The following is a 144179-nucleotide window of genomic DNA, read 5'->3' as shown; positions in this document are numbered from 1 at the left end:
CTGTATGGAGCAGGATCAAAATAGAAGGAGCTGTAGCTGGGCCAGGAAACCACACGAAAAGAATCACAAGCACCGAGGGACAGGAAGGGCAGGCTTAAATAGACCGAGGGCGGGAGCTAGCTGAGTCTGGCCAGGTTGCGATAGGCTCTCCCACTCCTAAGCCTGCCAGCCTGAGTGGTGGAAGCTGGAGTCAGTCTCAGGGATGTAGATTCAGGTGCTGACTGATTAATTATGGGAGTTAACCCCGAAGCTGTGCCTGGCAGATCCTTTACAGTACCCCCCCTTTTATGAGGGGCCACCGGACCCTTTCTAAGTGGACCTGGCTTACTGGGGAAACGCAGGTGGAACCTCCTGACCAATACCCCAGCGTGAACATCCCGGGCGGGTACCCAAGTCCTCTCCTCGGGCCCGTATCCTCTCCAATGGACCAGGTACTGGAGGGAGCCTTGGACCATCTTGCTGTCCACAATCTTGGCCACCTCGAATTCCACCCCCTCAGGGGTGAGGACGGGAACAGGAGGTCTCCTCGAGGGAGCCAAGGACGGGGAGCAGCGTTTAAGGAGAGAGGCATGAAACACGTCGTGTATATGAAAAGACGGGGGTAACTCCAGCCGGACCCGCCCTAGGCGACGGGGTACAACTGGGCGGCGGTCCCTGCGCTCAGTAAGTGCACGACAAACACGACAAACATACAAGGGAATACAAGCAAGGGAAAGGGGCAGTTGCCCACGGCAACACCGTGAGCAACCAGAGTGGTGAACGAGCCGAGTCAAGCCAGGAGTGTGCCAGGTACCAAACGAAGAGCAGAAGAGTAGTCAGTAAGCCAGGGTCTGTATGGAGCAGGATCAAAATAGAAGGAGCTGTAGCTGGGCCAGGAAACCACACGAAAAGAATCACAAGCACCGAGGGACAGGAAGGGCAGGCTTAAATAGACCGAGGGCGGGAGCTAGCTGAGTCTGGCCAGGTTGCGATAGGCTCTCCCACTCCTAAGCCTGCCAGCCTGAGTGGTGGAAGCTGAAGTCAGTCTCAGGGATGTAGATTCAGGTGCTGACTGATTAATTATGGGAGTTAACCCCGAAGCTGCGCCTGGCAGATCCTTTACACTTACTACATGATTCAAGTAATATATCTTTAGAAGCTCCCCATTTTTCTTCAGTATCCCTATTTACCATTACATGATCCCAGTCAACAAGACTAAGTGTTTCCCTCAGTCGATTGAATTTTGCTTTCCTAAAATTCCAGGTTTTTGTTGCTCCATTTTGTATTGTTTTATTGAAAATTATATTAATACTTACCATATTGTGGTCACTATTGCCCAAGTGCTCCCGGACTTCCACATCTGATATTGTGTCTGGTCTATTAGATAAGACCAGATCCAGCACATTATCCCCTCTGGTTGGTTTATTAACCAACTGAGTGAAACAATTGTCTTGAATTCTATTTAAAAACTTGCAGCTTTTAGCACATCCAGCAGCCTCTATGTCCCAATTAATGTGAGGATAATTAAAATCCCCCATAATAAGGACCCCATTATTATTTAATGCCTTTTCTATTTGTTGCAGCATTTCATCCTCCGCCTGTTCCGCTATGTTTGGTGGCTTATAACAAATTCTAATTAGTACATATTTTACCGTTAATAATCGCTCCATGAATATTTACCCATAAAGACTCCACACTGTCACTGTCTCCCCCAATGTCCTCATTAAGGACTGGTCTTAGGCTGGATTTTACAAACAGACAAACGCTTCACCTTTTTTATCCCTTCTAAATATGGTATAGCCCCCCATATTTGTTACCCAGTCATGGCTCTTATCCAGCCAGGTTTCTGTTATGCCACTACATCATAATCCATGTCGGTCGTTAGACTCTCCAACGTGTCCATTTTACTTGCAAGTCTTCTTGCGTTCGCCATAATACATTTAACCTTACCGACATCTTTAATATACTTAGGTCCGTATTTATTTCTAGTCACCTCTCTTCTCGGCTTGCTATCCCCAGCCCCCACTAAATCAGCATTAATCCCTTCTGTAACACACTCCCTATGTTCTCTATCTAACCCCAATTGTGTATCCCCACCCTCCCACCCCCAGATCCTAGTTTAAAAGCTCCTCCAGCCGTCTAACCATTATTTTCCCCAGCACAGCTGCACCCTCCCCATTTCGATGCAGCCTGTCCCTACCATAGAGCCTGTAGCCGACAGAGAAGTCAGCTCAGTTCTCCATGAACCGAAACCCTTCTTTCCTGCACCAATGTCTAAAACACTTATTTAACTCCCTAATCTCCTGCTGTCTTTCTAGTGGCGCTCATGGTACTGGTAGTATTTCTGAAAACACTACCTTGGAGGTCCTGGACTTTAGTTTCTCTCCTAGTTCCCTAAAATCATTTTTAAGGACTTCCATCTCCCACTGACTTTTTTCATTGGTACCCCAGCCGCACCCAGCAATCTGTCTATTCGATCCGCAATATGCTGAACCCGAGCACCCGGCAAATGCTTTAGTGCTTGAGAAAATATGCTAGGCGAGTCCTGAAATCCCATTGGGAGTCGGTGTCTATGTCAATTGTTCACCTTTAAAAGTGAAATCTAATAGACATTAGTGGTCTGGATAGGTATAGATAAAAACGCTGATGCCACATAAATTACTGTAAAATAGTTTGCATCAGTTGGGACTGCTCAAAATATTGTAGGAGGATTTTGTACTACCAATGTAGTAGGGATCGTATTCCTTTTAACTGCCCGCAAATCACGTACAAGTCGCCATGTTGACACAATCCTGGCCAAAATATATTAGACTGAAGGATTGATGGATGTGTCAACGGACACCTGTCAGTACAACTATCCAGATCCAAATCTATTAGTTATATTGATATATCAGAGAGAAGTAATACACAAAGTGACACTTTGTATACCCAATTATCCTTCTCTGCTTCATTGATAGAAATACAATTACAATAATATTTTTCAAAAGGGGAATAGGCTTGAGCTCAGCCAATTACTTACAATGGGACGTTGGCTTTGCCAATTGTGTACAATAGGGAGTTGGTCGGGCTGAGCCAATCACGAGCAGGTAAGGTTCCTTACATGTAAGACTAGAATATCCCATAACCTGCAACGTCACCATGACTGATGGGTCATAACGACCCCACAGCTGCGATCTCACCAGTCTATTCCTCATAACAAAAATGGTAAACAAAATGTTTTCCCAAACGGTATAAGGCGTCAGACTCGTTTCTCATAATACAGAACTATATTCTCCATAACAAGTAATCATGACCTTAGCTAAGAAACAAAAACCTTTAATTGTTCAGAGAATCCCAGCATGAATTTACTTTTACAAAGACCCAGATGATTATTAAAACACAAACTGGATTCTTTAAGATATAAAATGGATACTCCATGCAGTCACATAACCATACTTTCAAAATGGAGTCACATAAACACATTTTACTCACTTTCACACGCCATTTGATCTCAGTATCAAGATTTAGGAACAGAAAATAGATTGGGGTATGTCACGCCTGTGGAGTTTGTGGACCCACTAGGACGATACCCGTAGCAGAGTAGCAGCTGGCCAAACGACAGTCAATAACAGTCTCTAGGGTAACAGTACCTGGGAAGATGATCTGGCAGATTCTCTGAGTAGCAGACACATGGTGAAGCAGACACTTGGTGCAGATGACACTGGACGTGGCAGATAAGACACATACGACTCCAACAATAGACTTCGGCTCAGGAACAAACAGCAACAGGATGCATCACACTGGAAGCAGGATATAACTAAGGGACCATTTGCTTAAACTAACATGGGAATACAACAACAACGCTCAGGCACAGGAAGGTGGGCAGGGCGGATTAAAGTAGGGCAGGGTGGACAGGGATAGGTTAGGTAATGAAATAATGGTGCGCTCTCTGGCCCTTTAAGAAGAGTCCAGGCCACGCAGACGCACCCTATGGGAACAAGCAGCAGGGAAAAGCAATGCTTGCCGGCGTCTCTGGGAAGGGGGAAGGAGAATGTCAACATAGAGGTAAGTTAAGCTGACACCTGCCATGGGAAGCCGGGAAGCGGCGAACGGCGGCCGCCAGCGCTACAGTGTGTTCACCTCATCTTGGCAAGGCAATAATATCCCTTCCCTCTTTAACTCTTCTATAATCGGTTTTATGTCTTCTGCTGACTGTTTTGAGAGAGTATACTGAGGAAGTCTGGGTATTGGCAAACTTGGGTCCTATTTTATTCTAACTGGTGGGGTTGACAGAAATCCGAGAGAGTTAGGGCACTACATCCACACAAAGAGTTTCCCTTTTGAATACCTATGTCTAGGATTTCTACCTTTAACCCCTCAGGGGATAAGGATATGGTGGCTCCTATTTTGGTCAAAATATTTAGTTCCCTACCCGACAGGTTACAATATTAAACCCTTTATGACTGGCTGATTTTGTGTCTTTAGGACGAAACATATTTATTCCTTTATTTTTATTGTCGCTTTCCAAGAGCCATAACTCTTTTATTTTCTGTTGATGTATGGTAACGGTGAGGGCCCGTTTTTTGGCAATTTTTTAATAGACAGATTTTGGGGTACATATAGATTACTAATTAACCTATTATTTTTTGGGGGTAATTGGAAAAATAGCAACTCCAACATGTTTTTTTTTTCAGTTTCTTTTTACTCTGTTCAACGTGATGTTAAAATAACATGTTAACTTTATTAAATGGGTTATCATGAATGTGGAGGCAACATATGCTAGTCCTTCTAAATGAAATAGAATATCATCAAAAAGTTAATTTATTTCAGTAATTCAATTCAAAAAGTGAAACTCATATATTATATAGATTAATTAAAACAGAGCTCTTGAAGCACTAACGCCAGCCGCAGTCAATTCCTTGTGAATTACCCCTAGATTCTTGAATGGCCTTTTCTTGCCAATCCTTTCTAGGCTGTGATTATCTATAACGAATCCCACCAGTTTTTTTTGTGGATCCTCTGTGTCGTCTGGGAGATCGTGCTTAAAGAGGCTCTGTCACCAGATTTTGCAACCGCTATCTCCTATTGCAGCAGATCAGCGCTGCAATGGAGATAAGAGTAACGTTTTTTTTTTTAAAAAACAAGCATTTTTGGCCAAGTTATGACCATTTTTATATTTATGTAAATGAGGCTTTCTAAAGTACAACTGGGCGTGTTTAAAGTAAAAGTACAACTGGGCGTGTGTCGTGTTCGTTACATCTGGGTGTTTTTACTTCTTTTACTAGCTGGGCGTTCTGTATAGAAGTATCATCCACGTCTCTTCACAACGCCCAGCTTCTGGCAGTGCAAAGACACAGCGTGTTCTCGAGAGATCACGCTGTGACGTCACTCACTTCCTGCCCCAGGTCCTGCATCGTGTCGGACGAGCGAGGACACATCGGCACCAGAGGCTATAGTTGATTCTGCAGCAGCATCGGCGTTTGCAGGTAAGTCGATGTAGCTACTTACCTGCAAACGCTTTTGCAGTTGTTTTGTGTTGATTAGCTGATTAGAGTGTGACACCATGAGTCTACAATTTTGAACTTTTACCCAATATTCTAGTTTTCTGAGAGACAAAATTTTGGGTTTTCATTAACTGTTAGCCATAATTATCAACATTAAAAGAAAAAAATGCTGGAAATAGATTACTCCGTGGTAATGAACCTATATAATATATCAAGAGTTTCACTTTTCGAATTGAATTTTTTTTGTTTTTTTTAACCCCTTCCCGCACCTGGACGTAACTGTACGTCCAGGTGAGCAGTAACTTCGCGCACCTGGGCGTACAGTTACGTCCGCGCTTTAACAGTTAACCGCCGCGCGGCGCTACACCGCAGCGGCGGTTAACTGTGCAGGGTGTCAGCCCTGCTCTCCCCGTTGCCGATCAGCGGCCTGTCGCCGCTGAAATCGGCCATTAACCCCTTCGATGCGGTGGTCGATTGCGATCACCACATCGAAGAGGTTTACAGCGGATCGGCAGCCCCCCACATGTATTTGCGGGGGCTGGCGATCCTTATCATGGCAACCAGAGGCCAGACAATGACCTCCGGGTTGCCATGTACGGAAGCCTCGGAGGATCAGCCTCCGGCCGTTCCTCCTCTGCTTCCTGTCAGTGTGACAGTTACGTCACAATGACAGTTAGAACACATTACACTACATGTGTAGTGTAATGTGTTCCAGCAGCGATCAGAGCTGCCAGTCTAAGTGTCCCCTAGTGGGACAAGTAAAAAAAGTAAAAAAAAGATAATAAAAATGTTTTTAAAAAGTGTAAAAATAAAAGTTATAAGTGACATAAACAAAGAATGCTTTTTTTCCTATAATAAGTCTTTTATTATAGGAAAAAAATTAACACGTTAAAAAAAGTACACATATTTGGTATCGCCACGTTCGTAACGACCTCAACTATAAAACTGCAATATTATTTTTCCCGCACGGTGAACACCGCAAAAAAAATAAACAAAAAACAGTGCCCGAATCACAATTTTTTGGTTACCAACCCTCCCAAAATATACTATAAAAAGTGATCAAAAAGTCGCACGTACGCCAAAATGCTACCAATACAAACTACATCCCGTCCCGCAAAAAACAAGCCCTTACAGCGCTTTTTTGACTGAAAAATAAAAACGTTATGGCTCTCAGAATACGGTGACACAAAAATGTATTTATTTTATAAATAAGTGATTTTATTGCACAAACGCTGCAAAACATAAAAAAATTATATACATCTGGTATCGCCGTAATCGTACCGACCCGCAGAATAAAGTAAAATGGTCATTTATAGCCCAGGGTGAAGGCCATAAAAAAAAGAATAAAAAACATTGTCAGAATTGATGGTTTTTGGTCACCTTGGCTCTACCTAAAAATGTAATAAAAAGTGCTCAAAAAGTTGTATGTACCAAAAAATGGTACCAATAAAAATGACCGCTCGTCCCTCAATAAATAAGCCCTCACACCACTCTATTGACTGAAAAATAAAAAAGTTGTGGCTCTTGGAACGCGGGGAGGAAAAAACTAAAAAGGAAAAGAAAAAAATGGATCAGTCCAGAAAGGGTTAATTACTTTCTAATGAAAAACCATTTATGACCACACGTGAGGTATTGCCGTACTCGGGAGAAATTGCTTTACAAATGTTGGGGTGCATTTTCTCCTTTATCCTTTGTGAAATTGAAAAAAATCAACATTTTAGTGGAAGAAATATTGATATTAATTTTTCATGGCCCAATTCTAATAAATCCTGTGGGGTCTAAATTCCCACTATATCCCTAGATAGATTCTTTAAGTGGTGTAATTTCCACTTTTGGGGGGTTTCCACTGTTTTGGCCTCTCAGGGGCTTTGCAAATGCGACATGGCACCCAAAAACCATTTCAGCTAAATTTGAGCTCCAAAAGCCAAATAGCGCTCCTTGCCTTCTAAGCCCCGCTGTGGGTCCAAACAGCACTTTATTACCACATATGGCGTATTTACGTAATCGGGAGAAATGGTTTTACAAATGTTGGGGTGCTTTTTCGCCTTTATTCCTTGTAAAAATTAAAAATGGCTACCTTTTTTCAGAAAAAAAGTTGATTTTTACCTTTACAGAATAATTCCAATGAATTCAGCAAAACAACCGTGGGGTCAAAATGCTAACTTTACCCCTAGAAAAATTCCTTGATGAGTGTAGTTTCCAAAATGGGGTCACTTTCCGTGGGATTCCACTATTTTGTTCCCTCCAGTGCATTTCAAACGCGACATGGCACTGAAAACTATACCATCAAAATCAGAATTTCAAAATCCAAATGGTGCTCCTTCCCTTCTGAGTCCTGCTGTGGGTCCAAACAGCAGTTTATTACCACATATGGGGTATTGCTATAATCAGGAGAAATTGCTTTACATATGTTGGGGTGTTTTTTCTCTTTTATTCCTTGAAAAAATTACAAATTTCTACGTTTTTTTCAGAAAAAAAGTAGATTTTCACCTTCACAAACTAATTCAAATAAATTTAGCAAAAAAACTGTGGGTTCAAAATGCTAATTATACCCCTAGATAAATTCCCTGAGGGGTGTAGTTTCCAAAATGAGGTCACTTTTGGGGGTCTTTATTGTTTTGGCCCTACAAGACCTCTTCAAACCTGACATGGTACCTAAAATATATGCTAAAAAAAAGGAGGCCCCAAAATCCACTAGGTGCTCCTTTGCTTCTGAGGCCGGTGTTTCGGTCCATGACCGCACTAGGGCCACATGTGGGGTATTTCTAAAAACTGCAGAATCTGGGCAATAAATAATAAGTTAAATTTCTCGGGTAAAACCTCCTGTGGTATAGAAAAAAATGTATTACAAATGAATTTTGTAAAAAAAAAAAAAAAATTTGTAACTTTCACCTCTACTTTGCTTTAATTCCTGTGAAACGCCTAAAGGGTTAATACACTTTCTGAATGCTGTTTTGAATACTTTGAGGGGTGCAGTTTTCAAAATGTGGTGATTTATGGGGACTTTCTAATATATAAGGCCCTCAATGCCACTTCAGCACTGAATTGGTCCTTGTAAAAATCGCCTTTTGACATTTTCTTGAAAATATGAGAAATCGCTGCTAAAGATCTAAGCCTTGTAACGTCCTAGAAAAATAAAAGAATGTTCAAAAAACGACGCCAACATAAAGTAGACATATGGGGAATGTTAACTAGTAAGTATTTTGTGGGGTATTACTATCTGTTTTACAAGCAGATACATTTAAATTGAGAAAAATGCAAATTTTTGCAAATTTTCTCCAATTCTTGGTGTTTTTTACAAATAAATATTGAATTTATCAACCAAATTTTTTCACTAACATAAAGTACAATATGTCACGAGAAAACAATCTCAGAATCGCTTGGATAGGTAAAAGCATTCCGGAGTTATTACCACATAAACTGACACATGTCAGATTTGAAAAATCGGCTTCGTCCTGAAGGCCAAAACAGGCTCAGTCCTGAAGGGGTTAAGGTATTGCAAAAAAAACAAAAAACACTTTATGAAAAAAAATAAAAATGGTTGTATTTAATTTTTACTGTGACATTTTTTTTCCATAGCTAAGTTTTTTAAACTGTATTTAATTTTTTTTTAAGGACTAAAATTGCAATCTTCTTATAGTTTCTGTGATACTTTGGTATATTGAGTATACCAAAGCATCATTCCCTGTTTGTGTAATACTAACAGGCAATCTGTTAGGCCGTGCCTTTAGCATAAACTATGGGCATTTTGACATAGCAGTCAATGGGGCCTATTTAGGCCCCGACTGCAATGACAACCATTGGCAACCCACAAAAACGTCTTGGGGCTGCTGATGGGGAAACAGAAGCAGCCCCCTCTCTCTGTTAAACTTCTTAGATGCTGCACTATTAACCGCGGCATCTATGTGGTTACACGTTCGGGATCAGAGTTATCTCCGGCCATTGCAGCAGGATATTGGCTGTATAGTACAGCCGGCTCCCGCTGCTGAGAGAGCTGTGGGATGATAAGTGCAAGTAAGGATAAGTTCACACTTGCATTGTATAATCTATTACGCTGATCCGTTTTTAGATCAGAATAATGGATAAAATTAATCCGTTAATCCCATTGAAATCAATAGGATTTTTACTTGCATCTGTGAGCGTCCGTTCGTGTCCGTTATATTAGTCATCCGCTTTTTTGATCGAGATGAAAGAGCAGAGTACAGGACTTTTTTCTCAGTTAAAAAAAATGGATGTCTAAGGATGTGTTCAATGGTAATGCTTCCATTGCTAATGGTTTCAGTTTGTCTCCATTCTGTAAGGTTTCTGTTTTTTTTTGACAGAATCACTAGCGAAGTTGACTGCGCTATTGATTCCACCCAAAAAAACGGAAACCTTACGGACCGGAGACAAACGCAAACCATTACCAATGGAAGTATTATCATTGAAATCAATGGTAATGCAAATGGAAGCTATGATCTCTGTTTTCCTTTCCGTTGATGTGTTCCTCCGATGCAAAGGTCTGACGGAACCAGTCTGGCTGAACGCCCAGACATAAATATGTATGGGATTGAACTCCCTAAAAACCTCCCCCCATAAGAAAGAACAGCTCATAATAATTCTATTGTATGCTTGTCTCCAGGTGCAAACTTGATGTCAGCGTCTAATGAAGAATTATAATAATGCATTTGATATGTAATATATGCCTGTGATTGACTCAAATATGAAATATTCTTATTGTATGCTATTGGCTGAATAAGAATTATTGTCACATTGCCTCTGATTGGTTAACCTCAAGCCTACACCCCTTTTGAATGATATTATTGTAATTGAGTTTGGCAATAAACCTCAGAGGAGTATTTTGAGCATACAAGCAATGTCTGTGTGTTTTATTCCTCCTCTTCGATATATACATCGATCTAATCTATGATTAGGATAAATTTCCTGGAGTGAGTGTCTGTTGGAACGCTTGTCTAAATTTCAGTCTAATATATTTTAAGCGAGGACTTCCTTTAACACCATCAACGGAAACCGAACGCTAATGAGAACAGGCCATAATGGATAGGTTATTTCTAACATTGGTGTCAATGTAAAATGGATACAAATGTATTGTAATCCGTTTGCATTCATTATTTTGATAAAATCCATTAAAAAATAACGGATGATATTAAAACATGTAGGGCAACGCATATGTGAATATAGCCTTAAAGTAAGCATATATATGAGTTAATGCCATTGCACCTCAGTCTGTATTACAGTACATTCAGAAAGTCTTCAGACCCTTTAAATTTTTTCACATTTTGTTTTGTTGGGGCCTTGTGCTAAAATAAAAACAAAATCACGTTTTCCTCCATCATTCTGCACTCAAAACACCATAATGACAAAGTAAAAACAGAATTTTAGTAATCTTTGCTATTTTATAAAATTTTGTTTTCAGAAAAAAAACATTTGTATCAGAATAATAACAACAGTAAGTAATGACAAGTTTCACCATTATATAATAAAGGTAGGGCAGCCAAACCCACACTTAGAAAAAAACTTGATTAGTACATAGTGGATGGGAGTAATTCACAGGGCCCACAATGATAAGTTAAAGGGTTATTCCCAAGTTGACTTAAATTTTTTTTTTTTTAGACATTCTAAGCAGGAAATGAATTTAAAAAAATTTGCTGTTAACATTTTTTAAAAATTAATTTCCTAAGTACCTTTTTTTTACACTTGATAACACAGCAAGTGCTGGTTATCTTTTCTAAAAAGGGGCGTGAGCGGCACGATGTCAATCAAGCCGCTCTGCTCTGCAGTCTGCGCGCTCCCGATGTTGCTAGATACTGTAGTTCTCTGGGTAGACCCCCAGACGAAGGCTTTCGGGCCGAAACGCGCGTCGGGGTGGACGCCAGCCACTCACACTCTGTCATGGGTAAGTGACATGTGCACATTATGCACAGTTCATTAGGATATACATTTATACATTTAGTTCCTGTCATTTGATGTACTGTACTTTTCTTTGGAACGGTGATGTACTACTGCCCTAGATACACTGGGTAGACTCATTACCAATGTATATATACCTTTGATGCATTTGTCTCCTAGTACCTCTTAGTGACCCATGTTGGGCTGTTACTATACCATCATTACTGTGACTTCACACTGGTGTATTCAGCCTGTTCGCACAGTGCTGTGCTGTGTGATAGGTGTTCTGGCTGTCCATTTTTCTCTTGTGGTTTACATCTCTATTAATTTTATACATGTGTTTATTTTAATTTACTCAATAAACTTTCATATTTTTTAACTCATTTTTTCGTGTGTCAGACTCCTAGTTATAGGTTTTGATGTTTGCATGTATGTATGTTGTCATGTATGTTGTCATGTATGTTGTCATGTATGTATGTTGTCATGTGTATATGTGCATGTATGTTTGCATGTATGTATGTTGTCATGTATGTATGTTGTCATGTTTGTATGTGTATATGTGCATGTATGTGTATATGTGCATTTATGTATGTTTTCATGTATGTATGTTTGCATGTATGTATATATGTGCATGTATGTATGTATATATGTGCATGTTTGTATGTATGGTTGCATGCAAGTATGTATATTTGCATGTATGTATGTATGTATGTATGTTTGCATGTATGTATGTATGTTTGCATGTATGTATGTATGTATGTATGTATGTATGTATGTTTGCATGTATGTATGTTTGCATGTGTATGTTTGCTTGTGTGCATGTTTGCATGTATGTAGTCATGTATGTATGTTGTCATGTATGTATGTTGTCATGTATGTATGTTGTCATGTGTATATATGTTTGCATGTATGTATGTATGTATGTTGTCATATTTGTATGTGTATATGTGCATGTATGTGTATATGTGCATTTATGTATGTTTTCATGTTTGTATGTATGTTTGCATGTATGTTTTCATGTATGTATGTTTTCATGTATGTATGTTTGCATGTATGTATGTTTGCATGTATGTACGTTTGCATGTATGTTTTCTTGTATGTATGTTTTCCTGTATGTATGTTTTCATGTATGTATGTTTTCATGTTTGTATGTGTATATGTGCATGTATGTGTATATTTGCATGTATGTATGTTTGCATGTATGTATGTTTGCATGTATGTATGTTTGCATGTATGTATGTTTGCATGTATGTATATATGTGCATGTTTGTATGTATGGTTGCATGCAAGTATTTGTATGTATGTATGTTTGCATGCATGTATGTATGTATGTATGTATGTATGTATGTATGTTTGCATGTGTATGTTTGCTTGTGTTTATGTTTTCATGTATGTATGTTGTCATGTTTGTATGTGTATATGTGCATGTATGTTTGCATGTATGTATGTTTGCATGTATGTTGTCATGTATGTATATATGTGCATGTTTATTGTATGTATGGTTGCTTGCAAGTATGTATGTTTGCATGTATGTATGTTTGCATGTATGTATGTTTTCAAGTATGTATGTTTTCATGTATGTATGTTTGCATGTATGTATGTTTGCATGTATGTATGTTTGCATGTATGTATGTTTGCATGTATGTATGTTTTCTTGTATGTATGTTTTCATGTATGTATGTTGTCATGTTTGTATGTGTATATGTGCATGTTTGTGTATATTTGCATGTATGTATGTTTGCATGTATGTATATATGTGCATGTTTGTATGTATGGTTGCATGCAAGTATGTATATTTGCATGTATGTTTGCATGTATGTATGTATGTTTGCATGTATGTATGTTTGCATGTATGTATGTTTGCATGTATGTATGTTTGCATGTATGTATGTTTGCATGTGTATGTTTGCTTGTGTGTATGTTTGCTTGTATGTATGTTGTCATGTTTGTATGTGTATATGTGCATGTATGTTTGCATGTATGTATGTTTGCATGTATGTTGTCATGTATGTATTGTGAGACAGTGACAGGTAAAGTCATTGAGGGAAGGTACATTTCCCCTAGAATCCTGTCATATGTATCCTAGGCTCCAGGGAATAAGTAGTTCTTGCAATAGAAAGCTCTAGCTTTCCAATCTCGGCTTAAGGAAAAGACGGAAAAAGGGCCTGGAGTTGGATTGGAGAAGAGCAGGGCGGGTTCCCCAATCCCTAGTCCATCTCTGTTTGTAGGACAAGGCTGCTGCTCAATTAGCTGCACCTGTAGCCTGTGTATAAAAAGGTGCAGACACAGTGTGTGTGAATCTCACCCCTGACTCAGACTGGAGACTACTAAGGCTGGAGTAGCCTGTATTCTATGTGAGTAAAGACCTGTGTTACTTTGTGTCCAGTGCCTGGTAGGAAGGCACTCGGTATAGTTAGATACTATCTTGTTTAGTTAGTGCTCAGACGAGCAGGATTTATTTTGTATTTTGCCTTGTTGTACAAGAGGCTGTTTCTTTGACAAGAATAAAAACACAGGAAAAGCCCTGTTATGACTTTTAATGCACGGTGTCCCTGTCTCTGGCTACAAAGAAACCGCTGTACCAACCTCTCCTGATGCTAAACCCTCACATATGGTGGCCGATGCGGGCACGGTCTTAAAGAGACACACCTATTTAAAAGGACTTTTGCTGCTCCAAGTGGAAAATCGTTGCTAGGGGCAACAACACAATTTTTTCTCCCCGAGAGTGCTTGGAAGTGTATGTCTTGGGTGAAGGCGGCAACAGGGCTAAAAGAGACTGTTAAAATGGATGAAATACTTAAACAGCTGATTCAGGCTAATATCAACCAGGGGAAGATAAGCACAGCTCTGCAAGAAGCCAGCGCGACTCAGCGAATGGTGCATGAGGGAGCCATGCGTGCACAGGCTGAAACCAATATTCTGCTGGGTGAAGCCCACAGACTGGCCTTAAAAGAACAGCAGCAAATTAATCGCTATTTGCAAGACCAAATTCAGGCCTCAGTGGAGAGGTCAGCGGGGCCTCATGGTTTGTGCCAAACCACTCGTGCAGTGGTACAGACATCTCTGCAGAAGATGACATCCACCGACGAAGTTGAGGCCTATCTCATGGTGTTTGAGCGAGTGGCAGAACGAGAGAAGTTACCTTCAGATCAGTGGGCAGCAGTGGTGGCACCTTTCCTAACCGGAGAGCCGCAAAAGGCGTACTTTGATCTCAATGAGCAGGATGCCAAGGATTACTCCAAGCTGAAGGGTGAGATCCTTGCCCGTCTGGGTGTTAATATGAATGTGCGTGCTCGACGGGTGCACAACTGGACTTTCGTGGAACACCTACCTGCGCGATCACAAATGTATGATCTTGTCCATCTTGCAAGGAAATGGCTACAGCCAGAGGAATCAACCCCTGCGCAGATCGTGGAGAGAGTGGTGCTTGACAAATACATCCGCTCCTTACCACCGAAGGTTCAGCGTTGGGTCGGTCAAGGAGATCCTACAGATGCGGAACAGCTGGTGAACCTGATTGAAAGGTACAGAGCTACTCAGGATCTACTCCAAGAAGTACCGCCTGGATGTTCTAACCCCAGGAACAGCAAATAGTGCGGAGCACCCGGTAAGACTGTTCCATTTACTAGAGGGGTGAGAAATGTCTTTAAGGGAGGTGGCTCAGAAGGGGAGCAGACGGAGGGAAGAAATCCCAGGGAGACACTGAAGGCCAGACCAGGGTCTCAAGTTGGGGACCGGGGCCGCATACAGTGCTGGCGGTGTTATGGACCTGGGCATATTGCTGCCAATTGTCCCCTGACTACTGAGCCAATGGAGTGTGATGCAGCAAGGCGAATATCCTTGTTTGCACGTCCTGTTTGTTCTGCTGAGACTGTTTACGAGACTGAGCAACAAATGTGTGTCATAAAAGTGGAAGGGTGTACTGTGAGTGCCTTGCTGGATTCTGGGAGTCTGGTTACCCTGGTGCATGCCAGCCTGATAGACCCTGGAACATTCAGCGGACATAGTATAGGGGTCCTGTGCATACATGGGGACACTAAAGAATACCCCACCGCTTTGGTCACTCTAGAAACTTCCTGTGGAACCGCTTGCCATGAAGTGGGTGTGGTCAAGTCCCTGATGCACAGTGTGATCCTGGGGAGAGACTTCCCAGTGTTCTGGGACTTGTGGAGGAAGAAAGATGTAACCTCCACTGTAAATGTTAATGATGGTATTAATGTGTGCGCTGTGATTAGCCCAGAACCCTTTAACGAAGATGCTGAGGTGCCAGCAGTAGGGGTGACCACTGAGCCTGATAAATTTCCTCTGGCTGTTTTTGCTGGTGAAACAGATGAGCAGGAGGAAATTTCTGAGATACCAGAGTTAAATGTATCACGTAACAATTTTGGGACCGCTCAACTTAGCGATCCCACATTGGTAAAAGCCAGGGAAAATACTAAGGTATTAAATGGAGTGCCTCAACATCCAGGGGCTGATAAGGTGTTTCCACACATGGCGGTTAACCAGGATTTGCTGTATCGGATAGATAACGTACGTGGGGAGGTTGTTGAACAGCTGGTGATACCCCAACCGTATCGTAGAACGGTGTTGGACCTGGCTCATAAACACGTGCTGGGTGGACATCTAGGTTGCGAAAAGACCAGAGAGCGTATCTTACAACGATTCTTCTGGCCGGGGGTATATACGGAAGTTCAGAGGTATTACGAGTCCTGCCCGGAGTGTCAGATATCGGCTCCTATGCCACATTTTAGGAGTCCGCTGGTGCCTTTGCCTATCATTGGATCCCTTTTGAAAGAATTGCCATGGATCTGGTCGGCCCTTTAGTCAAATCCTCTAGAGGACATCAATATATCCTAGTGGTGTTGGACTATGCCACACGCTACCCTGAGGCAGTCCCTTTGCGAAATTCCTCTTCAAAAGCCATTGCAAGAGAGTTGTTTTACATGTTTTCCCGTACTGGTTTACCTAAGGAAATCCTTACCGATCAGGGAACTCCCTTTATGTCCAAAATCACCAAGGAATTATGTAAACTGCTGAAAATTAAACCCCTGCGTACCTCTATATATCACCCTTAAACTGATGGTCTTGTCGAAAGATTCAATAAGACATTAAAAGGCATGGTGAGGAGGGTGGTTAGTAAGGATGGGAAGGATTGGGACTGTCTTCTGCCCTATTTGATGTTCGCTGTACGTGAAGTTCCTCAATCATCCACAGGGTTTTCTCCTTTCGAAATTGTATACGGCAGACAACCCCGTGGTCTCCTGGACATAGCCAAGGAAACCTGGGAGCAAGAGTCCACACCTTATAGGAGTGTAATTGAGCATGTCACGTTGATGCAAGACCGAATCGCTGCGGTCATGCCGATAGTTAAGGAACACTTGGAGCAAGCTCAGGATGCTCAGAGTAGGGTGTATAACCGAACTGCTAAAGTTAGAAATTTTAACTCTGGTGATCGAGTGTTGGTCTTAGTGCCAACCGTAGAAAGCAAATTTCTTGCTAGATGGCAAGGGCCGTATGAGATAATTGAAAAGGTGGGGGATGTAAATTATAAAGTTTACCAACCAGGTAAAAGGAAGACAGTGCAGTTATACCATGTAAACTTAATTAAGCCATGGAAAGAAAGAGAGACCCTCGTGGCAGTAAGGACCCCCTATAGTCCTAACCCAGATGTGTATGTGTCAGAATCCCTCGCAAAGCCACAGAAACAGGAGACAAAAGAGTTTGTGCAGAGAAACACAGACGTGTTTTCAGAACTGCCATGACAGACCAGTATAATAAAACATGACATTGTGACCGAGCCTCAGGCTCGGGTCCACTTGAAACCCTACAGAGTCCCTGAAGCTCGTAGACAAGCCATATCTGAGGAGGTCAAGAAAATGCTAGACCTTGGGATTATTGAAGAGTCAAAAAGTGAATGGTCAAGTCCCATTGTATTGATTACGAAACCAGATGGGTCATTGCGTTTCTGTAACGACTTCCGCAAGTTAACCCCTTCCCTCTTTGGCCACTTTTGACCTTCCTGACAGAGCCTCATTTTTCAAATCTGACATGTTTCACTTTATGTGGTAATAACTCCGGAATGCTTTTACCTATCCAAGCGATTCTGAGATTGTTTTCTCGTGACACATTGGACTTTATGTTACTGGCAAAATTTGCCCGATACATTCAGTATTTAATTGTGAAAAACACCAAAATTTAGCGAAAAATTGCAAAAATTAGCATTTTTCTCAATTTAAATGTATCTGCTTGTAAGACAGGCAGTTATACCACACAAAAATGTTGCTAACTAACATCCCCCATATGTCTACTTTATATTGGCATCGTATTTTGATCATCATTTTATTTTTCTAGGACGTTACAAGGCTTAGAACTTTAGCAGCAATTTCTCACATTTTCAAGAAAATTTCAAAATGCTATTTTTACAGGGGCCAGTTTAGTTGTGAAGTGGCTTTAAGGTCCTTAGATATTAGAAACCCCCAATAAGTCACCCCATTTTAAAAACTGCACCCATCAAAGTATTCAAAACAGCATTTAGAAAGTTTCTTAACCCTTTAGACGTTGCGCAGGAACTAAGGCAAAGTAGAGGTGAAATTTACAAAGTTCATTATTTTTTTCCAGAAATTAATTTTGAATCCATTTTTTTTGTAATACGGAATGTTTTACCCAAGAAATGCAACTCAATATTTATTGCCCAGGTTCTGCAGTTTTAGGAAATATCCCACATATGGCCCTAGTGCGCTAATGGACTGAAGCACCGGCCTCCGAAGCAAAGGAACACCTAGTGGATTTTGGGCCTCCTTTTTATTAGAATATATTTTAGGCACCATATCCGCTTTGAACAGGTCTAGTGGAACTAAAACAGTGGAAACCCCCCAAAAGTGACTCCATTTTGGAAACTACACCCCTCGAGGAATTTATCTAGGGGTGTAGCAAGCATTTTGACCTGCCAGTTTTTTGGCAAAAATTTTTGGAACTAGGCCATGAAAATGAAAATCTACATTTTTTCAAATAAAATGTAGGTTTAGTTAATTTTTTTTCATTTCCAAAAGAACTAAAGTAGAAAAAGCACCACAACATTTGTAGAGCAATTTCTCCCGAGTAAAACAATACCCCACATGTGGTAATAAACGATTGTTTGGACACACGGCAGGGCTTAGAATGGAAAGTGCGCCATTTGGCTCTTGGAGCTCAAATTTAGCAGGAATGGTTTGCGGAGGCCATGTCGCATTTGCAAAGCCCCTGAGGTGACAAAACAGTGGAAACCCCTAACAAGTGACCCCATTTTGGAAACTATACCCCTCGAGGAATTTATCTAGGGGTGTAGCAAGCATTTTGACCGGCCAGTTTTTTTGCAAAAAGTTTTGGAACTAGGTCATGAAAATGAAAATCTAAATTTTTTCAAATAAAATGTAGGTTTAGCTAATTTTTTTTCATTTCCAAGAGAACTAAAGTAGAAAAAGCACCACAACATTTGTAGAGCAATTTCTCCCGAGTAAAACAATACCCCACATGTGGTAATAAACGGCTGTTTGGACACACGGCAGGGCTTAGAAGGGAAAGAGCGCCATTTGGCTCTTGGAGCTCAAATTTAGCAGGAATGGTTTGCGGAGGCCATGTCACATTTGCAAAGCCCCTGAGGGGACAAAACAGTGGAAACCCCCAACAAGTGACCCCATTTTGGAAACTATACCCCTTGAGGAAATTATCTAGGGGTATAGTGAGCATTTTGACCCCACAGGTTTTTTGAAGAAATTATTGCAAGTAGGCTGTGAAAATGAAAATCTAAATTTTTTTCAAATAAAATGTAGGTTTAGCAAATTTTTTTTCATTTCCACAAGGACTAAAGGAGAAAAAGCACCATAAAATTTGTAGAGAAATTTCTCCCGAGTAAAAAAATACCCCACATGTGGTAATAAACGGCTGTTTGGACACACAGCGAGGCTGAGAAGGGAAAGAGCGCCATTTGGCTTTTGGAACTCAAATTTAGCAGGAATGGTTTGCGGAGGCCATGTCGCATTTGCAAAGCTCCTGAGGGGACAAAACAGTGGAAACCCCCAACAAGTGACCCCATTTTGGAAACTAAACCCCATGAGGAAATTATCTAGGGGTGTAGCAAGCATTTTGACCAGCCAGTTTTTTTACAGAACTGAATTGTAAGTAGGCCGTAAAAATGAAAATCTACATTTTTTCAAAGAAAATGTAGGTTTAGGTATTTTTTTTTCATTTCCACAAGGACTGAAGGAGAAAAAGCACTGCAACATTTGTAAAGCAACTTCTCCCGAGTAAAAAAATACCCCACATGTGGTCACAAACATCTGTTTGGACACACGGTAGGGCTCAGAATGGAAGGAGCACCATTTGGATTTTGGAATGGTTTCTGGGTGTCATGTCATATTTGCTGAGCCCCTGTAGTACTAGTACAGTGGAAACACCCCAAAAGTGACTCCATTTGGGAAACTGCACCCCCTGAGGAATCATCTAGGGGTATAGTGAAAATTTTGATCCCAAAGGTTTTTTGCTGAATTAATTAGAATTAAGCCATGAAAATGAAAAAAAAAATTTTTTCCAACAAGATGTCGTTTTAGATACACATTTTTCATTTTTGCAAGGAATAGAGAAGAAAAAGCACCCCAACATTTGTAAAGTAATTTCTCCCGAGTACAGTAACGCCCCATATGTGGTTATAATCGGCTGTTTACGTATATGGGAGCATTCAGAAGAAAAGGAGCGGTATTTATCTTTTGGAGCGTAGATTTTGCTGGAATGGTTTGCGGACGCCATGTTGCATTTGCAAAACCACTGATGTACCAAACAAAAGTGACCCCGTTTTAGAAACTACACCCCTAAAGGCATTTATCAAGGGATGTAGTGAGAATTTAGACTCCACAGGTGTTTTTCAGAAATGAATACGCAGTGGATTGTGCAAAGTGAAAATTGCAATTTCTCCACTGATCTGCCCATTCACCGCACAAGATGTTGTGCCCCTGGAGAATCTTACCCCATAAATTGTTAAGCGGGTTCTCCCGGGTATGGTAATGCCTTACTTGTGGCCATAAATTGCTGTTTGGGCACACTGTAGGGCTAAGAAGGGAAAGACCGCCATTTTGAGCATGGATTTTGCTTGGTAATAGTTCTGTTTGGGGTTTTGCTGGTATTTCCGTTTATAATGTGGTGGCATATGTAATCTGTGCGGAGTATATCAGGGGTATATGTAATCTGTGCGGAGTACATCAGGGCATAATAAGAGGGTATAATAATGGGGTAAATAATACAATTCTCCATAGATGTGTGTTATGCTGTGAAGCGATCCGTTATGCACAGGCCGGCGTCACACTGATAAACGGTTTTCTTTCTTATCCCCCTTCTGTAACGCTCTGCACCTTTTGGGGACTTTTTCTCCTTCGTAGTTTGGGAAATATTACTAGGAAAGTTTTGCACTGGTATAATACGGGCACCCTCGCTTCCAGCGGATGTCCCTTCCCTTTCCTAGTTCCTAAATACTAGGGTCCTGAATCTGAAGGAATGTTCCCCTCAGGCCTGCGCATTGAGATGTTTTTCATCACCGCATTACTAGTGCCATAACTTTTTTATTTTTCAGTAGATTGAGCGCTGTGCGGGCTTGTTTTTTGCGAGACGGGCTGTAGATTTTATTGGTACCATTTTAGAACACATACGACTTTTTGATCACTTTGTATTTCATTTTTTGGTAAAGGAAATTACCAAAAACAAGCAATTCTGGAATCGTTTTTTATTGTGCGCCCTAAATTACATGTTAGCTTTATTCTGCGGGTCGATACGATTACGGCGATACCAAATTTATATAGTTTTTTTTATGTATTGCAGCTTTTGCACAATAAAATCACTTTTTTTATAAAATCATTTGTTTTCTGTGTCGACATTCTAAGACCCATAACTTTATTATTTTTGCGTGCACAAAGCGGTGTCAGGGATTATTTTTTGCGGGACGGATTGTCGTTTTTTATTAGTACTATTTTGGAGTAAATGTGACTTTTTGATCACTTTTTATAGCATTTTTTGGAAGGAGATGTGACCTAAAAACAAAGATTCTGGCGCTGTTTTTCATGTTTTTTTTTTACCGCGTTCACCGTGCGGGATAAATTACATAATTGTTTTGTAGTTTGGGTCGTTACGTACGCGGCGATACCAAATTTATATAGTTTTTTTTATGTATTGCGGCTTTTGCACAATAAAATCACTTTTTTTATAAAATCATTTGTTTTCTGTCTCGCCATATTCTAAGACCCAGAACATTTTTATTTTTGCGTGCACGAAACGGTGTCAGGGATTATTTTTTGCGGGACGGATTGTCATTTTTTATTAGTACTATTTTGGAGTAAATGTGACTTTTTGATCACTTTTTATAGCATTTTTTGGAAGGAGATGTGACCTAAAAACAAAGATTCTGGCGCTGTTTTTCATGTTTTTCTTTTACCGCGTTCACCGTGCGGGATAAATTACATAATAGTTTTGTAGTTTGGGTCGTTACGGACGCGGCGATACCAATTATGTATAGTTTTTTTGATTTTTACGGTTTTTCCCATAATAAATGACTTACTATAGAAAAAAAGTCAGTTTAGCTTTATTTTTATTTGAAATGTGTGTGTTTTTATTGTTTTACCACATTTTTATTAACTTTTTTTACTTTTTTTACTTGTCCCACTAGGGGACATGAGGGCCTGATGCCCCGATCGCTACTCTAATACACTGCACTACATACGTAGTGCAGTGTATTAGCGCTGTCAGTTATTCACTGACAGCAAGCCTATGAGGACACGCCGCAGGCGGGTCCTCATCGGCTCCCGTACAAGGCAGACTCGGACGCCATTTTCTGGCGTCCGATTGCCACAGCAACCCAGCGATTGCATATTGAGCGCAGCATCTGAGGGGTTAATCTGCCGGATCGGAGAATAGCTCCGGTCCTGGCAGTTACAGGAGGGTGCCAGCTGTATAATACAGCTGTCACCCCGCGGTGATGGTGCCGGCTCTGCTCCTGAGCCCGCACCATCACTGCGCCGTATATATACGGCGCTTTGCGGGAAGCACCTCCCGACAGCGCCGTATATATACGGCGGATGTCGGGAAGGGGTTAAATGAGATGTCAAAGTTTGACGCATACCCAATTGGGCCATTCAAGGTATTTTTCAACACTTGATTTAACCAAAGGCTTTTGGCAAGTACCCCTCACGGAGGGCGCCAAAGAGAAAACTGCGTTAATCACCCCGGATGGTCTGTTTCAATATATTTGTTTACCATTTGGGCTACATAGGGCTCCAGCGACCTTTCAAAGGTTAATGGACATAGTCCTCAAACCCTATCGTCGGTATGCTTCGGCATATCTGGACGACATTATAATCTTTAGTGATGACTGGGAAAGCCACTTACCAAAAGTACAAGCAGTACTAAACTCCCTCAGAGCCACGGGGTTAACAGCAAACCCAAAGAAATGTTCCTTAGGCTTGGAGGAAGCACAGTATCTGGGGTACATAATTGGGAGAGGGGTGATAAAGCCACAGGTCAACAAAGTTGAGGCTATCCAAAACTGGCCCCAGCCCTCAACCAAAAAGCAGGTCAGAGCTTTTCTAGGAATTGTAGGTTATTACCGCAGGTTCATTCCAAACAAGGTTCACCTTTTAGAATAAGTTGACCCAGGGGTCGGCCACAGCTTTATTTTTCTTATAACTTATTGAATATCCAAAATATTTATTTTATTTAACATTGACCTGACTCGTTAAACATAAACATACAAGAAACTATAGGTCAGTTATAACCAAACCCGCATGTCAGCCAAAGACTGAGGGAATGTGGGTGAGGGCTTATTCAGACGAACGTTGCGTTTTTGCGCGCGCAAAAAACGCTGCGTTTTGCGCGCGTGTCAGCAGCGTGTGGCATGCGTATTTGGGCCATGTGTGCGTGTATTACGCGTGTAAGACATGCGTTTTTCCTGCGCGTGTAAAAAACGCAAGCAGGTGTTCTGTTTTCACCAGCCTACAAAAAGGCCAAGAATGCAACACCCCTGCTTGATGTGCGCACCTGTGTTGCTGAATTTGTGAGCTTTTGGTGCAACAGAGTGTTCGAACGAGTATTTGCGGTTACTTTGTATGCCCCACTGCATTGATGCCACCTAGCTCTCTGGCCCGTGTCCTCTTAGCATGGATGGTTTCCCGGAGGTTTGGCCAACGCTGTAGCATGCTACTGCCACACCGGCGGAGATCAGGTAGGATGTGGGTTCACCCAATAGTGGCCCAACGCACCTCTAAAGGGCATTTTCATACCCTGTATGCTGACCTCCGACGTCACCCAGATAAATTTAGCTCCTTTTGCCACCTGTCTGTGCCTGCCTTTGATATGCTGCTGCAGCTGGTTCGGCCAGGAATAACCTATCAGGACACCAACATGCGGTGCTGTATTTCCCCAGAGGAGCGTCTCCTTGTCACCTTACGGTATGTGCTGTTTCTTAATCCAGGTTACACATTGTTTTATGTGCTTCATGTCCTACCTAACATGTTGGCTTCGTTGTTTGTGTTCCTGATTTCCTGTAGATTTTTGGCGACAGGCAATAGCTACCATTCCCTTCATTTCGAATTCCTTCTTGGAGTGTCCACTATTTCCGGCATTGTCCCAGCAACCTGTGTGGTCCTGTGGCTGAGATTGAAGAGCAGCGTGATGCCTCAGCCTACGGCCCAACACTGGCTTCGAATAGCCCAGCAGTTTGAAACCAACACACAATTTCCCCACTGTATTGGTGCACTCGATGGGAAGCACATCCGTGTCCAGAAACCCCCCACTCTGGGTCTCGATACTTCAACTACAAGCAGTTTTTTTCCATAGTCTTGCTGGCCTTGTCGGACTGTAATTTGTGCTTTACCATCGTCGACATCGGGTCCTATGGAAGCTCTGCGGATGCCCGCATATTTTGCTCGTCCAGAATGGGCCAGCGTCTAATGTCTAACCAACTTGATGATCCTGAGCCTAACATCCTCCCTGGCACCAGCGGTCCACCCGTTCCTTATGTTATGGTTGCAGATGAGGGTTTTGCCCTCAGCAGACAAGTCATGCGTCCATATGCGCGGAGGGGCATGGATAACCATAGGCACACTTTCAATAACCGGCTAGGCAGAGCACGGAAAGTGGTGGAATGCGCCTTTGGCATAATGTGCAGCAAGTGGAGGGTCCTGATCGCAGCAATGCAAATGTCGCCGGCCAATGTGACATCTGTGATCAAAGCCTGTGTTGTGCTGCACAACTTTACCCGCATCCATGATGCCGCCCATGATGGGGAATATATGTTAACAACTGCATCCACCACCAGCCTCGCCCAGCCTGCTTGGCCAGGGCGGCCACCAACATCTGGCCTGCGAGTGCGGCAGCAATTTGCAGAGTATTTTGACAGCCAGCCTGGAGATGTACCCTGAACGTAGCCATTTGAGGTGTGGTGAAGTTAGTATTCTGTTGTCGAACGTCTGTTTATCCCTCTAGTCCTTTTTTGGTTTGGGGGGGGTGGGTGGGTGGGGTAGGGTTAGGGACTCGCAAAACTTGAGGCCCCTTGACGTGGGTTGCGAGCTTAAACCTCGGGAGGGGTTTGGAATTCCCTTTTTTTAAGCCACCAATTCCTTGACATAACATCCTCTTGTGTAGACAAAGGATTTCCTGCCCTATGTCAGCGCCCCTTTCTGCGTGAGTGAAGCTAGGTATGGCCAAACAATAACTATACTAATAACACCTCAGTTCCTGGTATTCCAAACCCCTTCCGATCAACGAAGACCTCAACGATGTGGTGGAGAAATGTCATACCGTCCAAACCTCTTACGCCATGGCACCTCATAGCGGTAGAGGCTATAGAAATCGGTGAGCTATGTAACAGAAGGATTGTCCACACGGGAGTGAAATATATAACTTTGGCGTTTATATTATTTGCACATACACTCCATAACACAAAAAAACAGACGGGGGATTACATACCCCAACAAAAATTGGCACCAACATGATGCATTGCAGATAGTAACCTGCAATGATTACAAGGCTGTCATGGCTTTTGGACATTTGGCCTTAGTATACACGCGCCCCTACAGATTGTGATAGGCATGGGGCGGTGATGTGTATACAGACATATCAGCACCACTATTCTGTCCCCGGGCCTGATGAGGATGTTCCTGAGCAGCATAGTGGTGCTGATACTGTGGCTGGTAGCTGTGAGGGTGGATGGGAGCCTGAAAACTTGGGGCAGGTAGGGAGTAGGGAGGGAAGTGACGGACAGGGCCAGCCATTGGGCCAGGGGAGAGGTGTCTTGGCACTGGAGCATATTGCGGCATCTGCGATATGGCAGGGGCAGGTTGTGAGTGCCCTGGCAAATGGGCCCCCGCGGAGGGCATAAACACACTACGCCACTGCTCGATAGCAGTGAAGCACCGCCCTGGACTAAGCGGGGGTGTAGCACTGTCGAGGAGCGACAGCATGTTCGATTGCAGGCGCGCCAGCCTATGCTCTGGTACCCGGCGCATTAAAGGTGCCATGCTGCGACAAAAGTAGTCTCAGTTGTCCTCATCAACTGCACGCCGCAGGTACTCCAGAACACGCACGTCCACCTGTGCACCTGCGGACGGGTTCACAGGGCGTCTGCGGCGGGGTGCTGCATGGGTAGGTGCCACTTGGTCCGGTGGGCCCGCTTCTGGCGCTGAGGCGACTGGGACAGGATCCTCTCTGGTGGGGTCCGGGGTTAGGGTGACCAGGGGAACGGCGGCTTCGGACGCCTGGGTAGACTCGGCCTGTGCCTCCTCTTCCGACGCGTTAAGATTGTCGCTAGTTCTAGAATATAGGGGAGACGTCAGTTGAGGAACACAATTTACTGTTCAAACACAAAGTATCTTTGGCGTATATATGACATTTTTGGGAGGTCACGTTTGCAAAAAGGGCCAACAACGAGTACTTACGGTCGCATGTCCATTATTTCCCGCAGGAACAACAGCTGATCATAATATATATAGCGGCGCTTCCTGGTGCCACCTTCTCCGCTGCGGCCGCTGGAACCATATTCTCTCCGGTACTGGTCCCTGGAACTTCGCCACCGTCTCTTTACATCGTCCACTGTATAAATAATAAAGAACACATCATTCAAGCAACACACCAGATGTTACTGCGCACACAGACACTGCATATAAACGACAGTACGACACCTCCACACAAGAACACACCTTACTTTCTGCTACTATAAAGATGCCACTGAACCGAAACGTTGTCCATGACAGGCATTGTTTCAACAGGGACGCAATAGGTAATATGGATGGCATTATACACGTATAGGTCGACACACATATATACACTCACCAATGCGTTGGCGGTCATGGGTGCGGCTGTCGGCCCACTCCTGCTCGAACAGCGCGTCGGCAATATGCTCCCATGCAGCCTCCTTGAGTGTGCGGTCATGGTATGACTCTGCATGGGTGTTCCATACCTCTGGCCGCTCCTGAACTAATGCGATTAGCTTAGCAACTTCAATCTGGCGAGGCATGACTGCAAGCTGCTTGTGGTGCAGGAGTAAACGGTTTGGCCTCTTTTTGAAAACCTTGTCTCTAAGCTACTTCCTGCTTTTCTGCTGGTTTCGACTAGTTAGCTCAAACTCCTTAGCATAGAGACAACGTGTCCAGCGTGAAAAACGCGCGTTCCACACAGGTGCCTCCGTATGACATGCGTGATTTTCACGCACCCATTGACTTCAATGGGTGCGTGATGCGCGAAATACGCAGAGATATTGAACTTGTCGCGTTTTGTACGCAGTGAACAAACGCTGCGCAATAATCACGGACTGTCTGTACTGCCCCATTGACTTCTATTGGCCTGTGCGTGGCGCGCGAAAACAACGCGCCTTGCACGGACGCAAATCACGCTCGTGTGAATCCGCCCTGAGACTGATAATTTTTTAATTTTCCAGCTGTGACATATTCACCAAAAGAAAAACCAAATTGAGAATCAGGTAACATATAATCATGTGTAATTTAAAAAAAAAATTATAATAATTTTGAGCCAAGAAAATTGAAAGAGTAAAATTACCAAAGGGAGGGAAGGAGAAATTTTTCAGCCAAAAGAGGAAGAAGGAGGTGGAGACCCTACCTATAAGCCCTCACTCTTTTACATAAAACGCCCCTTAACCTATGTCATTACCCCTTAGGGCAACAGTCAAAGGCCCAGTGGCTATACGCCTGTGGGCCTCCTATAAAGGCTATGTACACCTTTGACATCATGTTTTTTTTTTGTTTGTTTGTTTTTTATAAAATTGAGCATCAGTGTTAGAGATGAGCGAACCGGGACAACCGAACCCGGTTTCGGTCCAAACTTCCGGAAAAGTTCGGTTCGCAGCGAATCCGAACTTCACCGGGTTCGGCCGAACCCGTTTTGACCGAACCCGGCTACATTTTGGCGCCTGCCACATGTTACATCTAAAATGGAGGATTTCACAAGATCACCTGATATCAGGCTACCCCATAATGCCTTGCAAACGGCTCTTCCAGCCAATCGGGAGGCAGCATAGGGGCGGGCTCAAGCCTGCAATAAAAGTCTATGCACGGAGCTCAGCGGCCATTTTACAGACAGGAGCTGTAGGGATAGCATCTCTGTGCAGTAAGGGAAAGCTTTAGGAATCTAAAAGGCAGGAATCCAGAAATCGAAGGGGCTCATCCACTACTCACTACTCAGCCAGTGTGTGAATACGCTTTTATAAGGGGCTCATCCCCGTTGCATCCAACTTGCAATACAGGCAGCCTTTGTAGTAGTGGTAGTAGTAGTACTACAAGGCCCAGCATTCCCTCAGTGCACTGCGGCGTGGCTGATAGAAATTCTCATTCATTGCCATTTGGCAAGCCAGTGTCAGTGTGTGAATACGCTTTTAGAAGGGGCTCATCCCCGGCCGTTAACATAAATAACAATCCAACTTGCGATACAGGCAGCCTAGTAGTACTACAAGGCCCAGCATTCCCTGAGTGCACTGCGGCGTGGCTGATAGAAATTCTCATTCATTGCCATTTGCCAAGCCAGTGTCAGTGTGTGAATACGCTTTTAGAAGGGGCTCATCCCCGGCCGTTAACATAACAAACAATCCAACTTGCAAGACAGGCAGCCTAGTAGTACTACAAGGCTCAGCATTCCCTGAGTGCACTGCAGCGAGGCTGATAGAAATTCTCATTCATTGCCATTTGCCAAGCCAGTGTCAGTGTGTGAATACGCTTTTAGAAGGGGCTCATCCCCGGCCCGTTAACATAACAAACAAATAACAATACAACTTGCAATACAGGCAGCCTTTGTAGTAGTGGTAGTAGTAGTACTACAAGGCCCAGCATTCCCTGAGTGCACTGCGGCGTGGCTGATAGAAATTCTCATTCATTGCCATTTGCCAAGCCAGTGTCAGTGTGTGAATACGCTTTTAGAAGGGGCTCTGAAATGTCTGGGAAAAAAAAAGTTGTGAAAGGACGGGGTAGAGGAAAAAACACCCATTCCGTCTCCTCTTCCAGTCCAAATGTTGGATCTGTTGGTGCCAGACCCAGTACCAGAATTTGTGGCACAAGACATGTGCCCAGTTCCACTAGTAGCAGCTGCCATGTGCCTGCTGGTTGTAGTATCAGCAAGCCAGACTTGTCCATCTCCTCCGGTGGGCGGGTTACTTTAGACAATACGGCCATTGTGGACTGGTTGGCTGGCTCGCGGTCATCTCAGCAGGAAGACTCTGACGATCTGGCTTCAAGCCAGGTTTCGTTGGATTCCAGATCCTCTACAGTTCTTTGGCACAGTGATATAGGTATTTCTTGCGTTTCCATTCCATCATCTATGTCTTCGCTCCCCCTTCCTAGCGGGAAGCCATCTTTCCTGAGAGTCCTAAGAGAAATCTCCTCGGGTGCGAAGGAAGATACTGAACAACATAGTGATGATGATGATGATGATTTGTTTTCCGCGAGTCAGCCAACGGAGTGTGTTGCGGCGGTAGTGGAGGTGGAAGCGGTGTCCGAGACGCATAGCTGCGGTAGTGGGGGTGTTGGTGGTGGTAGCCGTGGTGGCAGACGCAGTAATGAGGGGGGGCATGGAGCCCGCCATGATGTCACATCACATTCACAACACAGTGACAGAAGTGGCGGGGATGATGAGGAAGGCTATGATGATAATGTTGTTTTAGACAGGACGTGGGAACCAGGTGACGAGGTGATGACGGCGTCAGAGGAGGAGGGTAGTAGTGGCGGCACTGGACGTGATAAACAGCCAAGCCGAGGTAGGGGCAGAAGTCAATCTGCAAAACGTTGCAGTGGTAGGGTCAGCTCAGGAGCCGGTGACGGCGACACAGATGCTGGTGTAGGCTCTCGAAAAAAGCCTGCCAGACAAGGGGCAAGCTCGGGTGGTTGTGGTGGTGGTGGTGGACGTGGTACTACCTCTTTACGGTACTCTGCCGTGTGGCAATTTTTCTGTACCTTCCCGGAGGACGAAAACATGGCACAGTGCCGTATCTGCAAGCAGAAAGTAAGGCGTGGGCAGGGCCGCAATGTAGTAACTACCGCTCTACGTAAACACATGGGGCGGCATCACAAGGCCATGTGGGATAATCGACATGCCCCACCATCATCATGTACATCTAATGAAGACCCCTCTGCCGCTGCTGCTGCTGCTGCTCCGAGTCCCTGTCATCTAAGTAGTAGCCAGGCCTTATCCACCATCTCGTTGTCATCATCATCACTGTCATCTAGTGCTCCTCCTACGTCCCGTCAGTTATCCATTACGGAATCGTTGTCCAATAAGCAACAATATATACCCAGTCATCCACTTGTCGTGCGGCTTAATTCACACCTGGCTAAGCTGTTGGTGGTGCAGTCGCTGCCGTACCACCTGGTCGACTCCGCCGGCTTCAAGCAATTGATGGCGTGCGCTCAGCCTAGGTGGCGAATACCTAGCCGACATTACTTCTCCAAAACAGCTGTCCCTGCCTTGCACAAGCATGTGGAGGAAAAGGTGTGTCAGTCCTTGCAATTATCCGTGTGCAGCAGGGTACATGCCACCGTCGACACGTGGAGCAGCAACTATGGGCAGGGACAGTACATGTCTTTCACGGCCCACTGGGTCAATATTTTGCAGTCCGATGCACCACCGCAGCAATGCCAGGCATTACCACCTCCACGCTTATATATCTTTCTGGTTCAACTCCGGACACAGCGTGGATCGGTGAGGATTTTAAAACCCCTGTGCCTGATGCCACTGATTAGATCTAACATTGCTGCTGCTGCCGCTGCCGCCTGCTACTGCCGCCTGCTATTACGGGATTCTGTCCTGTCCACTCTTTTTTTAATGTGCCGCTGTTGGTGCTGCTACTACTTCTACCACCAATCCACACCAGTGCCGTCTGCTACAAGCAGGTCTGCCCCACCACAGGGCTTTGTCCTGTGATTGTCCAGTCTCTTTTTTTAATGTGCTGCTACTACTACTACCACCCTTGCTGTCCGTTGGCTACCTCTACTACCACCAATACACCTCCACTGCCGTCTGCTACAAGCAGGCCTGAGGCCTGCCCCACCACAGGGCTTTGTCCTGTGACTGTCCAGTCTCTTTTTTTAATGTGCTGCTACTGCTACTACTACTACCACCCTTGCTGTCCGTTGGCTACCTCTACTACCACCAATACACCTCCACTGCCGTCTGCTACAAGCAGGCCTGAGGCCTGCCCCACCACAGGGCTTTGTCCTGTGAATGTCCAGTCTCTTTTTTTAATGTACTGCTACTACTACTACCACCCTTGCTGTCCGTTGGCTACCTCTACTACCACCAATACACCTCCACTGCCGTCTGCTACAAGCAGGCCTGAGGCCTGCCCCACCACAGGGCTTTGTCCTGTGACTGTCCAGTCTCTTTTTTTAATGTACTGCTACTACTACTACCACCCTTGCTGTCTGTGTTGGCTACCTCTACTACCACCAATACACCTCCACTGCCGCCCGTCTGCTACAAGCAGGCCTACCCCACCACAGGGCTTTGTCCTGTGACTGTCGTCCAGTCTCTTTTTTTTAATGTGCTGCTGCTACTACCAGTCTACCACCCTTGCTGTCTGTGTTGGCTAGTCTACCTCTACTACCACCAATACACCTCCACTGCCACCCGTCTGCTACAAGCAGGCCTGCCCCACCACAGGGCTTTGTCCTGTGGCTGTGACTGTCGTCCAGTGTCTTTTAATGTGCTGCTACTACTCACCCTTGTCAATAAAAAGGGTCAATTTTTGGAGGGCTTGTCAAAAGCCATTGCTTGTTGCTTTAATGCTTTTACATCCATGTATGGAAGAACCCCGGCAGGCATCTGCCAAAAAAAAGGGTCAATTTTTGGAGGGCTTGTCAAAAGCCATTGCTTGTTGCTTTTTCATCCATGTATGGTAGAACCCCGGCAGGCATCTGCCAATAAAAAGGGTCAATTTTTGGAGGGCTTGTGAAAAGCCATTGCTTGTTGCTTTTACATCCATGTATGGAAGAACCCCGGCAGGCATCTGCCAAAAAAAAGGGTCAATTTTTGGAGGGCTTGTCAAAAGCCATTGCTTGTTGCTTTTACATCCATGTATGGTAGAACCCCGGCAGGCATCTGCCAATAAAAAGGGTCAATTTTTGGAGGGCTTGTGAAAAGCCATTGCTTGTTGCTTTTACATCCATGTATGGAAGAACCCCGGCAGGCATCTGCCAAAAAAAAGGGTCAATTTTTGGAGGGCTTGTCAAAAGCCATTGCTTGTTGCTTTTACATCCATGTATGGAAGAACCCCGGCAGGCATCTGCCAATAAAAAGTGTCAATTTTTGAGGGCTTGTGAAAAGCCATTGCTTGTTGCTTTTACATCCATGTATGGAAGAACCCCGGCAGGCATCTGCCAAAAAAAAGGGTCAATTTTTGGAGGGCTTGTGAAAAGCCATTGCTTGTTGCTTTTACATCCATGTATGGAAGAACCCCGGCAGGCATCTGCCAAAAAAAAGGGTCAATTTTTGGAGGGCTTGTGAAAAGCCATTGCTTGTTGCTTTTACATCCATGTATGGAAGAACCCCGGCAGGCATCTGCCAATAAAAAGGGTAAATTTTTGGAGGGCTTGTCAAAAGCCATTGCTTGTTGCTTTTACATCCATGTATGGAAGAACCCCGGCAGGCATCTGCCAATAAAAAGTGTCAATTTTTGGAGGGCTTGTGAAAAGCCATTGCTTGTTGCTTTTACATCCATGTATGGAAGAACCCCGGCAGGCATCTGCCAAAAAAAAGGGTCAATTTTTGGAGGGCTTGTCAAAAGCCATTGCTTGTTGCTTTTACATCCATGTATGGAAGAACCCCGGCAGGCATCTGCCAATAAAAAGTGTCAATTTTTGGAGGGCTTGTGAAAAGCCATTGCTTGTTGCTTTTACATCCATGTATGGATGAACCCCGGCAGGCATCTGCCAAAAAAAAGAGTCAATTTTTGGAGGGCTTGTCAAAAGCCATTGCTTGTTGCTTTTACATCCATGTATGGAAGAACCTCGGCAGGCATCTGCCACCATAAAGGGTAAATTTTTTGAGGGCTTGTCAAAAGTCATTGCTTCTTCTTTTACCACCTTATATGTATGAACCCTGGCAGGCATCTGCCGCCAAAAATTGTTAATTTTTGTACCTTTTTTAACAATTCATTAAGCATACAACATGCACAAGTACAGTGGTTTCTGTTAGTTATCACCGTATCCCATCCGTTTTCCTATAGCCATACATGTTGGCGTAACTTTGACACTAACTTTGCCTTAAAGACAGCTCAAAAGTACTTGGATAAACTCATGGGTGACCTAAGAGTGTTATACAGGGCTTCTAGGGCTTTTAAACAGTGTTATACACAATTTTTAGGGGCTTTCTTGTATTACAGGTTCGGTCAGAACTAGTTCGGTCCGAATCAAACTTTTTCATGAAATTCGGCGAACCTGCCGAACCGAACTTTTCATAAGTTCGCTCATCTCTAATCAGTGTGATTGGTGCAACTTTATAAATACATTTTTATTAAAAAATATTTTTACATTTTGAGATACAGCTACTTTGTATTCTGTATACAGAGCAGCTGTGTTGTTTGCTAAGACCGAGGGACTGCGGGTTCAGTGACAGCGGGTACTGCGTTTCTCTGACACGCAGGATCCACCTGTATTTGATCACATCTAAGTTATGAACTTACATGTGATCATTAACAGATCAATCCTGCATGTCAGACATGCAGAACCGCTGACACTGAACCGCAGACCTGGCAGTCCCGCGGATCTGACAGTCCCGCGGACCTGGCCAATTCAGATCTTCGCGAACGATACAGATGCTCTGTATACAGAATACAAAGCAGCTGTATCTCAAGTAAAAAGAATTTTGAATAAATAGTATTTAGGAAGTTGCACTAATCACAGTGATGCACAATTTCATTAAGAAAAAAAAAAGTCAAAAGTGTACATAGCTTAAAAAGAAGCACTAGTCACAAGTGTCTTTTACCAAAATGGTTCGCTAACCCTAATTATTCATACTTAATCTTTTCCCTACGGGCTATCTTCTGTAAAAAAATGTATTCAATTAATATTTTACCCACTGCTCACTTCAGTAAATACTATCTTTGGTTAGTTGATTAGGCTCAACCATGAACTTACCACAGTTTATCATTAATTATAAGGCTACATTCAGACGAGCATGGGAAACCTCGGTCGTGAAAAAGCCTAGCATCTATGGAGGGATGCGTGAAAACGCATGAAAATAGGACTTGTAGTATTTTTCCACGGACCCTTCACACGCTCCGTTGAAACAATGACCGTGTATGTTACGCCTGCGTTTATCCAGCTGTTTATGTCTAGATCTGGAAGAGAGTCATTCAAGATTTGGAATGATCTATATGTGGAAAATAATCTCTGTTGCTTCTCTGACTTATCATTCAGATACAAACTAGATAAAACTAAATTCTACAAATTTCTGCAGATAAGAACGATTATGAGAGAAATTCCATATCCATTACTCTCCCTACCTATGCCGGCTTCTACGTACTTAAATAACCAATTAAAAACAATTAAAGGTATTCACACGTTTTATCAGATTGGTTCCCAATCACTTACCTTTGAAAATCAAATACATATATCTAAATGGCATAGAGATCTGAACGGCCAATTCTCAAGAGACCAGTGGTTAAGAGCATTCTCCATCTCTCTTAAATCCTCTTCCTGTACTAATCATCAAGAATTATATTATAAAATATTCTATAGATGGTATCTCACTCCGTATAAACTCTCCAGAATATATAGTGATGCATCGCCCCAATGTTGGAGAGGTTGTAACCATTTGGGATCCATACTTCACATATTTTGGGAATGTCCTTTATTATTAACCTTCTGGCAATCAATTAGCGCACTACTAAATGAGATTACAACTCAAAATATCAACCTCACGCCGGAACTTGGGTTACTACGGCTTGGAATTGATGTTATTCCCAAACAATTCCAAATTGTAATATGTCATATATTAATATCTGCCACATCAGCTATAGCGTTCAGATGGAAAACATGTAACGTCCCGACCATCACAGACATCATTAAAAAAGTCAATACAAACGATCAATATGAATATATTTATGCCTGTAGCATACAGAGACATGACCGGTTCTGTAGAGATTGGATGTGTTGGAATAATTCTGTATATGCCGTACCTCTCCCTTTCTAGTGGGAGCTCATACATTGTCTGATGTATACATTTTATTTTTTCTTTATGATGACCTGTATACGTTCTTCACAACATTTATTTTATTTACCTTTTATTACCCATATTATTTTGAATCCCATTTTCTCAAAATGTTAAAACTTATAGGAATTAACGATTTAATTATTATTTGAGACTAACTATTTACTTCTACCTGCGAGTAGAACTGTTATACACATATATTTTCTGATGTCTCAACTGTTTAATAAAGACATATTGAAACAGAAACAATGACCGTGTGAACAGCCTCATTGAAATACATGTGTCCGTGTGACGGCCGTTGTTTTAACGTCCATCACACAGACGAGTTACACAGTCGTCTGAGTGAACACTTAGGGTAAGGCCACACGGTGCGGTCACGGTGCATTTATGTTGCGTTTTTAAACCGAAGCAAGTCATTTTTCAATAGAAGCCGATGGTGAAATTTTTGTTATGGACAGACTGCTGCTATTATATTACAATGTCATTTTTGTGCGGTTGACTGCATCTTCATAAAGTCCGACCGCAAGCGGTTAATGACCGCGCTGCCAATGTTGTTGCTGAACTGCTTGCGTTTTTGCTAACAGTTCTGCAATGCATTGTTATGAACTATATACAGGAAGCACCTAACAAACTTCAACACGATGAAAACTATGTCCATTAATTATTTCCTTTAAAAATGCAACAGAACTGCAGCATTACAGAGACAAAAAACCCATACAGTTGACCGCATGCGGTTTCCTAACGCAACAAAACTACGTCAACGACGCTCTGTGTGGCCTTACCCTTAGGGTAAGTAAAACACCTGAAACGCAGTAGCCACAGAGAGAGACCAGGATAACCCAAGTAATGTACATAGATCAGTTATTAACAACCTATACATAAACAAGCATGCAGTCTTAGGCCATGTAAACACAGGGCGGATACGCTGCGTAAAAGTACCCAGCGTTTCCACTCTAGAACACGCAGGGAATTAAGACCCAAAAAACGCACCAGATTGTGGTGCAGTTTTTCAGGCGGAATGCCCGCTGTGGAAAACAAAAATAAAAAAAGCTTATACTTACCCCATTCTCCATAGTCATGGCGACAAGTCCCTCTGTTATCCATGCAGCCCGGCCTGTGATTGGCTACAGCAGTCACATGGGATGAAACGTCATCCCAGGAGGCCGGCGTGGACAGAGAACAGAGGGATGCGTTGCCATAACTACAGAGAACGGGCTAAATATAAGCTTTTTTTCTCTCCTGAGTTGTGATTTTTTTGTGATGGAATAGCAGCTTTTCCACCACAAAAATTGCAACGGGTTTTACCCTCCCATTGAATTAAATGGGAAAAACACACAACAAAAAAGCAGTGATTCCGAAGCATAATTTGACATGCTGCGGATTAAGAAACTGCACCGAAGGTCAATTTAGGATCAGTTTTCGTCAGATTTTTTACGCAGTGTGTGGATGAGATTTGTTCAAATCACATCCACACTGCTGCTACTGAAATCCACTGCGGATTTTCAGCAATGAAATCCACTGTGTTTTTATGCTGTGTGTGGACATACCCTTAGCGTGTTACCTTCTGTCTGTCCGTCGTCCCCCCCCCCCCCTGTATTTTGCTGCCCTGCACTTCCAACAGCCAGGAGAAAAAAGGTATCAATGAAAAAAGCAAGTGTTTTGCTCACTTTTTACCTTTCTCAGTCAAAAATATCAAGCAGCCCAGCAGTCAATGTTGATGGTGGGTTCTCTTTGTCCTGGTCTGTAGCAACATTGCTGCGGTTTCAGTGTAGTGTATAAAACAGCACACAAGTCTGATAGGCCCACTTTTAAGCAGTTTGAATTTTAGCTTGTGGTATATCGGCAAAGGTTTGCACTTTCATAATTTTAAATTATTCTGTATGGGACTTGCCTTAAACGAGGAAACACCGCACAATTCTTAACGACTACATGTCAGCTCTCTTAATACAGTATGTCTGTTTCAGTAAACTGCTCGAACAAGTCTTGAACATCTCTTCTTAGAACTTTGCGTTGTGCCCTTCCTCCTGTTATTCCTCCTTTTATCGTTGCCCTGAACCCAGAGGCTGTTAGCAACAGCCCGGGCTTCAGGAGATCCACGCCCGATGTGGGAAAACTTCTTCTGGAACACCGACGTGAAAAGGCTGTTGCTTCAAAAGAACTACCCTTAATGGCTGACGTAGAAACACTATACGCCGGTCCTTAAGCTGATTTATACCCTCCACTGACCCACCACCCTCCCAAGTTTCCAAACCCCCCAAAAGAAACAAACAAAAAACCCCTCCCTATTCCTCCCTTTCTTCCTATCTAATAGTAAAGCCTGAAGCCCAATCCACTTATGTATGGATCTGCTGGTACCCCAGTATTTGAACCACTCCTCAATGTATTCACTCAATTTTATATCTTGTTTATTGTTCTTATTTAACCATTTCTCATATCTTAAGAAATGACTACCCACCTCACACCATTCGTTTATCTGAGGTTCTTTTTTTGATAACCAATCCCTTGCTATGATTAGTCAGGCAGCAAATACCAATTTATATACAACTCCTTTTTTCATATTACTCATTGTTCTATTTATCATATCCAATGTTGTGAATTCTTATCTGCCTATCATCTGTAGTGTCCACTGCTGCGGACTGTCGGGATTACACCCCCCCCCCCGACAACCGCAGTTATGAATCTGTGGGCCTGGCCCGCATCTCCTCCCTAGGAGATGCCAATGCTCACTTAGGCTCCGTTCTGCTGTGTCCCGTAGGGTGCGCGCACATGCTCGTGCCCAGCCTTAATGGGCACATGAAAATAATCATCTATTAGCCCATGGTCACCCTGGGCTATAAGAAGGGCCCTACCCCTTTACTCCTTGCCTGAGCATTGTTGTGTTTACCCATGTTAGTCTTGCAAATGGTCCCTTAGTGTTATCCTGTTGCCAGTGTTCCCGTACCTGCTACCTGTATCCTTTGTTCCTGTGCCTTAGAAAGTTGGAGTCGTGTTGTGCCACCGGTCACGCCTGCTATGCTACACCACGCCTGGTGTCTGCTGCCAAGGTCTCATCTGTGGCTAGCCATTGCTACTGTCTGAACTACTACAGGTACCCTTGTGCTTGGACTATATATACATTGACTTGGTACACTGTTTGACTAGCTGCTATCCCGCTACGGCGGTACGGCCCAGTGGGTCCACATATGCACAGATCGTGACAATACACTCAGGCCATGGACTCCGCTGGTCAACCCAAGACCATGACAACATCACAAGCCATGTAGGCAGACCTGCAAGACCTTCAATCATGACAAGACCAACTCCTCCTGGCAGTGAACTCCATTGCTAAGCGACTGGATGCACAAGCTGCAGCCATCACGGCACTTTCTCCTGTTGCACCGGCTGTTCCTCCTACTACTCCTCCTGACAGTACCGGTGCCGACTCCCGATTCTCGCTACCACTACCTCCTCGCTTCGACGGAGACGCAAGTACCTGCAGGGTATTTCTGAAGCAGTGCCAGATGCACTTCAGCCTACATGCCAAAGAATTTCCGTCTGATGGTGCAAGGATCGCTTTAATCATATTGCTCCTTACTGGCAAGGCCCTAGCATGGCCAAATCCTATCTGGGAACGTCAGGGACTCAAGATCCGTGACTTCCAGTATTTCCTACAGACTTTTCACACAGTATTTGACGTACCTGAGTCTCGTCTACAGCTGCATCTCTGCTGACCCTTCGCCAGGGAAACAACTCTGTGGGCGTGTACGCCATTCAGTTTTGCTCCCTGGTGGCAGAGCTGTCCTGGAACAATGAGGCCTTGGTGGCTACATTCTGGCAGGAACTGTCTTCCGAGATTAAAGACGAGCTTGCCGCTTGCCGCTCGTGATCTGCCACCTTCCTTGGATGACCCCATTCTTCTTGCCACTCGGATTGACATGAGGATCCAGGAGCGATTCCAAGAGGTTTGTCAGGGGTTGATTAATCCTGACAGTCCGCGGCCGTGAACGCTACCCTATCTCTATATCGTACACTTTTTGAATTCTCTCCAAAACCTTATCACAATATCTCCTGACTGGGTCACATTCCCACCATTCGTTTTCCAATTCACCCCCATCCCTTAAAAATCATTACAGGCTCCGGTTTCCCTACAGCCAATTCTATATAACAACCGTGCTGAATAATATATATACGATGATTTAAAAACAAATTATGTTACCTTGTGCCCATTAGCTCTGAGCAAATTATTCCTCGGTTGATATATTTTATCCCAATATCCCTTCTCTTTACATTCAATAATTCCCTCCCACTTCTTTTTTAATATAAATAACCATTTTTTTGGCCATCTCCCCACTTAATAGCTTATACATTTTTAAAATTGTACCCTTTCTATTTCCTTGCATACCCACTATCTGTGAAATAGTACTTGAAGCTATTATCTTTAATTTATCTTTCTCTTTTGTGTCTACCACTGCGCTTTTCATCTGTAAGTACTCCAAAATACAAATATGTGTATTATTTTCTTTTTATAAGACTCCATACCTCTTAAATACACCTCCCTCACAAAATTGTGCTATTTTTGTTAAACCCTTGGCAATGCAATAAGCTGGGATCGGTACTTTTATCACCTCTGTAAGAGAATCATTAAAAAAATAAATTGGCGTAATATCTAAGGGTCCTTCCACCCCGACTATCTTTTTAGTATGATTTCAAACCCTCCCCAATAATCCCATCAGGGAATTTTTAGGAGCCATTTTATTTTACTTCATTTCTAAAACATCAAAAATACTTTGTGCCACTCCATCCTTTGCTTTAACTTGTGTATTCAGAGGCGTGGCTTTGACATGGCGGTGTGAGGACGTACACACTCTCCCTGCTCCGGACCCGACCTCTCAGAAAATCTGAAAGGAAGCTCACTCACCCCGTCTCTACACGCAATGACGAAGGGGAGAAACCGCAGGAGTCTTTCTGTGACCCCCTGTACGTCTTCCATCGGCAGATTCCTCAGTTCAAGACCGGATCAGCAACCCCAGCAGCGCTCCCTCGCCCCCACGCCAGGCTGAAACCATACACTGCCACCGGCTCAGGTACTCTCTGCTCCTGACTGCTCCTCCCGGATGCCACGTGACCGAGGTATGTGATGGCCTCGGAAGCGAACCCCAGGCAAATCAGTCAGTCTCCATGGGAGACTTCCCTCCACTCACCATCCAGTGTGGCATCACAGAGCTGGGCTATAATGGCGGCACCATTTTTTCCTGCCACCTCACCGATACCTCTCTCACAGGATGTGTCCAGCTCAGTCAAGGGACTCCTGCCATCCTCAGAGGAGTTCATCAACCTGCCTTCTCCCCTGGTCCACCGCCCTCCATGGATCATACTCTAACGGAACAATGGGAAATGGTGAGCGCCCTACCCACAAGGTCAGATCTTGAGTGACAGTTATCCCACCTTGAGGAAAAGCAAGATAAGGCCATTCAGGCAGATAAACATTAGGTTCATTCATTAGCTAAACGTGTTTCTATATTGGAACCCCAAAACTCTGTGAATTTCAGTTCTCTCTCAGACCATGGAAACCCATGCTCCCCAAATGAGAGACTTTTGGCCGCACCTTGATGATGTGGAAAATAAAGGGAGAAGGAACAATTTGAAACGGAGGTGCATCTCAGAATCTGCGTCCCCGGATGGCACAGTGACTACCATATTTAACAAGACACTGGATAGGCCATGAGATATGGCCATTGAACTTGATAGAGTACATAAACTGGCGGGCACTAGGGCGAGAAATACCAATTGTCCACGAGATGTGATCTGCAGAGTGCTTTTTTACAAGCAGATAGACAACATTGCGAGGAGAGCATGGGAGAAAGGTGTAGTACCCTATAATGGCTCGGAGGTCACCATTCTCCCTGATGTTTCTAGGCTCACAGTATATATGCGTAGAGCTTTGTGCCCTTTTCTAGAGGCTACCAAATCTGCTGGTGCAGCTTACAGATAGGGCCACCCCTTGCATTTGATCCTCAGAAAGCTGTGTCATTCTTATGCAGTTAGATCTATGGACGTTCTACAGAGGGCATTTAGATTCTTGGAGACCCCACCAGTCTATATACCTGATTGGACTACACCCCCACTATCGTTTATTCCCAGAGGTGGCCTGTTTCCAGATCCTGCTCGCCTAATCCCTGCTCCACCGAAGAGATGGCCCTGGCGGAATATGAACACCTGTGAGACGTTATCCACACTGTTTGTTCTGATCTCTATTTGCATTGTATGTCTTCTGTCTATGTTGTCCGATATATTCCCCCCTGGAAGCTCAGGTGCGGGGTGTGTACATAGTCCTATTTCAGGAGTAACTATGGCCTAACATCTTACATATTCGATCCTGGCCCTCTGCTGACCTGACACGCTTTTTCCCTCCCCTTGGGATTAGCCACTCCTGTGACTCTATTTTAGACCCTTTTACTGACTCGAGTCTCTCTCAGCCATTCGGGACACCTCGAGTGTTCTGACCTGACAGGTGTGTCAGTTGTGCTTTCATTTACAGTGATACCCTTGATGTATGGGTTTTTAGGCACATTTTTGGGATGCCTCCACCCATTGGTATGTGTGCACACCTCCACCCAGCGTGCACCTCTGTCCCCCTTTTTCTCACACCGGGCCTCAGTTACTCACTAACGCACGATGACACGCATTATCATATGTGAGTGTACTTAACTGTTGTTCAGCCTTGTTATTTCTCCCCGCTCTAGTTCTGATATTCTTAAACTAGGTCCTGCATATACGGACTCGAGGCAATCGACGGACCTCCCTTACTGACGATTGTGGGGGATCCCTTTCCCTAGGGATAGGAGGCCAACACTTTTTTACACTGGTTGGGTCCAGAGTATAAATGAGTATTTCTATTAGGTTTCTTCTCTTCAAATCATTGTCATTTTACGTTCCCCACTAGGGTTCTTTGTTCTTGTGTCTTCTATGCACTGAGTTTTTCTCCCTTGGGAGACATAAACCACAACGTTTTTGAGGAGTTTTGGCCCCACTTTAGAATACTTTGAATTGTTGCACTTCTGTTTTCTTCCTTTTGTGCTTTTTCTTAGAGGACCTCTTCTTTTCTTGCTCCGCCCACCCCTTTTTTTATTTTTTCATTATTTCATATTCTCCACAGCATGTCATATTACTATGGTCTCTCTCAACGCTCAGGGTTTGAATATACCTGGAAAAAGATCTTCCATTCTCGATCTGATCTGCTTTGGGAGAAAAAAAGCACTGGTGGCCTTCCTTCAGGAGACCCATTTTCATGCTGATTGTATACTGAAACTCTCTGATGCCCATTTTCCGGACGGCTACAACAGCGCGTCTAAGACAAAGGGCGTATCGATACTAATTTTAGGTTCTATTAACTGGGAACACGTAGACACTCACATTGATGGAGCAGGTAGATATCTAGGTAAGCTAGCCTCTTTTTATCTGGACGTCTATCTGGAAGACACTCTAATACAGGGAGGGGACATGAAATTTTGTTTCTCCGCACCACACAACTCGTATTCCAGTATTGCCAATTTTTTTTCTCTGCTATACGCAACTGTCCTGCCTCACAACGACGTCTATAGACAACATTACCTTTTCCGACCATGCAGTCATCACGTTAACTCCCACTTTCTGCACGTTTCACCCCCGTGCATGGCAGTGGCTCTTGACTGACTCGCTTTTACAAGACCGCTCAGTCTTCGAAGAAATATACAGGAGCCTACAGGAATATTTGACTACTAATGTGATCCGCTTTGTATATGGGAGGCTCATAAATGTGTTATACGAGGTTCCTTCATTAGAATTGGTTTCAGGCTAAAAAGAGAATGTACGGCGCACCGGACAGATCCATTATCCCATATACTCTCTGTAGAACAGCCTCCCTGGATGGTGACATTGGGGCTGAGCTTAGGCAGTGTATATGATGTGTGTATACATAGTGGGTGATGTGTTCATGTGTGTATATACAGGGTATGTGATGTGTAAATGTGTGTGTGTGTATATATATATATATATATATATATATATATATATATACATATAGTGTGTGATGTGTTCATGTGTGTGTATATATAGTATGTGTGATGTGTACGTGTTCATGTGTGCCTATGACTTTCAATAGAATTGCTGCAGAAATTTTCTGCAGTAATTCTTTTGTGTGTGGACAAACCCTAAATCCGCAGTTTAAGGGCTTTTCCACGCGTATTGGTATTGCTACAGAAAATTTCTGCAGCAACTACCAGACATTTCTTGCGTTTTTTGCTGCATAAAATGGTGCGGATTTTGCTGCGTTTTCACAATGCTGGGGGATGGTGACATCTCTGAAAAACGCAGCAATTCAGTCCACTTTCCGCAGCAGGAATTGACATGCTGCGGTACGAAAAATACGCACCGCAGGTCAATTTCTGGTCAGAAATGTTACGCAGCACGTGGATGGGATTTGATAAGTATTACCCACTTTGCTGCTACTGTATTTTGCTGTGTATTTAAATACGCAGCAATTCCGTTACGTGTGGACGAGCCCAAATGCAGTAGCAGCAGAGTGGGTGAGATGTGACCAAATCTCACGCACATGATGAGCGGGAAAAAGGCTCAGTAATTGACCTGCGGTCCGTTTTTTTAATCCGCAGCTTGTTAATTGTATTAGCGTAAATGCTGCCTATTTGTGTCAAGTTTTCCCCATTTAATTCAATGGGGAAGTAAAACTCGCAACAAATAGCAGAAGTTGTGTTTTTTTTCTGCCGGCCAGGCCGGCCTCCTGGGAGGACGTTTCATCTTATGTGTCCGCTGCAGTCAATCGCAGGCTGCAGCGGTCACATGGGAAGAAACATCATCCCAGTGCTGCAGGATGTAGGAGGGAAGCGTCGCCATGGTAAGTACCCATTTTTTTTTATGCTCATTTTTCCGCAGCGGCCATTCCTGGCCGAAAACCTGCACCACAGGGCATTGCTTTTACACAGCATATCTGCCCTGTGTGAACATACCCGTACAGTATATACATATAGTAGCTGCTGTCTTACACCGATACAGCTCAAACCACGTCTACATGCTGCATTCCCGCGAGTCAGCGCAGTTTTCAAATGATTGTTAATGTCCATGGAGTTTTTTGCAGACATTAACAATCATTTAAAAACTGCACCGACTTTTGGTAAAACTGCATGTGCTGCTTGTTTTACTGGACAATGGTTGTTACGATCTGATTGTTTGCAGTAAATGTTATGTACACCGTTGAAAGTTTTTTTAAAAAAAATTTCAGTTAGTGTGTTTTGTGCAACTTTATAATTAGTTTTTATTAAAAAATCTTTTTACTTTTTGAGAAACAGCTGCTCTGTATCCTGTATACAGAGCAGCTGTATCTCACGCTGAATCCTGAACTTGTCAGGTCTGTGGGACTGATGGGTTCAGTGTCAGAGGGTCCTGTGTGTCTCTGACACACTGGATCCACCTGTAATACATCACATCTAAGTTAGATGTGATATATTACAGGTGGATACAGTCGACTACTCTATTGATACCGCCAATAAAACGAAAACCTTGTGAAACAGAGACAAACAGAAACCATTAGCAACGGAAGCGTTACCATTGAAATGGTAAAGCAAAGCTATGGTTTCCGTTTGGTTTCTGCAGGTGGGTTCGCCTGACGGAAAGGTCTGATGGAACCCATGAACAGAACCACGACGCAGGTGAGAACGATGCCTAATTATTACTGTGTTATATCAAGTCCAGAGTCAGCGCAGCCGTCTAGCAGGAAATTTTAGAGCACTTCATGCTTCCCCCTGCTGACTAGCTTTATGGAGATGCTGATTTCATTTTCCAACAGGACTTGACACCTGCCCATACTACCAATAACACCAATAACTGGTTTAATAACCACAGTATCACTGTGCTTGATTGGCCAGCAAACTCGCCTGACCTAAACCCCATAGAGAAACTATGGGGTATTGTCAAGAGGAAGATGAGAAACACCAGACCTAAGAATGCAGGCCGCTATCAAAGCAACCTAGTCTTCCATAACACCTCAGTGTAACGTCTATGGCCACGGCCCGCCGTTCTGACTTACCCCTCGACGGCCATGCACATCCGACTAGCGTGCAGCGTCGTCCTCCTGTGAGGCGCCGGCACTTACTACCGGATGTCGAGACTGTCTCTGGAGGGCGCGCGTGCCCGCCCACGCATGCACGGTTTAAAGTGCACGCATATTGAAGGAAGTCTGCAATCTAGCCCAGAATGCTCTGGGCTATAAAAGGGTCTCTGCTCTCTTGTTCCTTGCCAGAGCATTGTTCGTTACCCAAAGTTTGTCGTGCTAATGGTCCCCTAGTGTCTTCCAGTTTCCTAGTGTTCCCTGTTCCTGTATCCTGTTCCCGTGCTATCCTGATCTAGTGCCGTGCTGAGCTGTTGCCGTATTGTGCTGCGTTCCACACCTGTTCTGCTACGCCAAATCTGACGTCTTCCCGCCGCCTGGTCCCAGCCATGCCTGCCCTGCTACTGTCTAAGTTGCCTCAGGTATTCTCTCTGAACTATTGACTCTGTACTTTACCTGTTTGGCCAGCTGCCATCCCGCTACGCGGCACGGCCAAGTGGGTCCACACCCCGCATCGTGACAGTACGCTCTGGCCATGGACTCCGCTGGTCAATTCAAGGGCATGTCACCCTCCCAAGCCATGCAGGCGGACCTGCTGGATATCCGAGCTAGACAGGATCAACTTCTTGTGGCAGTGGACTCTATGGCACAGCAGCTAGAGACGCAAGTTGCTTCTCTTCCTGCCCCTATGCAAGCTCCTCAGGTCGACTTTCCTGCTACACTTCCTGGCAGTTCCGGCTCGGATCCTCGGTTCTCGCTGGCATTACCCTCTCGGTTCTATGGAGACGCCAGTACGTATTGGGGGCTTCTGAACCAATGCTATATCCATTTTACCCTGCATGCCCGAGCATTTCCGTTGGACGGAACCAAGATCGCCTTCATCATGTCTCTACTTGCTGGCAAGGCCCTGGCGTGGGCAGACCCTATCTGGGAACGTCAGGGACCCGAGGCCCAAGACTTCCAGGGGTTCGTGCGGTTATTCCGGACTATTTTCAAGGAGCTAGGGCGAGTCTTGTCGGCAGCCACTTCTATCTTCAACCTTCGCCAAGAGGACACCTCCATGGGCGAATATACCATCCAGTTCCGGACCCTGGCAGGAGAGCTATCCTTGAACAATGAGGCCTTGGTGGCATCCGTTTGGCATGTTCTGTCGTCCGAGATCAAGGACGAACTGGCCGCTCGAGATCTGCCACCTGCCATGGATGACTTGATTCTGCTTGCCACATGGGTGGACATAAGGCTGAGGGAGAGATCTCATGAGGTTCATCAGGAGAGACGGCTTCCTAGACAGGCGCCCAATTTCCAGCAACCCCTCTTGCCTGCTTCTATTGCTTTGCCCGAGGTTCCGATGCAAGTGGAACGGCTAAAATTGTCCGTCCAGGAAAAACAGCGCAGGCGCGCCTCTGGACTCTGTTTATATTGTGGCCTCGCTGGCTATGTCGTGCGTCTGTGTCCTCAGAAGCCAAAAAAACCCAGTGCCTAGGTTTGGTTGGAGAGACAACCCTGGGCGTCACTGCATTTAATCGAGAACTCTCTTCCAAACTGTTCATTCCTGTAACCATCATTGCTGGCGAGGGGTCCCATCCGGTCTCTGCCTACCTGGACTCTGGCTCTGCAGCCAACTTCATCTGCCAAGACCTTGTGGATCTTCTTCAGTTGCCTACTGTCCTGCTAGAAAGGCCGTTGATCGTTGCCTCGGTAGATGGACTGCCATTGCCTGACCCAGTTGAGTCTGTGACCAAGCCGTTAAGACTCCAAGTAGGAGCTCTTCATGCAGAGCTCATCTCCCTGTTTTTCCTGTCCAAGGCCGTCAACCCCGTGCTGCTGAATTTGCCTTGGCTTCGTTTGCACACCCCAGTCCTGGATTGGAACTCCGGAGAGGTTCTCCAGTGGGGTCTGAAGTGTCTTGACCGCTGTCTGGGTCATATCCAGCCACTACAGACTTCTCCGCTTCAGTCATTGGCAAGGTTGCCTTCTTGTTTCTCCATATTCTCCGACGCCTTCAATAAAAAGGAGGCTGAGACCTTGCCGCCACACCGAGCATTTGATTGTCCGATCGACTTGGTCCCTGAGTCGTCCCCTCCTCGCGGTAGAGTGTACCCTCTCTCCTTGCCAGAGACCCTGTCTATGTCGGCCTATATTAAGGAGAATCTGGAGAGGAGCTTCATTCGTAAATCCTCATTCCCGGCCGGAGCTGGGTTCTTCTTTGTCAAGAAGAAAGATGAATCGCTACGACCTTGCATTGACTATCGAGGTCTGAATCAGATCACGGTGAAGAACAGGTACCCTTTGATTTCTGAACTGTTTGATCGCATACGGGGGGCAATTTTTTTTTCTATACTGGACCTGCGGGGGGCCTACAATCTGATCTGGATTCGTCGAGGTGACGAGTGGAAGACTGCTTTTAATACTCGTGATGGGCACTACGAATATCTAGTTATGCCCTTCGGCCTGCGTAACGCCCCCGTGATGTTTCAAGAATTTGTCAATTACATTTTTCGTGATCTCCTTTATGTTTGAGTTGTGGTGTATCTCGATGACATTTAGATTTTTTTCCCCAGATCCAGTAACTCATCAAAGTCATGTCCGCCAGGTGTTGCTTCATCTAAGGGAGAATCATCTTTATGCCAAGCTGTAGAAGTCTGTGTTTGAGAAGTAGTCCCTATCCTCCCTGGGCTATATCATCTCCGATCAGGGCCCCAAGATGGACCCTGAGAAGGTAAAGGCTGTCCTGGAGTGGCCACGTCCCAAAAGCTTAAGGGTTATGCAACGCTTCCTGGGATTCACCAACTTCTACCGGCTGTTCATCCCCATCTTCTCATCTTTAACTGCTCCCATCTCCACCCTCACTAAAAATGGTATGAATGCCAAAGTGTGGACTCCGGAGGCAGAAGTCGCATTTGAATCTTTAAAGAAAGCCTTCACGTCAGCCTCTATTCTTCACCACCCTGATGTATCCCTACAGTTTTCATTAGAGGTGGAAGCTTCCTCTGTTGGTACTGGTGCTCTGTTTTTCCAGAGAGGTTCAAAAGGCAAGGCTGTGGTATGTGGCTACTATTCCAAGCTGGTTTCTTCTGCAGAGCGCAACTACTCGATTTGGGATCGGGACTTACTGGCCATCAAACTGGCTCTGCAGGAGTGGAGACATCTACTGGGGGGCACAGTTCATCCTATACTGGTCTTCACGGATCACAAGAACTTGACCTACCTACAGACGGCCCAGCGGTTGAATCCTCGTCAAGCCAGGTGGTCGTTGTTCTTTGCTCGGTTCCGGTTCTAACTCCACTACCGACAAGAATGTGAGGGCCAACGCCTTGTCTAGGTCTTTTGAAACTGAGGACACTGTGGAGTCCCCACAGAATATTATTGATCCTTCCTGCTTCTTCTCTGTGAACCCCAAGTTAGAGATATTCCTCCGGGAAGGACTTTTGTGCATCTGGCAGAAAGAGGAAGAATTCTTTGCTGGGGTCACATTTCTAAGCTGACAGGTGACGCGGGTTCTCCTAAGACCCAAGCTCTAATCGCCCGTCAGTTCTGGTGGCCCACGCTGCCTAAAGAAGATGTTATGGACTTTGTCTCCTCATGCACGGTATGCGCAGCAAATAAAGTTGCTCACTCCAGACCTGCTGGCCTGCTCCAACCACTGCCTGTGCCTGTTGCTCCCTGGCAGCATGTCGCAATGGAGTTTGTCACGGACCTTCCTCCTTCTGCAGGTTGCAGTGTGATCTGGGTGGTGGTGGATCGATTCCCTAAGATGGCTCATTTCGTTCCCTTGACCGGTCTGCCGTCTGCTACGCGATTGGCTGACCTATTCATTAAACACATCTTCCATCTCCACGGCTTGCCCCTACATATTGTCTCGGACTGAGGGGTGCAGTTCACCTCGAAGTTTTGAAGAGCACTCTGCGGTCTCCTCGGTGTAAAATTGGACTTCTCTTCGGCCTATCATCCCCAGTCCAATGGGCAAGTCGAGAGGGTTAACCAGATTATGGAGAACTATCTGCGTCACTTTGTTTCCAGGCGGCATGATGACTGGGTGCAGCTGCTCCCGTAGGCATAGTTCTCTTATAGCAACCACACTAGTGAGTCTACCACTTCCAGTCCATTCTTCATCATCTACAGCCAACATCCTCGTATACCTCTTCCTGTCTTTACTATGTCCCAGGTGTCTGCAGCTGACTCGACCTTCAGGGACTTTCTGCAAATATGGCAACAGACCCGATCTTCTATCCTGCTGGTGGTGGACCGCATGAAGAGAAAGGCAGTTGCAAGAAGACGGGCTCAGTTTCTTCCAGGTACTAAAGTCTGGTTGTCTTCAAGGAATATCCGGCTGAGGGTGCCGTCTTGCAAATTTACTCCTAGGTTTCTCTGACCCTTCGAAATCCTGCTACAGATCAACCCGGTATCTTACAAGCTGCGAATGCCCCCTACCCTGAATATTCCTAACTCCTTCCATGTCTCCTTGCTGAAGCCCATGGTCCTGCACCGCTGCTCCAGGACTCCTAGTTCCGTAGTGGTCCCTGGCAGCTGATCTGGGATTTTTGATGTAAGGGAGATTCTGGCCACCAAGAAGGTGGGAGGAAGGACATTTTATTTAGTGGAGTGGAGGGGGTTCAGTCCAGAAGAGGTCTTGGGAGCCAGAGGAGAACATCGATGCACCTGTCCTCATGAGGAAGTTTCTCTTCCGTTCTGGTCCCAAGAAGAGGGAGCGTAAGAGGGGGGATACTGTAACGTCTATGGCCACGGCCCGTCGCTCTGACTTACCCCTCGACGGCCGTGGCCATGGACATCCAACATCCGACTTGGATGCAGCGTCGTCCTCCTGTGAGGTGTTGACACTTACTTCTGGATATCGAGACTGTCTCCGGAATGCGCGCGTGCACCGTCTTAAAGGGCCAGTGCGCGCATATTGCAGGAAGTCCTGCTCTTGGCTATAAAAGGGGCTCTGCCCTCTTGTTCCTTGCCAGAGCTTTGTTCGTTACCCAAAGTTTGTCGTGTTAATGGTCCACTAGTGTCTTCCAGTTTCCTAGTGTTCCCTGTTCCTGTATTCTGTATCCTGTTCCGGTGCTATCCTGATCTAGTGCCGTGCTGAGCTGTTGCCGTATTGTGCTGCGTTCCACGCCTGTTCTGCTACGCCACACCGGACGTCTACACACCGCCTGGTCCCAGCGGTGCCTGCCTTGCTACTGTCTATGTTGCCTCAGGTGTCCTCTCTGAACTATTGACTCTGTACTTTCCCTGTTTGGCCAGCTGCCGTCCCGCTACGCAGTACGGCCCAGTGGGTCCACACCCCGCATCGTGATACTCAGCAGCGCCACAGGCTGATCACCTCCATGCCATGTCGCATTTTTGAAATTGGGCTTATTTAATGTTCTAATTTTCTGAGACACTAGATTTGGGGTTTTCATTAACTGATAGCCATAATCAACAAACATTAAAACAAAAAATGGCAGAAATAGATCACTCTGTGTGTAATGAATCTCTATAATATGAGTTTCACTTTTTGGATTGAATTACTGAAATAAATTAACTTTTTGATGATATTCTAATTAATTGAGAAGGACTAGTATATTAATTTCCTGCTAATGCTTTGTGAAATTTACTGCATTGACCCAATGATGTTTCATTATATTATGAATTGATGTGACTTTTTCATGTATATTATATAATTTGAAAAAAATAAAAAAATATTTATATTCACTTTATCATCTTAGTTACAGATGTAGCCGTCTTTACCTTGACCTTTAACGCATTAAATACACAGTGGCAAGATCATTTATCTTGAGTTTTTCAATGGCTTTTGTTGTGTGGTATCACGTTGCAGCAAGTTATCAGTCAAGATGAAGATGGCTACATCCGTATATGCACTTATATAATTTATCAGAAATATTATTAATTATTTGCAATTATTATGAATTTTCTACTTTTAGCACTGTCACTTTAAGTTATATGTACTAATGTTTAAATGCACTGTCAATATAGTGGTATTTTTGGGTTTTCATTATTTCACAATTTTTTCTTTTGGACCATAGCAGTAATTGGCGATCACTAGAGAAGCAGCTGTTATATTCATATACTTCTCAGAGGCAAGTGGTTTCTGTGGGGTTGATATTTATGGGGGTTATGCTAGCAGCGATACAGGGCATGAGGGCTACAGAAATAGCGATGGTACTATAGCAGAGCAGTGAAGTATCTCCCTACTCTGCTATCTACCAGCGCCACTGTAGCTCCCTGAAGGATCGGAATCCCCGTGTGGCTGCGGATTCCGCTCAGTGGCGGATTATCATTAGGGCGGTTCGGGCGGCCGCCCGGGGCCCAAGGCTCCCGGGGGGCCCATGGCCGGCCGAACCACACATGATCGCACGGCCCCCCTCATGCCCGGTGTGGCGTCGCTAGCACCGGAGGGGGCCCCGATGCTAGCGGCAGCCACATTCACACATCAATGAAAAGTTACTATAGTAACTGAGGCCTATGTAATAAACTACACGGGCCCCTGTTACCATAGTAACTGACAGTACTTACCCCTCCTCTTCCTGGAGCGCATCGGAGGTCCTGACGTCACAGCGCAGCGCACAGCATCCCGACACTTCATGGAGTGAGGACCTGCGGCCGAAGAGGAGGTAAGTTTAATGTTGGTGTCTTGCTGATGGGTTGGGGTCAGACACCCGGGACGCCCGCCAATCAGCTGTTTTGAAGGGGTTGCAGCAGCTCGTACGAGCGCTGCTTCCCCTTCATTCCGGTCACTTTCTCACACTGAATTGCCGACACGGACGTGTCAGCGATTCACAGTGTGAGCAAGTGAGGGAAATGAAGGGGAAGCAGCCCTCGTACGAGCGGCTGCAACCCCTTCAAAACAACTGATTGGCGGGGGTCCCGGGTGTCGGACCCCAACCCATCAGCTATTGATGGCCTATACTGAGGATAGGCCATCAATGTTTAGGGACTGGACAGTCTTTAAAGCCTACCATGTGTTAGGCTTAGATACAGGGCCCCTTTTATACTGCATAAGAATACTGTCTGCTGCACCCTGTATCTAAGCCTATATTAGATATAGGGTCCAACAAACAGTATCATACATGCACATGGGTCCTGTATCTAGGGCCCTGTATATAAGGCCCTGTTCACATCACCTCTGCCCTTCCATTGAGGGGTTCTATCTGGTTAACCCCTCAACGGAATGGCAAATGGAAACCTTAGCTTCCGTTTGCATCACCATTGATCTCAATGGTGATGGAAACTTTGCTAAAGATTTCCGTTTGGGGGGATATTCATTTGTATCTATAGGGGGCTGTGTGTAACGCTCTCTACGGGGGGGGGGGGGGAATGTGTGATACCTTCAGGGGGCTGTGTGTGGCGCTATCTATGGGGGGGGGGTGTAATATCCACAGGGGGCTGTGTGTGGCACTATGTACAGGGGCTGTGTGTGGCACTATGTACAGGGGGCTGTGTGTGGCACTATGTACAGGGGGCTGTGTGTGGCGCTATCTATGAGGGGCGGTGTAATATGTACAGGGGGCTGTGTGTGGCGCTATCTATAGGGGGGGTGTAATATCTACAGGGGCTGTGTGTGGCACTATGTACAGGGGGCTGTGTGCGGCACTGTGTACAGGGGGCTGTGTGTGGCACTATGTACAGTGGGCTGTGTGTATGTGGTGTTTTACAGTGTGCGGTATTATTATATTCAGGCGCGCAATGTTTGGTGCTATTATATTTAGGGGCACACTATGTGGCACCATGATAAACTTTATTTTCATTTATAGGTGTGGAAATGTTGGAAAAGTGAGGAGCCTCAGACATCTGAGTGGCAAATTCTGCAGGAATCAGTCATGGCCGGGAGAAGTCTTCATGAGCTCTGGACCGGATGGAGAAGAAAAGAGGAAAAAAACTACTAGAATCTGAGACGTTGTCACATGTGAGTCACTAGATTTATAGAAAATCCGTCACGTCTTCCGACATGTTTATTATAGGAAAGCCTTGTATTTCACAAAAAGTCTTTCTGCAGTCCAGGACTGATAGACAATTCCCCGTGTCAGGAGGATGTGTCCGTGCACAGTGTGATACTGTCAGTTGTAGGGACACAGCCTTGTGACAAGGGGAATCGTAACACCCATTTGTTAATGCTTGCTCAAATAGGTAGTGTTAAAAATATTTACGGTGTGGCAGGGCGGCGGTGCGCAAGGGGGCCCAAGTTTGGGTAACAGCCCAGGACCCATCGTCTACTTAATCCGCCACTGATTCCGCTCCTGGAGCGCTCCTTGATGTCTCTGTCTATATATGGACAGTGACATCAGGGGAAACTCCTGAATCGGAATCCCCATCCACAGCGTTGCAGACGCTGTGACCGGGAATTGCACTCCAGGAGAAGCCAATGACATCATTGTCCATATATGGACACAGACGACAGGATCTTCTCCTGGAGTGGAATCCCCGGTCACAGCGTTGGCAACGCTGTGGATGGGGATTCCGCTTCAGGAGTTTCCACTGCTTTTGGGGACTAAAAAAAAAAGAGTCTGCTGGTGACTCACAATTTAGCTGGGTATAACAGAGCGTATTTGATGATCTCCTCTCTTAATCTCTTTTTCATGTAAAAAAATAATTTATTTTTGCTTCTGCGTAGCCACTAAGTTGTCTAAGAAGACCATGACTTTAGAACTATTAATTTCTTGAAGATGCATCTCTCTGAATTTCCTCAGTATTACTTCCTTATCCTTATAGCAATGTATCTTTGAGATTATGGTCTGAGGGTGTTCTCCTGGGATCTTTCATTTACCAGGCACTCTATGAGCCCGCTCTGCACAGAAAAATTCAGAAATCGCCCCTCTGCCCACTTTCTCCACTATCCACTTTTGGACGTATGCCATACAATCCTTATCTTCCATTCCATATGGGACTCAAAATTCTCAAGTTTGCTCTCCTGCTCTTATCTTCCATATCAACCATTTTCTTTTGTAATTTACAATTCTCCTTCTTGATGTCGTCCAAATCACGCATTATTTTATTTAAGTTATCTTATATATCACTTATTCTCTGTTCTGCATCTTTAACACGTTCTCTCATTTTGTTAATTTCATCTCGAATTATTGAGATATCACTTTTAATTTCCCCAATCTGAGATGTGATATTAGCCAATGCTTCATTGCTTTTATTAACCGCAGCAAGTATTTCCGCTAACATTGGGTTACTCATCTTAGTGCCGCTCCAACCGCCCTCGTGCTCCTCCTGTCTAGCAGGATTGGTTTTCCCAGTTCCACTCAATTTGGAAGTCCCTGATTTATGCTGAGCAGAGGGATTAAAAAAACGTATCCACTTTATAACCTTTTGTTGCTCCTCCCATTTTCTCACCGTCCTCACCTCCAAATTCTATTCCTGCCAACTATCCAGTCATGTTTTGCACGGAACAACCCCTATTTCTCATGCCAGGTTTGATCAAGGGGCACAATCTCTACTGCTTTTTTTTAATTTTATATATACTTGGTGTAACATACACAAATGTGACTGTAGTTATCATACATCCAAACTGAGTCCCTGATCCAGAGAGGTTCCCCTACTTATGATGGACTAAATTTAGATCAGTTTACTGTCCTGGTCATGGTCTATATCAGGGGTCTCAAACTCGGCCGGGTAAGTGGGCCGCATATAGAAAAAATGGGAAGTTGACGGGCCGCATTACTTTCAAATTTGATACAATACAAAATTATTGTTAATCAATTAGTTATTTGAACTACTATAACACTATATTACTAGAATAATAATACTACATTACTATAATAATAGCGCTAGGTTTAAAATTTGAGATATTTCTCCACGTGCTTATTTCAACAATCCAGCTTTCCAGTTTAAGTGTCGCTAAATGCAGTCCGGCGGCTCAGTTAGCACAAATGTCAAGATTGGGCAGCCCCTTTTTAGATAGTGCCGCAGTGCCCTCTGTGGATGCTGCCGCAGTGCCCTCTGTGGATGCTGCCGCAGTGCCCTCTGTGGATAATGCAACACACCCCTAGATAAGGCCACAGTGCCCTCTGTAGATAAGGCCACAGTGCCCTCTGTAGATAAGGCCACAGTGCCCTCTGTAGATAAGGCCACAGTGCCCTCTGTAGATAATGCAACACATCCCTAGATAATGCCAGTGTCCTCTTCAGATACTGTCACACACCCACTTGTAGATAACGCCACAGTGCCCTCTGTAGAGGCTGCCACAGTGCCATCTGTAGAGGCTGCCACAGTGCCCTCTGTAGAGGCTGCCAAAGTGCCCTCTGTAGAGGCTGCCCCAGTGCCCTCTGTAGAGGCTGCCCCAGTGCCCTCTGTAGAGGCTGCCCCAGTGCCCTCTGTGGATAATGCAACACACCCCTAGATAAGGCCACAGTGCCCTCTGTAGATAAGGCCACAGTGCCCTCTGTAGATAAGGCCACAGTGCCCTCTGTAGATAAGGCCACAGTGCCCTCTGTAGATAAGGCCACAATGCCCTCTGTAGATAATGCAACACACCCATAGATAATGCCAGTGTCCTCTTCAGATACTGTCACACACCCACTTGTAGATAACGCCACAGTGCCCTCTGTAGAGGCTGCCACAGTGCCATCTGTAGAGGCTGCCACAGTGCCCTCTGTAGAGGCTGCCAAAGTGCCCTCTGTAGAGGCTGCCCCAGTGCCCTCTGTAGAGGCTGCCCCAGTGCCCGCTGTAGAGGCTGCCCCAGTGCCCTCTGTAGAGGCTTCCCCAGTGCCCTCTGTAGAGGCTGCCCCAGTGATGTCAGGGGCTTGCCCAGAGCTGGAGTCCCAGGCAGAGCGCTAGTAGGCTCTTCCTGGGACTCCAGCTGTGCTCCTGACATCACTGGGACTCCTGCTCTGGGGAAGCCCCTGACATCATTGTCGATGTATGGACAGCGATGTCAGAGGCTTCCCCAGAGTCCCGGAGCAGAGCCGATAATAGCGCTCTGCCCGGGACTCCACTCTGGGGAAGACCCTGACACACTGTCCATATTTGGGCAGCGATGTCAGGGAATTCCACAGAGTCCCGGAGCAGAGCCGACACCAGCGCTCTGCTCGGGACTCCGGCTCTGGGGAAGCCCCAGACGTCGCTGTTCATATGTGGACAGCGATGTCAGGGAATTCCACAGAGTCCAGGAGCATTGCCAACACCAGCGCTCTGCTCCGCTCTGGGCAAGACCCTGACACACTGTCCATATATGGGCAGCGATGTCAGGGAATTCCACAGAGTCCCGGAGCAGAGCCGACACCAGCGCTCTGCTCGGGACTCCTACTCGGGACACCGGCTCTGTGGAGGCCACAGACATCGCTGTTCATATGTGGACAGCGATGTCAGGGAATTCCAGAGTCTCGGAGCAGAGCCGATACTAGCGGCTCTGTGTCCCGCGGGCCTCAGATGACAGCCCCAGGGCCGCGTGCTTGAGACCCCTGGTCTATATCTTTAAAGATAACCTTTCACCTGCCCACACATGTGCAGCTGAGTGCACCATGCAATAGGCAGGGCTGCACAAATCCTGGGGCACTTTACATTTTTTTCCTATCCTCCATATTTATTTACATATCGGAGCCGTTATATTTAGGGCCCGAAATAGTGATCAACATGTTATCACCCATTCTGTGGTTAGGGGATAACATTTAATCTTGGGACAACCCCTTTAAGTTTTGATTGCTTCCTTTTTGGGGTAAATACAACTTTTTTATAACTTTTCAAAAAAACAGCAATCCTGTAGTTTTGAATTTTCTTTCTTCTTATGGCGCTCCCTATGCAGTATAAATAATGATGCATTTAATAGTAGAGACTTTTATGAATGCAGCGATAGCAATTACGTTTAGTTTTCCTATTTATATTCAAATAATGGGAACAGTTGATTTTTACTTTACACACACACACACACACATATATATATCTGTGTATGTCTATGTATGTATGTATGTATATATATATATATATATATATATATATATATATATATATACACACATACACACACATTTTTTTCCAAGATTTACTTAACCTTTTTAGATTTATTTTTTTAGTCCTACTATGGGACTGAAACGTGGGAGCCTTGGATCGTTGGTATAATACGCCGCAATTCTTATGTATTGCAGTGTTAATTTTATTAGTATGCCTAATAGGGCTCAATAGTAAGGCGTAAAATGGCAGGCCTGGGGGCCTTCATTAAGCCCCCGACTGCCGTGAAAACTCATCGGTACACTGCAATTTGCATTTGGGGCTGTGTAGCAGCAGACCGGTTGTATTGCCCATGCTGAGTCCTTCCCACCGCTAAGAGCGCATACACTCGGCAAGTGAGCATTACAACTGGACCATAGAGCAATGGAAGAAGGTGGTCTAGTCTGATGGATCACATTTTCTTCTAAATGATGTGGATGGCATGACGGTGCACTATGGGATGTAGGCAAGCCGGCGGAGGCAGTGCGATGCTCTGAGCAATATTCTGTGGGGAAACATTTGATCCCGACATTCACGTGGAAGTTACTTGGACATGTACTACCTACGTAAACATAGACCAAGACCACTACTTCATGGCTATTCCCTAATGGTGGTGGCCTATTTCTGCACGACAATGCGCCCTGCTACACTACAAAAATTGTTTAGGAATGGTATGAGGAACTTGACAAACATGACACAGTATGAATTGGCCTCCAAATTCTCCAGCAAATCAATTTGATTGAGCATCTGTGGGATGTACTGGAAAAACAAGTCCAATTCATGGAGGCCCTACTTCGCAAATTATACGACTTAAAGGACCTGTTGCTACCATCTGGTGCCGGATACCACAGGAATTCTTGAGAAGTCTTGTGGAGTTTATGCCTCGATGGCACAGAGCGGTTTCGTGGAAAGGGGGGGACTTATACAAAATTAAGCAGGTGGTTTTATTGTTCTTGCTGACTGGTGTTCACCCCTAGCAAAGAAAGAAAATAGATGCTTTCAAAACTATGCTTATATTAGCAGAAACGTTACAGGGTAATAGGCTGAACTGGATGAACTTGTGTCTTTTTTCAGTCTTGCAAACTAGATTAAAGAGCAGAGATATTCAAATCTATATCTCATATATTCTCCTATTTCCCTACTATGTTTTACAGCCCTATAATCCAGTGCAGGTATGCTGCTGTATGTATATGTGTTTGTGACTAACTAGTATGGGAACTGGCATGGTTGCTAAGCTGCCTAATAAATATCCAGGGTAATGTCCTGATCTCTTGCACAAACCCCAATAGAGCTGAATAGTTTAGCTCCCTTGGTCCTGTTGCTGAGTGAGACTTGTGAGGGACTGAAACATCCTATAGTAAGGAACAGCTTGTTGTTTACACTGAAGTCAACAAAAACCCAGGTCAAATTAAAATGAGCACAATAAGAAGACACAATAAGAAGATACATAGATACACCAATACCTCAGACACATTGCTAGTCCCTCCTCTTCCTCAAGTCACAAGTCTTCTGAACAAGAGAACTTCATTATTTATTGCCAGGAGTTAAAGTGCTGTAGAAAGTTACTGCCGTCATTTCTACAGATGCAAAACCAGACCAAGGAGCACTGGCCTAACAGTAAATTATAGATGAAGAAGCAGTTCAGACTACACTTAGTCAGTGACTACTAACCTTACCTGTCCCTAGACCTGCTTGTTGTGGAGGTAACATGCCTGGAGGGGCTTTTGTCCAAACCGAGATGGCAACTTGCACCTGTAAACATCATGGTAAATATAACTTTTTCTAATAGGATATTTTTGCCTATACTTTGTGTGCATATATTATATATCTAACAGTTCAGAAACGAGCAATTATCCTGTCTGTAATGTGACATATATTTTATTTTATTCTATATAAATATTTGTCCATATGTTTAATTGTTAAATTTTAAATGAAAAGTATGAATTTAAATTGCAATACATTTTGCAGCTTTCTTTTAATATAATGAAAGGACGGAACGATTAGTGTTAAATGTAAGATTAAATGTAATCTATCTATCTATCTATCTATCTATCTATCTATCTATCTATCTATCTATCTATCTATCTATCTATCTATCTATCTATCTATCTATCTATCTATCTATCTATCTATCTATCTATCTATCTATCTATCTATCTATCTATCTATCTATCTATCTATCTATCTATCTATCTATCTATCTATCTATCTATCCCATTACTATTTACAGTGCTGTGAAAAAATATTTGCCCCATCCCAGAATTCTTCTATTTTTGCATATTTGTCATACTTAAATGTTTCAGATCATCCAACTACTTTTAATAGTATACAAAAATAAACGAAGTAAAAATAAAATGCTGTTTTTAAATGATTTTATTTATTGATGGAGAAATGCTGTTCAGCCCTACCTGGCCTTATGTAAATAAAATAATTGCCCCTCAGCTACTAAACCAATCAGTTAACCAAATTCAATTGACACCCAGGCATGATTACTGCCAGACCTGTTGAATCTTAACATCGCTTAAATAGAACCTATCTGGCAACGTTAAGCAGAATAGAAGGTTTCAGAAAGCAGCACGTGATGGTATTTTCTAAAGAGATTAAAATACAGATGCCAAAAAGAAAAATCAGTCTGGAAAGGGTTGCAAAGCCATTGCTAAAACTCTAGGAGTCAATGAAGGCCTACAATTAAAGATAGAGAACAAGTGTAAGAGCCATTATACAGAAGGAGAACTTGGAACAGTGGTGAACCTTCCCAGGAGTGACCGGCCTACCAAAACTTTGCCAAGAGTGCATTAACAACTCACCCAGGAGGTCACAAAAGAACCCAGACAAATATCTAGAGAACTGTAGGCTTCACTTGCCTAATTTAAGGTCAATGTACACGATTCGACAATAAGAAAGACACTGGGCAAAAATGGCATCCATGGAAGAGCTGCAAAATGCAAATCACAGCTGAGCAAAAAGAACACAAAGGCTCGTCTTACAAAACATCTAGACGACCCACAAGACTTTTGAGATAATATTTTGTGGACTGATGAGTCAAAGGTGAAACTTTTTGAAAGACATGTTTTCTTTTTACATCTGGAGTAAAGCGAACTCTGCATTCTACCGAAAGAACATCATATTAACAGTGAAACATTGTAGAGATGGTGTAATGGCCTGGGGCTGCTTTGCTTCTGCAGGGTCAGGACGACTTGTCATAATTGATGGAACCAGGAATTCTTCTGTCTATCAGAAACAAAACTAAGGTTTTGGAGTGGCAGTGTCAAAGTCATGACTTTAATCCCATTGAAATGCCGTGGCAAGACCTGTAACAGGCAGTTAACGCTCGAAAACCTTCCAATGTAGCTGAATTAAAACTATTCTGCAAAGAAGAGTGGGTAAAAATGTCTCCACACCGATGTAAAAGACTTATCGCAAACGCTAGATTACAGTTGTTGCCAAGCATGACACAAGTTATTAGGTTTAGGGGGGCAATTACTTTTTAAAATGGGTGATAAAGGTTTTAATAAATCTATATCAATAAATGGAACAATCATTTAAGAGCTGCATTTTGTGTTTACTTTTGTTATATTAAAATTAGTTGGATGATTTGAAACATTAAAATGTATCATCTGTCCGTCCGTCTGTCCATTTAAAACATAAAGAAGTTGCTGCACTCCAAGAAAAAAATCCTATTAAAGCAGTGGTTTTTCATCAATGATGCAATGTTTCAGCCATATCACAGGGCCTATTTCAAACTTTGCATCATGGATAAAAAAAACGACTGCTTTAATTAAATTTTTCTTGCTGTGCTGTGACTTCTTTATGTTTCATGTGACTTGGACCTGGACTAAGGTCTTAATCACTGGCACCCATTCCACAATATGTTCATTTGAAGTGCTGCTTTCCTTCCTTGGCTCTATCTGTCAGGAAAGGCTTCTAGCATAGTCTAGATCAGGGGTCTCAAACTCGGCTGGGTAAATGGGCCGCACATAGAAAAAAATATGAAGTTGACGGGCCGCATTACTTTCAAATTTGATACAATACAAAAATATTGTTAAGCAATTCATTATTTTAACTGCTATAACAATACTAGATTACTATAATAATACTACGATACTATAACAATACTACATTACTATGAAACTACATTACTATAATAATACTACATTACTGGAACAATACTACATTACTACATTACTATAACAATACTACATTACTATAACAATATTACACTACAATAACAATACTACATTACTATAATAATACTACGTTACTATACTACTACATTACTATAATACTGCATTTCTGGAACAATACTACATTACTATAATATTACATTACTATAACAATACTACATTACTATAATAATACTACATTACATGACTATAATACTACAATAATACTATATTACTATAATACTACATTACTTACTATAACAATACTACATTACTATAATGCTACTACATTACTATAATACTACTACATTACTATAACAATACTACACTACTATAATAATAATACATTACTATAATAATACTACATTACTATAACAATACTACACTACGATAATAATAATACATTACTATAATAATACTACATTACTATAATACTACATTTCTGGAACAATACTACATTACTATAATATTATATTACTATAACAATACTACATTACTATAATAATACTACATTAAATGACTATAATACTGAATTACTATAATATTACTACATTACTATAATAATACTATATTACTATAATACTACATTACTTACTATAACAATACTACATTACTATAATAATACTACATTACATTACTATAACACTACTACATTACTATAACAATAAATCCTATACACAGGGCATACATACTGCATCATCTAGCAAAATATATCCTCCCTTGTAACGCGACTGTACTCCCAATACATATTAGACCAAACAAAGAAAGGACCATGGAGTCTATAAGTCCAAAAATATATAAATATATAATCTTTTTATTACACAACAATATTATACTGGTTACAAATATAAGTTTCTAAAAATCAATCACAAATAAAAGCATGGCCGCTAAACAAGAGTCAAATGTTCAACAAAAGAAGTCATGTGAATATGAACTTATTGGGATACACCTCAAAACAAAAATGCATATAGCATGGTGTGAATGTGATAAGGTATACTGGCTACGAATGAAGTGTTCTACTGTTTAAGAATAATTGGGAGGGATGTTTGTAACATACATTGGAAATTGATTTGTAACAGGACCAATGGAGAGTATTACATCCAAAGTTTTGCTCATACATGTGTGAATGCTAAATGTAATTCGTATATATTGAGCAACAAAAACAGCGAACGATAGGTAACAGAGTACTAACCCATGTAGCTGAGACTCAGAGAATGGCGACCGGCCCCAACGCGTTTCGGCTTCCGCCTTCGTCTGGGGGTGCTACATTACTATAATAATACTACATTACTATAATACTACTGCTAGGTATAAACATACCGGAAATCTGCGAGTTTACTCCATGTGCTTATTTTAACAATCCAGTTTAAGTGTCGTTAAATGCAGTCTGGCTGCTTAGTTGGAAGCATTTGGCAGACACAAGAATGTCAAGATTGAGCAGCCCCTTTTTAGATTCTGTCACAGTGCCCTCTGTAGGTATAGCCACAGTGCCCTCTGTAGATAGTGCCACACCCCCATATATTATGCGACAGTGCCCTCTGTAGATAATGCCACAGTGCCCTCTGTAGATAATGCCACAGTGCCCTCTGTCGATAATGCCAGTGCCCTCTGTCGATAATGCCACAGTGCCCTCTAGATAATGCCACAGTGCCCTCTGTAGATAATGCCACAGTGCCCTCTGTAGATAATGCCACAGTGTCCTCTGTAGATAATGCCATAGTGCCCTTTAGAAAGTGCCACAGTGCCATCTTTATAGTGCCACAGTGCCCTTTGTAGATAGTGCCACAATGCCCTCTGTAGATAGTGCCACACCCACCCACATGTAGATATGCCCCACAAACCCCCCCTATAGATAATCACACACACACACACACACACACACACACACACACACACACACACACACACACACACACACACACCGTATAGATAGTGCCACCCCTATGGATAGCTCCTATGGGGCTCCCTCTAGGAGTGTAATCCCCAGCCAGTGCTTTGCCAACGCTTTGGCCGGGGATTCCTCTGCGGAGGAGCCCCTGATGTCAGGGGCTCCTCCAACAGAGTTACCCACTGCCCGCGCCAGCAACGCTCTAGCTGGGGATTACACTCCTAGAGGGAGCGCAAATGAAGCTAACTACAATGAGGGGGGGGGGTGTAGCACTGTCAACAGGGTGGGGTGTTTGGGGCACACAGGGGGCTGTGTGGCCATTGCTCACCTACCACCAACGAAATAGCAGTACGCGAAAGGGATCTGCGCTCCTTCATGACGTCATAAAGGAGCGCCGGCACGCTCCTCTTTCGGCCTGCTTCTCACTAGGGAGCTCCCTTTCCATCTGCAATTGTTTGACAGTTCTGCTTGTCTTTATCGTCATATATACAGAGCCTTCAATCACCGGCATCGGGAAGGGGGGTGGTTGGAGCTGTAGAAGCCGGACACTTCCTGGTTCAGCGGACCCTACAACCTAATTCGCATACGATTACGATGCGCAGCGGAATGTAAAAAAAAGTCTTGTTAGCCTAAAATGTAATGAAAGACTCCCTTTAAAGCCAAAAATGTAGGTTGACATAGAGGTTGCTGAAGCGAGAGCTGCATAGATTTGCAAATTGCGAGTAGGGCAGAAAAAATACCCTGATCCCGCACTGCTAGTAAATAGGTTCTAAAGTGCAAATGGTGATTGTGCGCTATATAAAACAGGGGTACACAACCTTTTCTGGTCTGATGGTCACATCATTGTACCACTCCGATGGCCCGCAATAAAACTTAAAGGGGTATTCCTATCTGAGGCATTTATAGCATATCGACCGTATAGGTTATAAATATCTGATAGAAGGAGGATTCTTGCTCCCCTGTTATGCACTCTAGGGAAGAGCTCAGTCATATGACTATCCCCATTGTAGTTATAGGAGTTAGGCTGGGTTCACATGACCTATTTTCAGGCGTAAACTAGGCGTTTTACGCATCGAATTACGCCTGAAAACACAGCTTAAATACGTTGGCAAACATCTGCCCATTCATTTCAATGGGTTTGCCGACGTACTGTGCCGACGACCTGTAATTTTACGCGTTGCTGTCAAATGACGGCGCGTAAAATAACAGCATCGTCAAAGAAGTGCAGGACACTTCTTGGGACGTAATTTGAGCCGTTTTTCATTGACTTCAATGAAGAACAGCTCCAAATTACGTCCGTAATTGACGCCTCGCAAAACGCGAGTACGAGCAATTACGTCTGAAATGCAGGAGCGGTTTTCTCCTGAAAACAGCTCCGTAATTTTAGCCGTAACTGTCGTTATCGTGTGCACATACCCTTACAGTAACAGCTCAGCATTTCACAACTGCTATATACTACTATAGATAGAAGCGCATGCATGCGTGGCCATCTCTCAAACTTGTTTCCGCTTCAGAATGCTGAACCTATCAGAAATTTTGGTTATATTATGTGGATGTGCAGCCATAAATGTTTAAGATGGGAATTGCCCTGTGTTATGCCGTGTGCAGAGTCTGAGGCGACAAGGATGACACAGGATTTCATAGAGCACCATAGAGAATGCTAGTCACGGTCTGCACTAGGCATAACACAGTAATAGTTTTGCCTGGATTGCTCCTTTAACCCCTTCAGGACCAAGCTCATTTTGGCCTTCAGGACCAGACCCATTTTTTCAAATCTGACATATTTCACTTTATGTGGTAATAACTCCGGAACGCTTTTACCTATCAAAGTGATTCTGAGATTGTTTTCTCGTGACACATTGGACTTTATGATAGTGGAAAAATGTGGTCGATAAATTCAATATTTACCAGTGAAAAACACCAAAATTTGGTGAAAAATTGCAAAAATTTGCATTTTTCTAAATGTAAATGTATCTGCTTGTAAGACAGGCAGTTATACCACACAAAATTGTTGCTAATTAACATCCCCCATATGTCTACTTTAGATTGGCATCGTTTTTTGAACATCCTTTTATTTTTCTAGGACGTTACAAGGCTTAGAACTTTAGCAGCAATTTCTCACATTTTCAAGAAAATTTCAAAAGGCTATTTTTACAGGGGCCAGTTCAGTTGTGAAGCGGCTTTTAGGGCCTTATATATTAGAAACCGCCAAAAAGTCACCCCATTTTAAAATCTTCACCCCTCAAAGTATTCAAAACAGCATTTAGAAAGTTTCTTAACCCTTTAAACGTTTCACAGGAATTAAAGCAACGTAGAGGTGAAATTTTCAAATTTCATTTTTTTTTTGCAGAAATTCATTTTTATTCTATTTTTTTTGTAACACAGAAGTTTTTACCAGAGAAATGCAACTCAATATTTATTGCCCAGATTCTGCAGTTTTTAGAAATATCCCACATGTGGCCCTAGTGTGGTAATGGACTGAAGCACCGGCCTCAGAAGCAAAGGAGCACCCAGTGGATTTTGGGCCTCCTTTTTATTAGAAAATATTTTAGGCTCCATGTCAGGTTTCAAGGGCTCTTTCGGTGCCAAAACAGTGGAAATCCACCAAAAGTGACCCCATTTTGGAAACTACACCCCTTGAGGAAATTATCTAGGGGTATAGTGAGCATTTTGACACAGCAGGTTTTTTGCAGAAATTATTGGAAGTAGGCCGTGAAAATAAAAATCGTCATTCTTTCAAAGATTATGTAGGTTTAGCTAATTTTTTCTAATTTCCACGAGGACTAAAGGAGAAAAAGCACCACAACATTTGTAAAGCAATTTCTCCCGAGTAAAACATTACCCCACATGTGGTTATAAACGGATGTTTGGACACACGGCGGAGCTTAGAAGGGAAAGAGCGCCATTTGGCTTTTGGAGCTCAAATTTAGCAGGAATGGTTTGCGGAGGCCATGTCGCATTTGCAAAGCCCCTGAGGTACCAAAACAGTGAAAACGCCAAAAAAGTGACTCCATTGAGAAAACTACAACCCTTGAGGAATCCATCTAGGGGTGTAGTGAGCATTTTGCCCCCACAGGTGTTTCATAGATTTTATTAGAATTGGGCAGTGAAAATAAAAAAAATCCTTTTTCTTCAATAAGACGTAGCTTTAGCTCCAAATTTTTAATTTTCTCAACAAATAAAGGAAAAAAAGAACCCCAACGCTTGTAAAGCAACTTCTCTGGAGTACGGCAATACCCCACACGTGGTCGTAAAATGCTGTTTGGGCACACGGCAGGGCTCAGAAGGGAAGGAGCGCCATTTGCTTTTGGTGTACAGATTTTGCTGCATTTGGTTTCTGGTCGCTATGTTGCATTTGCAAAGTCCATGTGGGACCAAAACAGTGGATCCCCCCCAGAAGTGACGCCATTTTGGAAACAACACCCTCAAGGTATTCACCTAGGGGTGTAGTGAGCATGTTAACCCCACAGGTGTTTTGCAGAAATTCGTGTGCACACGATGTGGGAGAATGAAAATGGGAATTTTTCCTTAGATACGCCAATATGTGGTGCCCGGCTTGTGCCACCATAACAAGACAGCTCTCAATTATTATGCGGTGTTTCCCTGTTTTAGAATCACCCTACATGTGGCCCTAATCTTTTGCCTGGACATTCGACAGGGCTCAGGAGTGAAAGAGTACCATGTAAAATTGAGGCCTAATTTGGCGACTTATAAAGTATTGGTTCACAATTGCAGAGGCTTTGATGTGAAATAATAAAAGAAACCCCTGAGAAGTGACCCCATTTTGGAAACTGCACCCCTCAAGGCATTTATTAAGAGGTGTAGTGAGCATTTTCACCCCACGTGTCTTTTCTATAAATGATTGCGCTGCGGAAGGTACAAATTAAATAGTTTCCCTAGATATGCCAATTCAGTGTCAAATGTCATGCCCAGCTTGTGCCACTTTTTTTTTTATATACACCGTTCACCGTACGTTATAAACTACATGTTACCTTTATTCTGCGGGTCAGTACGATTCCGGCGATACCAAATTTATAGAACTTCTTTATAACTTTTTGCACAATAAAATTACTTTTGGAAAGAGAATGTATTTTTTCTGTTGCCAAGTTGTGAGAGCCATAACTTTTACATTTTTTCGTCGATGGAGCTGTGTGAGGGCTTGTTTTTTTTGCGAGACGAGGTATAGATTTTATCGGTACCATTTTTGGATACATGCGACTTTTTGATCACTTTTTATTTCAATTTTTGGAAGACAGTGACCAAAAAAACAGTAATTATGGCAGTGTTTTTGAGGTTTTTTTAACGGCGTTCACTGTGCGGAATAAATAACATAATATTTTTATAGTTCAGGTCGTTACGATCGCTGCGATACCAAATATGTATGGCTTTATTATTTTTTTCAATAATAAATGACTTATAAGGGAAAAAGGGCGATTGTGTTTTGTGTTATTATTTGAAACTTTTATTGTATGTTTTCCAACTTTTATTTTTACTTTTTTTACACTTTTTTTTAAACTTTTCTTTAGTCCCACTAGGGGACTTGAATGTCCAACTATTTGTTTGATGTTCTAATACATTGCACTACCTATGTAGTGCAATGTATTGGAACTGTCAGTTGTTCACTGACAGCAAGCCGATTAGGCTCCGCCTCTGGGCGGGGCCTAATCAGCTTACGTAATGGCAGACAGGAGTCCATTGTTAGGGCTCCTGTTGCCATGGTAGCAGTCGCCAGCCTTGCCATCGCATGGCAAGGCTGCCGATTTTCTACAAACCTCTAGGATGCAGCGATCACAATGGATCGCTGCATCGAAGGGGTTAATGCCAGGAATCGGAGCTAGCTCCGGTTCCTGGCGATAGATCGGGGTGTCCGCTGTAACATACAGCGGACACCCACTGCTGATGACGCCGGCTCAGCTTCTGAGCCGGAAGCTGAGCCGGCGCCATCTTGCCGATGTTACCGGAAGCCTCCTGGGCCCCGCCGACGACGGGGCATAGGAGGATTCCGTTACAGGCTGATCGGGAGGTAAGCATTAGCCCTCCGATCGCCTTTGCAGCCACCGGCAACCCAGCGATCACGTTGCTGGGGTGCCGGTGGCTATAAACTCCTCACATGCTGCGATCTCTATTGAACGCAGCATGTGAGGGGTTAATCGGTCGGATCGGAGGCTAGCTCCGGTCCTGGCCGATACCTTAGGGTGCCAGCTGTAACATACAGCTGTCACCCGGTGGTGATGTCGCTGGCTCAGCTCCTGAGCCAGCTTCATTTCCATGACGTATATTTACGTGAAAAGGCGGTAAGCCACCGATTTTAATGACGTATATATACGTGATCCGGCGGGAAGGGGTTAACCAGTTCAGGACAGGGCTATTTTGATCCTTCAGGAACAGACACTATTTATCCCTTTTTAGCACGCGTTAGTTAAACGGCTATAACTTTTATTTGTTGGGCTAGCGACGTGATTTTTGCATTGTTTTTTTTCGTAGACAATGCAGGTTTCTCTTTTTATACACATCCTTTTTGCTATTTTAGAATTTTTAGGCTTAAAGTTTGAAAATAATAGTAAAAAATAAGCTTTTTTATTTTTTAGCAATTTTTTTTCTGGTAATAACATAGTTTTGCCTAAAAATAGACCTGTTATTTGTGATAGTCATTGTCTACCGTAAATTTTAATATATTACATGTCTATTTTAGGATAATTGGCGTTACAACAATGACTGGCGGGGGGGATGTTTTATTTGTTGTTTTTTTTGCACTTTACTTTACTTTTATTTTTTTATTACTATGGTCTGTCCCTCAAAGGTCAGAAAATACCTTTTTTTTTTTTTAACTTCTTCTACACCATGTTTTTCCACTGTAACTAGACCACAGTTACAGGGGAAATCATCCCTCTTATAGTGCCTATTGTCACTAGTAGAACTATGCTGGGTGTAGTAAGACCCAGCAGCACTCTGCCACTAACGGCATCCCAGCGATCATGTGACCAGTCACATGATCGCCGGGACCAATAGAGGCAGCGGCTATTCATTTACACAGCACTCATTGAGAAGAGTTTAGAGAAGATAGGAGCAGCGAAAGCTGCTTCTATCTTCTCCTCAGGGTCCCCGGCAGTCACTGACTGCCGGAGCCCCGTCATTCAGCTGCCTGATCGCTCGGGCAGCAAGATAAAACCTGTGCCATAAATAGTCTATGGCACGGGTTTTAAGGACCCTGACCGCTGGCCGTAAATACACACCCAGCAGCTGGGAACCGGTTGAGTTGCTTAACCCCTTAAGGACGCAGCCTAGTTTGGGCCTTAAGTCTCAGAGCCCATTTTTCAAATCTGACATATTTCACTTTATGTGGTAATACCGTCGGAATGCTTAAACCTATCCAAGCGATTCTGTGATTGTTTTCTCGTGACACATTGGGCTTCATGTTCGTGGTAAAATTTGGTCGATATATTCAGTGTTTATTGGTGAAAAATTGCAAAATTTAGAGAAAATTTAGAAAAAATAGCATTTTTCAGAATTGAAATGCATCTGCTTGTAAAACAGACGGTTATACCACCCAAAATAGTTACTAGTTCACATTTCCCATATGTCTACTTTAGATTGGCATCGTTTTTTGAACATTCTTTTTTTTTTCTTGGACGTTACAAGGCTTAGAACATAAACAGCAATTTCTCATATTTTTAAGAAAATTTCAAAAGCCTTTTTTTTAAGGTACCTCTTGAGTTCTGAAGTGGCTTTGAGGGGCCTATGTATTAGAAACCCTGATAAAACACCCCATTTTAAAAACATTTTAAAAACTAGACCCCTCAAAGTATTCAAAACAGCATTTAGAAAGCAAAGTGGAGGTGAAATTTGCAAATTTCATTTTTCTTGCTGAATTTCAATTGTATTAAATTTTTTTTCTGTAACACAGAAGGTTTTACCAGAGAAACACTACTAAATATGTATTGTCCAGATTCTGCAGTTTTTAGAAATGTCCCACATGTGGCCCTACTGCGCTCGTGGACTAAAACACAAGCCCTAGAAGCAAAGAAGCACCTAGTGCATTTTGAGGCCTCTTTTTTATTAGAATATATTTTAGGCAGCATGCCAGGTTTGAAAAGGTGTTGAGGTGCCAAAACAGTAGGAATCCCCCAATAGTGACCCCATTTTGGAAACTACACCCCTCAAGGAATTCATTTATGGTTGTTGTTACCATTTTGACCGCACAGTTTTTTCACAGCACGTATTTGAATTGGGCTGTGAAATGAAAAAAATCTCATTTTTTCCAATAAAATGTCATTTGTGATAATAATTTCTTATTTTCACAGGGAACAAAATACCCCATTTTGTTGCCCAATTTGTCCTTAGTGCGACAATACCCCATTTGTGGTGATAAACTGCCGTTTGCGCCCATGGGAGGGCTCAGAAGGAAAGGAGCGCTATGTGTTTGTTGGAGTCCAGATTTTGCTGGATTGGTTTGCGGGTGCTTTGTCGCATTTGCAGAGCCTCAGAGGTATCAAAGCAATAGAAACCCACCAGAAGTGACCCCATTTTGGAAACTACACCCCTCAAGGAATTCATTTATTGGTGTTGTGACCATTTTGACCCCATAGTTTTTTCACAGAACTTATTTGAATTGGGCTGGGACTTAAAACAAAATTATTTCTTTCAAATAATATGTAGTTTTGGCTGAAAATTTCTTATTTTCACAAGAAACAAAATAACCCATTCTGTTGCGCAATTTGTTCTGAGTGCCGCAATACCCCATTTGCGGTGATAAACTGCCGTTCGGGCCCATTGGAGGGCTCAGAAGGAAAGGACCACCATTTGGCCTACTGGGGATTTTCTAGTGCGAAGTCATGTATGCAGAAGCCCCTGAGGTACCAGTACAGTTGAAACCCCCAAGAAGTGACCCCGTTTTAAAAACTACACCCTTGAGGCATTCATCTAGAGGTGTAGTGAGCTTTTTGACCGGAGACCTACACCCCATAAACTGTAATGTGGGTTCTCCCGGGTATGGCAATACCCTACATGTGGCTGTTATCAGCTGCCTGGGCACACAGCAGAGCCCAGAGGGGAAAGACGAGGGGGAATAAGTTGTGCGGAGTGCATCAGGGTAAGTAAAATTGGGGTAAATTATAAACCAAGGGATATATGATAAATTTTAAAACACTCTTTCATACAGAGCTCTGGTTATTCGGGACACGTGTCACATTGATATATTGTGTCATCCCTTATCGCCCTCTTATAACAGACTTTGCACCTCTTTTGACTTTTTCCCTTCTTGCCAGTTTGAGGAACTTCTCCTGGAAAGTGTTGCCCTGGTACGATGTGTGTGGCCCCGCTTCCAGAAGTACTGGGTGCTCCCTCTTCTTGGTCCCTAAAGATTAGGTTCTTGATAACCACCTCTTGAAATTCCAGGAAAGTTCCCCTCTGGCCTGTACATCGATGTAGCACGTACGCATTGTACAATGCCATCTGTATGATGTGCCCGGCCAACTTCTTATACCACACCGCATGGCGCTGTAGGGCTTGATCTGACGAGTCCCCCCCTCCCATGTACCTATTGTAGTCCAGGATGCAGTCTGGTTTGGGGGTGGCCTTCCCTTCATATATCCTAAACCTGTAGGTATACCCTGATGCACTCTCGCATAGCTTATACATCTTCACGCCATACCTTGCCCTCTTACCCGGCAGGTACTCGCGGAATTGAACCCTCCCTTTAAAATGTACCAGGGACTCATCAATAGAAATACACTTCTCGGGGTGTATGATTGGGAAAACCGGGTACTGAAACGGTCTAATAGGGGTCTCCGTTTATACAAATGGTCAAAACTGGGGTCATCTCGGGATGAGCACGGCTCATTATCAGTATAATGTAAGAAGCAAAGTATTGCCTAATTGATTTATTTTTTTGGGTTACAGTTCAGTTCTGAAGTTGCTTTGAGGGGCCCATATATTAGAAACCCCTATCAAACACCCCATTTTAGAAACTAGACCCCTCAAAGTATTCACAACAGCGTTTAGAAAGTTTATGAACCCTTTAGGTGTTTCACAGAAATTTAGAGCAAAGTAGAGGTGAAATTTACATTTTTATTTTTGTCAGAAAATCCTCTTTATACCATTTTTTTTATAACCCAAAAGGATTTATCAGAGAAACGCAACTTAATACGTATTGCCCAGATTCTGCAGTTTTGAGGAATATCCGACATGTGGCCCTAGTGCGGTAATGGACGGAAGCACCGGCCTCAGAAGCAAAGGCGCACCTAGCGGATTATGAGGCCTCCTTTTTATTAGGCACCATGTCCCGTTTGAAGATGTCTTGTGGTGCCAAAACATTGGCAACCCCCCAAAAGTGACCCCAATTTGGAAACTAGACCCCTTGAGGAATCCATTGTAGTTTTCTTGGGGTGCATGAAACTTTTTGATCAGTTTTTATTCTATTTTTAGGTGGCGTGGTGACTAAAAAACAGTTATTCTACTATTGTTTTTTTATTCTATTTTATTTACAGCATTCACCGTGAGCTATAAATGACATATTCACTTTATTCTGCGGGGCGATACGAATACGGCGATACCAGATGTTTATAGGTTTTTTTTATGTCTTATGGCGTTTGCACAATAAAATAAGTTTTGTAAAAAATCATTCACTTTTTGTGTTACCTTATTCTAAGCGCCAGAATTTTTTTATTTTTCAATCAATAAAGCCGTGCGAGGACTTATTTTTTGCGTAACGAACTGTAGTTTCGTTCAGTACCATTTTTAGGTACATGCGACTTTTTGATCTTTTTTTATTCCATTTTTTGGGAGGTGAAGTGACCAAACAATTTTGATTGTGGTACGGTTTATTATTATTTTCTTTTACGGCGTTCACCGTGCGGGATAAATAATGAAATAATTTTGTAGGTCAGGCCGTTACGGACGCGGTGATACCAATTATGTATAGTTTATTTGTTTGTTTATATGTTTTTATTAATAATAAATGACTGATAAGGGAAAAGGGGGGATTTTTACTTTTAATACTTTTAAAACTTTTATTTTTTTATTTTTACACATCTTTTTTAAACTTTTTTTTTACTGTATTACTTTGTCCCACTAGGGGACTTGAGGGCAGCAGACCCTGATCGCTATTCTAATACACTGCACTACATGCGTAGTGCAGTGTATTAGAACTGTCAGCTACTCACTGACAGCAAGCATAGTGGGTCCTGACTTCGTCAGGACCCACTAGGCTTCCGTCTATGGCATAGCCGGACGCCATTGTTTGGTGTCCGGTTGTCATAGTCACCATCGCCGGCCGCTGTCGTGTAGCAGGCCGGCGATGGCAGTTTAACCCCTAAAAAGCCGCAATCTCTATAGAACGCGGCTTTTAAGTGGTTAATCAGCGGGGACACAGCGATCGGTCCCCGCTGTAGGAGCTGTGACAGCTGCTGTACGAGACAGCAGCTGTCACAGCTCCTGTATGTGTCGGGAGGACGGCCGAAACGGCCGTTACTCCCGAGACGTACTATTAGGTCATGGAGCGCGAACGATACAGCTGCCATGAACTAATAGTACGTCCAGGAGCGGGAAGGGGTTAAAGGGAACCTTTCTCCAGCATTTCACCTATTGAACTTTACTCACCCCTCGCTGGCCGCTGCTGTCAAAAGTTCATTGCCGTTATCTGTTCTCCAAAACTCCTCCTCCGACCATTTTGCGCTTTTTATGCTAATAATCCGGTAGTCTCGTTCGTTCCTCTACTTATGCCTGCCCACGACCAAAAACTGGCACCCCGAGAATATCAAAATCTCGTCTGACACCCGACACCCTTCCCTGCTTTGTCCGGGCCTCAAATTTAGTTACTGCAAATACACCACTATGGCGTCTCGTTGTGCACACGCATTAGATTGGGACATGGATGCGCAAGCGCGGGATTTCAAGTGTACTGGGGGGAGGCGAGGAGCTGTCAATTAAAAGTAAGGAGGCGGGATTAACTCGGAAAGGCTTGAGGAATGAAGGTATGACTCTTTTCGAATTAAGATATGACTCTTTTATTCTCGTTAGCATACAGTGCGGGAACACAAAAAAACAAACGAATACTGAAGCTACATACCTACTTAGAAGTCAATTATAGGTTACATAAAAATTATTTTTCACCCACTATCACCAGGTATTGCTGGGGTGACAGGTTCCCTTTAAAATTGAATTCATACAGCCCAACAATTTCCCCACATAACAGTGCCAGACACACAGTACTGCAATAACTGTTCCAGGCACAAAGTATGGCAAAAATTGCACCAGCCACACAGTATCCCCCATAACAGTGTCTTTTAAAACCATCAAGACAGAGAATGTATGCGTGCCGTACATAAAGGCATTGCAGGCTGCATGTGGCACCCAGGCTGTAGGTTGTGCATATATTTTATTGATATCATTTCTGAAAGCCTAAATACAGGTTAAAAACCTGGCATGGGCTCTATGGTAGGATAATTGAAGTAATATACATGTCAGTCTGTGCACTACAGTGTTAAAAGATATGGGGACAAAGTATGCTGCTATAGACACTGTCAGAGGGGAGAGTCTGCAGTCCGCATCCACATTTTACATCGAACCACTTAAAAAAAACAACAATAATCAGAGCTCCCATTACATGTTTAGCTGAGAATACCATGTCCTCAAATGCCCCTATACCCCTGAGGACTCTGTAATCTACTTGTGTGGAAGAGCAGTGTGGGGCGGCAGAGGGGGATGAGCTCAAAATGTACAGGGACAGGAGGGTGTTTTTTTGTGATTTAAGGGTTTGCTGGCGTCAGCTTTTTGTGAAATGCTTTTAAAAAAAATCACAGTGTATTGCATAATGGCATGAAGGTAGCTATGACTGTAAACTGGGAATATACCAGATTTTTGGTGGCAGTTTGATGTGCCGGGTGTACCAGAAGTGCAAAATTTTCAAAAATCTGATATTTAAGCGAAAGACATAAATATCCTGTTATGGATATAATAGAGGAGAAGGGGTGTCTCCCGTTCAGGAGCCTTAACTTTCTTCTCTTGTTCTGGAGGACCTCTTATGTTCTTGCATTACAGGAGCAGCCTATTGATTTCACTATTTAATGCTTTATTTCCTCTGTGGTGACATGCAGGGTAATTTAACACTTTATGCTTGGTTGTCCTGCAGATTACAGTTGATCAGTGGGTGTCACAGTAGCAGGACAACCTTTGATGAGCTTACCATCAGAGAACCCATCTAACAAAATGATATTGTATAAAGCAGACAGGCCCTTCAACCCCTTCCCACTCCATGACTTATAATACATCACGACGAGCGGGTCATTCCTGTGAACTGCAATACTATTATGTCATGCTAATGATGCGGGCACAGCTCCTGCAGCCAACATCCCGCTGATCAGAGAGAAATCCGATCCCTGCCAATTAACTCCTCAGATGCCGCTGTCAATAGCAACTCCGGCATCTAAATGGTTAGACAGAGGGAGGAAGTTTGAGAATATAGCCGATGGGTTGTCACAACAGCCAGGGGCCTAACAAAGGCCGCAGTGCGTTTTTTTGCCTATTGGACCCTGCCATAGGATTGCCTGTCAGGAAAACACTGATAGGCAATAATACAATGCAATATAGATGTAATGATAGGGGTAGGGAAACGAACAAGTGAGCCCTAATCTACCCGCCACTCTGTCCCTGCCTACTTGCAACGACCCGCCCTAGGCGACGGGGTACAACTGGGCGGCGGTCCCTACGCTCAGTAAGTGCACGAGACAAACAGACAAGGGTACACAAAGCTAAGGGAAATGGTGCAGTTGCCCACGGCAACACCGTGAGCAACAAGAGAGGAGAACGAGCCGAGTCAAACCAGGAGTGTACGAGGTACCAAACGCAGAGCAGGAGAGTAGTCAGTAAGCCAAGTCAGTATGGAGCAGGATCAAATAGTCAGAAGCTGTAGCTGGGCCAGGAAACCACACGAGAAGAATCACAAGCAAAGGAGGAACAGGAAAGGCAGGTATAAATAGACCGAGGGCGGGAGCTAGCTAAGTCTGGCCAGGCTGCGATAGGCTCTCCCACTCCTAAGCCTGCCAGCCTGAGTGGTGGAAGCTGGAGTCAGTCTCAGAGACATAGACTCAGGTGCCGACTGATTACCTATGGGCGTTAACCCCGAAGCTGTGCCTGGCAGATCCTTTACAATAGAAGTTTTAGGCTAAGTTCACACTGAGTTTTTTGACGCGGAAACCGTGCCAAAAAACTTGTCAAAAACGGCCTGAAAATGCCACCGGAGGCGGAGGCTGATCGGCCTGCTGTCAGTGAACAACTGACAGTTCTAATACATTGCACTACATAGGTAGTGCAATGTATTAGAACATCAAACAAACAGTTGCAGCTTCAAGTCCCCTTGTGGGACTAAAGTAAAGTGTAAAAAAAGTTAAAATAAAAGTTGTAAAAAAATACAATAAAAGTTTCAAGTAATAAAATAAAACAGAATCGCCATTTTTCCCTTCATTTATTATTGAAAAAAATGATAAAGCCATACATATTTGGTATCGCTGCGACCATACCGACCTGAACTATAAAAATATTATGTTATTTATCCCGCACAGTGAATGCCGTAAAAAACCCTAAAAAAAACTGCCATAATTGCTGTTTTTTTGGTCACTTTGTCTCCCAAAAATTTAAATAAAAAGTAATCAAAAAGTCGCATGTATCCAAAAATGGTACCTATACAACTATAACTCGTCTCGCAAAAAAAACCAAAAACCCTTATACAGCTCCGTCGACGAAAAAATTATAAAGTTATGGCTCTCACAACTTGGAGACAGAAAAAAATCCATTCTCTTTACAAAAGGAATTTTATTGTGCAAAAAGTTGTAAAACATAAAAAAGTGCTAGAAAATAGGTATCGCCGGAATCGGACTGACCCGCAGAATAAAGTTAACATGTAATTTATTATGCGTGGTGAACGCTATATAAAAAAAAAAAACTAAAAAACTGTGCCAGAACTGCTTTTTTTGGTCACCTTGTCTCCCCAAAAAAAAAAGGATAAAAAGTGATCAAAAAGTCACAAAAATATAGCCCTCATACCACTAAGTCTATGAAAAAATAAAATGAGTTAAGGCTCCAATAAGTCAGGAAATAAAAATATCCAGTTGTGCAGCCTGAGGGGAACATTTCTTCTGTTTCAAGAGGCGAATTATCAAGGCACTAAAATTAGGGAACCAGGAAGGGGAGGGCCCAAACATATCTGCTGGAAGTGAGGGCGCCTGTATTATACCAGGACAACACTTCCCAGTAAAATTCCTACAACTGCAAATGTGCGGATTGTGGACCAAAAGGGGGATAAGGAAGGACATTTATCAGTGCGATACTGGCCTGTGCAGAAAGGATTCTTTCACAGCGTCATACACATCTATGGATTATTTTGATCATTTTTTTACCTTATTATTATAACACCTGACTATGCCCCTGATGTACTCTGCCCAGCTTACATATGCCCCACATTATAAACGGGAACACCAGTAAGACTCCAAACAAAACTACTACCAAGCAAAATCCACGCTCCAAAAGCCAAATGGCGCTACCTCCCTTCTGAACCCTACAGCGTGCCCAAACAGCAGTTTACTGCCACATATATGGCATCACCATACTCTGGAGAACCCTTTTAACAAATTTTGGGGTGTGTGTCTCCAGTGGCACAAGACGGGGACGACATATTTGCCACTGAAATGGCATATCTAGGGAAAAATTTACATTTTTACTTTGCACCTTCCGCAGTGCAATCATTTATGGAAAAGACCTGTGGGGTGAAAATGCTCACTACACGCCTTAATAAATGCCTTGAGGGTTGCAGTTTCCAAAATGGGGTCACTTGTCAGGGGTTTCTGTTATTATTTCACATCGGAGCCTCTGCAATTCTGAACCAATACTGTGTAAGTCGCTCAATTTTACATGGTACTCTTTCATTCCAGAGCCTGGTCGAATGTCCAGGCAAAAGATTAGGGCCACATGTAGGGTGTTTCTAAAACCGGGAAACACAGAATAATAATAAGAGAGCTGTCTTGTTATGGTGGCACAAGCTGGGCACCACATATTGGCATATCTATGGAAAAAAAATCAAATTTTCACTCTGGCAGAAATTGGTGTGCACTCGATGTTGCAAACACCTGCGGGGTTAATATGCTCACTACACCCCTAGGTGAATACCTTGAGGGATGTTGTTTCCAAAATGGGGTCACTTCTTGGGGGATTCACTGTTTTGGTCCCACAGGGACTTTGCAAATGCGACAGCGGCCAGAAACCAATCCAGCAAAACCTGTACTCCAAAAGCAAATGGCGCTCCTTCCCTTCTGAGCCCTACTCTGTGCCCAAACAGCAGTTTATGACCACGCGTGGGGTATTGCCGTACTCGTGAGAAATTGCTTTACAAGTGTTGGGGCCATTTTTTTCATTTATTTGTTAAGAAAATGAAAAATTTTGAGCTAAAACTTATTGAAGAAAAAGGATTTTTTTTTATTTTCACTTCCAATTCCAATAAAATGTATGAAACACCTGTGGGGTCAAAATGCTCACTACACCCCTAGATGAATTCTTCAAGGGGTGTAGTTTAGTGAAGGGAGTCACTTTTGGGGAGTTTCCACTGTACTGGTACATTAGGGGCTTTGCAAAAGCCACATAGTGAAGAGAAACCAATCCAGTAAAACCTGTACTCCAAAAGCCAAATGACACTCCTATTCTGATCCTTGCCATGTGCCCAAACAGCTGTTTATGACCACAAATGGGGTATTTCCATGCTCCAGAGAAGTTGCTTTACAAATGCTGGGGTTCTTTATTTGTTGATAAAATGAAGAATTTGGAGCTAAAGCTACGTCTTTTTGGAAAAAAAATTTTTTTTTTATCTTCACTGCCAAATTCTAATAAAATCTATGAAACGCATAATGCTCACTACACAACTAGATGAATTCTTCAAGGGATGTAGTTTCCTAAATGCAGTCACTTTTTTTTGGCGTTTTCACTGTTTTGGTCCCTCAGGGGCTTTGCAAATGCAACATGGCCTCCGCAAACCATTTCTGCTAAATTTGAGCTCTAAAAGCCAAATAGGCGCTCTTTCCCTTCTAAGCCACGCCGTGTGTCCAAACAGCCGTTTATGACCACATGTGGGGTATTGTTTTACTCGGGACAAAATTGTTTTACAAATGTTGTGGTGCTTTTTCTCCTTTTAGTCCTTGTGGAAATTAGAAAAAATTTGCTAAACCTAAATTTTCTGTGAAAGAATGTAGATTTTAATTTTCACGGCCTACTTCCAATAATTTCTGCAAAAAAACCTGCTGTGTCAAAATGCTCACTATACCCCTAGATAATTTCCTCAAGGGGTGTAGTTTCCCACTTTTGGGGGATTTCCACTGTTTTGGCACCGCAAGAGCCCTTCAAACCTGACATGGTGCCTAAAATATTTTCTAATAAAAAGGAGGCCTGAAAATCTGCTAGGTGCTCCTTTGATTCTGAGGCCTGTGCTTCATTCCATTAGCACACTAGGACCACATGTGGGACACTTCTATAAACTGCAGAATCTGGGCAATAGATATGGAGTTGCATTTCTCTGGTAAAACTTTCTGTGTTACAATGAAAAAAAAGATTAAAAATGAATTTCTTAAAAAAAAAAATGAAATTTGAAAATTTCACCTCCAGTTTGCTATAATTCCTGTGAAACGTCTAAAGGGTTAAGAAACTTTCTAAATGCTGTTTTGAATACTTTTAGGGGTGAATCTTTTAAGATGGGGTGACTTATAGGGGGTTTCTAATATATAAGGCCCTAAAACCCACTTCATAACTGAACTGGCCCCTGTAAAAATAACCTTTTCAAATTTTCTTGAAAATTTGAGAAATTGCTGCTAAAGTTCTAAGCCTTGTAATATCCTAGAAAAATAAAAGGATGTTAAAAAAAAATATGCCAATCTAAAGTAGACATATGGGGGATGTTAATTAGCAACAATTTTGTGTGGTATTACTATCTGTCTTACAAGCAGATACATTTAAATTTAGAAAAATGCAAATTTTTGCAATTTTTCGCGAAATTTTGGTGTTTTTCACAATTAAATACTGAATGTATCGAGCAAATTTTGCAAGTAACATAAAGTCCAATGTGTCATGAGAAAACAAGCTCAGAATATCTTGTATAGGTAAAAGCATTCTGAAGTTATTACCACATAAAGTGAAACATGTCAGATTTGAAAAATGAGGCTCTGTCCTGAAGGTCAAAAGTGGCCAAAGAGGGAAGGGGTTAAACAGAGTGTCTAGAGCATATTGGCTCATTATTGGTATGCACACGACACTATGTAAAGGCAATAGCAGATATATTTATGGTCTGGTTGCCACTAAAATGCGAAACTTCCCTACGCGTTTCTGCAATCCCGTAACTTCAGGCGTGTGTCCTCAGGGGTATAGTTGCCTAGCAAGTTATAAATGCTGGTCAGCTCATATTATGCTGTGTTTGTTTGACGACGTGTACTGGATACTGATGACTGGTCTAGCGCGCGCTGGAAAAACCCTTGAGCCTAATAAGGCTTAGCCCCGCCCTCAATGGTTGCGTCAAAGGGAACCTCAACCAATAGCCATGTGCTATGTCAAGATGACGTCTGCCGAGTGGTTTGGCCCCTTAGTAACGTCATGGCCAATGAGAAAACTATACATGCAGCATCGATGGTTACAAGGGGAGCTACAGGCGGCCCAAATAAAGAAGCCCCTGTCAACCACCTGAAAGAGGCATATTTAATGCAAAGTAAGTGCACCATAATACTGGTCCTGATTTTAGGATGACAGAGGACTTATCTTAAACTAAGAAATGGATATTGACGCAAAATGCTGCCATATTCAGTCATACACCAGGTGATACAATGAATGCAGCCAGTATTGAAGAGAGCACTGGTCAATAGTGTTCCTGTTCAACAGACTATGTATATGACCTATTAGCATTGGGGACAACAAACACATAAGCCTACCTCACCCATTGCCGCCCTACCTACAAATATCTTGGTCATTTAAACAAAAGAGAAAAAAAGGGAGCATAGAAGCCATATAGTAAAAATAACAACTTTATTAATCACATAAATACAGACACAACATTGTTTACAAGGGTTACAAAAAAAGACTCTATAATGTTCCAGTATGAACATAAAGGGCAGACTCCCTACAGCATATAGGGGAATGTATAGTACATTCAAGGAAATGAGTATGGGAGATGGGCGGTAGAAAAATATAGTAGACACTAGTTCATCGTATAGTAATGTGTAAATTCCATATATTTGGGACACAGTAATCTAAAGAACTACGATCAAGTACTTGTAACAAGTAACAATCAGTCAAGGATAGATAAATCCCCCCTTTCCCCTTTCTTCAAAAAACCTTACCCATATTGGTGTTTACAGGAGAGTCTGGCGAGCATGCGATGAACCCCAACACGCGTTTCACGGTATGCTTCCTCAAGGGGTGTCCATCTCCCATACTCATTTCCTTGAATGTACTATACATTCCCCTATATGCTGTAGGGAGTCTGCCCTTCATGTTCATACTGGAACATTATAGAGTCTCTTTGTCTTTTTTTGTAACCCTTTTAAACAATGTTGTGTCTGTATTTATGTGATTAATAAAGTTGTTATTTTTACTATATGGCTTCTACTGTATGCTCCCTTTTTTTCTCTTTTGTTTAAATATATATTCAGGAGTTGCCCTTTTCATTACTAAGGGAGTATGCTTTACTTACAATAGCATCTAGCCCTTCACTTGAATTGCAATAGGAGTTTTATGCATATAAAATATCTTGGTCATTAGAGGAATATGAGAAAGAGAGGACATGAGATTAAGAACCCACCAAATACTAGCAATCATACCTCCCAACCGTCCCGGATCCGGCGGGACAGTCCCTGTTTCTCACGGCTGTCCCGGGCAGTCTGTAAATGTCCCGCTGGGCACTGCATCAGAACAGCTGATCGCTGCTGACTGCAGCAGCGATCAGAAGGCAGGAGTCTTGCAGCGGTGCTCTCACTGGGATCGATGCCGGCCCGTGAGTGGACCAGACCAGTCACCTGACCTGTCACCTGACCTCACCGGTCAGGTGACTGGACTGGTTCACTCCCGGGCCGGCATCGATCCCAGTGAGAACGCCGATGCAAAACTTCTGCCTTCTTCTGACAGTGAGTGATGGGGCTATTCACACGACCGATTTTTTGACGGCCCGGGAAAACAGGCCGTCCAAAAATGGGACATGCCCTATTTTCGGCCGTTTACCCGGCCGCCCGGCTCCCATAGAAGTCTATGGGGTCGGGTAATACACGGCCATCACCGGCCGTGCCTTCCGTTGCTCGCGCGCTCTCTCCTCCTCCTCACAGTGCAGAGTGCATGTGAGGAGGAGGAGGGTCTTTTTTGCTCCCTGTAGGAGTCGGAATCCCCAATCCCCGGACAGGGATTGGGGATTCCGCTACAGGAGAAGTGAGTAACTACACTGTCCATATATGGACACAGCGACGTCACTCACTTCTGAAGCGGAATCCCCGACCCTGTGGCCGGCGATTCCGCTACACGAGAAGTGAGTGACTACACTGTCCATATATGGATACAGTGACGTCACTCACTTGTGAAGCGGAATCCCCGACCCTGTGGCTGGGGATTCCGCTACAGAAGAAGTGAGTGACCACAATGTCCATATGTGGACACAGTGACGTCACTCACTTCTGAAGTGGAATCTCCGACCCTGTGGCCGGGGATTCCTCTCCAGGAGAAGTCAGTGACTACACTGTCCATATATGGACATTGAAGTCAGTGACTTCTCCTGGAAGGGGGGGGGGGTGTGCAACCTACAAGGGGCTGTGTGGCATTACCTGCAGGGGGCTGTGTGGCATTACCTGCAGGGGGCTGGGCGGCATTACCTACAGGGGGCTAGGTGGCATTACCTACAGGGGGCTGGGTGGCATTACCTACCAGGGGTGCTGTGTTTGGCGCTATCTACAGGGGTGCTGTGTGTGGCGCTAGCTACAGGGGGCTGTGTGTGGCGCTATCTACAGGGGGGCTGTATCTGGCGCTATGTACAGGGGGGCTGTATCTGGCGCTATGTACAGGGGGGCTGTATCTGGCGCTATGTACAGGGGGGCTCTGTGTGGCGCTGTCTACAGGGGGGCTGTGTGTGGCGCTATCTACAGGGGGCTGTGTCTGACGCTATCTACAGGGGGCTGTGTCTGACGCTATCTACAGGGGGGCTGTGTGTGGAGCTATGTACAGGGGGGCTGTATCTGACACTATCCACAGTGGGGCTGTGTCAGGCACTATCTACAGGGGGGGCTGTATGGCGTTTCCTACAGGGGGGGTATGGCATTCTCTACAGGGGGGCTATATGGCATTCTCTACAGGGGGGGCTGTATGGCGTTCCCTACAGGGGGGGGGCTGTATGGCGCTATCTACAGAGGGGGCTGTATGGCGTTATCTACAGGGGGGCTGTATGGCGTTCTCTACAGGGGGGGCTGTATGGCGTTATCTACAGAGGGGGCTGTATGGCGCTAACTCCATACAGCCCCCCCTGTAGTGAGCGCCATAGAGCCCCCCTGTAGAGAATGCCATACAGCCCCCCCTGTAGAGAATGCCATACAGCCCCCCCCCTGTAGGGAACGCCATACAGCCCCCCCTGTAGGGAACGCCATACAGCCCCCCCTGTAGGGAACGCCATACAGCCCCCCTGTAGATAACGCCATACAGCCCCCTTTGTAGATATCTACAGAGGGGGCTGTATGGCGTTATCTACAGGGGGACTCTGTATGGCGTTCCCTACAGTGGGGGCTGTATGGCGTTATCTACAGGGGGGCTGTATGGCGTTCTCTACAGGGGGATGTATGGCGCTATCTACAGAGGGGGCTGTATGGCGTTATCTATCTTTTCCGAATTCAAAAGTTGGGAGGTATGCTAGCAATACTCAGAGGAAGGGGAGATAGGATATTTGTTCATTAAGGCCCAGCAGTCTGATGGTTTGCATCCTAAAAATCCTGAGCCTCTTTCTGCAGAATCTTCCTGTCCCAATCTCCCCTCTAGCAGATGGTTTAGTATGTTCCATCCCCTGAAATTTCAGGACCATCGGGTCCCCTGCAGGGGCGTAACTAAGAAAGACTGGGCCCCATAGCAAACTTTTGACTGGGGCCCCCCCTCCCCTGGGTGTCACACAACACCCCCTTGTAGATAGTGCCTTTTTTACAGCCCCCCCTTGTAGATAACGCCATACAGCCCCCTCTGTAGATGGCGCCATACAGCCCCCTCTGTAGATGGCGCCATACAGCCCCATCTGTAGATAGCGCCATACAGCCCCCTGTAGATAACGCCATACAGCCCCCTCTGTAGAGAACGCCATACAGCCCCCCTGTAGATAACGCCATACAGCCCCCTTTGTAGATATCTTTGTATGGCGTTCTCTACAGGGGGATGTATGGCGCTATCTACAGAGGGGGCTGTATGGCGTTATCTACAGGGGGCTGTATGGCGTTCCCTACAGGGGGGGCTGTATGGCGTTCCCTACAGGGGTTGGCTGTATGGCGCTATCTACAGAGGGGGCTGTATGGCGTTATCTACAGGGGGGCTGTATGGCGTTCTCTACAGGGGGGACTGTATGGTGTTATCTACAGAGTGGGCTTTATGGCGTTATCTACAGGGGGGACTCTGTATGGCGTTATCTACAGGGGGGACTCTGTATGGCGTTCCCTACAGTGGGGGCTGTATGGCGTTATCTACAGAGGGGCTGTATGGCATTCTCTACAGGGGGATGTATGGCGCTATCTACAGAGGGGGCTGTATGGCGTTATCTACAGGGGGTCTGTATGGCGTTATCTACAGAGGGGGTTGTATGGCGTTATCTACAGGGGGCTGTATGGCATTATCTACAGAGGGGGCTGTATGGCGTTATCTACAGGGGGGCTGTATGGCGTTATCTACAGGGGGCTGTATGGCGTTATCTACAGAGGGGGCTGTATGGCGTTATCTACAGAGGGGCTGTATGGCGTTATCTACAGGGGGGCTGTATGGCATTCTCTACAGGGGGGGCTGTATGGCGTTATCTACAGAGGGGGCTGTATGGCGCTAGCGCCAAACAGCCCCCCCTGTAGAGAATGCCATACAGCCCCCCCTGTAGAGAACACCATACAGCTCCCCTGTAGGGAGCGCCATACAGCCCCCCCTGTAGGGAACGCCATACAGCTCCCCCTGTAGGGAACGCCATACAGCCCCCCCTGTAGGGAACGCCGTACCTCCCCCCCTCCCAAAAAAATGTGACCTACAGTGTGTCCTACAAAAGACATGTATCCCCTATCCACAGGATAGGGGATACATGTGTGATCGCTGGCAGCGATAGGGAGAACGGGGGACTGAAGGGTCCCCCCAAGTTCTCCATGACTAACCTCTGACTTCCGGCGTCTGCGCATCTCAGTAAAAATTAAAGGAGCGCTGGTCACGCATGCGCACAAGCGCGACCGACGCTCCATTCATTTCTACGGAGCTGCCGACACAGACCCCGGAAGTTCGAGGTTTGTGATGGGGAACTTCAGGGGACTTTCAGTCCCCCGTTCTCCCTATCACTGCCAACGATCACACATGTATCCCCTATCTTGTGGATAGGGGATACATGTCTTTTGTTTAATGGCAGAGCGGGGAGATATCTCCCTGCTCTGCCGTAGTGTTCAGTAGCATCCCGCTGTAGCAGCCAAAGCGGCTGCTAGCGGAGCCTCCGGCCATGGTGGGGGCCCGTGCCGGCGGGCGACACGGGCCCCCTCATGCCGCGGGCCCCGTAGCAGTCGCTACAGCTGCTACGGCGGTAGTTACACCACTGGTCCCCTGCATGGCATTCCCAACATGTCTAGAGACAGATGTATCTTTCTTTCTATTGGTATCACATACATGGTCCCTAATTCTCTGTCTAAACTCTCTTTTTGTCTTTCCCACATATTGCATCTCACATGCACATGTAATGATATAAACAACCCCTTTACTCATACAATTGATAAAGGATCTGGTATAAAACACATTTTCGGTGGATTTTTAGGTCCAGTCATCAGTGTCCAGTACACACCGGCAAACAAACACAGCATAATATGAGCTGACCGGCATTTATAACTTGCTAGTCAACTATACCCCTGAGGACGCTCCCCTGAAGTTACAGGGTTGCAGAAACGTGAGGAAAGTTTGCATTTTAGTGGAAACCAGACCATAAGTACCAATACTGAGCCAATATGCTGTAGACACTATTTAAAGACTTATGATCTGTGCTGCCAACGCCTGTGTTCAGATCTTATTTGGCATGACTTGGGGTAAGTCGAGTGATGTATGTGTATGCAAATTATACTTACCTATATATCTGTTTTCCATTCATAACCAACACCTTTCTCTCAAGAAGACTCAACACCGAGGGTTTGGATAAAGTGGCCCCAGCAGCCATTTTATTAAGAAATAAAGGGAAAAAGTTAGTTAACTCAATTAACCATAAATAAATAATATTCATATTATTTATTAACAAAACAATAATAAATCAATAATACACGAACAATAAATTATAACCCAAACACGTCAGACACCACTGACAAACAAACATTGGCACATAGACTAGGAGAAGTCCTTGGAGCTATCATTACACTTTTTTATGTTACCGGCTATCTGCTCCACCATTTTACCCCCAGCCGTAAAAACCCGGCTCAGAGGCACCAATATTCCTGGCAGATGCCGTAAGGTAACTGCCATCTCTCCCAAAGGATAACACCCTAAGCCATGACTTCCTAGTCACAATATCCGACCACACCATGATCAAGTTCGGGTACAATGACCACAGGTGCAACAGATCGTGTTTTATGTCCCAAACCAACTCACGGAACGGGCGGACCCAAAGATCGTTGCCCCCAACATGGAGAACAAGGACGTCTGGAGTGCGGTCCAATTCCGCATAAATGTGGAACTCCTGTAATACCCGACACCATGGCATCCCACGGAAACCGAGCCAATGTATAGCCACGGTGTCCCATGGAACCCCCAGCTGCCTGCCATTTGGCCTAACATCAGCCCTGCGGGCACCCCAATAAACATAAGAATGCCCCAGGATCCAAGTGAGGCCAGGTCTGTTACCTAGAATAAGACAACAAACAAACCAGTGGTTAGGAACACACGCACACACAAACAGACTCTGACAACCATACTTCAAGATAACAGCATTATACCTCCTCAATAGTCGACAACAGGTGAGGACGTATGTACGAGCGGAACCGCACCGATTCCCAGCGACCAAGGCCCCACCTGCTTGCTTCCATCGCCGCCCCGATCCAAAACGAGTGAGATGAAAAATCTTTTGTGTCAAAACCCCCAACCACTAAACATTTTTTAAAGACGGCATTGAACTGGAATTTTGACAAAAAGGAACCATCCCTGTGACATAACAGGGGCGCCCGTTGATCCTCCGCAGACTCACCAAAAACCCGTAAACACCGCACCGAACAGACCGCACTCCCTGGGACCGCAAAAAGGACCACCCGCCAACCCCTGTCAAACTGATCCGTCTTAGAACAACGAAGTCTAAACTCAATCCTGTCCTCCCGCAAAAGCCCCCCAGGGCGCCGTGAGCTGGGTGAAACAAGTTCCCCAATCCGAAGTGCCCCAAACAACGCCAGCGAGAAAGCGAGGCTAAATAGACAAGACTCATGAGCAGAACTGCAAACTAAACCGACCCACCCCCCCCAATTGTACTAACATATGAAACGAAATCGGACGCCTAGTGTCTCGTGTTCTGGACCCTTTGCGAAAACCTCTCAGCGCCTGCCGCACCAAAAACTCCTTAGTCACGTCCTTCCAACCCCGCAATTTAAACCCAAAAGCGAGAGCTGCCATCAGGCGATTGACCCGAGCAACTGACCATTGCAATTCCGCCGCATGACCTAACTGGAAAAGCAAAGCCACTAACCTGCCCTTGTCTGACCCGACATCACCCAAAGATTCCAACCACTCCTCCCAATACCTCCAATTAACCATGTATGCTGTCCACATGCTGTCCGCCACTGAACGCCTAATCAACTCTCCCGCCGCTCGAACACCAACTCCCACAGATGGCCCGGACAGGCGATACCCACTTCCTCCGCATCTGGCACCAAGGACCGGAACCGATCCCACTGAAAACGAGAGAGAGCGTCAGCAATAGAATTATCAATCCCCGGCACATGCACTGCCACAACCCAAGCATTCAATTCCAAACAAACCAACACCAGATGACGTAACAGGCGCACCACCGGAGGAGAAGAGGCCGTAATATTGTTGATCGCCAAGACCACCCCCAAATTATCACAGTGGAACCTCACTTTCTTGTCCCTGAGCCTGTCCCCCCCCAAATGGTAACTGCTACCACGATGGGAAACAGCTCGAGCAGGGCCAAATTCCTCGTGAGTCCCGATTCCACCCATCTAACTGGCCAAGACCCGGCACACCACTGCCCATGACAAAAAGCCCCGATACCCAATGCCCCCGATGCATCCGTGAACAAACCACATCCACGTTCTCTACCACAGAACTCATCAAATAGGAACGGCCATTATAGTGTTCCAGAAAATCCCCCCAAACACTCAAATTCGCCTTAAGCTCAGCCGCCAGACGTATAAAATTATGCGGCTCACGCACACCAGCCGTAGCCGCCGCCAGCCGACGACAAAAACCCTGCCCATCGGCATAATGCGACAAGCAAAGTTCAATTTCCCCAGAAGGGACTGCAGTTCCTTCAAAGTAATTTTTGTAAGACGACACGCCCGAGCAACTTCTAATCGCAACGCCAATAACTTGTCAACCGGCAGCCTGCATTCCATTACCACCGAGTCAATTGTAATGCCTAAAAACTCAATGGTAGTCGCAGGCCCCACCGTCTTATCTGGAGCCAATGGCACCCCAAAATCGCACGCCACTCTGTGCACCACTTGCAACAAATTAGCACACACCTTGGATTGTCCCGGCCCTACGCACAAGAAATCGTCTAAATAATGAATGATCGAATCCACCCCCGCCACCGATTTGACCACCCATTCTAAAAATTAGCTAAACACCTCAAAGTACGCACAAGAAATGGAACAAACCATGGGGAGGCACCGATCCACATAAAAACCGCCCCCCCAAAAACAACCCAGTAAACACTGACTATCCGCATGCACCAGCAACAGCCGGAAAGCCGCCTCGACATCAGTCTTGGCCATTTACGCCCCCCTGCCATGGAAATGCACCCACTTTACCGCTGCGTCAAATGACGTATACACGACCGAGCAAAGATCACGATCTATCCCGTCATTAACCGACAAGCCCTTTGGATAAGACAAATGATGAATTAAACGGTATTTGTTCGCCTCCTTCTTCGGGACAACCCCCAGCGGGGAGACGACCAAACCAGGGATGGGGAGAGAACTGAATGGCCCCGCCATGTGCCCCACTTCCACCTCCTTAGCCAAATTTACCCTAACCACGTCAGGATGCTGGTAAGCTGATTTCAGATTTTTTATTGAAAAGGGGACCCTGTGAGGAGGGGACACAAAAACCCACGTTAAAACTGTCAAACAACAACTGCGCGTTGGCCCTGTCCGGATAACTATTTAGAAACCTGACCATCCTTTCAAGCTTCACCGGCCTCACCCCCATGACTGGCGTTAAAACCCCCTCCCCCACCTCGTTTCCCCTTGCGCAAGCATTTAGATGCCCCGTGTGATGCCCCATTGCATTGAGAGCAAAGGTGCTTGAACTTGCAACCTGCACCGAATTTACACTGCCCCTCATTGTATTGCCAGCACAGCCCGAGCTTTGCGTTGCCCCCTGAGCTGGATTGACCAGCCTGGCCCGCTTCCCACCCGCTCCCGGGAAAGGTGGTTGAACTTGCAACCTGCACCGAATTTACACTGCCCCTCATTGTATTGCCAGCACAGCCCGAGCTTTGCGTTGCCCCCTGAGCTGGATTGACCAGCCTGGCCCGCTTCCCCCCCGCTCCCGGGAGAGGAGCCGTAACTCGTAACCAGAGGGCAATATCCTTGTGATCCCATCTAATATTGGGACGAACCGCCTTCCGTTGTCTAAATTGCTCATCATAACGTAGCCAAGCTACCCCCCCGTAGACCCTATGGGCCTCCCCGATGGCATCCATATAGCAAAAAAGGGTGAAACAATGTTCCGGCGCCTTTTCACCAATAACACTGGCTAAAATGGCAAACGCTTGCAACCAGTTAACAAACGTCTTAGGGATAAGGAGATAACGACGCTTTTCCTCTTCCTCCTCCTTCTTACTCTCATCCCGCTTCCCCTTCTCCAGATTACATTTTTCAAGGGGCAATAATGAAAAGATTTCCACGTACTCATCCTTCCAAATTTTTTCCCGAACTTCCTGCTTTAAGTGTGCCCCCAAAGGTCCTTTAAAACACACATAAACCTCCCCCCTGGCTTTATCATCTAACCGAACACTATCAACCGTCGTCGCCGAGTCGGTCTGAACTGACACCGCCACTGATTCCGTATTCCCTCCTACACTCCCAGCGACCGCCGCCGGGGCAGTAAACCCCACCCCACCATCCGCCCTAGACGTCCCCACCCACACCGCCAAAGGAGACCGAGTAGGAGGCGCGGTGACCCCCGTCCCGTCGAGCGGGCCCTAACAATTCCTTTACGCAACCGACCAGATCTCGTAGACTATCACCCCCTCCCCAAAATTGAAAAACCCAGACCCCACATCACGTACACTTTCCCCAGGACCCCCAACCCTGGAAGCCTCCCCAGAGACAGGAGACATAAGTATAGCAGGAAAAGGTAAAGACGGTAAAAACTACTCACCGAGCTGCACAGGCGCTGTGGACCCATCAGCTGGAACATCCTGTCCACGAAGCTCCCCATCCTCAAGGTCTTCTGCAGATCTGGTCCCCGATCCATGGCAGCACGCACATGCGTGCTCAACGGCCGGAACCGAGGTGGGGGAGGGGCGGGCTCCCAAGCTCCCTCTCTGGCAGTCGACCAGCACAGGAGGGCCGGCAGCTCACCGCCCGGAATTCACCAGCGACACGGACTACCTAGTTCTGCGGCCCAATGCAGGTCCCTTGCTTCTTCCGGATCTCCGTGGGTCTCCACCCCCAGCCGGCACATCACCAGGGGTGGCCGTCCGGACCATGGAACCTGGCGTGGAACTGGAGAGTGGAGGGGTGACCGGAAGTAGAGGCCTCAACCCCTCCACCTCTGCTGGACTCTGCCGCGAAGCGGGATTCCTCCCGACCCTGGCACCGGCTGCAGTAGCAGAGCTGCCAGAAGCCCGAGCCGGAGGGTCCCTCATAGGGCTCCCTCTGCGGTGCCGAATTTGTGGAGCCACGTCAGGGCTCAGCCTTTCTTGAGGACGTGAACGCTGGGCCCGGCGTGGGTGATAGACAGCTGATGGACCCGGAGCATTGGCCACCGCTGCTGCTTGCTCCTCCAACCAAGCGGGGTCTACTGCAGCAGCCGCATCTCGCATCTGTTCTATGAACAGCTGCGCCGACATGATGTCCCCCACAGGTAAGATGGCTGCCGGATGGGAGATGTCCTTACGGAGTGTGGGGTTGTCTTTACAGTGCGGTGCTCCTGTCCAAAAGACCGGGAAATAAGCACACGTCCTAATAACCCCCACCGGATCCCTCCCTTCTCCTGGACCCACCCCCTCTACTAACCCTCCCCTTTACGCTGTGACCCGATCCTCCCTCCTATCCCTGTCATGTCTGGCCTACCCTCCACTGTGGCAGGGTCCGTCCGGCCTGTGCTTTAGTGCCCACATTTTTAGCTAATATGTAATAAAATTCAATTTTAAACGTTTATACAGGCAGTGACTATATATATATATATATATATATATATATATATAACAAATTCTAAATGTACACTTATCATACCATTCTTTGTAATTTATAGAAGTATTACTATGTATTACTAATTCTTTAAGTCCCATAGTTGGACAAAAAAAAAACGTATTAAATAAAGTTGATAAAAATAAATAAATAAAGGTTTAACCCGTAAGTGACCGCCAATACGCCTTTTCATGGTGGCAACCAATGGTCTTTATTCTGATACATACGCCTTTTCACGGCGCTGCATCAGAATAAATAAGCGGCACCTTGAAAAGGAAAAACTCCATGCTTTCAGCTACCTCCGGAAGCTGAGAGCTTGGAGCAGCACCGCTCGGGCAGATCTAAATATGCCCATTTAACCCCTTCGATGTGGCCCTCAATAGCGAGCGCTGCATCTAAGTGGTTTCGGAGGAGGGAGGGGGCTCCCTTTCTCAGCCCATCGGCCCCCTGCATGCGATCGCATGGTGTCAGTAACGAACCCAACTATAAAGCTATTATGTTATTTAACCTGCTCGGTGAACGTGTTAAAAAATAAAATAAAAAACAATACCAGAATTTCTATTTTCTGTGAATCCTGCCTTCAAAAAAATGTGATAAAGAGTGAATAAAAAGTCGCATGTACTCCAAAGGGTACCGATGAAAACTAAAAGTCGTCCCGCAAAAAAAAAGCCCTCATACAGCTGCATCGGCGGAAAAATAAAAAAGTTATGGCTCTTCAAATATGGAGACACAAAAACAAATAATTTTGAAAAGAATGTGTTTTTACTGTGTAAAAGTAGTAAAAAATAAGAAAACTATATAAATTTGGTATTGACGCAATCGTAACAACCCGCTGAATAAAGTTATTATGTTATTCGTATCATACGAGTGGCAAAATTGCTGTTTTTTTTCTATTACCCTAAATAAAACTTTATAAAAGTTAATCAGTAAATTCTATGTACCCCAAAATGGTGCTATTAAAAAATACAACTTGCCCCGCAAAAAACAAGTCCGTATACAGCTATGTCGATGCAAAAATAAAAAAGTTATAGCTCTTGGAATACAACGATGGAAAAACTTAAAAAATAGCTTGGTCATTAACCCCTTAATGACCGCCGATAAGCCTTTTCACGGCGGCCACTAACGAGCTTTATTCTGATGCAATAGCCTTTTCGCGGCACTGCATCAGAATAAAGTAAACAGAGCAGGGAGCTGTCAAATCTCCCTGCTCTCAGCTGCCAGAGGTAGCTGAGGGCTGGGGGCATCCCTGCTCAAACGTGTGAGATCGATATTAGTATCGATCTCACCCGTTTAACCCCTCAGATGCGATGCTCAATAGCGGGTGCAGCATCTGAGTTGTTTTGGAAAGAGGGAGGGAGCGCCCTCTCATTCCACTGACACCCGGCGATAAGATCGCCGAGTGTCTGTGTCTCCGATCGCAGCCGGGGGCCTAATAAAGGCCCCCAGGTCTGCCTGTAGTAAATGCCTGCTAGGTCATGACAGAGGCATGTCCTAGCAGATGCCTGCCATTTTAAACGGACAGGCAGTATTACACTGTAATACAAAAGAATTGCAGTGTATTATAAAAGTGATCGGATGATCGCATATTAAAGTCCCCTAGTGGGACTAGTAAAAAAAAGTTTAATAAAGTTGATAAAAAAAAATGTGAGAAAAAAAGAAATGAAAAACCCACTTTTTCCCCTTACAAAATTCTTTACTATTAAAAAAAACCACAATGAAGCAAAAAAGTTACACATATTTGGTATCGCCGCATCCGTAACGACCCCGACTATAAAGCTGTTACATTATTTAACCCGCACGGTGAACGCTGTAAAAAATGAAATAAACAATGGAAAAATTGCTGTTTTCTGTTAATCCTGACTTAAAAAAAATTTGCTAAAAAGTGATCAAAAAGTTGCATCTAATCTAAAATGGTACCAATAAAAACCACAAGTCGTCCCGCAAAAAAAAAGCCCTCATACAACTGCATCGACGGAACAATAAATAAGTTATGGCTCTTCAAATATGGAGACACAAAAACAAATAATTTTGAAAAAAAAGTGTTTTTACTGTGTAATTAGTAAAACATACAAAATCTATACAAATTTGGTATCTTTGCAATCGTAAAAACCCGTTAATAAAAGTTAATGAATAAATTATATGTACCCCAAAATGGTGCTATTAAAAAGTACATCTTGTCCCGCAAAAAGCAAGACCTTATATAGCTATGTAGATGCAAAAATCGAAAAAAGTTATAGCTCTTCAAATGTGACGATGGAAAAACTTAAAAAATGGCTTGGTCATTAGGGCCCAGAATGCAAGCAGGGGGAAGGGGTTAAGGTTTAATATAGGCTGGTCATTAAGGGGTTAAAGTAAAACAAAAGAAAAACACATTGTTTCCCCATTAAAAATTACACATATAGGGCAAAAATAGTAATAATAATAAAATATACATATTTGGTATCACTGCATTTCGATAAACCCTTATCGCACGTTGAATGACAGAAATTAAATTCCCCAAAAATATTTAGGAATGTCTGTATTTCCCCTTTTTCCCACTAAGAAATGAATAAAAGTTAATCAATGAGGTACAAGTACCCTAAAATTATACTATTAAAAAATATAACTTGTCTTGCAAAAAACAAGCCCTCATTATTAAAGAGGATCTGTCACTAGTTTATTAATTCCCTATCTCCTAACTAATCGAATAGGTGCTATGATGCTGATAACTATAGTGTAATCTTTTTTCAAAAACATTTATTATTTACAAAGTTATGAGCATTTTTCTATATATGCTAATTTGGCTATACGTGCCAAATGCGAGGTTACTCTTTCTTTTCCCTCTGGGCCACGTAATGTTTTCTGTATGACGCTGTCCAACCAGCGTCATACAGTTCTCCACTTCCCAGCCGAGCAATACTGCGTGATCATATAATATACAGCTTCCATTCCCGACTGTTTTCAACTGGTGATATCGCTGGTTGTTTCACAGCTAGAACTGCGATCCTGGTGCTATATGAAAGATGGGATTTTAATATGCCACCAGAACCGCTGTGGTAGCCCACTAGGTGGTTCACAGTCCGAGATATTGCTGTTTTAAGTGATCCCCCCAATGCTGATTGGACAGCGATACAGCGTCATAGGTTGTGAGGTAGCTCCACCTCAGGAGAATCGATGGTGTTGACTCCCACTTGTCCAGTATAGCCTCATTTGCATAGTTAGAAAAAATCTCATCACTTTTATAATAATAAACGTTTTGGGACACCATTTTCACTAGTATTATAAGTGTGACAGCACCTATTAGATTAACGTGGAGATTGGGCATTACTAAACTATAACAGAACCTTTTTAGGCAACGTCCATGAAAAAATATAGTTTTGGAACAAAAAATGCTTTTATTGTGCAAAGCTAGTAAATTGTAGTGAAAAATGTACATATCTGGTATGGGCGTAAACGTTCCGACCCGAAAGAATGAAGTTAATGGTAATATAAATACCTGGAGTCTTTTAAAATAAATTATGGATGGGTGCATTTAAGGCACAGAGAACAGTTAATAGCTAATATTTCAGGAGGAAGTAGAGTTAAAAATTGTGGCCTTAGGCCTCATGCACACGACCGTAAAAACACCCGTTATTACGGGTCGTAATTACGACCCGTAATAACGGGCTCATAGACTTCTATTGGCCACGGGTACCTTCCCGTTTTCTTACGGGAAGGTGCCTGTGCCGTTGAAAAAGATAGAACATGTCCTATTTCAGGCCGTAATAACGGCACGTACAGCCCGTAGAAGTCTATGGGGCTCCCGTAATAACGGGTGACTACGTGTGTGCACCCGTCATTACGGGAGCGTTGCTAGGCGACGTCGGTAAATAGTCACTGTCCAGAGTGCTGAAAGAGTTAACTGATCGGCAGTAACTCTTTCAGCACGCTGGACAGTGAATTCCGATCAGAATATAGAGCAACCTGTAAAAAAAAAAGACGTTCATACTTACCGAGAACTCCCTGCTTCTTCCTCCAGTCCAGTCTCGCGGCCGTTGCCTTGGGTACGCGTCCCTCTCAACATCCGGCCCGACTTCCCTGGATGACGTTTCAGCCCATGTGACCGCTGCAGCCAATCACAGGCCAATCACAGGCTGCAGCGGTCACATGGACTGCCGCGTCATCCAGGGAGGTCGGGCTGGATGTGAAGAGAGGGACGCGTCACCAAGACAACGGCCGGGTAAGTATGAATTTCTTTAACTTTTATTACAGAAAGGGCTGTCCCTTCTCTCTATCCTGCACTGATAGAGAGAAGGGGCTGCCGATTACTGCAGTGTCATTTTGCAGCCAAAAACGTGCCCGTAAATACGGGTGACACCGGGCCCGTATTTACAGGCACGGGCCCGTAAATACTGGTGCATTACGGGTCGAATACGTGTGACACCGGACCCGTATTTACGCCAGTATTTACGGGTGGGAAAAAATACGGTCGTGTGCATGAGGCCTTATATGCCCTTTCTTTATGCTCTATTACAGCATATGGATGACATAGAAAGGGATTCCCCCATTCAGGACATTCTTCTATCAGCCCGAACTGCGAGTCACCATGTTAGATGGATAGCCATTCATTTGGAAAAAACAACTATTTACTGGAGGGGTGCTGGTAGCTCAAACCGCAGTGATAACTTATTACCGTAGCGGCTGCAATATGAAAAGGGGTTGTTTCTGATGATGCAGCCCCTTTAAGGCTATGTTCACACGGAGTATTTTGCAGAGTTTTTTGACGCGGAAACCGCGTAGCAAAACTCGGCAAAAACGGCCCTAAAATGCCTCCAATTGATTTCAATGGGAGACGTCGGCGCCTTTTTCCCGCGAGCAGTAAAACTGCCTCGTGGGAAAAAGAAGCGACATGCCCTATCTTCGGGCGTTTATGCTTCTGACCTCCCATTGACTTCAATGGGAGGCAGAGAAAGCGTATTTCGCGGTGTTTTATGCCCGCGGCGCTCAATGGCCGCGGGCGAAAAACGGCTCGAAAATCGCCACGAAAATCGGCGTGCAGGGAGAGGAAAATCTGCCTTAAACTTCCAAATTTTGAGGCAGATATTCCTCCTGCAATATACTCCGTGTGAACATAGCCTTAGACCTCATGCACACGACCGTAAAAACACCCGTTATTACGGGTCGTAATTACGACCCGTAATAACGGGCTCATAGACTTCTATTGGCCACGTGTATCTTCCCGTTTTCTTACGGGAAGGTGCCCGTGCCATTGAAAAAGATAGAACATGTCCTATTTCAGGCCGTAATAACGGCACGGGCAGCCCCTAGAAGTCTATGGAGCTCCCGTAATGACGGGTGGCTATGTGTGTGCACCCGTCATTACGGGAGCGTTGCTAGGCGACGTCGGTAAATAGTCACTGTCCAGAGTGCTGAAAGAGTTTACTGATCGGCAGTAACTCTTTCAGCACCCTGGACAGTGAATTCCGATTAGAATATAGAGCAACCTGTAAAAAAAAGACTTTCATACTTACCGAGAACTTCCTGCTTCCTCCAGTCTGGTCTCCGGCCGTTGCCTTGGTGACGCGTCCCTCTCGACATCAACCCATGTGACCGCTGCAGCCAATCACAGGCCAATCACAGGCTGCAGCGGTCACATGGACTGCCGCGTCATCCAGGGATGTCGGGCTGGATGTGAAGAGGGGGACGTGTCACCAAGACAACGGCCGGGTAAGTATGAATTTCTTTAACTTTTATTACAGAAAGGGCTGTCCCTTCTCTCTATCCTGCACTCATAGAAAGAAGGGCTGCCGATTAGAACAGTGTAATTTTGCAGCCAAAAACGTGCCCGTAAATACGGGTGGAATACGGGTGACACCGGGCCCGTATTTACAGGCACGGGCCCGTAAATAGTGGTGCAAAACGGGTCGAATACGTGTGACACCGGACCCGTATTTACGCCAGTATTTACGGGTTGGAAAAAATACGGTCGTGTGCATGAGGCCTTACTCTATGACTGTGTAAAGGGAATCATGAACTGATGATGCTTTTTTGAATATATAGAGGACTGTTGATTATCAGAAAAAATTCCATCAAAAACTTTTGCAAATTGCTGTGGAAGAAATATAAATAATTTGTTGATACCCTCAGTTCTCTTGTCCAATCATTGTTGAAACAATTAATTATACAGTATTGTTAAAAATATATTTTTTAATGCCTAGATTACAATTGTTCCTAATAAACTTTAAATTAAGAAAAGAAAAGATATGTCTTGTTAAGGAAGTTGGAGGCTGGGTTCACATTGTGTATTTTTGTTGCATTTGAAATGCTGCCAAAAAATAAGCATCCTAAAAAGGCATTTTTTTTTTAAATACATGTGCTTTTATTGCAAAGCATTTCAGTTGTAATCTTGTTTTTAATTTATTGGTCATAGGCTTACAGATGAAAAGATTTCTGAAAACATGCGGGTATTTTAAAAACGCATGCATTTTTTAAGATGCATTTTTTTTTGCAGTGTTTGAAAACGCAACAAAAAAAGCGCAATGAAACACATAATGTGAACCCAGACTCAATTTTTGGCATATTAATATTGGCTGATAGAGGAGATGTTCTGTTTTTATAGCCTGTTAAGAGAATATAGCATTATCATGGACTATCCTAAATATAAGTGATAGCACAATTTTTAACAATATTTGAACCAGTTCCATTTAGATTAATCGGACACCAGGTCAATGCAACTGGGTGAGAACTCTAACTGTTCAGTTGATATTGCAGAGAGCTCTCTCACTATATGGCCCACTAGATTGTTTGTTTTTTGTGTGGTGCTACAGGTTTGATATATTATATTCTTGAGCCAGAAGTATATTTTTTTCTGAATTCCTAGTAATCAAGTAGTATCATCTTCATCAAGTCCTCAATGATTGGACACAAAAGAGCACATTGCAGTCCTATGTTATTCAGTGAAAGATACTGTGGTTTCTTGTGACCTAGTGTTTTATTTTGTGTTCAGTCCATATTAACCAAATAATACATCCAGGTTCATGATATCTAGTCAATGGTGGTCTAGTCATGCAGTGTTCAGTTGCTTGTGATTTAATGATGCCTTGGTGATCCAGTTGTGCAGTATTTCATACCATGTATCTTAGTGGTCAAGTGTTTAGTTATATGTGAGTCAACAGTTCAAAAAACATTCAATGGACACCCAGTTGAGCAATATTCATACCCTTGTGACACAGTGATGTAGTGTTTAGTCCTTCCATCAACCCTGGTGACCCTGTGATGCATTGTTCACTCACTGTTTTTTCATTGTTTTAGTGTTTGGTCCATCGTATTCTCCTTCAAGATTCAAATTTGTTGGCTAAAAGAAGCTTGGCTCCCTGCTCATTTAATGAGAAACTAACACAATAACTCTGTGAGGCTGGTCACTGGCACCTAATAAAACAATTATGACCCAATATTGGTCTGTGATTAGGCAAAAGTAGATCATATTTTGGGATAGGGCAGCTCAAATTAGTCATTGAGCCTCCAAATTTAGTTCTCCTATAATCAATCATACAGACACAGTATAGGACATGTATCATAGACCCAGCTATTAACCTTAGTATGTGTTAAAATGGACACTAAGTTTTCAAACAACTTATGCTTATCTAATAGTATACCTGATATATATGACTATGTAATTTACTTACTGTTAAAATGTATTTGTTTTCTCCATTCAAATTCTTGTGAATTTATTGCCACTAGGTGTCTCCCTTCCTGTAATCTGTTGTCCACCTCCTGCTGTCAAGAAAATCATCCCTAGTTACAGAGCAGAGAAGACAGATTAGAGGAAGTGGGGGTGTTTCTCTTCACAGCCTGCCCATAGAAGTCTATGGAGAGGGGAGGAAGAGCATAATTCTGTATAATCTCCTCATGCTTTAAATGTAACACTCCTCTACCTACCATTTACTGCTAGCCTACACTGGTTACTTTTAAACCTATATGTTGTTTGTCCCAATTGAAATCCTTTTATCTCGACTAATAAAAAGTTATATCTTAGCCTATTTTCATACATTTATTTGATAGCTGGGAAAGCTGGGTGCTTTGTGTGCTCCAGTAGATTTGTTCTTTTTCGAATGTCTATTGCCCGTCAGCTATCAGGGTAATTTCTTAGTCCTTGAGTTCACCATCTGTGCCCATGGGCCCAGACATCTACGCTATTTCTGTGTCAAGGGTCAGTCAAGCGTCTGCCAAGTCAAGCGTCTGCCAAGTCAAGTATCTGCCAAGTCTTCTATCCAGGTACTCTTGTCCTGAAGACTATCTTGGCTCTTATTTGGTCAGCTGCTACTCCGCTACGGCCCAGTGGGTCCACATACCCCACAGTTGGGACAGTACTCTCAGGCCATGGATCCCGCTGGTTTACCCAAAACAGCAGTCGTGTTAATGCAAGCGGACATGCATGACCTCCGGGCACGGCAGGATCATATCCTACGGGCTGTAAACTCCATTATTACGTGTTTGGATCTTCCTTCTGTGTCTCCTCTGGCTCCTTCCGTTACTCCAGCACTTGCTATCCCTCCTGCCTGTCCTTAGTCTATAATTTTGTTGCCTCTACCTCCTCACTATGATAAGATGCTAAGACCTGAAGAGGCTTCATCAATCAGTGTACGATCCACTTCAAGTTACGTGATCATCTCTTCCCCTCTGATAAGGCCAATGTTGCTTTTATTATCGCCCTCCCCTCTGGCAAAGCCCTGGCATGGGCGAACCCCATCTTGGAACGAGAGTGTCCAGAATTCTTGGATTTGGCACTATTTCTAGAGACTTTCCATATGGTGTTCAAAGAACCGGGCCAAACATGTTCTGCAGCTGCCACACTAACTCTCAATATAGGGGAATTGGAAGGGGTTTGGTCCTGAGGAGAGGTCCTGGGAGCCAGAAGAGAACCCTAATGTCCCTACCCTCATTAAGAAATTCCTCTCTCACTTTGGTCCCAAGAAGAGGGGGCGTAAATACTGTAATGTCCACGGCTGCAGACCGTCGATCCTACTCACCCCCCCGACGGCAGCGGCCATGATCTTTTGAGTGCTGCTCCCAGTGTTCCCGTGCCCTGATACCTGTATCCCATGCTGTATTTGATCCTGTGCCCTCTCTAGTGTTGGAGTCGTGTTGTACTTTCTGCTACGCCTGCTGTCATACATCACGTCTGTTGTCATCTGCCACGCCTGGTACTTCCTGACACGTTTTGCATCACCTGCCATCAAAGTACCATCTGCGCCTAAGCCTTGCTACTGTCTGGACTCTTAGAGGTACCCTTGTGCTTGGACTTTGTATAGACTTGGTACACTGTTGTTTGGCCAGCTGCTACTCCGCTACGGCTGTGCGGCCTAGTGGGTCGACATATTCACAGCTTGTGACACTAATGAACCCACTCTCCAGGTTTTCCATGACATACTCGGACATGGTCTCGGTTTCAGGCAAGAAAACAGAATAGACCCGTCCACGAGGGGGTGAGGCTTCAGGGAGCAACTCAATAGGGCAATCGTATGGACGATGAGGAGGTAGGACCTCTGCCTCCTTCTTGCTAAATACATCCACGTAGCTAGCATAATGTGGGGACATTAGGGTTCTCTTCTGGCTCCCAGGACCTCTCCTCAGGACCAAACCCCTTCCAATCTACTAAATAAAAAGTCCTCTTGTAGTCCAGGATCTCCTTTACTTCGAATACATTGGAAGAATCACTAGAAGCAACTGCAGGACTAGGAGTCTTACTGTAGTGGTTCAGAACCACAGGTTTCAGGAGGGACAAATGAAAGGAGTTGGGGATTTTGAGAGTTGGAGGCAGCCGAAGTTTATAGGAGACAGCGTTAATTTGATGCAGGATCGCAAAAGGTCCAAGGAACATAGGAGCAAATTTGTACGAAGGCAACGTTCCAACGGATATTCCTTGAGGACAGCCAGACTTTGGTACCTGGAAGAAACTGAGGTGGCTCTCTTCTTCTTGTATCCGCTTTTCGCTTCATGCTATTGACTGCCAGCAGAATGGCAGGACCGGGTCTGATGCCAAATTTGTAGAAATTCCCCAATGGAATGTAGCCGAAACAGGAAGATTCGTGGATGTTGGCCGTAGATAATGAAGAACGATGTGGAAGCAGTGGACTCGTGTGGTTGTTGTCGGCCCATGGAAGAAGCTGTACCCAGTCATCATGCTACATGGAGATGAAATGACGAAGATAATTCTCCATGATTTGATTAATCCTCTCGACTTGCCCATTAGACTGGGGATGGTAGGCTGAAGAAAAGTGCAATTTCACATCCAGGAGTCTACAAAGGGCTCTACAGAATCTTGAGGTGAACTGAACCCCACGATTAGAAATGATATGGAGGGGCAAGCCATGCAAGCAGAAGATGTGCTAGATGAAGAGATTTGCCAGTCAAGGAGCAGAAGGTAGGTCAATCAGTGGGATAAAGTGTGCCATCTTCGAGGACTGATCCACCATCACCAAAGACAGTATTGCATCCTGCTGACAGAGGAAGATCAGTAACAAAGTCCATTGCAATATGCTGCCAGGGAGCATTGGACACAGTCTGCCAGTTGGAGTAGACCGGTAGACCTGGTGTGAGCAACCTTGTTAGATGCACAGACAGTGCAAGAAGAGACAAAGTCCACAATATCTTGTGCAGCGTAGGCCACCAGAAATGACGAGCAATTGGATCTCGAGTCTTGCAAACACCCGCGTGCCCCGCCAGTTTGGAGCTGTGTCCCCAGCGAAGAATTATTCTCCCGTCTGCCAACCGAACAAAAGTCCTCCATGGAGGGATGATTCTAACTTGCAGAGGATTAGCAGAACGATGCAGGACAGGTCTATGATACATTGAGGGATCTCCACAGTGTCCTCTGTTTAAAACAACCTGGACAGGGCATCGGCCCTCACATTTTTGTCAGCGGGACGTTAGTGGAGCACAAACTTGAAACGGGTGAAGAACAGCGACCACCTGGCTTGATGGGGGTTCAGCTATTGAGCCGACTGGAGACAGGTAAGATTCTTGTGGTCGGTGTATATCAGGATGGGGTGAGCAGCACCCTCTAGCAAGTGTCTCCACTCCCCTAGTGCCAACTTGATGGCCAGGAATAAAAAGAAGAAAAAACGGGTACTTTTCCAGGCGCTGCCGATCGGAATATCATCTGAATGGAGACAAGGTAAGTAGTTGAAGGATTTAATGGTGCAGGTATATATAACAACAGCAGACTGTTTAACAGCGGACTGTTTCGAAACCGGACCGGTTTCTTCCTCAGGTAGAATACAAATGAACAGGTGGGTGGGGTGTCAGTTAAATAACCGAGTTAAAGGTCAGTTTGAGGTAAGAACTACCGGGTCAGGTATACAGGTCAAATCTGATAAACATACATATGAAACAATACAAATAATTTTACAAATAATTATAAACAATTAGATAAAAATGTTAGATAAAAAAGTGTCTGTGTTGTGTTAAAAACTTATTTGACTTCCAATGATTATATAATAAATAACAATTAAAAAATTATTTTATTATTATGGTTTAAAAAAATATATGTATATATATTTTATCTTAAAAAATGTATGTGAGTTGGTAAAAGGATCTATGAAGATATCTTCGATAATTTTCTTATTATATTAATAGTTTAAGTTCCATCTGTGGTTTAAAATCTTGTTTATTTCGCATCCGTAATTGTCATAGAAGAAGCTCAGCATACAAATGGAGTATCATCTTATTTTCAAATTATTGTTAGGATTGTACTGAAGTTTAAATTCAAATTTGCTCATTTTATTTTGTTCTTAAATTAATTATATAGATTCGTAAGTATTAGGTTAAGAAAACTGATTTGATAGTTTTTTTGTATGTTATGTGCATATATATCTGTTTATATGCGCTTTCACTGCAAATGTGCTTTTTTCGTGACAGATAGTAACAGATGTACTGATTCTTTTCTGATCTCAATCTTGCTTTCAAGACTGTTTCAGTATTTCTTTGAAACGGAGTGGTCATATTTTATGTCTCTTGTTATGAGAGGTGTATATTTTCTTCTTTCGTACAGTCTGTCAGTTATTAAAAAAATATATTGTGATATATAACGAATTTATTAGCTATTTATGTCCGATGGACCTCATCTAAGATAAATTTGTTTTATTCAATTATTATCTCTGTGATTTCATTGAGACCTTCAGGTTTTAAAGTCTTAAGTTTATATATCCAGTAGATTTCTCTTTTACAGAGTGAGTCGAACCTCTCCACTCGGTTTCGAAACAGTCCGCTGTTAAACAGTCTGCTGTTGTTATATATACCTGCACCATTAAATCCTTCAACTACTTACCTTGTCTCCATTCTTGAGACATATGGATCGCACTCATCACGGATGATATTCCGATAGGCAGCGCCTGGAAAAGTTCCAGTTTTTTCTTCTTTTTATTCCCTCCATATCAACATTGAGACTTCTTGCTAAGTTCTCAAACCGGGTCCTGGGCTGCAACCTAAACTCCAATACCATTATACCGTTGAGGTATTTCGGATTCTGCTTCTGTTAAGGATCTGCCAGGCACAGCTTCTGTATCCACGCCCATAGGTAATCAGTCTGCACCTGCTTCTATGTCTGTGAGACTGACTCCATCTTCCACCACTCAGGATGGCAGGCTTAGGAGTGGGAGAGCCTATCACAGCCTGGTCAGACGGAGCTAGCTCCCGCCCTCTGTCTATTTATACCTGCCTTTCCTGTTCCTCCTTTGCTTGTGATTCTTCTCTGCTGGTTTCCTGGCCTTCTGCAGCTTCTGTACTATTTGACCCTGCTTCATATGACCCTGGCTTACTGACTACTCTTCTGCTCTGCGTTTGTTACCTCGTACACTCCTGGTTTGACTCGGCTTGTTCACTACTCTCCTGCTCTGCGTTTGGCACCTCGTACTCTCCTGGTTTGACTCGGCTCGTTTACTTCTCTTGTTGCTCACGGTGTTGCCGTGGGCAACTGCCCCGTTTCCCTTTGTTCTGTGTTTCCTTGTCTGGTTGTCTGTCATGCACTTACTGAGTGTAGGGACCGTCGCCCAGTTGTACCCCGTCGCCTAGGGCGGGTCGTTGCAAGTAGGCAGGGACTGAGTGGCGGGTAGATTAGGGCTCACTTGTCTGTTTCCCTATCCCTGTCATTACATAATCACAAGCCCATATACCTACTCTACCCTGGTCCCTCGCACCACTATGGACCCCCTTGAGACCCTGGTTCAGCAAATGCAGGGTCTCTCCCTACAGGTCCAGGCCCTGGCTCAGAGGGTCAACCAGCCTGATGCTACCATGGTAGTGCCCCTCACCTCACCTCTTGAACCCCACCTCAAGTTGCCTGACCGGTTCTCAGGGGACCGGAAGACTTTTCTCTCCTTTCGGGAGAGTTGTAGGCTCTATTTTCGTTTAAAGCCCCACTCCTCAGGTTCTGAGAGCCAGCGGGTGGGTATAATTATGTCCCGGCTCCAGGAAGGGCCCCAAGAATGGGCCTTCTCCTTGTCTCCTGACACCCCTGAACTTTCCTCCGTTGATCTTTTCTTTTCTGCTCTCGGACTCATTTATGACGAGACTGACAGGACTGCCTTTGCCGAGAGTCAGCTGGTGACCTTACGTCAGGGTAAGAGACCTGTTGAGGAGTATTGCTCTGACTTTAGGAAGTGGTGCGTAGCTTCTCGGTGGAATGACCCTGCCTTAAGGTGCCAGTTTAGGTTGGGTCTGTCGAACGCCCTGAAAGACCTGCTACTTAGCTATCCCTGTTCTGACTCCCTAGACCAGGTTATGGCTTTAGCGGTACGACTTGACCGACGTCTCAGGTAACGACAACGTGAACGTTTATGTGTTTTCTCCTCTGACTCCCCCATGATGCCTCCCGAGGTTCCGTTGCTTCGTTCTTCCACGGAAGACTCGGAGGTACCCATGCAACTCGGGGCCTCCGTGTCCCCCCAACAACGTAGAGAGTTCCGCAGGAAGAATGGTCTCAGCTTCTATTGTGGGGATGACAAGCATCAAGTGAACACCTGTCCTAGGCGTAAGAATAAGCAGCCGGAAAACTTCCGCGCCTAAGTGATCATCGGGGAGGTCACTTGGGTGCACAGGTATTTCCCGTAAATATGAAACGTAATAAAATCTTGCTTCCCTTTCAGGTCTCTTTTGGTGGTAGGTCTGCTACCGGCAGTGCCTTCGTGGATTCAGGGTCGTCTGCTAATATCATGTCTGTGGAATTTGCTATGTCTCTAGCTATGCCTTTGATTGATTTGCCTAAACCTGTCCCGGTAGTGGGTATCGACTCCACTCCTCTTGCTAATGGTTATTTTACACAGCATACCCCTGTTTTTGAACTCCTTGTTGGCTCCATGCATTTGGAGCAGTGCTCTATACTGTTGATGCAGGGCTTATCGTCCGATTTGGTTTTAGGCCTTCCCTGGTTGCAGTTGCATAATCCCACGTTTGACTGGAATACTGGGGATCTTACCAAATGGGGTAATGAATGCTTGACGTCATGTTTTTCTGTTAATTCTATTTCTCCCCCTGAGGAGGTGAACACGCTACCTGAGTTTGTTCAGGACTTCGCTGATGTTTTTTCTAAGGAGGCCTCCGAAGTGTTACCTCCTCATAGAGAATACGATTGCGCTATCGATCTGGTACCAGGAGCTAAGCTCCCTAAGGGTAGGATATTTAATCTCTCTTGTCCCGAACGTGAAGCCATGAGAGAGTATATCCAGGAATGCCTGGCCAAGGGTTACATTCGCCCCTCTACTTCTCCGGTAGGTGCTGGCGGCTTCTTCGTAGGGAAGAAGGATGGTGGTCTTAGGCCATGCATTGACTACCGTAACTTGAATAAGGTCACTGTAAGGAACCAGTATCCCCTTCCTTTGATTCCTGATCTCTTTAATCAGATTCAGGGGGCCCAATGGTTCTCTAAGTTTGATCTACGTGGGGCGTATAACCTTATCCGCATCAAAGAGGGGGATGAGTGGAAGACTGCGTTTAGCACGCCCGAAGGTCATTTCGAATACCTCGTCATGCCCTTTGGGTCGTGTAATGCTCCCGCGGTCTTCCAGAATTTCATAAATTAGATTTTAAGAGATTACCTGGGGGTATTTCTTGTAGTGTATCTTGATGACATACTTGTGTTTTCCAAGGACTGGTCCTCCCACATTGAGCATGTCAGGAAGGTGCTCCAGGTCCTTCGGGAAAACAAACTGTTTGCGAAGACCGAAAAATGTGTGTTTGGGGTGCAGGAGATAAAATTTTTGGGTCAAATCCTCACTCCTCATGAATTCCGCATGGACCCCGCCAAGGTCCAGGCTGTGGCGGAATGGGTCCAACCTGCCTCCCTGAAGGCGTTACAGTGCTTCTTGGGATTTGCTAATTATTACAGGAGATTTATTGCTAACTTCGCGGTCATCGCTAAGCCTCTTACGGACCTCACTCGCAAGGGTGCTGATCTCCTCCACTGGCCTCCTGAGGCTGTCCAGGCTTTTGAGGCCCTTAAGAAGTGCTTTATTTCGAGCCCCGGTGTTGGTTCAGCCCAACCAAATGGAGCCATTTATCGTGGAGGTTGACGCGTCCGAGGTGGGAGTGGGGGCTGTCTTGTCCCAGAGTACCAGGTCCCTCACCCATCTCCGTCCCTGTGCCTACTTCTCCAGGAAGTTTTCGCCCACTGAGAGTAACTATGATATTGGCAACCGCAAACTCTTAGCCATTAAATGGGCATTTGAAGAGTGGCGCCACTTCCTGGAGGGGGCTAGGCACCAGGTAACGGTCCTTACCGACCACAAGAATCTGGTTTTCCTAGAATCGGCCCGGAGGCTAAACCCGAGACAAGCTCGATGGGCGTTATTTTTTACCAGATTCAACTTTTTGGTTACCTATAGGGCTGGGTCTAAAAATATTAAAGCTGATGCACTGTCGCGTAGCTTCATGGCCAGCCCTCCTTCGGAGGAAGATCCTGCTTGTATTTTGCCTCCAGGTATAATCATTTCCTCTATTGATTCTGATTTAGTCTCTGAAATTGCTGCTGATCAAGGTTCAGCACCCGGGAACCTTCCTCGGAACAAGCTGTTTGTTCCCCTGCAATTCCGGCTAAGGGTACTTAGGGAATATCATGACTCCGCACTATCTGGTCATCCAGGCATCCTGGGTACCAAGCACCTCATTGCCAGAAACTATTGGTGGCCTGGGTTGCCTAAAGACGTTAAGGCCTACGTCGCCGCTTGTGAGGTTTGTGCTAGGTCCAATACTCCCAGGTCCCGACCAGCGGGCTTACTACGTTCTTTGCCCATTCCCCAGAGACCTTGGACCCATATCTCCATGGATTTTATCACCGATTTGCCTCCATCTCAAGGCAAGTCGGTGGTGTGGGTTGTAGTAGACCGCTTCAGTAAGATGTGCCACTTTGTGCCCCTCAAAAAACTACCCGATGCTAAGACGTTAGCTACCTTGTTTGTCAAACACATCCTGCGTCTCCATGGGGTCCCTGTCAATATTGTTTCTGACAGAGGGGTACAATTTGTTTCTTTGTTTTGGAGAGCCTTCTGTAAAAAGTTGGAGATTGATCTGTCCTTCTCCTCTGCCTTCCATCCTGAAACTAATGGCCAAACCGAGAGGACTAATCAGTCTCTAGAACAATATTTAAGGTGTTTTATCTCTGACTGTCAATATGATTGGGTCTCATTCATTCCCCTTGCCGAATTTTCCCTTAATAACCGGGTCAGTAACTCGTCAGGGGTCTCCCCCTTTTTCTGTAATTTTGGGTTTAATCCACGGTTCTCCTCCGTTTCTCCTGGTAGTTCCAACAATCCCGAGGTAGAGGTCGTTCATCGGGAACTGTGCACAGTCTGGGCCCAGGTTCAGAAGAACCTAGAGGCGTCCCAGAGCATACAAAAAACTCAGGCAGATAGAAGACGTTCTGCTAACCCCTTGTTTATGGTCGAGGATCTGGTGTGGCTATCGTCTAAGAACTTGCGCCTTAAAGTCCCGTCGAAGAAGTTTGGTCCCCGGTTTATAGGGCCGTACAAGGTCATTGAAGTCCTCAATCCTGTCTCCTTCCGACTGGAGTTGCCCCCATCTTTTTGAGTACACGACGCGTTTCATGCCTCCCTCCTTAAACGCTGCTCCCCGTCCTTGGCTCCCTCGAGGAAACCTCCTGTCTCCGTTCTCACCCCTGAGGGGGTAGAATTCGAGGTGGCCAAGATTGTGGACAGCAAGATGGTCCAAGGCTCCCTCCAGTACCTGGTCCATTGGAGAGGAAACGGGCCTGAGGAGAGGACTTGGGTACCCGCCCGGGATGTTCACGCTGGGGTATTGGTCAGGAGGTTCCACCTTCGTTTCCCCAATAAACCAGGTCCATCTAGAAAGGGTCCGGTGGCCCCTCATAAAAGGGGGGGGGGTACTGTTAAGGATCTGCCAGGCACAGCTTCTGTATCCACACCCATAGGTAATCAGTCTGCACCTGCTTCTATGTCTCTGAGACTGACTTCATCTTCCACCACTCAGGATGGCAGGCTTAGGAGTGGGATAGCATATCACAGCCTGGCCAGACGGAGCTAGCTCCCGCCCTCTGTCTATTTATACCTGCCTTTCCTGTTCCTCCTTTGCTTGTGATTCTTCTCTGCTGGTTTCCTGGCCCTGCTGCAGCTTCTGTACTATTTGACCCTGCTTCATATGACCCTGGCTTACTGACTGCTCTTCTGCTTTGCGTTTGGTACCTCGTACACTCCTGGTTTGACTCGGCTTGTTCACTACTCTCCTGCTCTGCGTTTGGCACCTCGTACTCTCCTGGTTTGACTCGGCTCGTTTACTTCTCTTGTTGCTCACGGTGTTGCCGTGGGCAACTGCCCCGTTTCCCTTTGTTCTGTGTTTCCTTGTCTGGTTGTCTGTCGTGCACTTACTGAGTGTAGGGACCGTCGCCCAGTTGTACCCCGTCGACTAATGCGGGTCGTTGCAAGTAGGCAGGAACTGAGTGGCGGGTAGATTAGGGCTCACTTGTCTGTTTCCCTATCCCTGTCATTACAGCTTCACTGGATGTTATGCTCCCTGTATAACCACACCAGGTTAGCATCACTTGCACTCTGTTCAAACCTGTATACACAGTTTCATGCACTATTGTGCGCTTTGTTGTTTTTCTCCAACTTGATGGCCAGTAACTACCGATCCCCAATAAAGTAATTGCACTCTGCGGGAGAGAAAAGTCTAGAATAATAGGCACATACTACAGTCTTTCCTTTAAAGCTTCTCTGGAACAGAAGTGCACTTGCACCGACTGAGGAAGCGTCCACCTTCAACGAGAACTGTCGAGACACATCAGTATGATTGAGGATTGAGGCTGAAATGAAGGCATTCTTGAGGCTATTAAATGCTGATTCTACCTCTGGAGTCCACACTTTGGCGTTCATACCTTTCTTGGTAAGGGTAGAGATGCAAGCCATCAGAGATGAAAAATTTGGGAAAAACTGCCAGTAGAAGTTAGCGAAGATCAAAATGTCATCGAGATAGACAACCACACAAACTTAGAGGAGATCTCGCAAGATATCATATACGAATTCTCGGAAGACTGCGGTAGCTTTACACAGGCCGAAGGGCATCACCAGGTATTCATAATGCCCACCTCGAGTAAGTGTTAAATGCCATCTTCCAATCATCACCTTGGTGGATTCGGATCTAGTTGTAGGCCCCACACAAGTCTAGTTTAGAGGAAATCCTGGCTCCTCGTCTATGATCAAATAAATCAGAGATCAATGGCAAAGGGTATTTATTTTTGATCGTGATCTGGTTGAGACCACGGTAGTCAATGTAGGGTCAAAGAGATCCGTCTTTTTTCTTTATGATTTTCGTATGAAACCCTTCTCCAGATTCTCTTTGATATAGGCAGACATGGACTAAGTCTCTGGCAAGGAGATGGTGTATACCCGTTCATGGGGAACTGAAACATTAGCAACAAGTTCAATCGGACTGTCGTACGCCCGATGTGGGTGAAGCTTCTCAGCCTCCTCCTTGCTGAAGTCATCTGCAAACTGTGCATAATTAGTGGGTAATCCCGTTAATGACTGAGACATAGGAGGCAGGACTGGATGGATCTGTAACAGGCAGTGGTGGGGACATTTGGAGCCCCATTGGAGAACTTTTCCGGAATTCCAGTCCAGGACTGGGGCATGAAGCCGGAGCTAAGGCAGACCCAGCAACACAGGATTGACTGCTTTGGGCAAGATGAGGAATATAATTTTCTCAGTGTGAAGAGCTCCAACTTGGAGCCTCAGTGGCAAGGTCTCAGACACAATAGGATAGGGCAAAGGAAGTCCATTCACCGAGGCAACAGCCAGGGGTGTCTCCAAGGGAACCGTCGGCTACTGGAGCTGATCCACTAGGTCCCGTTTGGATAAAGTTTGCCACGGAGTCCATGTAGGCAGAGACCCGGTGCATCTTCTCACTGGACACTATGGTCACGGGAATGGACAATTTGTAAGAGAGTTTACTATTTAGTCCTTTTCCACCTAGGATTCGCTCTTCCAACTAATCCTAGGCACTGGAGTATTTTGGCTTTTGGGGACACAGACGCACAATACAGACAGGGTCCCAAAGTGTGTCTGCGTTGTTTCTTCTGGACAGACAACTTGATGCGGTCTACTTGCATAGGCTTCTCTGGTGGCACAGCTGATGAGGGCAGCTGGGGTTGCTGGAATGTAGGAGCCAGCCTAGGAAAATTTCTGACCCCGCAAACCCTTTGAGGCCGTTCCTGGATCCTCATGTCCATCCAGGTGGCTAGAAGAATGAGGTCATCCAGGGGAGAAGGCAGATCACGAACAGCAAGCTCGTCTTTAATATCGGAGGATAGACCCTGCCAGAATGTAGCCACCTAGGCCTCGTTGTTCAAGGTCAGCTCTGCCTCCAGGGTATGGAACTGAATGGCATACTCGCCCATGGAGGTGTCTCCCTGGCGCAAGGTCAGCAGGGATGCAGCTGCAGAAGAGACTCGCTCAAGTTCCTGAAATACTGTGCGGAATGTCCATAGGAAACACTGTGGGTCACGGGTCTCTGGTCCCTGACGTTCCCAGATGGGGTTCACCCATGCCAGGGCCTTGCCAGTAAGAAGAGGGACTATGAATATGATCCTAGCGTCATCAGAAGGAAATGCTCTGGCATGTAGACTGAAGTGGATCTGACATTGGTTCAGAAATCCCCTTCAGGTCCTTGCGTCTCCATCGTAGCGAGGAGGTAGTGGCAGAGAGAATCGAGAATCAGTACTGCCAGGAGGTGTAGTAGGGGGAACAGCAAGAGCAATAGGAGCAGGTGCCATGAAGGTTGCAGCTAGCGTATCCAGCCGATGTGCAATAGCGTTCACCGCCAGGAGGAGTTGATCCTGTTGTGACCGAAGGTCTCGCATATCCGCCTGCATGACTTGTGATGTCGTCAAGGGCTTGGATTGGCCAGCAGACTCCATGGCCTGAGCATACTGTCACGATCGGTGGGTATGTGGACCCACTAGGCCGCACCGCCGTAGTGCAGTAGCAGCTGGCCAAACTACAGTGTACCAAGTCTATTCAAAGTACAAGCACAAGGGTACCTGTAATAGTCCGGACAGGCATGGCTTAGGCACAGATGGTACTTTGACGGCAGGTGATGCAAAACAAGGCAGGAGGTACCAGGCATGGCAGATGACAACAGACATGGTGTATGACAGCAGGCGTAGCAGAGGGTACAACACGACTCTAACACTAGAGAGGGCACTGCAACAAATACAGCACAGGATACTGGTAGCATGGCACGGGAACACTGGGAACGGGATATGACTAAGGGACCATTTGCAAGACTAACATAGGAATACAAACAACACTCAGGCAAGGAGTGAAAGGTCAGAGCCCTTTTTATAGTCCATAGTGATTAGGGCTAATTAACAATATTTTACATGTGTGCATGCTGGCCCTTTAAGGCTGGGCACGAGCGCCTGCGCACCCTACGAGACACTGCAGAGGGGAGCAGAAGTGAATGCTGGCGTCCCCTAGGATCGACACAGGGCCTATAAACTGATCCGTATCCGCAAGAGTGACGAATGTACTTTTTCATGCATTGCTGTCTGCAAAAATATTGATTGCAAAATACTGGAAATCTACAAAAGCGCCTAGTATGAGTGAAGTGATTTTATATGTTAACAATAATTGTGTTATGGAACGCAATTTAGCCTCTATTCAAGGGTCCTAAGCTCGTACTTCCTTATGGGATCAATGGACTGACTCTACTTACTCCGACATACTCTTATGATTACCTTAGTCGAATATGTGGTCAATTTTCCGTATCTAGATCGGGAGTTTTGTTTGTATGTTTCTCTTTTGTTTTTCTGTAAAAAATTTGATCCTTATCCCAATGCTTTGTTTGCAATATTTCATTGCTGTATGTAATTAGATGTATACTGGATCAATAAAAATTTGTTTATCAAAAAAAAAAAAAAAAGAGTGACGAATGGAAAACCAGATTTAACACCCGAGACGGTCACTATGAGTATCTCATGATGACCTTTGGACTATATAATGCTCCAGCAGTGTTTCAAGAATTTGTGAATGACATCTTCCATGATATTCTGTATGTCCGTGTGATGGTTTATCTGGACGATATCTTGATCTACTCACCTGGTCTAACGATGCATCGGATGCATGTATGCCAAGTCTTGTTGCGGTTAAGGGGGAACAACTTATACGCTAAACTCGAGAAGTGCGTATTTGAAAAAAAATCCTTCCCCTTCCTGGGCTATATCATCTCTGACGTGGTCTTCAAATGGATCCGGAAAAAGTAAAGTCTGTCTTGGAGTAGCCGCGTCACCTAGGTCTCCGAGCTATACAGAGATTTCTTGGATTCGCTCATTTCTGTCTTCAGTTCATCCCAAATTTCTTATCCCATATGGCTCCCATCTCAGCTCTTACCAAGAAAGGAGTGAACTCTAAGGACTGGACCCAGGTAGAGTCTGCATTCTCCAGCCTCAAGAGTGCCTTCACTTCCGCTTATGTTCTTTATCATCCTGACGTTACTTGACCGTTTTCCTTGGAGGTTGATGCCTCTTTTATTGGTGCTGGAGCACTCCTGTTTCAAAAAAATTCCAAGGGTAAGACCGTATGATGTGGATTTTTCTCCAAACACTTCTCTCCTGCTGAGGGCAACTACTCTATTGGGGACCGAGAATTACTCGCTGTCAAGTTGGTCTTGGAAGAGTGGAGACATCTGCTGGAGGGGGCTGCTCATCCCATCATCATCTTCACAGATCACCAAAATATTACATTTTTGCAGTCTGCACAGTGACGGAATCCCCGTCAAGCCCGATGGTCGCTATTCTTTGCCAGATTTTTATTCCTTCTTCATTTCCGCCCTGCGGACAAAAATATTAAAGACCGATGCTCTGTCCCTGTCATTAGAGCCTGACTACTCTGAAGAAAGTCCTCAACAGATTATTTATGGTTCTAGGATTGTTGCTCTAAACCCTCTACAGATCAGGGACATCACTCCTGGAAAGATTTTTGTCCGTCCAGCAGATAGGAAAAAGATTAGCCGCTGGGGTCATAATTTCAAACTGGCTGTGCAGTCTGGTGTCCGTAAGACTCAGGACTTTATTGCTCAATATTATTGGTGGCCCTCGCTACCTAAAGATGTCTTGGACTATGTTTCCTACTGTGCTAAATGTGCCTTAAGCAAATCTTCTCAATCCAAACCTGCTGGTCTGCTGCAAGCTCTGCAGGTGCCTGATGCTCCCTGGCAGCACATCACCATGGACTTTGAACTGATCTTTCTTTATCTACTGGATTTACTACTGTCTGGGTTGTGGTGGACTGTTTTTCCAAGATGGCACATTTTATTCCTTTAACTGGCCTTCCCACAGCTCCTCGTCTGTCAAGTTTATTCATTCAGTACATCTTTCATCTGCACGGTCTACCCCTCCACATTGTGTCTGCCTGAGGTGTACAGTTCATGTCCATGTTTTGGAGAGCTCTATGTAGACCAGGGGTCTCAAACTCGGCCAGGTAAGTGGGCCGCATATAGAAAAAATGTGAAGTGGTCGGGCCGCGTTACTTTCAAATTTGATACAATAAAAAATTATTGTTAATCAATTAGTTATTTGAACTACTATAACACTATATTACTATAATAATAATAACAACACTACATTACTATAATAATACCGCTAGGTTTAAAATTTGAGATATTTCTCCACGTGCTTATTTATACAATCCAGTTTTGCCGTTTAAGTGTCGCTAAATGCAGTCCGGCGGCTCAGTTGGCAGCGTTTTCAGACTGTCAAGATTGGGCAGCCCCTTTTTAGATAGTGCCACAGTGCCCTCTGTGGATTCTGCCGCAGTGCCCTCTGTGGATGCTGCTGAAGTGCCCTCTGTGGATGCTGCCACAGTGCCCTCTGTAGGTGCTGCCACAGTGCCCTCTGTAGATGCTGCCGCAGAGTCCTCTGTAGATGCTGTCGCAGAGTCCTCTGTAGATGCTGACACAGAGTCCTCTGTAGATGCTGCCGCAGAGTCCTCTGTAGATGCTGCCGCCGAGTGCTCTGTCAATGCTGCCGCAGTGCCCTCTGTAGATGCTGCCACAGTGCCCTCTGTAGATGCTGCCACAGTGCCCTCTGTAGATGCTGCCACAGTGCCCTCTGTAGATGCTGCCACAGAGTCCTCTGTAGATAATGCCACAGTGCCCTCTGTAGATAATGCAACACACCCCTAGATAATGCCAAAGTGTCCTCTGTAGATAATGCCACAGTGCCCTCTGTAGATAATGCAACACACCCCTAGATAATGCCACAGTGTCCTCTGTAGATAATGCTACAGTGCCCTCTGTAGATAATGCAACACACCCCTAGATAATGCCACAGTGTCCTCTGTAGATAATGCCACAGTGCCCTCTGTAGATAATGCAACACACCCCTAGATAATGCCACAGTGTCCTCTGTAGATAATGCTACAGTGCCCTCTGTAGATAATGCAACACACCCCTAGATAATGCCACAGTGCCCTCTGTAGATAATGCAAGACACCCCTAGATAATGCCACAGTGTCCTTTGTACATGCTGCCACAGTGCCCTCTGTAGATGCTGCCACAGTGCCCTCTGTGGATGCTGCCCCAGTGCCCTCTGTGGATGCTGTCACAGTGCCCTCCGCGGATGCTGCCACAGTGCCCTCCGTAGATCCTGCCACAGTGCCCTCCGCAGATGCTGCCACAGTGCCCTCAGCAGATGCTGCCACAGTGATGTCAGGGGCTTGCCCAGAACTGGAGTCCCGGAGCAGAGTCGCTTCTAGCACTCTGCCTGGGATTCCAGCTCTGCTCCTGACATCACTGTCCATATATGGACAGAGATGTCAGGGGCAACCCCAGAGCTGGAGTCCCAGGCAGAGTGCTAGTAGGCACTTCCTGGGACTCCAGCTGTGCTCCTGACATCACTGGGACTCCTGCTCTGGGGAAGCCCCTGACATCGTTGTCGATGTATTGACAGCGATGTCAGAGGCTTCCCCAGAGTCCCAGAGCAGAGCCTATACTAGCGCTCTGCCCGGGACTCCGGCTCTGTGAAAGCCCCAGACATCGTGTGTCCAAACATGGACACCGATGTCAGGGAATTCCACAGAGTCCAGGAGCAGAGCCGATACTAGCGCTCTGCCCGGGACTCCTCTCTGGGGAAGACCTGGACACACTGTCCATATATGGACAGCGATGTCAGGGAATTCGACAGAGTCCAGGAGCAGAGCCGATACTAGCGCTCTGCCCTGGACTCCGCTCTGGGGAAGACCCTGACACACTGTCCATATATGGACAGAAATGTCAGGGAATTCCACAGAGTCTCGGAGCAGAGTCTATGCTAGCGCTCTGCACGGGACTCCGGCTCTGGGGAAGCCCCAGACATCGCAGTTCATATGTGAACAGCGATGTCAGTGGAATTCCAGAGTCTCAGAACAGTGCCGATACTAGTGGCTCTGTGTCCCGCGGGCCGCAGATGACAGCCCCAGGGGCCGCGAATGCGGCCTCCGTTCCGCGTGCTTGAGACCCCTGATATAGACTTTTAGATGTGAAGCTGGAATTTTTTGTTCTGCTTATCACCCACAGTCTAACGGTCAAGTGGAAAGGATCAACCAAACACCAGAAAATTATCTTCGGCATTTTGTTTCAGTTCAACATGACAAATGGGTACAGCTCCTGCCTTGGGCCGAATTCTCATACAATAACCATACTAGTTAGTCTACTGATTCTTTCCCATTATTTATTGTATAAAGTAAGCATCCATGAGTTTCTCTTCCTTTGCCAGCTATGTCTCAAGTGGCTGCAGCCAATTTTTCCTTCGGGAGTTTTCTTCACATCTGGCAGCAAACCAAGTCCACGATTCTTCAGGCAGTTGATCGCATGAAAAGATATGCCGATAAGAAAAGTTTTCCTCCGGAGTCGAGGTCTGGCTGTCTTCTAAAAAAGTTAGTCTAAAGATCCTCTCCCGCAAATTTGCTCCCAGGTTTTACAACAAATTAACCCTGTGTCTTATAAGCTTCGCCTGCCTCCTACCCTAAAAAATTCCCAATTCGTTCCATGTGTCCCTCCTAAAGCCTGTGGTGATGAACCATTACAGCAAGTCTTCTGGTTCTGCAATTGTTCCCAGCAGTTCTTCTGACATCTTTGAGGTAAAGGAGATCCTGGACTACAAGAGGACAGGAGGGAAGACTTTCTATCTGGTAGAGTGGAAAAGGTTTGGTCCTGAGGAGAGGTCTTGGTAGCATGAAGTGCACGTAAATGCTGCAACTCTCATTAAGAAGTTCCTCCTACGCTCTGGACCTAAGAAGAGGGGGCATAAGGGGGGGGGGGGTTCTGTTATCTCCTGCTCACCGGCAGCTGCAGGTAACTCCACCCCAGAGACACGGGCACACGCGGCAACAGCACTCCTCTGCTTCCTCTAGGTTGTGTGCGCTCTTTCCCATCCTTAAAGGGCCAATGCGCGCACCAGTAAAAGTGTCCCCCCAATCCCAAACGCACCCTTATAAAAAATCTCTGCCCTTTTCCTCCTTGCCTGAGCGTTGTTTTGTCTTCTCATGTTTGTTCTGCAAATGGTTCCTTAGCTGTATCCTTTTTTCCCGTATCCTGTTTCCTGTATCCCTTAACCAGCAATTGTGTTTAAGTTCCAGTGCGAAATATAGTGTTGGAGTTGAGTTCATCATCTGTGCCCGGTGCACGTGCCAGCCCGTGGGCCCAGACATCTACTCTATTTCTGTGTCAATGTCAGTCAAGTCAAGTGTCTGCCAAGTCAAGCATCTGCAAAATCAAGTATCTGCCAGGTCTTATATCCAGGCACTCTTCTCCCAAAGACTATCTTGACTCTTGTTTGGCCAGCTGCTATTTCACTACGGCGGAGTAGCCCAGTGGGTCCACATTCCCCACAGGCGTGACAGATACAAAGCAGCTGTATCTGAAAAAGTTAAAATAATTTTTAATAAAATGTACTTACAAAGTTGCACCAACCTTACTGATATACTGTTTCATTTTTATTTTTTTAAAAATAGTTTTCAAAGGTGTCCATAGCTTTTAATAGTAAGTCATCCTAAAGAAAAATATCAGTTTGCCTTGGTAAAGATAAGATTTAATAGTGATCAGTTGCAGAATGTTGCATGTTTAATACCACTTTTGTGCACCATGTGTAAAATATTTGTGTAATAGTCTTACCGTCTTGTGTAATAGTGTACACTTTCCCTATGTAAAATTTACTTGTTGAAAGGGAACGCTAGTGATAAGACTTGTTTCCATCCTACTGAGTAAATGTAATAAGGAGAGTTTAGTTACAGAACAGATCATTTTCTCTTTGAGTGTAGTTCTTACCACTCTCTAGCACCATGCTTGCATTCTTAATTATTTACATTAATGTGCCAGTATCATTACCGATCTTATATTACCTCATGTAGATTATATCTTCCACTGTGCGAGCTAACAACAGTATTTAAAAGTCTTTCATTAGGATCAGTAGGAATGGGTTGCATTTATCAAATTTTAGCTTTGTACATCCTCCTCACTCAAAATTAGCAGTGCACAATGTTCGGCAGACTTCAAGTTCCATTTATTAGTTTTGAATTGAAGTTCAGTGATGGTTAGACTTGAAAACATCATTCAAATATGTGAAGATGTGTAGAGGAAAACTTTCCACTTAGGGTATGTTTACACGGAGTGTTTTCAGCCGTTTTTCGGGCCGTAAACGTCCCGAAAAATGGCTGAAAAATCGGAAGCAGAATGCCTCCAAACATCTGCCCATTGATTTCAATGGGAAAAATGGCGTTCTGTTTCGACGGGCTATTTTTTTTCGCGGCCGTTTTGAAAAAACTTAAAAAAATGGCTGCGAAAAAAAAGTGCATGTCACTTCTTCAGCCATTTTTGGAGACGTTTTGCCACATACACTAGAAAAACAGCTCCAAAAATGGGCGTAAGAAACGTCGCGAAAAATGCGAGTGGCTTAAAAAAAAAGTCTGAAAATCAGGAGCGGTTTTCCCTTAAAAACAGCTCTGTCATTTCAGACGTTTTTGAGTTTGTGTGTGCACATACCCTAACTGTAAAATATCATGACGAAATGTTGTCAGGTGTTCCTTAGGAACACATTATGAGCTGCTAGTTTTTTAGAATGTCACGATAAAAGTGTTAGTTTGCAGTCTGTTGCTTAGAAAAAGCGAAGATATATATAAAAGTTTAATTAAAATTGTAATTTATTTAGATTTAGGCTTAGACTGTTCACCTCTGAGTTGCAGCTTAAGTATAAAACGGAAACCACAACACAGTGCGGGATCTGTTGTATCACTCTATGTTGTATGACTCTGGAGTCATCTCGATCACATGCCTACTGTCCTCTGTATTTCAGATGTCCAATTTGATCTATTCACATATTATCCATGTAATTATATATATTTGGGATTAGAGCGATCTTTGGATCGCTTGTATCTTATACTGCGGGCGGCCCGACGGCACGTCAGAGGGGGCTCCCCTGATTCCAACGATTTGAATGCTGCAGTCATGATTGACAGCGGTATTTAAGGCGATTAACAGGCAGTCCTCGTGAAAATGAAAAATTTGCACAATGTACATATTATCAGAAAAAATAAAGTTTAAATTTTTAAGGCCTAATTTGAATAAATTTGCTGAAACACGATGGGTCAAAATGCTCACTACACCCCTAAAAGAATCCTTAAGGGGTGTAGTTTCCTAAATATGGTTACTTTTAGGGGAATTTCATAATTTGTCACGAAAAAACAATCTCAGAATCAATTGAATAAGTAAAAGCATTTCAAAGTTATTACCACATAAAGTGATACATGTGAGATTCATAAAATGGGGCTGCGTCCTGAAGGCCAAAATAGGCTCAGTCCTGAAAGGGTTATTACTTCAAATACATAGATTGTTGTTTCCTTTTAAGAGATCAGCTCAATGTGAACTTCTGAATAATCTGTGATAAATCGCAAAGAACCAAATGGTCACTAGTATATCATCATATTAGCTCAAGAAGTGCAAATATTATTTATTGCACTAATTTGTTCGAGAACAAGGGGATTTTGATTATTTACTAATGCTTATGTGTAATGTAAAATATCATCATTGCAGTCAATATTATAAGAAAATGTGCAACAAAAAAAAAACCAACGAAAAATGTTTCTTACAAGCTTGCCAGATAGTTCTGTATTTTTCTTAGTTCAGAGTGTCCTAAACAAATGACTATTGCTTGCATATAACAGGACACAATATGATAGATTATTACGCAATACATTTTCTGCTATCATTCTGATCTATTGTTGATAATCTGTTTTATTTTTCAGGGCAACAAACACTTTATGGTCATCTATATAACCACATACATGTAAGGTCTACAGACAGGAGACACCAGGTGACTTGTCCACCTATAGGTCCTAGAACATTTGGAAAACCATTCCAAGGCATAAACAGCTATACCTCACCCTATTTTCATTCTCAAAATGGTTTTCATACAATACATTCAGAAAATAGCCCAGTAAAACCAAGAATTGTGACAGTGGTTAAACCAGGAAGTCATCCTCTGAAAAAGATCACATTACTACTCAACCGGAGGTCTGTCCAGACCTTTGAACAACTTATTGCTGATATATCAGAAGGACTTGGACTTCCAAGGTGGAAAAATGACCGTGTAAGGAAACTTTATAACCTCAAAGGCAAGGAAATTCGTAGTGTGTCTGACTTCTTCCGTGGGGATGATGCTTTTATTGCACTGGGTAGGGAACAGCTCACACTGAAGAGCATTGAAATTGTTTTTAATGAACTTTATCCTGATATGAATTTTAAACAAAACAAGGATCATTATGAAAAACTGAGATACAAGATCCGTGATAATAGGTTGAATATTGATAGTGGATATGAAGACACAGACACGACCCACAAATTAGAGAACATTATATCTTCAACAGTAGCTAACAAAACTGATAGCAAAACTCATGGAAAGTGTAGGGCAGAAGAATCCAGAACTACAAAAAAACAAGACAAATTTAAGAATGATCAAGAACACTTACCGAGAGCAATGAAAAAACTTGAAATATGCCATAGTAAACCAAAAAAATTATTGAGCACAAGTTTGGATTATGTCATGCATAGTGAGCACTGTAAAACATATAACTTTCCAAAAAGACTTTACACTGACTTTGATAATGATATGCCAGAAGATACTACTTTAAATGAAAGGTGTAGAAAACAACCAATAAGTGAGTATAAACCAGAAAAAGCAAAACCCAAGTGTATAGTTTGCCGCAGTAGAAATAGGGAATTGAATATGGATTATAGTGGAGTAGAAGAAAAAGGAGAAAGTGACATTGAATTGAACCAGAATTCAAACTGGACACCTTATAGAATTCGAAGACAAACCAATGACATGGAAGCAAAGGAGTTTTGTAAGAACAGATGTCACAAAGAGAAAAAGAAGTGCAATGGTAAGCATCATGACTGCTCACCAATAAAACCCAGTAGACGGCTAATAGAAGATTTCATGGAAGACACAAAGGAGAATGTACTAATAAACAGAGACGAAACCGTCATGGACAATGAATTCAATCGTAACAAGGAAAATATGACAATCATTGACACCACAGCGCAAGAGGTTTTAGACGGACATTTGAGTATGGATGAGGAAGAGGGAATTTCCCAAATTAGCCAATATTCTATCAAGGACAGGATGGATATAGACAAATATTATGATATTGGCAGAAGTATTGGAGATGGAAACTTTGCAGTTGTGAAGGAGTGTAGAGTCCGGAAAACGAATCAAGAATTTGCTATGAAGATTATTGATAAAGCCAAGCTTGTAGGAAAGGAAGACATTATTGAAAACGAAGTAAGGATAATAAAATTGCTCTCCCACCCTAATATTGTGAAACTTCTGGACGATTTTGAGACTGAAAACGAGATTTACTTGATAATGGAGTACATAAAAGGAGGGGACTTGTTTGATGCAATAACTGAAAGTATTAAATTTACTGAACATGATGCGGCACTTATGTTGACTGACTTGTGCGAGGCTCTTGTGTACATCCACAGTAAAAATATTGTTCATAGGGACCTGAAACCCGAAAATTTACTGGTAAGTGCTTATGGTGATAGAAAAAAAATGTGGACACATTTAAATATGATGAATAAAATGAGGTGTAGGCCATGGTCAGGGCCACCATATAATCAGTCTGTAAAAATAGGGGACTTTTGACCAGTGTCTATAGTAAAAAATAGTTTACTATTGAAGCTGGAGGGGCTTGTGCAAATATTGTGATTGTATTTATCACCACTTCACAGTTCACCATAATTCCTGCTAATGTGTCCATCTCAGTATCTGAGCTATAGACATCTAATCTTTACGTTTCATGTCTGGTTTTCCAATTGGTCTGTATATTTTTTTCTGTCCATTATTTTTTGCTCACATGTTCAGAAAAGCATAAATAGAAGTTTACAAACATGTCCATACTTACCGGAATAATCTCCCGATAATCGCACTGATTGTAAACCCCCAATGTACGCAACTGTATACCATCACTTTTTGCCTTGTCCTTGTCATAGGGACATTGTTAGGATTGAAGTAATCATTCACATCAATATCCAAGTCCTAACTGGCTTCACTAGTGGCCGTTCTGTGAGAATGGTGATTTGGATCCAGTTAATATCCCCATGACCATGCTGAACAAGACTAGGACAACGATCCATAATATCAAGCACTAATAATAATAATAATTATTATTATTATTAAAAAATTAAGCATATTGGATACTTGTAATTCCACAAATTCCTTTCTCTTATTGTCTACAGTTTTTGTGGATCATTTCAAAATGCTTTTTTTATTTTTAGGTACAAAATAATCCTGATGGATCTTCTACTCTAAAGTTAGCTGATTTTGGACTTGCTGTGTTCGTCTCAGAGCCTATATTCACTGTGTGTGGAACTCCGACATATGTAGCCCCTGAAATCCTCTCAGAAAAGGGTATTTTCAGCTTGTAATATTGTCTTGTATTTATCATTACTAACAGGCCTGAATTGAGACTGGGTAGATCATGCTAGTCATTGTTGTTACTAGAGATAATGTAATTTTTTTTTTTTTTAATTTTCATCCGGTTTGACTTGTGATGAATGACCTTGGTCATGTAATGGGCACACAGGTGCTGGGAGCGTTAGAAGACACAGCTCTGATACACATACTGTAACTAACGAGCCGTGCACCTGTGTGTCCATCACATGATCATGGACAGAATTTTATCCACTGGAAGTAAACAATGAATGTTCCTACAAAATAACAACAAACAGAGATCTTGAAAACCATGAGGAATGAATACAGAAAGTATATTCAAAAACGTTAAACTTTTAATTATACAAAAAATAACATTAAATTGCTGAAACCAGACAACCTCTTTAACTGTAAAGTGCCCAAAATCAGTTGTCCAGTACTGTAAGGCACTCCATGAGTAATGACGCCATGGACACATTGTAGCCCACTCCGACCCGCTGTGCCTCTACCTGTATGCCCTGTTTCAATATGGTTTTCATGAAGTAGGTGTTTTCAGGAGGAAGAGGAAACGTACCTGACTCTACCTGTTCTTATAAAAACCATGAAACAAGATTGCTGAAAGTTCTTTTCTGACCTTTGAGGGACAGACAATAGTAATAAAAAAATAAAAGTAAAGTAAAGTGCAAAAAAAATTAATAATAAATACACATAAAATACCCACCCCCAAAAAATTGTTCCCCCCGCCAATCATTGTTGTAACGCTAGCCCTGAGCCAATTACCCTAAAATAGACATGTAATATATAAAAAATTTATGGTAGACTGACTATGACAAATAAAAGTTCTATTTTAGGGTAAAACTATGTTATTAACAGAAAAAAATTGTAACAAAAAAAAATAAGTTTTTGTACTTTTTAGCTATTTTCAAACTTTAAGCCTAAAAATTCTAAAATAGCAAAAGGATGTGTATAAAACTAATAAAAAAAAAAGAAACCTGCAATGTCTATGGAAAAAAACATTGCAAAAATGGTGTCTGGTCCAGAAGGATCAAAATAGCGCGGTCCTGTACCGCTTTAACTTTTTAATTATCCATATTGTTATTTAAAAATTCTCTTACAGGCTACGGCTTAGAAGTTGATATGTGGGCAACTGGAGTTATCTTGTATATACTCCTCTGTGGGTTTCCACCTTTCCGAAGTCCAGAACGCAATCATGAGGAATTATTTGAGACCATACAACGTGGAGAATATGAATTCCTCTCTCCTTACTGGGATAATATCTCAGAAGGTAAAAATATATTATAATAAAACATTTGACAATAGTATCGCTGTATGGAAATATGGGGGCATGCATTTATAATAACTGTTGCATTGTTAAACGATTCTGCAAAAAATAATTTGCTACGATTCACAACAAGCTTTTCGAATAATATAGTATAGAAATGCTCACATGGGTTAGGGTCGTATTAGGGGCATAACTAGGAAAGGCTGGGCCCATAGCATACTTTTGACTGGGACCCTCATCCCCACAACCAACACCCCCCTCCCCAAAACCCCCACCCTTCCGACAATGAACATTTATCAGTTATTTGTGCAATGTAAAAATACAGCTGGGCCGCCAAGTGTACTCTTATTAACCTTTAGTTACAGCGTTACTGAAATTGTAACAAACAGTTTAATACTGATATTTTAGCCTTTTTTTAATCACTTAATTATGCTAATTCATAGTCATAAGACATAATTAAAAAAACATACCTGAAACTCAGAGCATCAGGACAGGAACTTGTTTCCATCATTTATTGCTAACTTTTAAAGTGTAAAGGGGAGGGGCCTCTATTATAATACAGCTGACCCTGCATGCATTCCCCCCCAGGCCCCTCCTCTCCCTATTTTATGAGATCCCATTACTATAGAGCTATGGTAGATCTATATTAATGGGGTCTCATAAAATTGGGGGGCCCTTGGGGAGTAGGTAATCTACACCTCCCCATGTAGAAAGTGCCCCACTCAGTGCCCTCTGTATATAGTGTCACACCCCCCTGTATGGTGCCACAAACAGTTCCCCTGTAGATAGTGTCACCCACAACCCCTGTACATAGTGGCACACACAGCCCCCTTGTAGATAGTGGTCCACACATGGCCTCCTGCAGATAGTGGCATACACAGCCTCCTGCAGATAGTGCCACACACAGTCCCACTGTAGATAGTGTCACACACAGTCCCACTGTATATAGTGCCACACACAGTCCCACTGTAGATAGTGCCACACACACTCCCCCTGTAGATAGTGCCACACACGATCCCCCTGTAGATAGTGCCACACACAGTCCCCCTGTAGATATTGCCACACACAGTCCCCCTTGTAGATTGTGCCACATACCCCTTGTTGATAGTGCCATACACACCTTCTTGTTGATAGTGCCAGAAACACCCCCCTTGTAAATAGTGCCACACCCTTCCCCTGTAGATAGTTCAATACCCCCATTGTAGATAGTGCCACTCACCCCCCTGTAGATAATGCCACATATCCCCCTTGTAGATAGTGACACACACACACACACACACACACACACACACACACACACACACACACACACACGCGCATACACCCTTGTAGATAGTGACACACACCCTCCTTTCTAGATAGTGTCACATCCCCCCAGAGACCCCAAGACGGGGCCCTTGCGGCCGGCGCGATCCAGTGACGTCATTGCCAGCCTGCGCAGGGATCCTCTCCAGCGTCTTGCAGGCCTAACATGGTCTGTAGCTTAGTGAATGGCAGAGCAAGGAGCTGATAGCTCCCTGCTCCGCCACATTATTCAATTATATCTGCGTCCTGAGTGTGCCATTCGCCAGGGGCATCGGGCCATAAATCTGGGGCTTGGGCCCCGGAAACTTGGTCCTAGCAACGACACTGAGGGGGCATGTGCCACCAGCCTGGCACATAAATGTTCTTTAAAACAACATTTATGCACCGGGCAGCGCGTGCCCCTTATGCCACGGGCCCAGTGGCAGCTGCTATAGCGGTGGTTTCGCCACTGGTTCATATCCAAGGAAAGGCTAGGAACCAATTTACAGCTAAAATACAGTAGACTAAGAAGCTTTGATTTCATACTATTATTTTGCTTTTATAACTATATATTGCCATCTAGAAGTTAATGACATGTTTTCTTTTCTATTGCAGAAGCAAAAGATTTGATCAGTAGGTTGCTGGTGGTGAGTCCACTGAAGAGATTTACTTCTGCGTGTGTTTTGCAGCACAGCTGGGTCAGATCACGTGGACAAATGAATGATCGCAATTTGCAGAGAGAAGTTACAATGAATATAGAGCGTCATTTCCGAAACCGACGTCAGACGAAGGACACACAGAGCGACCTGTAAAATTATGGCGTACTGTGATGTTTTCTTGACTTCTTTCCTTTGCTTATTAAGTTTCTCAAAAACAATGTACAGCCTTAAATTGTGGTTTAATAAGACTGTATAGTTGGCGCACTTCTTTCCTATAGCCTCCTTCACACAGGGTTTTTGTCTACCATTTTGAACTGCATAAAAAGACATGTAAAAACGGCAGCATTTTTTGCTGCCTTTTCTTACATGCATTTTTGATGGCGTTTTGTACTTCGTGTCATTTTGTACATTCGTTTTTTTCTCCTACAGAGAAGTCTATGAAAAAAATAGCAGAAAAAAACGCCATAGCCAGAGAATACTACAAAAATGCTACTGAAACAAAAAAACGCTACAAGAATGCTATAAACCAAAATGCTTTGTATGTAGCCCGTTCAAAAATTCACTATAGACTAGATAGAATCACACATACAGTTTTGATGCAGTTTTTGGCTCAGTTTTTTTTAGTCACGGCCAGAAGTGGATCCAAAAGGAATGAAAGTTCTAAAGAAAATACTGATGTATCTCCCTTTATTCTTTTGTATCCACTCCTGTTTTGGGCTACAAAAACCCAGCCAAGAAATTACACAAAAAATGCATCAAAACTGTGTGTGTGAGATCCGGTTCTTAAAAGAGTTTTCTAGGCATTTAGAAATAAGACTAGGTCTACGCGGTGACTTTGGACCCGACACAAGTCACACAGCCAAATATCGCTATGTTGTGCTTACTGCATTGCAGTGTTGTGTAGGGTGTATTGCAGTAATAAAAATTAATGTGGCCAGGTTTGAATTCGCAGGTTTCCGCCACAAACTTTATTTAACAAGTTACCATGACTTGTATCATAAAACGTTTTGCAGCTTTATAATATACTTTGGGCATCAATGTCACACACTAGAGCATATTTACTACAGTACCTGCATACAGAATGTGTAGAAAAATGTGCAAAACGGTGGTGTATTTTGGCGCATTTTATATTAGACAAATTAAATGTCTGCACCTCGCTCGACACTTTTTAAGTGTGTCTAGAAACTTGGGCATGGCTTAGTGGGAAAGGGGCATGGCTTAAAAATGTGCCAAAATGCCCTAAAGCCTAAGAAGATGCTAAAGTTATCATACAGTGAGCGTCACTCTGATAAATTTGGCGCATCTTCAGACTGCCTGGTCTAAGTTTATGCTGTGCATTTAGGGTGCATTTACATGAGCAGTTTTTGGCCACATAGTAAAAAATGCATAAAAAAATCACAGCAATACCGTACTCGGTTTTACCCCGAATTGCCACAGTTTGCTATACTTTTTTTCTCTTGAAATCTCATCAAGTCCTCTGCTACTGTATTATGCTGCGGATTTTCCGCGACTAAATACATTGCGGAAAGTCCGCAATATTTACGCCATGTGTGGACTAGCCCTAGGGTTTTCATCTTTTGGTGGTATAAAATAAGGTTTCCTTTTACTGACAGCAAGAAGAGTTCTTGAAAACTGTGACTAATTGAAACATAAAGTGAATGAACATTTAGGAGGAAATTCATTCATAAGCCTGTCTTAAAAGAAAGAAACTTGGTGTAAGACGCAACACGTTTATTAAGAGGCGAACACCTCTTGATAAATGTGTCTCATCTTTCAGCCGTCTGTGTGCCATCCATTCTTCCCGTAGGTCATGAAATAAAAAAGAAATATACTCCCCTCCCGCTCCTCTTCTCCCCTCCGTATTCCAGCGGGGCTCTTACAAGGTCCTGATGCTGAAATTTGTCAGGGCCTTACCTGTGAAACATGTGACGCAGCACTCAATCTTGTCAGTGCTGCGTTGCACACAACTGCCTACTGCTGTTGGCATTAGTATGCTGTATGAGCAGCGTCATGCTGAGTGGACCCCCAGGGGAGAAGAGGAGTAGTGAGGTGAGTATTTTGATGAGTATTTATTATTAATTAAAAAGACTTTTAAAAAATGTAATTGTTTGATAAGGGGGTTGCAAGGGTGGCCCAATCAGGGAATGGGGGGCAAGGTACGAGGCCCGGTACGTGCCTCTACCTTGCTATGCCCCACGGAGCTAAATCTATACCAGTGATTTCCACTGTACTTACCGACAGTTTCTGGCATAAATTATAAAAAATTTGTCATGCTTCTGTGGCCCTGCACCTGTAGTAAAGCTACTCCCCATATCCACAAAAGTGGCAAGGGCGGTGCAAACAGGCTGAAGTCGCAATTTGCACTGCAAATGGGGCTCTTTTGTGAATTTTCGACCCAAAAACTTGCAGCCTCACCGCAACATAAATTTACACGCTGCAGATTTATAATCCGCACCACAGGTTACAAGTATTCTGTGCGGAATTTGATAAAATCTCATCCACTTTGCGGCTACTATACAAGTTTCAGAATTTCTGCACGGAAAATCTGGTTGGAAATTCCGCAGCATATCAGGCCAGTAAGAACATACCCTATAAGGTTGGGTTCCCACAGTGCAGATTTGCTGCAGATTTTGCATGCGTTTTTTTTAGCCAAAGCCAGAATTGGATCCAGGAGAGCAGAACTATCAGAGTATGTTCACACAGCTTATTTTCATCCGTTTTTCAGAAGCAGAACGCCTCCAAACATCTGCCTATTGATTTCAATGGGAAATACGGCATTCTGTTCCAATGGGGCATTTTTTACGCGGCCCAGTTGGAGCCGTTTTTCATTGACTCTATAGCAAAACAGCTCCAAAAACGCAGCAAAAAACGCTAGTTTATTTACACAGCTCCGTATTTTCAGACATTTTTTGCATAGTGTGTGAACATACCCTAAGGCCTTCCTTTATATATTTCTTCAATTTAGGTCATCATCTCCCAGCATTGAGAAAAATGCAGCAAAATCCACACCATTTTCTGCAGTAAAAAAACGCATAAAATGGTGCATTCTTTCCGCAGCGGAATGTCTGTTATTTTTAATGGAATTGCTTGAGAAATTTTCTGCAGCAATTCCGTCACGTGTGGACAAGCTCTTACTGCAACAAAAAAAGGGCTCTTTGACTTAACGTTACCGCCCATGTGAATATACTGTTAGGCCTCATGCACACTTCCGTTGGCCGTCGTATGGCCGTTAATGATGGATCCGTGAAACACGAATCGCACACGGATGGCTTCCGTGTGCAGTCTATTGTTTCACAAACCAAATCAATGAAGAGGCCGAGACTATTCACTTAAAAACGGACAAGAGTAGGACTTGTCCTATTTTTGACGGAACGGCCACACAGTTCCTTTAAAACAACGGAAGTGTGCATGGCCCCATTGAAATGAATGTGTCATTGTGCTATCCGTTAAAAAAACGGATAGCACCCTGAAGAAAGAAACTGAAATGGACATGAGGCCTCAGGGTAGGAACACACTAGGCATGGACACTGCGGATTTTTCGCAATAATTTAAAGAGTCTCTGTCACCAGATTATCAAATCCCTATCTCCTATTGCATGTGATCGGCGCTGCAATGTAGATAATAGTAACGTTTTTTGTTTTTTTTAAAACGATCATTTTTGGCCAAGTTATGAGCAATTTTATATTTATGCAAATGAGCCTGTCTAATGGACAACTGGGAGTGTGTTTTCTTTTATTTCCAACTGGGCGTGTATTGTGTTTGTAACATCTGGGCGTTGTGAATAGAAGTGTATGATGCTGACATATGATGCTGACAAACACTTCTATTCACAACGCCCAGCTAGTAAAACAAGTAAACACACCCAGATGTTACAAACACAATACACGCCCAGTTGGAAATAAGAGAAAACACGCCCAGTTGTCCATTAGACAGGCTCATTTGCATAAATATAAAATTGCACATAACGTGGCCAAAAATGATCGTTTAAAAAAAATAAAAATCTGGTGACAGAGCCTCTTTAATTGCGGAAAATCTGCATCGAATTACAGTAGCAGCAGTGTGGGTGAGCTTTCAACAAATCTCATTCCCACACAGCCGAAAAAAATCAGCCGAAACAAAAAAGGAACATATATTGACCTGCAGTGCGGTTTCTTCAGCCGCAGCATGTCAATTAATGCTGCGGAATCGCTGCTCTTGTGTTGCAGGTCTTCCCCATTGAATTCAATGGGGTGCTTAAGGATGAACTTTTTTTTGGCGCTGCTTGTGGTCGGTATTTCCGCTCCAGGAGAAGTCCCTGACTTCACAGTGTCCATATATGGACACAGTGAGGTTAGGCACTTCTGAAGCAGAATCCCCGACCCTGTGGCCGGTATCTCCGCTTCAGGAGAAGTTCCTGACTTCACTGTGTCCATATATAGACAAAGTGACGTCAGGCCCTTCTGAAGCGGAATCCCCGACCCGGTGTTCGGTGTCTCCGCTCCTGGAGAAGTCCCTGACTTCCCTGCCTATATAACGGTGGCGCTATCTACAGACAGGTAGGGGGGCGGGGTGCCATCTATGGGGGGAGGGTGCTGTGTAGAACTACCTATAGGGTGCTGTGTGGCATTACCTGGTATTACCTATGGGGGGCTGTGTGGCATTACCTACAGGGGGGCTGTGTGGCACTACCTACAGGGGGCTGTGGCAGTATCTACAGAGGGCAGTGTGTGGCAAAAAAATGTATGAATGAAATTCATCCGATTTTAAAACGGACAGGGAAAAAAATGGATGCAAAACGGCCGGGAAAAATGTCCCCAAACGGCAGTTTTTATCGACCGACACTCGGACCCTGTCGCATGAATAAGGCCTTAGGGTAGATACAGTGAAGGAAATAATTATTTGATCCCTTGCTGATTTTGTAAGTTTGCCTACTGTCAAAGACATGAACAGTCTAGAATTTTTAGGCTAGGTTAATTTTACCAGTGAGAGATATATATTTATTTGCATTGTGCACAGAGAAATAAGTATTTGATCCCTTTGGCAAACAAGACTTAATACTTGGTGGCAAAACCCTTGTTGGCAAGCACAGCAGTCAGACGTTTTTTGTAGTTGATGATGAGGTTTGCACACATGTTAGATGGAATTTTGGCCCACTCCTCTTTGCAGATCATCTGTAAATCATTAAGATTTCGAGGCTGTCGCTTGGCAACTCGGATCTTCAGCTCCCTCCATAAGTTTTCGATGGGATTAAGGTCTGGAGACTGGAGTCTGGAGGCCACTCCATGACCTTAATGTGCTTCTTTTTGAGCCACTCCTTTGTTGCCTTGGCTGTATGTTTCGGGTCATTGTCGTGCTGGAAGACCCAGCCACGAGCCATTTTTAATGTCCTGGTGGAGGGAAGGAGGTTGTCACTCAGGATTTGACGGTACATGGCTCCATCCATTCTCCCATTGATGCGGAGAACTAGTCCTGTGCCCTTAGCAGAGAAACACCCCCAAAACATAATGTTTCCACCTCCATGCTTGACAGTGGGGACGGTGTTCTTTGGGTCATAGGCAGCATTTCTCTTCCTCCAAACACGGCGAGTTGAGTTAATGCCAAAGAGCTCAATTTTAGTCTCATCTGACCACAGCACCTTCTCCCAATCACTCTCAGAATCATCCAGATGTTCATTTGCAAACTTCAGATGGGCCTCTACATGTGCCTTCTTGAGCAGGGGGACCTTGCGGGCACTGCAGGATTTTAATCCATTACGGCGTAATGTGTTACCAATGGTTTTCTTGGTGACTGTGGTCCCAGCTGCCTTGAGATCATTAACAAGTTTCCCCCGTGTAGTTTTCGGCTGAGCTCTCACCTTCCTCAGGATCAAGGATACCCCACGAGGTGAGATTTTGCATGGAGCCCCAGATCGATGTCGATTGACAGTCATTTTGTATGTCTTCCATTTTCTTACTATTGCACCAACAGTTGTCTCCTTCTCACCCAGCATCTTACTTATGGTTTTGTAGCTCATTTCAGCCTTGTGCAGGTCTATGATCTTGTCCCTGACATCCTTAGAAAGCTCTTTGGTCTTGCCCATGTTGTAGAGGTTAGAGTCAGACTGATTAATTGAGTCTGTGGACAGGAGTCTTTTATACAGGTGACCATTTAAGACAGCTGTCTTTAATGCAGGCACCAAATTGATTTGGAGCATGTAACTGGTCTGGAGGAGGCTGAACTCTTAATGGTTGGTAGGGGATGAAATACTTATTTCTCTGTGCACAATGCAAATAAATATATATAATTTTAACAATGTGATTTTCTTTTTTTTTTATATATATAATCTATCTCTCACTGGTAAAATTAACCTAGCCTAAAAATTGTAGACTGTTCATGACTTTGACAGTGGGCAAACTTACAAAATCAGCAAGGGATCAAATACTTATTTCCTTCACTGTACATTGGAATCTATGTATCTAGTCACCTTCATCATTTTATATACATATAGTATATTTACTACAAAGATGTCTATCTGTTTTAATAAAAACTAAATAAGATTTCTAAGAAACACGTTTGACTAAGGGGACTCGTTAAAACCATGCTTGACATTGGAAGATAATCCTAATTCCAGCCATGATGTGGACACATAGGTTTCAGATCACAATCTGGGTCCCAACACCTGGGAGCCAATAGGACACACTGGCACCAGGGACTCCATGAATTCCCTGTGTACTTAGACTTGTCTCTGTATTAGGGTGGCAGATTTTAGAATACACACATTAATGACATACGCCACAAGTAAGCATATTAATAATTATCTGCCCTTTACCTTCCAGACGTTTATTTTGAGATTTACATTGATGAGATTCTCCACCCAAAACCTTTATTTCTTAAAAAATGTGTTGACAAGTCCTTATGTCAATTATGAAGTTGATAATTGTATAATGCTTCATATTACAATTCAGGATGTCAGGAACAGAGCTCCCTAACAACACCTGCCTAGGCTGCAACAGGGAACATGGAATGGTATTAGTGAGCTAACGAAGGACCTCTTAACATCGCGTTTGGACTTCCGTTGCAGGTATACGTCAGGAGGACTCCCAACGTATACCTCCGATGGAAGGCTGCAATGTATCCCACTGTATTCCATATAGTGGGATTCAGGGCCGGACTGGGACATAAAATAATCCCTGTAATTTTAAAGAAGAGAGGCCCACCTACTGTCCATTGAATATGTTTGTGCGGTTGCAAGCCCACTCTCCAGATATACAAAAACATTGTACATTGTTTCTGATGGTCTTTGAAATGCTGCCTTCCATTTGTGCTATTCTGATATTTCATAAATCAATAAAACCCACAGAACTGCGCAGCATGTGATGGACTGAAGGTAAATAGCGGCTACAACTCACATACAGGAACGTTGACTGATTATGTGTTATACAATGTTTGAGCAGCACAAAAGGAAGACAGCAGGAATGGGATGTACTGGAGATGGTGACAATACAAACTCTCCCCAGTCATATATACATTTCTAGTAATAAATAGAATATTAGAAAATATTAAGAAAATATGTGTGCAATAAATGTAATACATTATACATCACCAGGATATATAACGTCTGCATCATTTATTAATTAAATACATTTTTGGCATGGCTCCCGTATGCAGTACCGCCACCAGTGCTATAGAATCCTATAGAGTTGGCAACCGTTCTGCATATGGAAGCCATGGAGACAAGCAGGATGATCTGTCTCTAACTGCAGAGTTATGAACCGCCAACAGTACGGTCTGTATGCAACCTGTGCTGCTGTTAGAAGCAGAAACGGTAATATAAGTTATTTCGAAAAACGATTATTGTGCACATTCCTGCACTATAATCATAGTTTAGATGAATTTAAAGACTATGTACACCTTTGTATGGAATTTTGTTTTATTAAATCAATGTGTTTTGTGTTTTAAGCACTTCTAATTGACTTTTATTAAAAAAAATTGTTAACTTTTTGCGATACAGTTTCTATTTATCCTGTACACATATTGTAGAAGCTTTATCGTTCTCTCTTAGCTGAATCCGACAGTTCAACTGAACAGACGGCTCAGCTGAGAGCAGGTCCTGCGTTAGATGTTAGATGTGATTGATATTAAGTGGATCCTGTGCTGCTATAATATATACTATACACATGAATAATTCCACAATATATACTTTACACATAAATAACGCCACTACTTACATTGTACACATAAATAACATAGAACACATGCCGCTCACGTGCCACTCAAACCTAGGACATTGACTTACAATAGGGTTTATTGGGCTCTGCAGATATAATGGGCGTCAGCCAACCAGTCCACTGTGCACCAGCCCATCTGGCATTTGCCAGAACTGCTAGATGGGAAGTCCAGCCATGGAGGGATACGTCGCCTGGGGACTCTGGCCCTGGGGAAGTGCCTGACATTACTGTCCATTTATGGAGCTTTCAGAGGGCCGGAGTCCCCAACAGAGCGGCTGTGTGACATAATTGTTCATATATGGACAGTTACATCACTGGAGCTTCCTGACTTATATGTTTAATGTATATTTAAGCAGTAGCATCAGTCACCCAAAAGATCCCAGGTTAGAAAAAAAGTGTACCGCGCAGTATGTTTTTTTGTGAGATCCATAAGGATGCAATAGCGTAGTATACTACGCTATTCCATCCAAAAAAAAAAAAGGTATACTGACGTGTACCAGCCTGACAGAGACCAAAAGGACACTCTAGGGACTGCAGCTATCACTCGAAATTTAATATTAAACAGTTGCGCTGCAAAAAGTCTGTGTGGCCTAGGCCCTTAAGGGGTATTCCCAGAAATGACATTTACTGTATCACCTATCCACAGGATAGCTCATAAGTATCTGATCACTGGAGGCCCCACCACTGGGACCCCATTAATTACTAGAACGGGGGTTCTGAGCCTCATTGAGAAGTTTGAACTGAGCAGTGGAGGAGCATAGATAGGGCTGCTCCATTCAAAGTCTATCGGTTTGACGGAGACAGCTGAGCACAGTGATTGGCTTTTTACGTCAGTCCAATAGAAATTTAATGGAGTGACAGGGCACATTCTCGTCTGCAGCTCCATTCAAGCTTCTCCTAACTGCGAGTGGTGCAGAGACAGGGAACGGTGGGCTTGGACCGCCCCCCCCCCCCCCCCGTTTTAGTCATTGTGGTGGTCCAAGCAATCAGAGCCTTATCCCTTATCCTGTGGAATACCCCTTTGGCTGGATTCACACATCACGTGTCTGTTGCACATTTTGTTGCAGATTTTTACCCAAAACCAGAAGTGGTTTCAGAAGCAAATGGATCATATAAAAGGAAAAACTTTTAATTCCCCTTCCTCCTGTAGCCACTTATGACTTTGGTTTAAAAAAAACTGCATCAACATCTGTTAAAAAAATAATCAATGTGTGAGTCCAGCCTTAAACTGTACTTTTGGGTCATAGCAATTTAAAAAAATATATATATTTATGTATTCAGAAAGTTTCAGAAAATCTATCTGATATCCCCAATGTCTTCGTTTTTGAGGTGCAGTGTAGGCGTTAAAATAGGACTATTGTCAAATATTAACTATTTCCTGACCAGTGCTTAGAATATCTTATTATATACCATATTTTTAGAATTGTCTTAATTATTTTCTGTATGCTTTAATAAACACATATTACTGTGTAAAAAAAAATTCTGTTAATGTTAACTTTAAGGTTCTTAAAGTGTTATAAAAGTAATTAAGGGTTCTTAACGTCTTGCGACTCAGTGGTCAGCACGGTTTTCTTGCTTAGGGATCGCAGGCTGTTTAAGCGTGGGAGCCACTGACTGTATGTCAGGTCTCCTTTAAGTCTCCCATAAGGCACACTGAGTTTTTTGCTAATATGAGTGGTCAAGAAGATCACATGGGAGGGGAGGGTTTAAGTTTATAAAATAGAGGTCACTTCCTGCAGTTAGCCTCTTTCCCGCTTTCCCTGCAGAGATCAGGAACCTCTATAGTGCGTGGAGCTACACAGAGGAGTCGGCACTGTAATTATGGCAGATCAAGCGCTGCTAGCACTATTGAAAGACAAGTTAGAGAGGAAAGGATCAGCTTGGCTTACCCCACTCCTAAGAGGTGGGTCAGAACAGTTGGATGGCACGGTGTCTGAGCCGTTAGCCAGCGGCGTGCGGCCCGCAAGGAGGTGCCGTCCGCCTACTCGGCTGAGTCCTTTCCCCACTAGACCTAGGAAACGGGGGAGGGCGCCTTCTCATCAACCGGCATAGCAGCATGTCGCGGTGAACGAGCAGCATAGTGTAGGAGAAACACTGCCGGTTCGCGATGGCCGAGCACTGGCTAGCCGCCAGGCCTCCCCTCCCCAGGGCAGTCCAGCAGACAGGCAGAAATAGCGAGGCAACGCACACCCCCACGTGTAGACAACACGGCGGATAATAGCAGCGGCGGGGCGCAGGAGGCAGTACAGAAGCAGGCCGCTCCAAGACCACCTGGCAGGCTTGCTAGGTGGTTTGGCAGAAAACCCGCCAATGTGGTTAAGGACATGGCGGAAGTGAGAGGGGAAAAGGGAGAGGGTGGATTTCCCCCAAGTACAGCAGGGCCTAGTCAGATGGCAGATGAGAGTGAGGATGATTTCTTTGAGTGCATTCCGGGTACACCGCAGAATAGGGCTAGCGAACAAGCCAGTAGATGTGTTACCACCGGCAGATCCCATAGGTGTGGGACAAGGGGCCGTGGAACGGACACATGCTCTGAGTCCGGTTCTGAAGGATCGGGGAGGCAAAAAAGGAGGAGGTATAGCGCCCACAGGCGCACTACTAGTAGGGATAGAAGGAGTAGGCATAGACAGCGCTCTTGTAGTAGGGGATTTAGACATCACTCCCGAGGCTCGCGAAGGAGTCGGTCGACATATCGCGCGTCCTCGGCTTCCATGGAGGAGTCCATGGATAGACGTAGTAGGAGGTCACGTGTGAGCAGACAACGTGGGCAGAGAAGCAGATCGGTTGACCGAAAACGACATAAGAAGAGTTCACCGGTGGAGTCAGCAACGGTTGTTTCTCCGCCGCCCACAACGCAGAATCCAGATGTTCAGCCAGTGGTTCAGCAGAGCGGTGAGTTATCATGCGTACAAGCATGGAATAAGAATGCTAATAATGGTGATGAGTTATCTGGTATGTTAAAACATGTGTTGGAAAAAATGGGCAGGACAGAGATCCCGTTTGGCTATACGGCCGGACATAGGATGGTCTTTTAAGGCCACGGATGTATGGATACAATTAATGATGAACAAAAGGCCGCAGAATTCCTTTCTTACCTCCACCACCGCGCCCCCTCAGTCCGCAACTGCTGGTCGCAGACCCGGTGCGTGTTGGCTCTTCAATGAAGGGCATTGTCGATTTTTCGCTTCATATAAATTCAAACATGAATGCTCCATATGTGGTGGATCCCATTCGGCTTTGCGATGTTTCAAGAGAGGTAAGAACCCCACGAGACCAGCTGCTGCAGGTAAGCCAGAGGACACCGGTGAGCGTCCAAAGGATGCTCCCATGGTTAGACAGGTACCCCAGGAAACAGGAAAGAGAAATGCTCATTAAAGGTTTCTCACAGGGTTTTCATATACCGCATGTTTAACAAACAGCTGCTACGTTTGCTTCTAACTTAAAATCCATCTTATCTCAACCAGAAATTGCCCAAGAAAAAATCGACAAGGAGGTTAGCTTGGGTCGTATGGTGGGCCCTTTCACAGAGCCGCCATTAGATAGCCTCAGAATTTACCCTCTGGGGATTGTACCAAAAAAGGAACCGGGAAAATTTTGTCTCATACATCACTTGTCATTCCCTCCAGGTGAATCAATCAATGATGGCATATCTAAGGAAGAGGCGGCGGTGTCGTACATCTCATTTGATAGAGCTATGCATTTAGTTTCAAAAGCTGGTCCTTTTGCTTTGTTGGCTAAGTCTGACATAGAATCAGCTTTCCGCCTTCTTCCTGTTCATCCTGACTGCTTTCATTTGTTGGGATGTCAATTGAATGGTTTATATTATGTGGAAATGTGTTTGCCGATGGGTTGCTCTATCTCCTGCCGCTACTTCGAAATGTTTAGCTCCTTTTTAGAATGGGTAGTGCGGTCTGAGACAGGCAATACATCGGTAATACATTATTTGGATGATTTTTTGTTCATCGGTCCGGACCGGACGAAGCATTGTGTTTATACACTTTGAATTCATTCATGTTTTTTATGTCCATGTCTGGTGTTCCTTTAGCGGAGGATAAAACGGAAGGCCCAAGTTGGTGTCTCTCCTTTCTGGGGATACAAATCGATACGAGCAAGATGGTGCTCAGCCTCCCGGAGGACAAGATTACAAAATTGTGCCAGGCTAACAGCAGCGGTATCCGTGCAAAAAAGATTACGTTGCATGACTTACAGTCTTTGTTAGGTCAATTGGCGTTTGCTTGCAGGATATTCCCTATGGATAGAGTTTTCTCTAGGAGGTTGGCCATGGCAACTGCGGGTACAAAACTGCCGCATCATTTTGTAAGATTACCAAAATTGTTAAAAGATGATTTAAGGATGTGGCAGTCTTTTCTTGTGTCATATGAAGGTATATTGTGTCTCATGGAAAAGGAATTGGGCAATGCGGATTTGCAATTGTACACAGACGCAGCGGGTGCTCATGGTTATGGGGCGGTTTTCGATAATAAATGGTCGGCTGGTTCATGGCCGGCTGATTGGTACGAAAAAGGTTTTACAAATAATCTGACATTATTGGAATTGTTCCCCATCGTAGTGGCGGTGGAACTTTGGGGTGCAGAGATGGCAAACAGACGTATCCTTTTTTGGTCCGATAATGAGAGCACAGTAGTGGCTATAAACAAATTAACATCAAGTTCTCTCCCAGTTTTAGCTTTACTCAGGCAGTTGGTTTTAAAATGTTTATCGTTTAATGTGGTTTTCAGGGCGTGTCATGTGCCTGCATTGTTAACGATGTTGCTGACGCGCTGTCTCGTTTTCAGTGGCTTCGTTTCAGGAAATTGCATCCTTGGGCAGATCAGGAAGGGTACACCTGCCCTCCATTTCTTTGGGACCTGCCGGAGAACATTCGACACCTCTGTTTCAGAATTCTTTGGCAGTAGCGACATGGAACTGCCATGGTAAGGCTTGGTCTGAATGGCTGACATATGCTCGTTTTGATGATTTGATTTCTCCTCAGACATGTTTTGACATTATACTGCGATATTTAGGTTCTTTAAGGCAAAAAGGCATGTCGGCGGCAGCGGCTCAAAAGCGCTTATCCGGGGTTGCATTTGCGCTAAAAATGTTGGGGGTTGAGGACGTAACAAAACGTTTAGTTTTTTCTCCGATTTTAAAAGGTTGCAAGAAGGAAAGGCGTACTACGGACGGCCGTCGCCCGGTGTCTTTTGTTTTGCTCCGACATTTAGCCGACGCCACGACATCAGTATGTTCCTCAGATTTCGAGTCCGGTCTATTTTCATGCGCGTTTGCGCTGGCCTTTTTCGCGGCACTGCGAGTTAGCGAATTAGTGCCTAACTCTCGATCACGTCCGTCCGGCTTGTTGGCAAACGACGTGGTAGCTCTGCCGGTGTCAATAAAAGTGCGAGTGCGTCAGTCAAAAACAGATGTGACGGGAGAAGGTGTGTGGTTATCCATTTTTGGCTTATCCGGCAATTTTTGCCCGGTAAAGATCATAAAGAGTTACATGTCTTTGCGTCCCCAAAGCCTCAGTTTTTTGTCGCATAAGGATGGTTCTCCTTTATCAAAATTTCAATTTTCATCTGCCTTAAAAAAATGCCTGATCACGGTTGGATTGCCCCCGTCTGAGTTTGGCACTCATTCTTTCCGAATTGGGGCCGCTACGATGGCAGATGCGATGGGTATGACGGAAATGGAAGTAGAAAATTTGGCCAGATGTCGGGTTGTTTTAAAAGGTATATTCGTCCTCATTTGTTAACGTGTTGATCTTGCATGTTTTTTTTTTCTACAAATGTTCGTAGACCGGTGGTTTGGTTGATCGGGCACTCATATATTTATTGGGCGGCCCAGAGGGCATCATGTCGCCCTGGAGGGCTGGATCTTGGTTTCAAGCATGCCGTTGTGTACTGGAGGGGTATTAGAGTTCTAAAATAGCTACAAGTCCTTCCTGAGGTGGTTGCAGTTAGCAGAATGTCACAATCACCAAAAGTTTTGGTGATAAACGCAGGTGGTAATGACCTTTGTTCAACAAGGGTGGCTGAATTGATTTCTATTATACGTTCTGATTTTTATCGTTTCGTGGCTTTCTTTTCGGATCTGGTAGTCGTGTGGTCCGAAATAGTGCCGCGGGTGCTATGGAAAGGAGCGAGGAGCAACACATCCCTGGAAAAGACTCGTCGCCTTTTGAATGTCAGGGTGTCGAGACATGTCAGGGGAAAAGGGGGGGTAGTCATACGGCATCGCCAGTTGGAGGGTGATAACCGGGGTTTAATGCTACAAGACGGGGTTCACCTGAACGACTTTGGTTTGGACATTTTTCTCTCAGGATTGCAGGATGCCATTGATAGGGCCTTGTTTTTGCTTAGGGGGGTGGGACGGAGTGCGGTGTAGTAAATACACCCGTCTCTGCTTGGCGTGTTCGGAGGCTCTTGTTCCGTTTGTTGAAGGGGTATTTGTAATACGGGTCACCTGGCAAAACAACTAAGTCATGCCCACCGCGGGGACGGTGGCATGGCATGCGAGGTGATAGTCATCTGAAACATCAAGTTTAATTAATGTGCAATGAACGGACAAGGTTTCCCTTTGTTATAAAATTGTTAATAAAAGCTTTCTCTGTGGTTATTTCTATAGCAGATACGTTAAGTATCACTCAGAAGCATTATAAAGGTACATACAGTCAGCAATATTTTCTTGAATCTGAATCCGGCCATGGCATTAAGTTTGTATGTTCTCCCTATGCATGGCTATCCTCAGGGTACGCTTGCTTTCGTAACGGCCACCGCTCCCATTCCTTAGACGGCCACGACCGCAGTCTCCTGTCGTCCTGCTAGTGTCTCCCTCCTCGGAGAGGCCAGCTCGCACAGCCATCCTATCCTGGACTGGGGGTAAGGGTGTGTAGCGTCCAAGGCCGCGGGCCGTCGGGTCTACTAACCTTATGACGCCTGCAGCCATGGATCTGTGAGCGCTGGTCCCATCTCCTTTTCAGGAGACGCCAGCGCTCACTTCCGCTCCGGTTAGCTGTGTCCCATAGGACATGTAGGAAATCATCATCATCAACACACATGATTTCCTGGACTATAAGAAGGCCCCAGTCCTTCTGATCTTTGCCTGAGCATTGTTAGTAATTCCCAAGTCTGTCTTGCAAATGGTCCCTTAGTGTTTCCCGTTCCAGTTGTTACCCGTGCCGTTACCTGTTCCTGCATTCCGTGCTGTGTTCTTGTTCCTGTGCCTACTAGTTGGAGTCGTGTCTACTGCACCTGTGTCATCCGCCACATCCAGAGGGATTTGCCACGTCTGGCGCAACCTGCGGCACCTGCTGTCATCCGCCACATTTGGCGTTGCCTGCTGCACCCATCTCCATCTGTGCCAGAGCTGCGGCCACTGTCTGGACTATCCAGGTACCCTTGTGCGGGGCTTTGTATTGCTGGGATTTCCTGTTGTTTGGCCAGCGGCCGCCCTGCTATGGCGGTGCAGCCTAGTGGGTCCACATACCCACACACCGTGACAGTACGCTCAGTCTATGGACTCCACTGGTCAACCTGAGGCCTTGACGACACAAGCCGTGCTGGCCGAGATGCAAGACCTCCAGTCACGGCAAGACCAACTCCTCCTGTCGGTGAACACCATTGCCCATCGGCTGGTTGCTCCAACCACAGTGGTCACCGCACCCATTCCTGCTGTTCCTCCTGCTACACTTCCTGTCTGTACCAGTGCCGATCCCCTGTGCTTCTTGTCGCTATCTCCACGCTATGACGAAGACCCGAGGACCTGCAGGGGATTTTTGAATCAGTGCCTGATCCACTTCGACTAAATACCAGGTCCTTCTCTTCGGATGACGTCAGGATCGCCTTCATCATCTCTCTCCTTACTGGCAAAGCCCTGGCATGGGCAAATCCTCTGTGGGAACATCAGGGCCAGAGACCCGTGACTTGCAGTGCTTCTTACGGACCTTCCGCTCGATCTTTGAAGAACCTGGGAGAGTTTCTTCGGCTGCTGCATCTCTTCTGATCCTACACCAGGGAGACCTCTCCGTGGGCGAGTATGCCATTCAGTTCCGTACCCTGGCTGCTGAGTTAACCTGGAACAACGAGGATTCTGGGATTAAGGACGAGCTGGCCGCTCGCGATCTGCCATCTACCCTGGACGATCTTATCCTACTTGCCACCCAGGTTGACATGAGGATCCGGGAGCGTTCCCAAGTGGTTCTCCGGGAGAGAGAACTTCCTTGGCTGGATTCTACTTTCCAGCAATCCTTACTATCCTCCTCAGACGCCCCACTAGAAGATCCTATGCAGACGAACCATGTCAAATTGTCTATCCAGGAGAAACAACGCAGAGTCACTTCTGGACTTGGTCTGTATTGCGGCCTCAGAGGCCATATTGTGCGTCTGTGTACCCAGAGGTCAGAGAGACCCCATCGCCTAGGATTGGTTGGAGAGACAACCCAAGTGGAACGGTACCTAATAAAGCATTCTGTTACAAGCTGACTATTCCTGTGACCCTAGTATCCAGCGAGAGGACGCATCAAGTTTCTGCCTATCTTGACTCTGGTTCTGCTGCAAACTTCATCCAAAAGGAGCTAGTGGATCATCTTCAGTTGCCCACAGTTCCCCTGGAGATACCTTTGGCTGTTGCCTCAGTGAATGGACTGCCTCTGCCTGATCCCATCATTTCTAAAATTCAAGCCGTTGAAGCTCCAGGTTGGTGTCCTTCATTCTGAACTAATTTCATTCCATGTTTTGCCCAAAGCCATCAATGCTGTTCTGCTGGGCCTGCCTTGGCTTTGACTGCATACCCTAGTCCTGGACTGGAATTCTGGAGAGGTTCTCCAATGGGGCTCCAAGTGCCTTGGTTGTTGTCTGTTGCAGATTCTTCCTGTCCAGCCTCCTCTGCCTCAGTCATTGGCGGGACTGTCCCCCCAGTTCGCTGAGTTTGCAGATGTCTTCAGCAAAAGGGAGGCTGAGACGCTGCCTCCACATCGAACTTATGACTGCCCCATTGAACTGGTTCCTAATGTCTCTCTCCCCCGTGGCCGAGTATATTCTCTCTCCTTGCCAGTGTCTCTATCCATGTCGGCCTATATCAAGGAGAATATGGAGAGGGATTTCATACGAAAGTCTTCCTCCCCGGCCGGGGCTGGGTTCTTCTTGGTTAGAAAGAAAGACGGATTCCTTCGACCCTGCATTGACTACCGTGGTCTCAACCAGATCACGGTCAAGAACAAATACCCGTTGCCACATATATCTGAACTGTTTGACCATATACGAGGAGCCAGAATTTTTTCTAAACTAGACTTGCATGGGGCTTATAATTTGAGCGGAATCCGTCAGGGTGATGAGTGGAAGACGGCGTTCAACACTCGAGACGGGC

At 44.4% G+C, this 144179-nt stretch overlaps 1 protein-coding gene across 1 annotated transcript; it reads left to right on the top strand.

The window, feature by feature from the left end:
- Nucleotides 1-58673: 58673 nt before the first annotated feature.
- Nucleotides 58674-130298, top strand: DCLK3 (doublecortin like kinase 3). Its single transcript, XM_075828536.1, has 5 exons — nt 58674-58844; nt 120716-122499; nt 123252-123384; nt 124523-124690; nt 126587-130298. Exons 1-5 carry the CDS (start codon nt 58787-58789, stop codon nt 126781-126783), a joined length of 2340 nt encoding a protein of 779 aa, XP_075684651.1. The 5' UTR covers nt 58674-58786; the 3' UTR covers nt 126784-130298.
- Nucleotides 130299-144179: the final 13881 nt, after the last annotated feature.

This window comes from Rhinoderma darwinii, chromosome 5 (assembly GCF_050947455.1).
Source record: "Rhinoderma darwinii isolate aRhiDar2 chromosome 5, aRhiDar2.hap1, whole genome shotgun sequence".
NCBI classification, from domain to species: domain Eukaryota; kingdom Metazoa; phylum Chordata; class Amphibia; order Anura; family Rhinodermatidae; genus Rhinoderma; species Rhinoderma darwinii.
The sequence above is the reverse complement of the archived record's forward strand: the minus strand, read 5'-3'. Positions and strand labels throughout refer to the sequence as shown.

Coding starts and splice junctions, on each gene's coding strand:
- DCLK3 (XM_075828536.1), top strand. CDS start 58,787: ATGCCTGGAGGGGCTTTTGTCCAAACCGAGATGGCAACTTGCACCTGT. Junction 58,845..120,715: donor TTGCACCTGTAAACATCATG/GTAAATATAACT, acceptor TTTATTTTTCAG/GGCAACAAACACTTTATGGT. Junction 122,500..123,251: donor TGAAACCCGAAAATTTACTG/GTAAGTGCTTAT, acceptor TTTTATTTTTAG/GTACAAAATAATCCTGATGG.